A 144,179-nucleotide genomic window follows, 5' to 3' on the forward strand; every position below is an offset into this window, starting at 1 on the left:
AGAAGAACCCTAATAACTTTAATAGGGAGGATGGTTACACGCTCAACCAATCTTAGAAACTTGTCATCCCCCATCTCACCCATTGACTCTTGAACCGTCCATGATCTCTGTTACCCCCCCTGCCCCGAATCCCCCTTTCGGGTTCCCCTTTTCGAGCACCTCTTAACCCTTTCCCCCCTTTTTTTGACCCCATCCTTTCTTTTATCTAATTTTGGTCATCCTAAAGAAGTTTCATTCCTTAACTTTATTTAACTAATAAATATAATTATTCTTTATCATCAAAGAATTATTTAAATTCTTTACTCAGTCTAATCCTCTAACACAAAAATTCATTACTTATTAATAATTTTCACTTCATTTCCCTTCATTTATTAAAGGTTGGATCAAATTTATCTAATTAGTTAATAACAAATATATATAAATATAATTGTTATTATTTTATCTATATTTGTTCTTAATAAGTTAAAATAAGGTTAAATTTCAAGTACATTCAAATTCTGTAATCAATGTTTAAATATTTATTAATTATTAATAAATTTTCAGCGAATTCTTAATTTCTTCACTAATTAAAATACAATTTCCTTTTTTTACGAATTCTCGTTTAATCTGATTAATAATAAAATTTTTGTGAATTTACCAATCCCCTTCATCTTATTAATCCCTAATTCTGGGATCTAATTCATTTAATTTTGTCATATTTAATTTCATAATACAAATATAAATATAGATGAATATATTTACTATTCATTTTTTTTCTTTCAAATTCTCTAATTAATGTTTGAATATTTAATCTCCAAATTTCAACTAATTCTTAAATTTTCAACTAATTCAGGTTTCATATATATAACCAACATGAAAGACTCCACATCACACTTCTGCCAAAATAAACAACCCGAAAGAGTGACCGCTCAGAATTGCTATCCCTTACGAATACGATGTTTGTTGTATATTCTATGCATGTATCCTTCAAAGGAACGTGCACATCTATATTTCATGTGTAACCAGCCCATTGAAGCTCGGAAAGCTTCTGGAACGAACCCTGAGTTTTCAAAGGAGTTCTTTAACCACTCTCGTAAATAGTGAGCTGGGTTACCTCAGCCCAGTTCTTCGCATATCCTCTGTATCTGCTCTTGTTTAAGTAGCGGACTCTGGTTATATCCTCACTGAAGCAATTTTTGCAGGTGAGTTCCGTCAATGTCCGTGTAGTTTCAGATTTCCAATGTGATAAATTTAATTTTATAATTGATGTATATATTTCTAAAGTATTGATTCAGGTTATGAATAGGTTTCAGAGTAAAAAAATGGAGTATAGAAGCCCGAGTTTCGTCCCTCCTTCAGGAGGGTATTACTGTAGAAGAAGCCGTAGCCCTAATCCGAGGGGTCGATATGGTCGTCGGTCGAGGGACGGTCCTACAAGTCTGTTTGTTCGTAATATACGTCGGGATTGCAGGTGTTTTTTTTCTTGACAATTCCACTTGTTTAAAGATTGCAAAATTTGAAAGAGGTTTTAAGGTAAAACCGGCCAATAGGCTGTGAAATTTAACCAGTTTTAAAGGTAATATATGCCAATTTGTTCTTAACAGAGTATAATGGTTGGCTTTTGAACCTTCTTGAAAAATATTCCATGTTGAATATATTTACCAAAATAACCTAACCCCTTCTTTGCAAGATTTACATAGAAATATGCATAACCAGTTTTAAAGGTAATATATGCCAATTTCTTCTTAACATACAGTGCTTTTGAACCTTCTTTGTGAAGATCGACTCTAATTTTCGCAGGATTTAAGTGCCTATGAAAAAATTACCCCTTTTATTTTTTCTCCTTTCTGTCAGAGATATACAAACTTCAGAAATTTAGAAAGGTCCTGTACTTTTTAATGGGACGAGTTAAAAATATTTTATTTTATTTTTGTCCTTCAAATTGTTGTAGTTTGGTTTAAGTGGAAACATTGATAAGCCGTTCTACTTCCTTGAAGTTTAAAATTCATTTTTTTTTTAATTGCTTGCTTCAATCTTTTGCTTATAAAGTTTGTCAAAATTCTGAATATTCAAGTCATATATTGTTTTCCTTCAATATTTTTGTTGATAATGCTTCAAATAAACTAAAATTATGGGCCAGCCATATTCCCTAAGTTATTAAGAAGGAAACTACATTAAAAAACTTAAATCCTCTTCTTATAAACTACTCTTGGAAATTCATATCCACTGTATCTTTACACCATAAATCTTGAGAACCCAATCAAGTCTCCAAATCCTTCCAGACGTGCATAGATGAGTGTAAGTCTACCATAAATCCTGAGAACCCAATCAAGTCTCCAAATCCTTTCAAACATGCATAGAGAATGGACGAGACAAGAAAAGATGAGTGTAAGTCTCCTCATTTGCTTTACACAATGAACACCTTCCAAGGCCAATCTTGTTCCTCCATTGAAGTATTTCCCAAATCAATACTCTCTTATTGAGGATCAACCACATGAACAATGTACTCTTAGGTGGAGCCTTAGCCTTCCACAATATGAACAATGTACTCTTAGGTGGAGCCTTAGCCTTCCACAATTTTGACTGCCACCATCTGATCTTAGTAGGGCTGAGGGGTTGTAGAAATAGATAGTCGAACTTTGTAGTGTAATCACCCTCGATCTTATTCATTGCCCATACTAAATTGTTGGTATCCCCACTCAACCTTATATGGCCTCTTCTCATTTCAGTTAGAAAGGATTTCCATCCTAACTCATCTCATCATTTAACCTTATTTCCTGTGCCGACAACCAACCTTGGGATTGTGGGGTAGTTTCAATTGGTTTGCCAACCATACCTAGTGTGCACCTCCCTAACTCCTACAAGGGTAAGATCAAATTTAAGTAAGAAAGACCCCTTAAGCCAGATTCCATGATTGCATCAATTCCTATATGCATTTGTGTTGATGTTTGTAGCTCTCAGGCAGGTACTTTTGCATAGGTCTTGTTTTTAGGCATGCAGAAGTTGCCCACAATCTCGTTAGTCACCTGCTCTAGTGTGAGCAAGATTGCTAATGTAACTTAGCCTAAGTCTAACTTAGAAAAAAACACATATTATTATGTTGACTTATTGAGCTAAAAGAAACTTAGGAAAAGTAAATAAATTACTTTAGTGAATAAGTTTTAATCTTAACCATTGATCTTAAGTGAGGCGAGATCTAATCTCGACAATTAATCACTTTGGAGATTAGGGTTAGGGTTAGGGATTTAGGTCAATATAAAGTTATAAAAGCAAGGCTAAGGAGAGGAGAAAGACACACTACAACAATAAAAGATTGAGAGAGGCATCTAAAGAGTAATGTGTTGGGTCCGAGGGAGTTCAAAGAGGCTAGAGATCGAAATATGCAGAGAAGTTCGAGCATTGATCTAGGGAAAATCTCCTGGATTAGATTTAGGTTTATTTGTGTTATGCATTTTCTCAGTTGAGCCTGTTGCCTCAAAATCTAGCAGGTCTTGTGAGGGGAGCTCACAAGGCAAGAGCTAGACTAAGTGACAACGCTATGAGGTGTGGTCGACTATCACCACAACCATTACCTCCTACTCTTTAGTGGACTTTCACCACAAGGGAGGCTTCTTTATTTTAGGTCATCTAAAGGGTATATCAAGTCTAAGGGTTAAAGTTGACAAGGATAGGCTTAGGACTCAGGAGAGATACCCTACTTAAGAACAAGGCTCAACTAGCTCAAATAAAGCAATGCGTACCCTCCCAAAGACTTATCTAGGGCACAAAGTGAACTAGGGTTAGTGTATAGGCAAGGTCAGTAGGCTTACCTAGGTGCACAAAGTCCAAGAAAAGGCATGAATGAATAGATACGATCACCTTTTGGAACTACAAGCCTTTTATAAGCCCCAAGTTGAAGCCTAAGTTAAGACTAGGGCTTTAGCTAGGGCAAAAATTACCTAGGGCATAAGACGTTAGCCCTAAAATAGAAGAATTAGCCACGTGAAGAGGTTGATTCTAAGGAAATGACCTCACAACCAAGTGTTGAATCCCTCCACAAGGCAACACATTAACGCTAGTTGAATTCTAATTCTAACCCTTGTAATGTCTCAAGGGTATTTTTGCCCTTAGGGTTCTATTTTGACTAGGGTTTCCAATAAATCAAAAACGGATTGTACAATGTAATGTCCCCAAATTTTGGATTACCTTGTGATGTGGTTAGGAGGGATTTCAAGAGTTTGTGTTAGCCTAGTCATAGGAGCGGGATTACTAATTTACTCCATTGGCAGGCCAGAGGGTTTTAGAGGAGTTTTATGGGTCCGATTGGGATTGCTTAACATATTTCATCATTAGGATCAGTTCCACACGACTCGCTTGTGGTTCCAATGCATTCCGACAATTTTCATAAGATAGAGTTATTAACGGGCATATTTTAATTAATAATGCTTAAAGTGTTGTTTCAGGTTGATTGAGCGGAGAAACATCTTAGTGTAATAGCTCGTTGAAATTGGGGCGAAAATATCTATAGGGCAAAATGATAAAATGAGGCTTTGGGTGGTCGGTGTGTCCATGGAAGTGAATTAAGCATTTTCCGGGGTTAAAAGTGGTTTTAATTAGTTAATAAAAATCACTTTATTAAATAAAGAAAAGAAAAGTGCTTTTAATATTTTAATTGGAGGGAAAAGGTAAGTGAGTTATAAAAAGGGAAATGAGAGGGTCTCTCCTCATTCTTACACTAAAAGTTTTCAGGAAAGGAGCTCTTGGAGAGTTTTGGAGAAGAAACTTAGGGTTTGAGAAACCCTGTCCGCCATAGCTAGCTTTGGTGTTGAAACTTGACACCTTAGTTGGTTTGAAAGAGTGGAATCACACAGATTTCATCATTGCGCTTCAATGGAGAACAAAAAACCTTAGTGTAATAGCTCGTTGAAATCACGGTGAAAATATTTATAGGGTAGAATGATACAAAAAGGCTTTGGGTGGTTGGTGTGGCCATGGAGGCTAATTAAGCATTTTTCGAGGTTAAAAGTGGCTTTAATTAGTTAATAAAAATCAATTTATTAAATAAAGATAGAAAATGTGCTAATATTTTAATTGGAGGGAAAAGATAAGTGAGTTATAAAAAAGGAAATGAGGGAGTCTCTCATCATTCTTACACTTGCATTTTGAGGAAAGAAGCTCTTGGAAAGTTTTGGAGAAGAAGTTTAGGGTTTGAGAAACCCTAGCGGCCATAGCTAGCTTCGATGTTGAAACTAGACACCCTAGTTGGTTTGAGAGAGTAGAAACACTCAGATTTCACTGTTGGGTTTCAAAGGAAAATAAGATCTAGATAATATATTGAAGTAAAGGTGCCATCAATCCATTCTATTTTTTAATATTGTGTTTTCCATCCTCTTTACAGGCTGAGAATGCATTATGGAAAGAGCCAAAGTCTGCCATAAAGTGGGGTCGATTTCCAGTGGTAGAGAGGCTAAATTTTGAGATTTACCTTGCTAGACAAGTTTCCCATCTAGAAGGTTGAGTCACCTAGCTTATTTGCTGGTTCGTTTGAGTGGCTAAATTTTGAGATTTACCTTGCTAGACAAGTTTCCCATCTAGAAGGTTGAGTCACCTAGCTTATTTGCTGGTTGGTCTGAGTGGCAACTGGGTCAAGCTCCTCAACCTTGAGGCAGGCTGAGTTCACTGTTTATTTGGGTTGAGTCTCTCTTATTTGTTCGCTGAGAGAGGCTTCCAATGTTGGTTGTGGGTTTCCTTCCCAAGTTGGACGAGTTCTACATAAAGGGACAGCGTATTTACTTGCAGAGATGGAGTCCCTGAAGTATATGCATAGGGGATATTATTTATCAGATCAAAGACTGCGTTTTCTGTGAGCCATATCAGACCTAAGAAGGGACCAAATCATCAATCTTTGGGGGGTTATTTAGCTGTTGTTGATTAAGGGACAATCTCACTCTTATTTGCTGTGCGTGCCTTCATATTCCATAGTCATTCCAGGTCGAATCTCTTGCTGGAATATCGCTGTTGTATACTGATTTTTAAGCTGAAGATTGATGGGGCGGCCATCCATATTTTATATAATATACCAGAGGACAAACTACTATATAATTTCAGAGATTGGCCACTCCTTGCTGGACAGCGTATGGTCTTTTGTCATTATTCAATGAGGACAAGTCCCTGTTGTGGAGCTGTTCATTGACAGTGTTTCTGGGCTGAACGTTAAAGGGTATAACTTTCATCTTGGGATATGTCCTGTGGTATCAAAGTGCTGAAGCAAACACCAGATTCCCATCTATTCATGCATTGTACATTTATATTTATCAGTTCAGAAATTTAAAGTGCATATTGCTAGTATTTCTGGGTTATTTCCAGCGATAAAAAATATTGTTATTGGCTGTTATAATGTGCACAAGGGTGGTGTGATTGGTTCTGAGATTGAAGAACATAATATATTTCTGATTAAGAAGTAATTGAATGCATTTTCTTATCACTGTGTATCATTAATTCTCTGAAAACTATTGAAAGTGCACTTACAACAACTTGCCATCAAACTGTTTGACAAAAGTCCTCACTGGAAAAGTCCCTATTAAGTCAGACAACTCAGTGGTCTTTTTGGTCAATTCTAAGTGGGAATCTTACATACAACAACAATGCACATTCATATGACAACAGGTATTCTTCTATGTAATGCACAAATATAAAGACTTTCAACAGCGATATAATTCTTCAACAAACCACACTAAATTAGGGTTGATTGCCCAATGAACGTTAAACTTATTCTACCAATGGTTCACTAGTATAATTATGATTGTATTGTTAATAATAGATCAACATTCTAACTATAACTAACACTGTTCAAGTCTATGGTTACTAAACTAATTAATTGCTCTCTGTCTAACTCCTGCTACGAACTTGCTCCGAGTTTTCATCTGCTACTCTTGCTTTGGTTCTATTATTTGCTGTTCAGACCAGACTGCCTCACTATTTCAAGTTAGTGCCAGTATCAATCTGCCTCCCAAGCCCTGTGGTCTTGCAGCTGTGGCCCTATTCTGTCACAGGCGGGTGCCAAAAAAAGGCCGTTACTTCACTCTGCTGCTCCTACAATACTCCAAGCTGCTCGCTGTCTTAGACAATAGCCATAAACAGAAAATACCATCAGCCAACAACCCACGAAATCACTTTCTTGAATGTCAAACCAGATGACAATTCCTTAAAGTAATGTACGAGAAGAATGATGAGAAAAGATGGTTGACTAGGGTGGAATCTTTCACCAAGTAGAGACTAGCTAGGGTGGAATCACTTCCACTGAAACTAGAGAAAGGAAAAGGGGTCTTAATACCCTAAGAGCCTTAACTCAAAGAAACAAAGATATTCAATCTAAATTGATGATGATAAATGATTTCATCTCTCCTTTATTTATTGATTTCTCATGGGGTTTTTCTTCCCTAATCAAATGTGAGGGGTTGCAAGTATAGCCCCTAATTTGGGCTTTTTGCCCCAACTACCCCAAATTTACCCATTGTTGCCTCAAAACATTGAAAAATGGGTCCCCCCCTTTATCAAAGACTATAGCCTACGGGGTTGGATATGCTATTTTTCCCTCCCTTGGGCAACTAGTCCATAGGGGACATTACAATCCTCTGTTGATTTTGGGTAGCATCGGATGTGATCTAGTTCCGAAATTTTGTGGAGGGGCTAATATCCACGAGATCTCCAAAACCCATAAATCATTTAGAGAAATTCCACCCGGATGATGAGTTATTAAAATAATTAATATTTTTAATGGGGTCCTAAGTCTAAAGTTAGGAAAATAAAAATATTAATGGGTATTAATAAATATATGGGTGAGAAACTTCTAAGAGACGAGGATCAAGTCTGTTTTAATCTTAGCCATTGATTAAGGACTTAATCTCGGCCATTGATTCATCAACAAGAAAAGTATAAGAGAAGACTTGAGAGTCATTTGGAGACACACTGGGCAAATACTCAGTAACTTGAGGGAAATCGATTCTCAAGGAGAAGAAGTTCGATTTCAGAGGGAGAGTAGCAGGGTGAAGGAAGAGGAGGGTATCAACATCAGTCAGAGGCCGAGGAAGAGGTGGTGCAGAGCATCTGAGAGACAATGCAGAGGGAAGAGCAATGAGACAACGCAGCTGGAGACGCAGAGGAGTATAGAGGGTCTCTAGGGTGTCAGAACTTCTCCAGGAGGAGGAGAAAAATTGTCTTAGTTGTTTTCTCTCAGAAGTGTCTAAGTATTCTATAGAATCTTCCTTTGTAAAGAGATTGTTGTTGAAGATTAATAAATAAACCCTCATCTGCTGCACCGGTTTTCTTGCATTGGGTTTTTCTGGGGACAGTTGTCCAAAAATCACTATGTTGATGTGATTGATTCTTGTGCTTGTATATCACTGTTATTTTCTCTATGCTATTATGTGATAATTGCAGTAGAATCTATTTTAATGTTTACTGAAGGGTTTTGTAAATAACTTATTGTGGAAAATAAGTAGGAGAAATAAATCAGTTACTGCAGTAGAATTTCAGGTTAGAAATTTTCACATCCTCCCTTCCTAACATTGCTTGTCTCTAAGCAATGCTAAACATAGATGTTGCAAAATTTGCCCTTCAATCTCCAAGAATGAAAACTCCTCTTCAATCTTTACAACATCCTTCTTTAGTTCTTGCAGTCCACTAACTAAAATGCTGGTGAGGGATGTCGCCCTGCAATAGTCATTGCCTTCATTTATTGATTCATAGATCAACCCTAGGTTAAGAGTACAAATATATGCTATTGCTGAGGCAAATTCTGTTCTCGACCCTGCATCTTCCATCACTATTTTTCTTGTTCCAACAGTTTCTTCATTTGCACACCCTTCACCAATAAATTGGGGTTCATATTCCTCTTCTTTAGGTACTGAGTGATAGTTGATGTTAGCAGTGTTGATAATATCGACGATATTTCACAAAATATCTTGAATATAGTGACTTTTTTTTGGGGAAACAAAATATTGGCTGGAAAATATCGTGATATTTTCAAAATATCGCAATATTTTCAAAATATCTTATTGTGGAAAATAAGTAGGAGAAATAAATCAGTTACTGCAGTAGAATTTCAGGTTAGAAATTTTCACATCCTCCCTTCCCAACATTGCTTGTCTCTAAGCAATGCTAAACTTAGATGTTGCAAAATTTGCCCTTCAATCTCCAAGAATGAAAACTCCTCTTCAATCTTTACAACATCCTTCTTTAGTTCTTGCAGTCTACTAACTAAAATGCTGGTGAGGGTTGTCGCCCTGCAATAGCCACTGCCTTCATTTATTGATTCATAGATCAACCCTAGGTTAAGAGTACAAATATATGCTATTGCTGAGGCAAATTCTGTTCTCGACCCTGCATCTTCTATCACTATTTTTCTTGTTCCAACAGTTTCTTCATTCGCACACCCTTCACCAATAAATTGGGGTTCATATTCCTCTTCTTTAGGTACTGAGTGATAGTTGATGTTAGCAGTGTTGATAATATCGACGATATTTCGCGAAATATCTTGAATATAGTGCCTTTTTTTTGGGGAAACAAAATATTGGCTGGAAAATATCGCGATATTTTCAAAATATCGCAATATTTTCAAAATATCATCGAAATATTGCGCAACGACCTAATGTATCGCCAGGTGAGCACCCTCTTGCCTATATTTTTAATTTGAAAAAAAAATCTGAAAAAATGAATATATTATGCATTTTTTAATGTTTGTTGATATTTTCCGATATTTTGCAAATATTTTTGCCAATATTGCCGAGAAGATGTTTTTAGGACCCTCGCCGATATTTTGCCAATGTCAATATTATCAACACTGGTTGTTAGGGCAAATTGCGCTTATTACCTGTTGATTATAATCATCCTTAGGCTGTATTTGTTGCACTGACTCCTCTTTCCTTCCATCTTCTTGAAACCTTTGTGCATTTTGCTTATATTGTAAAGGATTCCTAGATACCAATACTGGTTGTTTTCCCTTGTAGGAGTAGAAGAAACATTTGCTGTATCAAATTGCATTTCAGTTGATTTCATTACTTGAGTAGAAGGAAGGAAGGTATCGTTCAAGATCTTTGAATGGCTTAAGGGTAAAGACATTTTACTATTATTTTCCACATTAGTTGCAATAGCATCCAATCATTTCCATTTCATTGTCCTCTGCCTTTTTTCTAGCTTGCCACTTCTTGCAATAGTCTGGACGTTCTGTTCTTTCTCAGCTAAACTGCATGCAGCAGCACTAGATAGTCTCTTTAATCTGAGTGAACTCCTATCCTTGGATGCATCATTCACATCGCTTGTTGATGGATATGGTAATGTGGGAGATGGATCCAACGATCTGTAGGCTTTTATCCCTATTATTAGATGCAAGCTTTTTTCTTGTCCACACACCAATATCTATTGCATCAGAAGAACAACACTTACCTATGCCTGATCCTTTATCAACAATATTTGTACGCATCAGTTTCTTGCCTCCAGAATCTACATTACAGATCTCATCATTGATCATAGGACCAGCATCTGAGAATTCACTGAAAACACTCTCAGAACCTTTTGAACAAACATTAGAGAGATGCTGTTTCTTCTTAGAAGATCCAATCGAAATAACACTTCTTATAGAACCTTTTGCAGCTGCATCTGCAAGATGATCTTCAACTATTTCCTTGCTACCCATGTTATTTAAAGGAATTTCATCATGCATAACACCAACTTCTACTACAACATTGCCATTGCCTTTTTTCCACTAAAACGATGGCAAACAGTATTCATAATATCATGTCTCTCAACATTTTGATCTTGTTGAGTAACTCTTGTTTCTGTCCCACTGTCATTTTCTCCAATAGATACAACCAGGGCATAGTCAGTCCCTAATGTAGTACTTGTGGCAATTTCCTTTAACTTAGCAATAAGAGTATCAACTCTGGAAGCCTTCTTAGATTCAAACTCCTCTACAAGACTATTTTCGTTGGACTAGAAAAAGAGCACTTCTTGCCTTCGACTTTCATTGATTTGGACTGACGTATTTTGAAAGCAGTTAGCATTGATTCCAACTGGCATTTCACCTAGCTCCAAATCCACGGTTAATGCATGAGAATAGGGAGTGGCACTTGCTATCACAATAGGACTGAGAAAGCTTCTCTGCCCATCCATCTTCTTTCCTGTATGAGAAATATGTTCATCATCTTATTCATCACAATCATCATTGGCAACTTTCGAGACTGTCCCTATAGAACATTCCTCCAATGCATCCTCCTGACCTTTAGACTTTCCGATGTTGGTGCATGCATCAACAACTGCAATAGCGTCCAACTTGCGGACACTTTGATCAACAACCACATGACAATCAACCATACTTTGACTAATTGCTACAGTGTTTTTCACATTGCAAGCGCTCTCAACAACTACTACAAGAAACTCAACATGGACCTCCCTTACAAACTTTGCAAGCATCGCTTTGAAAGTCCTCATCATTTTGATTTCTTTATTGTGTAAATTTGGATGCTCAAAATTCTACTGCAACCACTGATTAAGTTTCTCCTACTTGTTAATTTCTGAATCAAGTTACTTACTGTTTCCTACAGTAAATATCTAAACTAATACACTGCAGTCTACACCGTTTAAATTATAATCGGAAACAAGAAACTGAACAGGAAAAATCCAATGTGGGAGAACTGGTGCAACAACTGAGGGTTTATTATTAAGTAATAGTAATTTCTAAACACAATCTCTGGATGCCTTCTCGGCAATCCAGTTACAGAGAATATCACTGACAGAAAGATAAGTGAGGTTACCTCACACTGTCACTGGAAATCTTGGCTGATCTAGCCACTAGATGAGCTTCCCCTGGTTGCCTCTGCATAGTCATTGTGTCATCCCAACGTCACACCCTTTGGGGACAGTGTCACCCCTTTAGCTGATCAATCTGATGCTCAAGAAATTCGATTTTCACCTTCCGAACTCACACATCGGCTTCTGGTTTCTGTAATCGATTCCTTCAGCTGATTTTCGGATTCCCACTTGGCTTCTGCGCTGCCTCTGTGTGGCCTTGTGTCAGCCTTTCTAGCTCTGCGCTGCCACTGCTGGATCTCTCTATACCTTATCTATTGAGCATTCTTCGACCAGGAAAGATCTCCCTTCAGATACTATCCCTGCCCCTCTTTGCAAAAGATCACTATCGAAAATCTCTTTGACAGCTGCTCTGCTTCAGAAAATTGAACTTCTGATCTTCTCTGTGTGTGTTCTCCAAGTGCCCCTCAAGCCTCTTCTTATATCTTTCTGTTGGACGACCAACAACTCATATTATCTTCTAATCAATGGCTTAGATCATTTTGGCTTGATCCTCATCTTCTTCTAGAAGTTACCCCCACAATTTAGATTAATACTCATTAATTATTTTAATTTCCTAAGTTTAGACTTGGGGTCCCATTAAAAATAATTAATTTAAATAAAACTGTCTTCGGGTGGAATTTCCCAAAACGATTTTTGGGTATTGGAGAATACATGTGCCTAAGCCTCCCTGCAAATTTTGAGACTTGGAGCATGTTTGATGCTACCAGAAATCAACACTCCCTCTTAGCGAGGAATGTGCTCTAGCAATGCAACCTGCTGAAGCATCACTCTGTTCTGTAACATCTCCTTCTGCGCTGCTGATGTCTGACATCCTGTCCACCAACTACTGCGCAAATGCTGCATTTGTACTGCTGTTGACCTTGCCATTGTCAACACTGCATCCGTACTGCAACTCCCTCTCAATTCTGCATCCGTGCTACTGCTGGCACTGCCACTGCCAATACTACATCTACACTGCAACCTTCTCCAACTGCTACTGCTACTGCATCAGCAATGGAAAAGCATCCTAAATTACTGAATTGGGTTTCAGTGTGATGCATCTCGTGTTGGAGTTTGATTGTTGCTAGTCTCTACGCTGACCCTTTGAAGCTTCTGCGCTGCTGCTAACCTCTGCTCTGTGCCAATTGCACTGTTGCCAACTTTGCTCTGCGCTGCTCCTAGCCACTGCAACTATCACTCCGACACTCCTATGCACCAACTGATACCGGTCCATCCTGCTACTACTGATTTGGGCTCCCGTAGCAAGGAATTGATCCAAGAGGTGGGCTCCTCAAGGATCCTGCCCATCTGCAGTCCTTTCGAACTACAACTCTAAATCACCCCACCTCCCTCTTGGAGATGCTTGGGCTGTCATGGCGAACTCCTCCTCCTTGATCTTCGTGGCTGCAACCTTCGGATCATGCTTCTCATCTTTGTCCTTCTTCCTGAGAGGACACTGTGTTGCGTAGTGACCGAATTCACCACACCTGAAGCATTTGATCTTCAAAACATCTTTCTTCTTCTTCTGTTGCTCTTGTTGTCCCTTGGATACGAGGGCTACATTCTCTTCCTCCTCCTTGGGCTTTGACCCACTGCTGCTGCTTCCGTCAAGTTTACACTTGACCAAGTCTCTCCTCAGCTCCTCTTGCTTAAGAGTTGCCCACATGTCATTTCAGTGTGGCAAAGTCGCCCTGCCCAGGATACTCTAGACAAAAACTTGCCACTCCTCAGATATTGAATTTAGGACCAATCTTACCATCTCGGAACCTTGAGGTGTTGACCCCACAACAGCTAGCTCATCTCGGGTCTCCTGAAGCTTAGTGAGGAACTGATCAATGCACTCCCCCTTCTGCATCTGCAGAGATCTCATCTTCTACTCTAAATACATCTTTCGTTGCTTGGAAGATCCTTGATACAACATTGACAATGCATCCCACATCTCCTTGGCAGTCCCTCTGCCAGCGATGTGACAGACCACATGATCCTTCACTCCGTCGAGGATCATTCTCTTTGTCTTTGCCATCTCTCCCTTGTATTTCTTGAGCGGATCTGGATCCTTGCCTTCTAGATCACATAGTTGGATGCACCATCCAACTGATCCTGTTCTCTCAACCCACTGGCTGCCATCCCTGCCAAACAAAAAAGTCGAATAACCTCCTCTCTCCCCTACGTAGCACTAGACTGGCCTACACACTCCCTGCTGGAACTTGTAGAACCGCCTCTCTTCACTGCTGTTCAGCAAGTGAGAATTCAGACTCCTTGGCTGGAAGTCCTCTGAGGAAGAATTCCCCCAACCGTGTCTCTCTCTTCCCTTTGATGTCTTTCTGTCCATCAACTGCTTGCAGAAAACTATGTCCCACTAGATCTCTTTGCTGAAGCTTCTGCGCTGCTCCCTCTAACACTGGCAAACTTCGATCTGGAAGTCTTACCTCTATGTTGACTCACTCAGAGAGAGCCCTTCCTCGAAAATTTTGCCCTCTTGGCCTGGGCTGCGCAATCCCTTTGGGGATTCGATTTACTGCCTACGCAACGCTTCAACCCTCCTCCTTTTTAGCGCTAGGTTCTTCTGGCTCTGCTCTCTTACTTCACCTGCACCTCTGATACCATGTGAAAATTTGGATGCCCAAATTTCTATTGCAACAACTGATTAAGTTTCTCCTACTTGTTAATTTCTGAATCAAGTTACTTATTGTTTCCTACAGTAAATATCGAAACTAATACATTGCAGTCTACACCATTTAAATTATAAGCGGAAACAAGAAACTGAACAAGAAAGAGATACAACACATCTACACAGTTATTTTTGGACAAATGTCCCTGGAAAAACCCAATGTGGGAAAACTAGTGCAACAGCTGAGGGTTTATTATTAAGCAGTAGTAATTTCTGAATACAATCTCTGGATGCCTTCCCGACAATCCAGTTACAGAGAATATCACTGACAGAAAGATAAGTGAGGTTACCTCACACTATCATTGGAAATCCTGGCTGATCCAGCCACTAAATGAGCTTCCCCTGGCTGCCTCTGTGCAGTCACTGCATCATCCCAGCGTCACACCCTTTGGGGACAACTTCACCCCTTCAGCTGATCAATTTGCTGCTCAGGAAATTCGATTTTCACCTCTCGAACTCACACCCCAGCTTCCGGCGTCTGCAATCGGTTCCTTCAGCTGATTGTCAGATTTCCACTTGGCTTCTGCGCTGCCTCTGCGCCAGCTTCTCTAGCTCTGCGCTGCCACTGTTGGATCTCTCTTTACCTTCTCTACTGAGTATTCTCCGACCGGGAAAGATCTCGCTTCAGATACTATCCCTGCCCCTCTTTGCAAAAGATTACTATCGAAAATCTCTCCCGCAGCTGCTTTGTTTCAGAAAATCGAACTTCTGATCTTCTCTCTGTGTGTTTTCCAAGCACCCCTCAAACCTCTTCCTATATCTTTTTTTTGGACAACCAACAACCCAGATTAACTTCTAATCAATGGCTTAGATCATTTTGGCTTGATCCTCGTCTTCTTCTAGAAGTTACACTCATAGTTTAGATTAATACTCATTAATTATTTTAATTTCCTAAGTTTAGACTTAGGGTCTCATTAAAAATAATTAATTATGTTAATAAAACTGTCTCCAGGTGGAATTTCCCAAAACGATTTTTGGGTATTGGAGAATGCACAATGCACGTGTCTAAGCCTCCCTGCAAATGTTGAGACTTAGAGCACATTTGATGCTACCATAAATCAACATTCACTCTTAGCGAGGAATGTGCTCTAGCAATGCACCCTGCTGAAGCATCACTCTGTTTTGTAACATCTCTTTCTGCATTGCTGATGTCTGACACCCTGTCCACCAACTACTGCAGTATTTCTTGAGCGGATCTGGATCCGTGGGCACAACTACACTGCAGTCAAAGCTAAGAAGATCATCAGGGATTCTATTAACAAGCATTTGGTTGCATACATCTCCGATTCAAACACATCTAAGGAGATGTATGATAGGTTGGTTGGCATGTTCAAAGTTAGCAATGCAAACCAAGTGCTCTTTCTCAAAAACAATTTGAAGGACATAAAGAAGGGAAGAGGTGAAGATATCCAATCCTACTTCATGAGGATTACCGAGATAAAAAATGATCTTCTTTCAATTGGAGAAGTTATTGTTGATAGGGAGCTCACTCTCATTGCCCTTGGAGGTCTCCCTCATGAATGGCATGTGTTCAACACTACTATCCTCAACAATGACAGGATTCCATGTTTTGATGAATTATTGACTAGATGTATTCAAGATGAGACAAGGATGATGGAGAGAGATATGCCTTCAAATAGGAATGATCCTACTGCTTTTTCCGCTCATGCTAAAAGAAGAACAATGCAGGTTCAAAGAAATAATGTAAAGGAAGACCGAGATTCAAAGATGGAAGGAAGGGAAGATGCTTCATTTGTAACAGGTTTGGCCATTATGTTAGGGAGTATCCTAATAGAAGGGATACACCGCGGGATGATGACAACAACAACCACAACAATTTCAGGGGCAACAACAATCAAAGGAATGGCAGATTCAACAACAAAGGAAAAAGGAATGCTCCTGCTACTCAAATGGTCGACCTCCCAAAAGATCGAGAAACTCTAGGTATGATGAATCTAATGTTGTAGATAACAAGCAAAAATAATTTTATCTTATATTTGCCCTCTCTACTGCCTCTCCTCCGGATACCTTGGGAAATTGGTTGATTGATAGTGGTGCCTCAAGGCACTTCACTGGGTATAAGGAAGCTCTTTCAAATCTGATAGAAAATGATACAAATTTGGAAATCATTCTTGGGGACAATGCCACCTATCTTGTGAAGGGAGTTGGGAATGTTACTCTTCAATTGAATCAAGGTAACACCATTCATCTACAAGAAGTACTATATGTACTTGATCTAAAGAAGAACCTGGTATCTATCTCGGCAATGGAAGACAAAGGATTCAAGGTGGCATTCATTGATGGAAAGGTACGTGTTTGGAAAAGAAATTTCAAAGAAGCATTTACTCTTGGATTCGTGGTTGATAACTTATATCAAGTTGGAGGAAGTCCACTAGGAGCTATGTCTTGCGACACTTCTCTTCAATCTGAATTATGGCACCAAAGGTTTGCTCATCTTCATTATAAGGCTCTACCCGATGTAAGGAAGATGGTGAAAGGTAGGCTCAAATTTAAAGTAGAACATGAAGGTGTTTGTCAAGGATGTGCTTAAGGAAAACATACAAGGGGACCATTCCCCTCAAGTGATAGCAAGGCTACTGACATTTTGCAATTGGTTCATTCTGATCTATCTGGTATGTTGCTCGTGACATCTTTGGGAGGATATCTATATTATGCTATCTTTTTGGATGACTTCTTTGCCAAAACTTGCATTTATTTCTTGAAGAAGAAGGATGAAGTGTTCACATGGTTCCGTTCTTTCAAAGCCTTGGTCGAAAATCAAACAGGGAAGAAGAGCAAAATATTGAGGACCGATAATGGGACCGAGTATGAATCAAATGAATTCAATGACTATTGTAGAGAAGTTGGCATTAAGAGGGAGACTACTACCGTATACACCCCCAAGCAAAATAGAGTTGCTGAAATAAAGAATCGTTCCATTATAGAAGCCACTCATGCCATGCTTCGTGATCAAAGCCTTTTGAAGTTCCTATGGGCAAAAGCCGCCAACACTGCTGTGTATGTACAAAATCGATGACCTCATCAAGCACTTGACTCCAAAGCTCTCGAAGAAGTTTTCACTGGTAAGAAACTTAATGTTTCTCACTTTAGAATTTTTGGTAGCCCTGTGTATTTTTATTTGCCGAAAGAAAAGAGAAGCAAATTGGATGCATCTTGGAAGAAATGAACATTTGTGGGCTATAGTGAAACTTCAAAGGCATATAGAATCTATGTGCCTGGTCAAAGAGAAGTGGAGATAAGTCATGATGTCACCTTTGATGAAGATGCTGCCCTTGGGAAGATTAGTAACCTTCCTATTCCAAGGAAGGACAAAGAAGCAGATACAAGAAAGCAGGGAGAACCGCAGGATGAGCTGATGCCCGATGTTGAAGAACCAATGGATCCCATTGATCCACCTCCTCATGAGCCCTCCTCCTCAAAAAGGAGACCCTCATGGCTTAGGGAAACTCTCGAAGATGCCAAGAATCATATTGCTCCAAGGGGAACTTTTCGTGAAAGTAAGAAGCCGAATAGGTACCAAGGGTACTTAGCTGCCATGAGCACCATTGTTCAATTTGAGCCTTGCACATTTGAAGAAGCTGTGAAGCACCAAGTTTGGAAGGATGCTATGAACGAAGAGTATGAGTCGATTATGAAGAATGATGTTTGGGATGTGATACTTAGACCCAAGGACAAATCCGTTGTCACCTCAAAATGGCTTTACAAGATCAAGCATGGCGCTGATGGAAGTGTTGCAAAGTTCAAGGCCAGGGTTGTTGCTCGAGGCTTCTCTCAAAAGGAAGGTTTGGACTATGATGAAATATTTGCACCTGTTACTCGATATACCACCATCTATTCGATCATAGCCCTTGTTGCCTCACAAGGATGGAACCTACACTAGATGAATGTCAAAACTGCCTTCTTGCATGGTTCAATTAAGGAGGAACTCCATGTAGAACAACCCGAGGGGTTCGAAGTTCAAGATCGTCAAACACATGTATGTAAGTTGAAGAAAGCCCTCTATGGGTTGAAGCAAGCTCTCTGGGCTTGGTATGAGAGGATCGACAACTATTTGATGAAGTTGGGATTTACAAGAAGTGAAGCTGATCCAAACCTTTACTTTAAGGTTGAGAATGATGGACCTCTCATCTTGGTACTTTATGTGGACAATCTCTTTCTGACAGGTGCAGACCCTCTTATTCATCAATGTAAGAGGGAGTTGGCTCCCGAGTTCGAGATGAAGGATCTAGGATTGATGCATTATTTCTTAGGATTGGAGGTCTGGCAAAAGCCAGGTGAGATTTTCCTTTCTGAAGGAAAATACATTATGAAGTTACTTGAAAGATTTGGAATGGTGGATTGTAAGTCCGTGACTACTCCAATGGAACTTAACTTAAAGAAGTTATGCAGAAGTGCCGTTGGGCCCGATTTGGGAAATCCTTTTGAGTATCGTCAACTCGTGTGGGTCCTAATGTTCTTGGTGAACTCCCATCCGGGCATATGCTTTGCAGTGAATACATTAAGTCAGTTTATGGTCGAGCCTCATCACATACATTGGATTGCTGCCAAGAATCTTCTGAGATATCTTTGGGGCACAATCACCTATGCACTGAGATAAACTGCTGGGAATGTGAGGCTCCATGGTTATTCTGATGCTCACTGGGCTGGAAGTGTGGTGGATCGTAAGGGCACATTTGGATGCTGCTTCTCTCTAGGTTTTGCTTCGATACGCTGGATGAGCAGGAAGCAGAAATCAATTTCCTTGAGCATCGTCGAGAGAGAATATATGGTTGCTAGTATGGCCTCTTGTGTGAAGTTGTTTGGTTGAGGAAGCTCTTTAGTGTGCCGTTTGATACCACTATGATCTTTTGCGACAACCAAAGTGGGATTCGTCTTTCTGAGAATCCCGTGTTTCATGACCGCTCCAAGCATATTGATTCAGGTACCACTTTATCTGGGATATGGTACAACGAGGAGCAATAAGGCTCCATCACATTGGCACTGATAATTATGTCGCAAGTATTCTTATGAAGCCCTTGGGATAGGTCAAATTCTTAACCTTTCGTGAACAACTTGGAGTCGTGGAGAGACCCTCTTATGAGGGTCTCGTTTGAGTTGGATATTGAGCTCTGGGAGATCCGGGGGGTTTGGGGTACTTCTTGGAGTGATGAGCAACCATAGGGTGAGTGGTTCACCTTCCCCTAGTGGTGCGTTGTGTACAGAGTGAGTGGTTCACCTTCCCCTAGTGGTGCGCTATGTACAGGGTGAGTGGTTCACCTTCCTCTGTGATATCCCATGATGGTTGAGATATGCATAGGATGAGTGGTTCACCTTCTCCTATGGCATATGAGCAGGATGAGTAGTTCACCTTCTCCTATGGCATATGAGCAGGATGAGTGGATCACCTTCTGCTGTCGATACATCCTACCCATGTAGTTTGGGACTCATGGGAAGTACCTCTCATCTGGCCAATGAGTAGGGAAATGAGGATAAGGACCATAGTACTACTGCTGGACACATTGTGTACTACTGTACTCCCTATGCTAGGATGTTTGATATTGATCTGGGATCAATGGAGACTGACTTTGGGTCAGTGGAGAGTGGTATGACACACTCGATCATTTCTTCTTAATTATTTCTTCAAAGTAGAGTATAGCAGGGATGTTAGAGATGGTATAGATTGATAGATGGTTTGGCAGGTGGAGTTCTCCCTAGTTGAGAGGGAGTGTTAAATTTGGGAACTAGGGCCAAACTCCACCTTCGACAACTCATATGACAAAGCTGATATTTTTATTGGATTCCTCTTTCCAAGAGGTGTAGGATTGATCTAAAGATCATCTCATTCTGACATGTACAAATGGAATTATGAATTTATTTCTTTTATGGACAAATTGTCAAGGTCGGCCAACAAACTAATGTAGGCTCAGAAGCCCAAAATTCATGTCTTTTCATTATCAACGTTGCATATGAATAGAAGGAGCATCTACCTCATTTGGACACTCATCATCACTCATATATGTCTCTCTCTCCTCATCTGGTTGGGTCGTACAGATTTCTGGGTAGCGTCTCTCCTTCACACGTGCGAAGGTTTGACTGTACTTTTATGTTTTCTGGGTTGACCAAGGTACAACAAGTTTGACCAGTGTTGACCGAGCAACAATTGACCTTGTTTGATTGTGTTTCTTGGGAGAAATTCTGTTTGGGCAGGTCACATTTCTTGGCACAAATTTCGAGGTTTTCTAGGCTATATGACCAGCGTTGACCGCAAGTTTGACTGGGCGTTGACCAAGTTTGACTGATTTCTTCAGGATTGTTTTGGGCTGATTCAGATTGTTCTTGGAGGCCGAATTGACTGGGTTTGCCCGAGCTGATTTGGAGAAGTATTTTGCTGATTTGATCAGCATTGACTTTTTGATTAGGGCATCTTGTTGAGTGGAGTTTGACTAGACAGATTTGACTGTGTTTGGGCAAGTGAACTTTGTATATTGTACTCTCTCTCTCTTTGCTAGACTTTTGAAGAATAATAAGAAGACTTGATCAAAGGGTTTCCCCACATTGGGGTTTTTCCCTGGCATCCGCCAAATAATGTGTCCTCTTGTCTTGGCTTGTCTTCTGCTTTTTATTTATGTTCTATCTGCATTTACTATCATGTTAATGTGATTGCTAATATGGAAATTGATATTGGGCTAATAAGAAAAATTGAAGTAAATTTCTCTTAAGCATAGAACATACCCTTGTTATCTAAAATTAACAGAATTCCTTAGAGTAATGTACCAGATGAATGATGAGAAAAGATGGTTGACTTGGGTGGAATCTTGCACCGCCAAAATCAGTGGAGACTGGCTAGGGTGGGATCACCTCCATCGAAACTGGACAAAGGAAAAGGGGTCTTAAAACCCTTGGAGCCTCAGCTCAAAGAAACAAAGATATTCAAACCATATTGATGATGATAAAATTATTTCATCTCTCCTTTATTTATAGATTCCTAATGGGGCTTCTTCCTTAATCAAATATGAGGGGTTGCAAGTGTAGCCCCCAATTTGGGATTTCTGCCCCAACTACCCGAAATGTACCCAGTGTTGCCCCAAAACATTAGATAATGGGTTTCCCCCTTTATCAAACACTATAGCCTACGGGGTTGGATAGGCTATTTCATTCTCCCTTGGGCAACTAATCCATATGGGATATTACAACCCTAGCTAAATGAGCTTCCTTAAGAGGCCGAAAATAAAGAAATGGAGGGAAGAATGTGATTTAAAGGTAATTTAAGGTGTGATTTACCATGTGAATAAGGCTAGTGCCTTGACCTTGGGTGATGGAGTCTAAGGGAGAATCTACTTAGGAGAAAAGACTAAACCCTAGGATGGAGTAAGGGACTGAGAAACCCTAGTTTAAAATCCTAGCTATCATTTTATGAAGGAGCAAAGTCAATGAGGAGAGCTGAACATGAAGAATCACTCATGGGATTGTCACACAAATTCTAATAGGGAATTGCACACAATATCATTGCCAAGATTTCATAGATTTTTTTTTAATAATAACTAGTGCATAAAAACACTAACAATATCCATTCCATGCAATAGCCATAAAAGATATTCCACTACAAAGAATACTTACAAGAAAAATGCATGAACCAATCCTGTATTGCTCCAAAATGACATTTCCAAAACAATAGAATAGCTCCATAAGGAAAACCTCCACAATAGATCACATCTCCACAAGATAAAAGACAAATTTTAGCTAGGCCGAAATCTCTAAGAAGGCCGAATTGATCCACAAGTGATGATGGAAATGGAATGAAGGTGACCTCTATTTATATGAGGTCTACCTCAAGTTATTTTTACCTAATAAAGCCCCTAATATGAAATTTGATGCAAATGAACTTGGGTTACAAGCCAACCCACTAGCTAATGACAAAATATACCATAATTTCCCACAAGTGTGCGTTGTAGCCTCTGAAAAGGTTGACATCATGCCCTTTTAGGGCTCCAAATACCATGCCAGGGTGCATTTAGGTGTCCAAATGTGTGAGAATGTCTGGATCATCGAAAAATTTGAGGAGCGTCCTCAAATCCTCCTTTGAGGTCCCAAGTGCAGCTAGGGTGCCATCATGTGGTCTCCATGGGTCTACAATAGTGAAATAAGACCTCCAGTCTAACGTTAGGGTTTCTCTAGGTGCAACAAGCCCTCTCTAGGCTCTCAATGGAAGACCATCCTCATTTTGGCTCTGAATCAACTCCTACACATTAGGTTGTGTCAAGGCTAGCTTAGGGGCATACTGGGTCCAGTAGTGTCTTCATGAAGAATCCTCAATGGTAGGGAAAAGTAGACCAACGTCTTGGGTCCTGAAGGTACTGTGGGGCATGTAACAATTGCTCATGCTATTAGGATGCTCTAGTATCTCAATTCTACATTTGCTAAGACTATAAACTCTGTGATAGGCTTGGGTACTTGTGGAGTGGGTGCCTTCAAGGCATAGGCAAGTGAAAGCAACCATCCATCAGAGACTAAGATCTATAATGCAACTAAGTGGACCAAACTTGAATGTTAATGGCATGTTAATACTTCAAACAAGGATCACCTTCTGCTATCTAACTAGACCATGTCCCGTAAAGGTGTTCCTTACCTTGATAGAGGTGGCTAATAGTCAACCTTATTAGGTGCTTCCAACCCTCAAGGTGAAGTAGTAGTTCCAAGGTCAACCCCTCAATCAAAAGGTGTTAGTGCAAATAATGCGGTAATGGAGGGGATAGGCTTTATGGCCAAGTGCCATGGTCAAAGTGACCAATTGATGGGATGTCCACATCTTGAGTGTATATAAAGGTGGGAGCAAGTGTGGAGGCATGAGTTACTTGCTCGGCCTGTTTTTTCCGTCCCCCTTGTGTGCCTTTTACTTCTTGATTATTCCTTGTATTACCGCATATAGCTCAAGGGTTAGAGCTTTCTCTTTACGATGTAGCAGTTTTATTACCCCTCATGATGAGTCAGTTCATCGCTCATAAGGGTTGGGACATGTAGGGGTTCCCTTTGATGTGAAGGAGCATCATGTGCTCAAGAATTGGGTGATGGCCATATGAGGAGGGTAGAGTTCATGCTAGGCTTTTGCTCATGTACTAATCTTATGCCTTGACCATCTTTTGCATTTTGATTTTCTTTTTTTGTTTTATTGTGGCCATGATATGCTTTTTCTTTTCTTTTAGTTGCACCACCCTCCAAGGCAATAGTTTTCCAGTGCTACTCAAGGAATGTGAACATATAGGTGCCACACAGAGAACCAATGACAAGTTAGACTCGAAGAATGGAGGTGAGATATGGGGCTTGTAATGTACGATGGAAAGTGTTAATAGTATAAGGGACAATGAACACACTATCTGAATCATGGTTTTCCAGGTAGTGCCCCCCCCCATAACCCTAAGGGGTCTGAAGGGAGGTCCTGTTATCACTTCAGGAAACTCTCCTATGGTTGTGGCTCGGAGATGCCTGGTAACATATAATCTTCAATATTGTTCTTCTGAACTATTGGAATAAATAATGGTTTGGATCAAGCCAGATAACCACTTTGACTCTGTTATTACTCAAGGCATGTATGAACACCCTCAGCCTCCAAGGCTTTAGACCACCAATGCTCAATAGTTTGTAGATTAGGTGAATGAATGGAGAATACTAACCATACCAGCAGATACATACATAAACATATGATGGCCAGCTACAGAAAGTAAAGAAACTTGCAAATCTAATACATCAACGCAGAGATAAGATGACAATTATCTGGCATTGGACACAAAAGAAACCTGAACAACCTGTTCAAGTGCAAGCTTGGAACAGAAGAGAAATTGGAATATTGAACATATGATAGTAAAAGAAGCTTGTATTACTGATGAATGAAGATGAGAAGCTTGAGTAGCAGACTCTTAACAGTCTCTAGAAACTGAACCCTGATTACATCTTATTTTCAGCTATTTATATCTCTTTACAATGCTCTGGAGCTTTTTAGGGCTCGAGGTGTCTTAATCTATTTCTACTGTCTTTAACTGCTTGATTGCGTACAAGGACACAATTCCCCTTCCATCATGAAAGCGGTAATTAATTCTGGTACAACGCTGCCCTGTTAGGTGGCTGGCTTGATTGTGCTAGTGAGGTCCCATGACTGTTTAATTCTGTTTGCCTGCATCGTGCTGCGTCCTCCCTCCTTCGGCCATACTTTCAGTTAATTCAGTTCAGCAGCCTGACTGTCACGATACTGACAGAGTCAAACACCTTCCTCCTCGGGCAACTGATAGGAAGTAGAGTATGAGGTGCATGGGCGGCTAGACGTGCTAATTAGGAAGAATAAGGTAATGGTAGGATGGTGGAGGATAGGTTGGTAGCTGTTGGATGAATTACATCGGACGGATAGAGTAATGGCAGGGTGGCGGAGGACAAGCGGGAGCAGTCATGAACGAGGGCTGCTGGATCGGAAGGAATGGATGGAGGAGATCGATTGCGTGAGGCTTGCAGTCATGGCGGGAGCGGGTTAAGTCCAAGCCGTTGGATCTTGGTTGGACAGATCGGACGGCTATCGGGCGGAGGAAGTGCTCGGCGAATAACGGTCGGGGGCGGTTTTCTAAGGCGGGAGCGGTTTCCATCGGATGGGCATCGGGCGGTTAGTGGTAAGTGTCAGAGCCCGCCCGATTCCACTTAGCGGATGACACGTAGCAGCAGAGGAGAGAGGAAAATTGCCTTTATTGGGCGGGCATTCCTCTCGCTAGTTGCCTGCGCGATATGAGCAACAGTCGTTAGATCTAGCGGGAGTGATCTAACGACAGAGATCAATCGAGCATGTTCGTCGATCGGGTGAAACGCGGGCCGTCGGATCGGCGGGGGGAAGATTGATGATGAAGGGAAATGGAGGTACGGGATGTCCTTGAAACAAGTGTGGAGGGCGCGTATGGTCAGAAAGGTAAGGTTTTTGGATTAATTTATTAAAGGCTAAGGCGGAAGAGGGTTTTGTTATGAAGTGAGGGTCGGGTTGAGATGTGAGCGGGATAGAATGTAAGTGGAGGGGAGGAGGGAAGTGGAGTGACGGCCCGTGTGGGGCCCTCTCTCGGACAGTAAAGCAAACCATCTTCTTCCTTTAGTCTTTAAACTAGTAGCGCTGGAACTCAGAGCTAACATTGGCTCCTTCTGGGGATGAAAGCCTCCCTGTGAGGTTTCAAGAACTATAGACCACTGCCTTTCCAGTAAAACCGAAATCAAATCTTCTTCTTAGTGTTCCATTGGGCATGGAGTCAATTTTGCGTAAAAACAAAAACTGAAACAAAAACATATTTACAATGCTAAGGCCTTTACAGCCTTTAAACGAAATAAAGCTTGAGAAAACACCCATTGACTGGGCCATCGAAAACGCTTTCCCCGTCCAGATTGTGAAGGACAAAGGTGTTGTTTGTGTGAGCCTGAGTGATGACAAAAGGTCCTGTCCATAAGGCGTCGAATTTGCCATGATTGCCCTTCTTCTCCTTGAACGCATCGCACTTGAGGACCCAGTAATTGTCCAACTTTGCGTTTTTATCAAAGACTTCCTTGATCTTCTTTTGATGCATTGTTGACTTCTCAATCAGTTGTTCCCTGATCTGCTGGACTTCAACCAAGTCATTTATCCTCCTTGCCATGTCATCTCCTTCATCCAACTCCTCTTGCAAGAACTTGGCCACTGGAAGGGTCAATTGGATGGGAAAAATAGCCTCAGTACCATACACCAGCTTGAATGGAGAGTTCCCTATGGATTTCTTGGTGGTAACTCTATCAGCCCATAATGCAAACTTTAGCTTGGAATCCCAGCCCCTTTTGTTGTCTTCCAACAGTTTTTTGATTATTCTTACCAGGCTCTTATTGGATGATTCTGCCAAGCCATTGCCTTGAGGATAGTATGAGGTAGAATGCACTAATTGAATGCCCATTGATTCACACATGTCCACCAATTCCTTTGCTTTGAAAGCTGCTGCATTATTAGTGACCGGCTTGGTTGGGCAGCCAAACCTAGTGAAGATATTCTCGGTTAGGAACTTCATGACAACCCGGTGATCAGCTTTCTTAGTGGGTATAGCTTCAATCCATTTGGTAAAATAGTTAGTGGCTACTAAAATCCACCTGTGCTGGCCACTGGAATGTGGATTAATCTCCCCTATGAAATCTAAACCCCACTGCTGGAAGGGACCATTAGTGTGTATGGGCTTCAAGGGCAGAGATTTCAGTTGTTGTCTTCCTGTAAACCTCTGGCATTTGTCACAAGATTTCACAAATGAAAACACATCAGAAAACAGAGCAGGCCAATAATACCCAGCCCTCAAGATCTTGTGGGCTGTGGTTTTCCAATAATGATGCCCTCCACAGATGCTAGAATGAAACTGGTGCATAACTTCCACAGATTGTTCTTTGTCTAGACATCTCAAGAGGATTCTAGATGGGTCCCTCCAATAAAGCAGGTTCTTATTAATACAAAACTTAGCTGATCTGAGCTTGATGGTCCTGACCTATCCTGAGCTAAGCCTTGGAGGGGCTTCTAGCTTCAATAAGAAATGAACTATACTGGAATACCACTCACAAGTGGCCAAATTCTCAGCCAAAGACTGGTTCTGTTCATGATTTCCTGCTGCTTCCTCTGTTTGTTCTCCATTTGAATTTAAGCTCATGCAATTTATGTCCAACAGACTACAATTTTCCTCGGCCATAAGCTTAGCCAAGCCTTGGCCTTTGACAAGCTTGGTGGGCTTCACCTCTATATCGAATTCTATGAGTTTTGCAATCCATTTGGCTCTCCTTCCATCAACATCTAGCTGGGTTAGGACATCCTTTACTGAAGCTGAAGGCACATAGGCAACCACCTTGGAGTGGAGAATGTAAATTCAGAATGCCTTTAAGGACTTTATAAGAGCATATGCCTGTTTTTCAATAAGGTCATACCTTAATTCAACATCCCTCAATGTTTTGCTGAAGAAGGCCACTAGGTGCTCTACATCTTCACCATTTTTTTGCAACAAGATTGCTGCAAGTGTATCGTAAGAGGCAAAAGAGAAGATATAAAACTCCTTGGTGTAGTCTGGGCTGATTAAAATGGGAGCTTCCATGATAGCTCTTTTGATGGTTTCAAAAGATCTTCTTGTAGCCTCTGTCCATTTTATCTGTGACCCCTTTTTTAGCATGGAAGTGATGTGCTTTACTAGCTCTGCAAAGTTTGGAATAAATCTCCTTACAAAGTTAATTCTACCCAGAAAGGATTGAATGTCCCTTTTTGACCTTGGGATGGACAATGTCTGTATTGCCTGAACTCTTTCTGGATCAGTTTTAACACCTGCAGTAGAAACAATATGCCCTAAAAGTTTGCCTTCTTCAAGGGCAAACTGTGACTTCCTTGGATTTACTGAAATTCCAAACCTTCTACACTTTAGGAACACCTTCCTCAAATGCTGTAAATGATCCTCATGACTGCTGGAGAAAATTGTTATGTCATCAAGATAAATAAGGACAAACTTGTCCTTTTCTCCCACGAAGGCTATGTCCATGGCCCTCTGAAAGGTAGCCCCAGCATTCATCAGTCCAAAGGGCATCTTAGAGTACATGAAAGTGCCCCAAGGAGTAGTGAATGCAGTCTTTTCTTGGTCTTCTGAGTGTACAACAATCTGATTGTAGCCTGAAAATCCATCCAAGAAAGACATAACTTTAGCCCCAGAAACTTTTTGTAGCAAATGTTCTATCTTGGGCAGGGGGTAGTTTTCTTTCTTAGAGCTCTTGTTCAGATTCCTGAAATCAACACAAAGCCTGATTTCTCCATTCTTTTTCTCACTATTACAAGGTTAGCTATCCACTTCGAGTACCTTTGGGGAACTAGGATTTTGGCATTTAGCAAATTCTTGATCTCCTTTTCAATCAAAGGTAACAAGAGAGGGTTGATTGGCCTCAATTTCTGCTTGAAGGGGATGGTGTTCTTCTCCAGTGGAATCTTATGCTGAATAATGCTGGTGTCATAGGTTTTTAGGTCGCTGTATTCCCAAGCGAAGACATCAACAAATTGTTTCATCAGGGTGCAATACTCAGAGCTTTGGGCAGAGGACAAGTGAGCGGACAGATTGATATACTTTGGATGGGCTGGACTCCCGATATTATGTTCCTGAACTGTAGGCTCACCTTCTTTTTTGGCAGGTTTATAAGGTACATCGTTATGGTCAAATAACCTCTCTAAGGGCACCAACCCTTTGGGTATATGATTACTAGGCAGCTGCACAATACTATCCTGGCCAATTTTGTCTCTCAGCTTGGACTGGTTACATTCCTCAATGGCTTCATTCTCTTGGTCAATTTGCGTTTCAGAGAATTCATCAATGACTTGTAGAAACCTATTGACTTCATCATCATCTTCAAAAACTTTCCAGTACTTGACATTGTCAGGCAAAGACGGTCTATATTTCACTTGGACTTCATAAGTCAACTTAGGAGGCAAAGGAGGGATAAAAGTGCTAGCAGACACAGCAAGGGAATCAGCAAGCTGATTCTTAGCTCTAGGGATGTATGAAATACTAAAGCTATTGAAAGAATCCTTGAGCTTCCATACCTCATCTCTGTATGCCTTCAGCCTGGGGTGCTTTGCTTGGAATGTCTTGTTCACCTGTTGAATAATAAGGTCTACATCTCCAAACACTTTCAGATCTTTGATGCCCATTTCTTTAGTAGCGTTTAAGCCTAACATCAAGGCTTTGTATTCTGCTATGTTATTGGTGACCTGAAAAGTTAGCTTGAAAGATAAATGTATGCATTCTTGTGTGGGAGATACAAGAACTACACCTGCTCTTGCAGCTTCCTTAGAGTAAGCTCCATCAAAGAACATATCCTAGATTTGTGGGCTTCCTTCCTCTGTGATATGGCAAACCGGCTTTCTAAGCTGCATGGAGGCCAACTGGGATTCTTCTACTTGGAGGATCCAGGCCCGCCCCAAAATCAGTATCAACCGCATAGATGGGATGATTAGCAGGTTTCCTTTCATCGCTGATGATATAAACTAACTAAGACTCTTGGTACAATCTCCTGCTTTCACCTCCAAAGACTGGGACAATGGCATAGGATAGGTCATTCTACAATGTCCCACCTAATCTCTTAATCCATCCTCTGGAAAGTAACATGCCAAACTTAGGGGGAACATCTGCTACCACAATATCCATCATCATGCTCTTCATGGGCAGCTGAGACAAGGTGATGGCTAGGTCTTTGATTAACCCCAAACATTTCACCTTTCTAGAGTCAAAAGAAAACAAGTCATGATACGACCTAGTGATGTCCAGGCCCAACTCGTCCATGACAGCCTTGGGCATTAGATTATGGCTGGCACCTGTGTCAGGCCAGGGTAACTCCAGAATAGGCAGAAGAAAACTGATTTTATAATTCATTAGCTAACTATCATTTATATACAGAAATAGGATGGATCAGTTCATCTTCTTGATGACTAATCACGTTCCAGTTCACCCATCCGTTGAGGATTAGGTGTCAACATTCCCCCCCTTAATCTGAAGGGATGTTGGTGAGTCCAAGCATCGTTCTGAATCTTTCAAGCTTTTCTCTTCCAAGCGCTTTGGTGAAGATGTCTGCAATTTGCTCGTTTGTGGAACAATGACGGAGATGGACTGTTTTGGCCTCAACATGATGTCGTATCAGATGATATTTAGTATTGATGTGCTTAGTACGATCATGGAACTTTGGGTTATTGGCCAACTTTATTGCAGAGGTGTTATCAATCATGAGTGGAGTTGATTGTATTTGTTTTACCTGCAAATCTTCAAGAATTTTCCTGAGCCACACAATTTCTTTCGTTGCTTCAGCTGCTGCCACATATTCTGCTTCTGTTGTGGAATCTGCTGGTACTGATTGTTTGCGTGATCTCCAGGAGACAGCTCCTGATCCAAGACTCATAGCATATCCTGAAGTAGATACCCCAGTTTCTTTGTCTCCATCGAAGTCTGAATCAGAGTATCCAATCAAGTTGAAGTCGTCCACCTGTGTATACTTGATTCCAAGGTCTTGAGTTCCCTTCAAGTACCTTAGAACTCTTTTTGCAGCAGACCAATGTCCCTCACAAGGCTTTTGCATAAACCTGGAGAGGATTCCAACAACAAATGAAATGTCTGGTTTGGTAGTAGTGAGGTAGATGAGACTTCCTACAAGCTGTCTATACTTTGTTGCATCCTCAAATTCCTTTCCTTCAATAGATGTGAGCTTCAAGTTTTGTTCCATTGGAGTAGAAAGAGGATTGCACTCTGTCATGCCAAATCTGTTTAACAAATCTCCAATGTATTTCTTTTGAGAAAGAAATATGGATTTTGGATGTTGGGTTACTTCAATGCCAAGATAGTAATGAACATAGCCCAAATCAGTCATTTCAAAATTTTTTCCTAATTCTTTCTTTATGGATGCAATATAGCTTTCATTGTTCCCTGTCATTAAAAGATCATCTACATATACCACAAGATATACAATTGTTTTGCCAACTTTCTTGACAAATAAAGTTGCATCATCAAGATCAAAATGATTGAAGTTGAGTTTCAGAAGATGCTCAGTTAGTTTTTCATACCAGGCTCGTGGTGGTTGTTTGAGGCCATACAAGGACTTCACAAGTTTGCATACTTTATGTTCATGTCCTTTCACAGCAAATCCTTCAGGCTGGGACATAAAAACATTCTCTTTTAGATCTCCATTCAAGAATGCAGTTTTTACATCCATTTGATGGACTTTCCAACTGTTCTGAGCAGCTAGTGCAAAGAGTGTCCGGATGGTGGCCCATTTTGCTGTGGGGGCAAAAGTTTTCTCATAATCGACCCCTTCCTTCTGTGCAAAACCTTTTGCCACAAGCCTAGCTTTGTGCTTGTCAAGTGAGCCATCAGCTTTGTATTTGTTCTTGTAGACCCACTTGCAGCCAATTGGTTTGGTTCCAAATGGAGGATCAACCAGCTTCCAAGTGCCATTCTTTATGAGGGCATCATACTCCTTCTGCATCGCTTCTTTCCATTCATCATGAGAAGCAACTTCTTTGAAGGAAGTTGGTTCAAAATCTGTAGACAAGTTCAATTCACAATCATAAGTAACATCCATATCAACAGGTGAATTAGAGTTATCTACATCACCTCCATCTTGTCGGTTTGTATTTCTGGTTCCTGTTTTTCCAATTTCATCAGGATGAACACTTTCAAGTGTCTTTGTCAACCATTTTGGGGGACCTTTCTGAGATGGTCCAGGCTGCTCTGTTGATTGAGTTGGGTCTGAATCAAGATTGAGTCTCCCAATTCTATCAATTACATCACTTAAAGCATCATCCGTTGTTGGAGTGTCATGCAGGGGAGATTGTTCTTTAGAAGAAGATTCCACATGTTGATCTAGTATAGGAATCCCCCCTTCAAGATGTGGAATCTGATTATCAAACTCTTGAAATGATTTTGGTTTTGTGAATCTATCCAAGCGATCAAGTTGCCGCTCAACAACACTGTCAGATTTGGATGATTCAAGAAAAATGACATCTCTAGATACAACAAACTTTTTATTTACTTCATCATAGAGACGGTATGCTTTAGATGTGTTTGAATACCCCAGGAAGATACACTTACGACTTCTAGCACCAAGTTTGTTTCTATGTACCTTTGGTATTAAAGCATAACAGGTGGAACCAAAGATCCTGAGATGTTTTACCGAAGGAACATGTCCATACCATAATTCATAAGGAGTCTTGTTTCTTATAGCACTAGATGGACATCTATTCTTTATAAATGCAGCACATAGAACAGCATCAGCCCAAAACATTATCTTTACATTTTTGAAGAAAAGCATGGATCGTACCATATTCAAAATTGTTCTATTCATTCTTTCAGCTACACCATTCTGTTGAGGATTATAAGGCACAGTTGTTTGGTGTTTAATCCCATGTGGCGAAGATAGTGTTCAAATTCATTTGATGTATATTCTTTTCCATTATCAGTGCGAATAGACCCAATATGAGATTGTGCATCATTTTCAATCCACTTATGAAAATTCTTGAATGTTTGAAAAGCATCAGATTTGTTCTTCAATAAATAAACCCAACACATTCTGGTGTAATCATCAATAAATGTCATGATATATTTATTTCCATTTGCAGAAGGAACAGGCATTGGACCACATAAATCTGAATGAATGAGTTCAAGCTTCCTATGTGCTCTTGAATGTGAATCATGAAAAGATTGTTTGCTATGCTTTCCTAGAATGCAAGCATCACATTGCTTATGTTTTCTAGGAATTGTAGGCAAACCAGCAACACCATTTTTCTTCAACAAGCGGAGACTATCATAGTTTAAATGTCCAAATCTAGCATGCCATAATAAACTTGACGGAAGTGTACCTTCTTCATGATGAGAAATATATGAGAAATGTTGTGCATGAGCAGAGGTTCCTTGCAGTTTAAGAAGTCTTTCTTCTTCTATACCCCTCATGACAAGTGAGTGGTCAGATGCCTTTCTTACCTCAAGCTTTCCATCAAACATGTGAATGGAGTGACCTTGCTGGCGGATGTGGACCAGGGACAGCAAGTTTCTCTTGAGCTGTGGGAGATATAGAACATGATCCAGAAGAAAGTCTGGAAGACCAGGCAGTTTAAGCCTGATTGTGCCAAGCCCTGATGGCTTGATTTTTGACTGATCTGCAAAGTATACCACTCCATCAACATTATCAGTGAAATCTTCAAAAAAATCTTTCCTATGAGTCATATGACAGGTTGCTCCTGAATCAAGCAACCAGTCATTTTTCGAAGAAGCAAGTGAAGCATTAAACAAATCTTCATTTACTCCAATGTTACATTGTGCCTCAATATAGTGAGCGGATTCAAGTGCTTTACCTTTGTCTGTGTCATCAGTTTTACCTTTCTGCTGATTTCTTCTCTGCTCAATTTTGTCCCATGGTAGCTTGCATGTAGAAGCATCATGTGATCCATTTCGTTTGCAGCGAATGCAATGCAGATCTGCCTTTTCTGCTTGAGAATGTCTGCCCCCCTGCCTCTGAAGTATCTTCCTCTTCCTCTTCGTCCACCTCTTCCTCTTGTAGAATCTTGAGCAGGATGCTTTTCTTTATGAGCAAGGCAAACAGTCTCTTCAAAAGATTCAGGGACTGTTTTCTTTCCAAAGGCTTTCTCTCTTTCAGCAAACTTTTTCACAAGAGACTCAAAGGTTATGTCTTTAAGATTTCCATTTGCTTGTAAAGACTCAAGATAATTGGAGTAGGTAGGATAGAGTGCTTTGAGAAAGGCAATAAGAGAGATATCCAGCTCAACCTTAGTGGATTTAATATCATGCATTATAGACTTTATTTCAGATGCAAGAGCAAGGGGATCATTATTTTTCAGTTCAAGAGTGAAGAGTTTAATCATGAGCTGAACAACTTCAAGTGCAGAATGTGAATCATAGAGTTCTTTTAGCTTTTGTAAAGCTTCAAAGGCAGTGGAATAGGATGAAATATGACGACTTACTTCTTCATTTACAGATGCTGCGATCAATGCATAGGCTTTGCTGTTCTTGTTTTCCCAAATGACAAGTTCTTTATCTGATGTAGGCTGCACAGGGTCTTTGTCTTCTTCTCCTACACACACTCCCTTCCACAACTCATTGTAGATGAGGGTGTGTTTTACCATCCGAGACCATTCAGAATAGTTCTCCTTGCCAGTGAGAACTATTCCGACCATAGCGATGATTGAATGCATTCTGTAAAAAAAAATACTTCTGCTGATAAGAAATTTCTGCTGATAAAAAAAACTTTTACTGATGTACAGTGAAATTGTACTCAAAAGATTTCTGTGGGAAATAACTTTGGTTTTAAAAATAATCAGTCATTCACCGCGAGCTCTACAAAGTTGGAGCAGCAACGGTATTAACCGCGAGCTCTACAAAGTTGGAGCAGCAACGGTATTACAATTTCAAAGTTCACTGAAAAGACTAAAAAATCACCATAAATCCCTTTGATTCTCTAGACCTGAGCCCATAACCAGATTGACTCTCAGCCCTTACAAAAACCCCCGCATTATGGAATAATGTCAAATTATACTCATAAATGATGTACTCACTAAAAAACGTTCAATGCAAACCATCCTTGTGGGTGTTAACAGCAAGCTCCCAAGAAGCACATAACAACCGGCACACTACCAGCACCGAACAACGATTAACTTTTGACTCCTCCCACCATTTCCCAAGGCCGGAAAATGGAGATGGGGATGCGGCGTCGCAGTGATTAGAGACTGCTCACGGGAACGCTACATCAACATCCACAGACGCAGCACAATAATAACAACATCAAGGGAGGACAGGAAATCATTACCGGCAACCATTACAATCTCAATTCAAACCTAGTGCAGAAAACGGTGAGGCTATCCTCTTCCCTGAATTGGATTGTGATAACCTTATGGCATCGCCCTCAATTCAATTCCAGAACCCCAATGAGAACCGCCCGCCCATGGCCCTCAAGAGATTAGAGACGCCTAAGTCCTCAAGAGCTCACAAGGAGGCTCTCTGGCCCAACACCTCCATCGATGTCTTGCTCCTAAAGTTCGAAGACACGTGCTTCAGTGTTAGCTGGGGCCGATTCGTCGATGCTGTCAACGCTGTTTGCAGCGCTAATTACAGTGGAGTCCAGTGCAAATACAAGTGGAATCGCCTGAAGAAATCCTATAACAAGGCTAAATTACATGGGGAGACCTCCAGGTTCGTGCACTATAAGCGTTTTGAGCGAATTGTGCAGAAGGCTTCAGGGGAGAAGCTGCATGAAGATGACGAAGAGGAGGAGGAGGATTCAAGGCGGTATTGGGACCATCCCTGGTTTTTCTTGGTGTATACGTTGTGGAGAGGCAGCAAAAAACGGATGCGCAGGACAGAGCGGATGGCCGGAGCGAAGGAAACCTTTCAAGAACCGGTGAAATGTGAGCCAAGCTGGGCAAATGAGAGATCAAACGGAAGCAGAGAGGAGCATGTCAGACCAACGTTTAATTATGGAATATGGACAGACTAGCGTTATAGGCAGACCATGTCAAGACAGAGGCAGCGCTGGTGCGCCAGAGAACATTATGGACAGATGCGTTGGCAGTGCTTAGGGCAGAGGACAACAGTAGAAATGAAGGAGTTACGGCTATTTTAAGAACCTGGGACCCGTGCTTTGATACCATGTCAGGCCAGGGTAACTCCAAAATAGGCAGAAGAAAACTGATTTTATAATTCATTAGCTAACTATCATTTATATACAAAAATAGGACGGATCAGTTCATCTTCTTGATGACTGATCGCGTTCCAGTTCACCCATCCGTTGAGGATTAGGTGTCAACAACCTGTGTCTAGAAGACAATTGTGAAGGATTTTGTCATGAATAGTCAAGGAGACATAGAATGACGGGGAATTGTCATCAGGATGTTCAATCATTGGGCTGAGGACAACGGCTGGCTTGTCATCTTGCAAATTCACATAGTCATTGGGTGCCCGTGTGTTTTTTAGCGCAAGGGCCTCAAGGATGGGTCTCTTAAAGGATTCATTCTTCACTAGTTCCATCAGAGGTATAGATATTTTCAGCTTTTGGATTTCTGATTCAAAACTGAAAGGAGAAGGGAACTTATCAGGGCCTCTTACCTCTTGAGCTGGAGCTTTGAGAATGATGGGATCAGCTGCTGGTCGTTTTTGCTTGTTAGTTTGCTGCATTGTAGGGACGGTAGCCCTCTGAACAGGGGTTTGTTGGGCAGTATTCACCTTGGACCTTAGATTGTATTTGTGTTGGTCATCAATTTGCAGAACAACCCCACCATCCCACTCTTGGTTGTTTTGGTCCTCGAATAGTGACTCTTCATATGCAGCTAGGGTCAAGAAAGAGGCACTGCCCTTGTCTTCCAGACAATGGATCTCATCGTCTTCCTCATACTGATCTTCATCCATGACTACATTCTGCAAGGGGGTCTTCATCTTTTGATCTTCATTTTCATCTTTGTTTCTTTGAGGAACCTGCAATTGCTCATTAACTCTCCTGTATGGGTTCAGATTTCTAAAAGCAAAGGCATTAGGAGCTCTTCCTTTCCTAGAGTGCCGTTCCATCTTTAGCTTAGATATTTCGGAGGCTAATGATTATATTATCTTGGTCATGTTATCTAGCTTGGGATCTGAAGATGATGAAGATTCATCCCTCTGTCTCCTTCGATCAACATGTACCTTGAGTTTCTCTGCAGCCATGATGTTGGATTCTACCTCCAAGGCTGCATCCTGCATCTTAGCCAAAGTGGCACATCTTCTCTCTCTCAATAGTAGACAGAAGTCATAATAAAAAGCATTGGCATAGGTGAGCTTAGAAGAGGTAGGGGTGGGTTTCACTTTAGCTGGTATCTTGCTGTACATGTGGTTAAACCTTTTATTGAAATCAGACAGTGACTCACCATTTTCCCTTTTCAGGTTCCCAAACTCAGTATGGTAGTAGAGAAGATCTTTTTTATCCCCCTAATGCTTTAAGAATACATCATCTAATGCTTCAATATCTGTTATAGACCTCGGGGTCAATTCTCTGAACCATTTCCTAGCCTCTCCATCTAGGCTTTGGACGAATACTCTCATCCATACATCATCTTCACTAATATCTAGATTATCAGCATAGCTATAGAATGATTCAAGATGTTCTTCAGCTGTAACCCCTTCTGTCCCAGTAAACTTAGGCATGTATTTCTGATATTCTCCAGTAGGCATAACATTCAAAGGAACGGGCAGTACTAGAGGTCCATACCTAGCAGCTATAATTCTCTCCATTTTGGTGGGTGCTTGTGGGCCTGCCATAGCTGTGGTGGCTAGAAGGGTACTGGAAGTTTGAATGACAGAGGGTTGAGGAGTGACTGATAAGACTAAAGGGATATGATGGATAGGAGGTGAGGCTCCCTTTGGGTTCACCACAAAAGGAGAACCTAGAGAATCAAGAGCTTTATATATCTCTAAGGTTTTTTCTTCATTGCTAGTATTGGATACTATACTCTCAACATGTATTTGTTCTATTATAGGATTTTCTTGAAGATCTATAGAACATTGTTTAGGTTTACCTGAACCTGGTGCTCCTCTATGGGAAGCCTTCCTTTCTTTGATGATCTTTTTAGGGTCAGGTACTGGGTCAGCTTGTGACTTCTGAGGATTTCTCCGAGTATGCCTTCCAAACTGAGCTAGAATTATGGAGTGGAGTCGCCAAGAGGTTCGTCCTCCAGTAGAGTCGCCAGATAGATGATTACAACCAGAATAGTGTCCAAACTTTGTCTATCATCAAAGCTGGATCTGTGTCGTCTCCCAGGGAAGCTGAGCTTCAATCTCCTCTCCCCGGCAACAACGCCAATTATGTTATCACTCCAGGAAACTCTCCTATGGTTGTGGCTCGGAGATGCTTGGTAACATATAATCTTTAATATTGTTCTCTGAACTATTGGAATAAATAATGGTTTGGATCAAGCTAGATAACCACTTTGACTCTGTTATTACTCAAGGCATGCATGAACACCCTTAGCCTCCAAGGCTTTAGACCACCAATGCTCAATAGTTTGTAGATTAGGTGAATGAATGGAGAATACTAACCATACCAGCAGATACATACATAAACATATGATGGCCAGCTACAGAAAGTAAAGAAACTTGCAAATCTAATACATCAACGTAGAGATAAGATGACAGTTATTTGGCATTGGACACAAAAGAAACCTGAACGACCTGTTCAAGTGCAAGCTTGGAACAGAAGAGAAATTGGAATATTGAACATATGACAACAAAAGAAGCTTGTATTACTGATGAATGAAGATGAGAAGCTTGAGTAGCAGAGTCTTAACAGTCTCCAGAAGTTGAACCCTGATTACATCTTACTTTCAACTATTTATAGCTCTTTACAATGCTCTCAAGCTTTTTAGGGCTTGAGGTGTCTTAATCTATTTCTACTGTCTTTAACTGCCTGATTGCGTACAAGGACACAATTCTCCTTCCATCACGAAAGCGGTAATTAATTCTGGTACAACGCTGCCCTATTAGGTGGCTGGCTTGATTGTGCCAGTGAGGCCCCATGACTGTTTAATTCTGTTTGCCTGCATTGTGCTGTGTCCTCCCTCCTTCGGCCATACTTTCAGTTAATTCAGTTCAGCGGCCTGACTGTCACGATACTGACAGAGTCAACCACCTTCCTCCTCGGGCAACTGATAGGAAGTAGAGTATGAGGTGCATGGGCGGCTGGACGTGCTAATTAGGAAGAACAGGGTAATGGCAGGATGGCAGAGGACAGGTGGGTAGCTGTTGGATGAATTACATCGGACGGATAGAGTAATGGCAGGGTGGCGGAGGACAAGCGGGAGCAGTCATGAACGAGGGCCGCTGGATCGGAAGGAATGGACAGAGGAGATCGATTGCATGAGGTTTGCAGTCATGGCGGGAGCGGGTTAAGTTTGAGCCATTGGATCTTGGTTGGACAGATCAGATGACTATCGAGCGGAGGAAGTGCTCGGTGAATAACGATCGGGGGCGGCTTTCTAAGGTGGGAGCGGTTTCCATTGGACAGGCATCGGGCGGTTAGTGGTAAGTGTCAGAGCCCGCCCGATTCCACTTAGCGGATGACACGTAGCAGCGGAGGAGAGAGGAAAACTGCTAGTTGCTCGTGCGATATGAACGACAACCGTTAGATCTAGCGGGAGTGATCTAACGCCGGAGATCGGTCAAGGGCGGGCATTCCTCTCGCTAGTTGCTTGTGAGATATGAGCGACAACCGTTAGATCTAGCGGGAGTGATCTAATGCCAGAGATCGATCGAGCATGTTCGTCGATCAGGTGAAATGCGGGCCGTCGGATCAGCGGGGGCAAGATTGACGATGGAGGGAAACAGAGGTATGGGATGTCCTCAAAACAAGTGTGGAGGGCACGTATGGTCAGAAAGGTAAGTTTTTTGGATTAATTTATTAAAGGCTAAGGCGGAAGGGGGTTTTGTTATGAAGTGAGGGTCGGGTTGAGATGTCAGCAGGATAGAATGTAAGTGGAGGGGAGGAGGGAAGTGGAGTGACGGCCCGTGTACGACCCTCTCTTGGATAGCAAAGCAAACCATCTTCTTCCTTTTGTCTTTAAACTAGTAGCGATGGAACTCAGAGCTAACAGGTCCCATTGGACTAGGGCTAAAGATTAATGCCCTAGTAAGGTGAGAAAGCGAAATTACAGTCAAGATCATTCAATCTTCGAGATCACCCCTTTATCCATACTAAATGCCCAAAACAAGCAAGTATAAGCACTCGATTGCAAAATGTCAAAGTACCTTTTGAATAGCAGCCCCTCCTTCATCCAAGTGTTGATGCCAAATGGTGAGAGGCACATGTCTGGTGCAAATGGCAGAGGCACATGGCATATCATCATGAAGAAGTGGTTGTTAGGGGCTACTAACTAGCTGGATGGCTATCAAATGGAGGAGGAAGAATTTTCTCCTATGGGTTTACCCATTTTAGTGGGTAATAGTGCCATTATCCTAGGATTGGAGCCCACGTAAGTATGGATTATTCATGAAAAGCTTTGTTGGGAAAAATTTGTGTGTTGTTTTTTTATGGGATTGATTATTTTTGCTTTTGCTAACTAAGTTAAGAACCTAGTTGTGTAAATTCTAAGTAGATTTGCTTATTGCTAGGTTAATGATTTATGAGGTGCTAGGTTTAGTAAAAATTAACATGGTATCAAAGGGTAAACCTTGTACTGATCTCAAAATCATAGGTGCTAGGTTCAATTGGATCGTTGAGGGCTAGGTTTGGCCGTGATCATACAAAGGCGAGACAATTTTTAAGTGGTCGATGGCATTGGTTGTACAACCTAATGAGAGAAATTCAATAAAAAATGGTGGAGCATGGCTGATTTTTTGAGAAATTAAAAAGAAAGGAAAAGAAGGGCGCTAATTGGGTGGTCGACAAGCTCGACACGACCACCATCCTTGCCACTGGAATAGCCGACAACCAACAGACAAACCGTGAGCTAGAAGTTAGGATATGTCAAGCTACAAAAGCGAGATCTAACGACTGAGGCGAGTTGGAGACATTGGCAATAGATTGAGCCTGTCTAAAGGAGACCAATAGTGTAGGTGGGCAAGCGAACCAGACCGACAACCCGTAGAGGTGATGAATAGTGTGGGTGAGTGGGGGGGTTGAGATACAACGACCATTTAATAGGCCATGACGAACTAGAGGAATTGCAAAGGGGTCGGCATAACTACCGTTGTCGAGACAACGACAAGAAATTTGAGTGGATAGGTGATTGCAGAGATGGATCAATTACTAAGGAGGAAAGGCAGATCACGTTAGAGACAAAGGAGATAGTTGGGTGAAGGTTGCAGAGTAGAGTGCATGTAAAAAAAAGGACCGATTGGTGAGTGGGCCTTCGATTGGAGCTGTTGGGATGAGTTTGCATAGGGTATTGAGACACCAACAATAGTGGACCAAAGCTGACATTTCTTTTAGCAGAGGAGCACAATGTAGATAGGGGCTTGGGCCGTGGTTGAGGAGTGAAGGCGGGTGAGGTAGATGATGGCAGTAGAGGCTCAATAGAATGCAGATAGAGAATCAATAACTGTGTAGTGTGAGATTGGTGAGGTGGAAGTGAGCCGGTTGTAGGCCTCAACAAGAAAGTTGTTCAAGCCAGGTGCAAACAACAACCAAATGGCATAAATAATGAAAAAAATTCCTTAAGAAAGCTTTCGACAAGAATTTGGTTAAAAATGACCATAGTGGGTCTTTGGTACTAACACAAATCGGAAAAAGAGTCAAACTTTCTAACTTGGAAGGCTAGGGTCATCTTGGTACTCAAGGAAAATTATCTCTAGGAGATTTTTGAGACCAGGATCTCAGGGCCATTAGATCCTCAAGAGAAGGCCCTTTTGATAAAGGAGATAAAGGCATAGAGGGTACTTATGGATGTCGTGAAGGATCATTTGATCCCTCACTTAACCGAGAAGAAGACATCAAAGGAGATGTTCGAAGCACTGGTAGGGTTATACTAGAGCAAGACAATAAACATGAAGATGATATTGAAAGATATGCTTTGGAGTATGCAATGACTAGATTTAACTCAGTGATGAGTTATGTGATGAAGATCATGTAGATTCATGAATATCTTACAACAATAGGAGAAAAGGTAGAAGACTTAGAACTAGTAAATGTGGTGTTGAACGAGTTCTTAGAGGCATGGGATCTATTCATTAGAGGAGTCTGTGCTAGAGATAAACTACCCACATTTGATGGGCTTAGGGATGATTGCGCATAAGAGGAAATCAGGGTACAGTTGACAAGAACATGGCTCTGATTGTAAAAGGCAAAGGAAAGAGCTTAAGCAGGAGTGACGAGTCAACTTCACATCCAAAGAAGGAGGAGGGCTTGATTAAAGTCAAGTGTTTCTCCTGTCATCAGATAGGGCATTATGCTTCACAGTGTTCGGAGAGGAAGAAAGGGGGAAGGGCACGTGGCCAGTTGTAGTTGTGTTGGGACTCGGGAGTAGCTCAGGAGGAGTTTGCCAGGAAGTTTGAGACAAAATTCAAACTTGTTTCCTACCCATAGTCTATGTCACAAAGTCCGTTGAAATTTAACCTTGAGGTTCGAATTTTAGTGAACCTTAAAAAAATTAGAGGAGATGTTCGAAGCACTAGTAGGGTTATACTAGACCAAGACAATAAACATGAAGATGATATTGAAAGATATGCTCTGGAGTATGCAGATGACTAGATTTAACTCAGTGATGAGTTATGTGATGAAGATCATGTAGATTCCTGAATATCTTACAACAATGGGAGAAAAGGTAGAAGACTCAGAACTAGTAAATGTGGCGCTGAACGAGTACTTGGAGGCATGGGATTTGTTCATCAGAGGAGTCTGTGCTAGAGATAAACTACCCACATTTGATGGGATTAGGGATGATTGCATATAGGAGGAAATCAGGTTACAGTGACAGGGCAAGATCAACAAGCAGGTAGATGATGAGAACGTGACTCTGATTGCAAAAGGCAAAGGAAAGAGCTTAAGCAAGAGTGCGGAGTCAACTTCACAGCCAAAGAAGTAGGAGGGCTTGATTAAGGTTAAGTGTTTCTCCTGTCATCAGATAGGACACTATGCTTCACAATGTTCAGAGAGGAAGAAAGGGGGAAGGGCATGTGGCCAGTGGTAGCTGTGTTGGCAAAAGCTCAGGAGGAGTTTGCTAGGAAGTTTGAGACAAAATTCAAACTTGTTTCCTACCCATAGTCTATGTCACAAGGTTTGTTGAACTTTAACCTTGAGGTGCGAATTTTGGCGAAACTTAAAATTTTTTTGAGGTTCAACGAACCTCATAGCCATTGACTGAGTCCATAGATCAAAACTCATAACTTCATGTCACAACTCAAGCTTCTAATTTATCGTTGCAGTTTCCATGTCCGTGATAACATTTTTGATGCTTACAGATGTTGATATTTTACTATTTTATCCTATAATTCATTTTAAATTGATATATATATATATATATATATATATATATATATATATAGATATATATATATATATATATAACCGAACCTAATGGCTAACCTCATCCGAACCTCATCAAAAAATTCAAACTCGAACCTAATCATTGCCAAACCCGAACTCGAACCCGGACCATGTGACATTGCCCATAGTTATTAGAACCAGATTGGTCATTGAACCGATAGACCCCCGGATCTAGAATTGTTGAAAACTAGACGAAAACCGGTAAAAAATTGGGACCAAGAAACTGGTAAACCAAAACCACATAAAATATTCAAATTTTAAAGAAAAACACATATATTCATGTGCATCCATATGAATCCAAGCCATTTATACACAAATTGAAAAGTTCTCATTTATATAGCATGTAAGGGCGCACATAAATAGCACCGAGTACAATCCATCTCTAAACCGAAAATACATCAGCAAACAAGTTCCACATGCCCTCCAACATCCAAAAAAACCATGCTACAACAAATACCTACATATCATTAAAATCATCACTTATAGTGGGATTTTCGTTATCAATATCACCCTCTAAGCATTAAAATAAGATAGAAAATGCATACCATGTCAAGTCAAGATTTTGTTTGAGTGATGGTTACTTCTTTTAATAGGCTCATGATAGAGGAGTTCGACAACCAACAACACGAACATCAAGGTACATAGAGGGCTTGGTGCTCTTGATTAAATACCAGTTCCATACCCTTGTACATGACAAAATCTAATGGAGTGTTGCAATCCCCCCAATCCTGAAATCTTGGAAAACTGTTAAATCTGCTAAATTTTGAGTGAGATCTAAAATTCTACTTTCTCCATATGAAATCCAATGAAGTCAAAATCACTCTCAAACATCCTGAGTCATTTCATGGTAATGTTAAAAATTTAATTAAAAGGATGAACATGAAAGATAAAGGAGAATGTCACTTTTACTTTAAGAATTTAACATTACCATGAATTGCATAGCATTAGTAGGGCAATATGGTCAAATACTAGGCTTTCCCTATCATAAATCATTGATTTCTTGAAAAAAGCATTGCGTTCAAAGGGTTTGTGGCAATGATGTACAAAACCAAGTGGTTCAATGAAAAAATGTTGGTTCAGTATCGAATCGGGCCGATTTTGTAAATGAACTGCCGAACCAACGAAAAATGGTTTAGGTTGCAAGTTCGAACCAGTTTTGGCCTCAAACCGGTTGGATCGGCCGGTTCAGACTGGTTCTGTTCGGTCCTGATAACATTGTTCCTACTTTACGTTGAGCATATCACTAGTGAATGCGAGACTACTAGATAGTAGAGCCACAAGACATATGACATGAGCAGGAAAGTAGTTCACCACCCTGACTGAGTGGGACTCAAAATTGGATGTGAAGTTAGGTGTTGATATGAAGCATCCAATTAGTGGTTGGAACAATGTTATTCCAACTTGAGTTAGGAGGCAGGATGGAAGTGAAGGATGTGCTATGGGTGTCAGAATTTAGGTGAAGTTTTCTCTCAGTCTTGGTGATTGAGAAGAAGGGGTTTGGTGTAGCGTTCCAAGATGGACAAGCATTGATCAAACCTAGGGTATCTAGCTCAGACAGTGGCCACGTCATTGGATGTAGAGAGAGAAACCTATATAGGGAAAAGGGCCAGCCTATTCGAGCAATGATAGGAAGCAGAGTCATGACAAAGAATAGGGAGCAGGTTGCTTCGAAGGTTGAGTAGCTCAGAGGGAGTTAGCCTTCAAGTTCAGGAGGGGATTAGTAGTAGATAAATTCCTTACAATTTGTCAAGAAGGTCTCTTGGCACGAGATGAACTTATAGGATGTTTAGGAGCAAAAGGCTTCTTCGCAGGTAGTGGGTCTTCGAGGAAGATGGCGAGGAAGTCTTCCATTTTAGAGGAAGCAACCATGGTAGTAGATGTAGGTCCAAGATCAGAGCTAGTCCTAGATGGCAAAAGTACCTCCCTCGCTAAGAGGGAGTGTTGATGTTTGTATCTTGGGTAGGTACTTCTACACAAGCCTTGTGTCTATGCGTGCAAAAGGTGCCCACAATCTCCCTAGGGACTTGATATAGTGTGAGCAAGATTGCTAATGTAACTTAGCCTAAGTCTAACTTAGGAAAAACACATATTATTATGTTGGCTTATTGAGCTAAAGAAACTTAGGAAAAGTAAATAATTTACTTTAGTGAATAAGTTTTAATCTCAATCATTGATGTCAAGTGAGGCAAGATCTATTCTCGACCATTAATCACTTTGGAGAATAGGGTTAGGGTTAGGGATTTAGCTTAATATAAAATTATAAAGACAAGACTAAGGAGAGGAGAAATACACACTACAACAACAAAAGATTGAGAGAGGTATCTTAGTGAGTATTGTGTTGGGTTTGAGGGAGTGTAGAGAGGCTAGAGATCTAGATTTGCAAGGAAGATCAAGCATTGATCTAGGGCAGATTTGCTGGATCAGATCTAGGTGTATTTGTATTTTGTATTTTCTTAGTTGGGCCATTATCCAAGGACGAGAGCCCATGTAAGTTTGAATTATTGATGAAAAACTTTCCCTGGAAAAATGTGCATCATGTTTTTTATTAGATTGGTTATTTTTGCTTGTGCTAAGTTAAGAACCTAGCTGTGCAAATTATTTAGTAGATCTGCTTCTACTAGGTCAATGATTTACTTGGTGTTGGATTTAACAGGAATTAACAATCTATGCCCCAATGCCAACCCTTTAGACTAAGTACTTATCAATCATAAGGCTAATGCCATTGATTTTATTAATTTGACACGTTTTGGATACTTTTCTCTCCATTCTTACTGAGTCCAAGAGTGACTTTGATGTAATGTATTTTATATGATGATCTCTTTGAAAGATAGTCTTTTGTAAGTAAATTCCATAGGGACTTTGCAACTATGAACCATCCAAACAAGTAAATATCTTTGATCCCCTTGGCCCCTTGAGATTTAGGTTTAGCTATCAGCGTTTAACTAGTGAGGTGAAATTCTTTATACTCACTCTTTTATTCCCATAAAAAGTTAAAACTACCTTCCTTGATCCTTTCTAGAACCCCCTTCAGGATATGGGGCTAAAGTGTGTTAGATGACTGGAATTGCTTCTAATACAAATTTAACAAGAACTAAGCTAGTCCCTCTAGAGAGCCACCTATTACTGTAGAAAGCATTGCAATTTTTGATCCTTGTTAAAAGCCATCCCCAATTAGCTTTACCATAATTATTAGGCTTGAGTGTGAACTCAAGGTATTTTACCCTTTCATCAATATTGAGATTTTGAAAAGGAAAGATTCCTTCCATCCTAGTATTTCAAATTTCTAGCATCATCCAAGTCATATGTGAACAATGAAGATTTATTCTCATACATCTCCATATGAGTAGTAGCAAAATAAAGTTGTAAAATATCCTTGAAAACTTGGCCTTCCCCATCATTACCCAAATAAAAAAAAGTACATCATCAACAAAAAGATGTGTTAAAGATTCATCCTCCCACCCTTAATGCTTGAGAGTTGCCTTTGTCTCTTAGCCTCCTTAATCAACCTACCATGTCCTTCAACCACCAATAGGAAGAGGTATGGGGACAATGTGTAGCCTTGTCCGAGCCCTCTAGAAGGCTTAAAGAAAGAAAAGACAAATCCATCTCAACATAGTAAAGAGAGTAGAAGACACACACACCATAATCCATTTTACCAAAGGAAGAGCAAACCTTAAATGAATTAGCAGAAGACGAAAATACAACCAGGAGACCATGTCATTAGCTTTGGATATGTTGACATTGTAACTGCAATAAGAGACTAAGAGAGCTTGATAGTATGGAGGCCCTCTTGAGAAAAGCCTATCGCTCCATGGATTTTCCTCCACTAAAGAAACTCAAACTGCTTAGGGGAGACAAACCTAAAGAGAATACACTCAAGTCCTAGAAATAATTTTGTACACATAATAACATAATGTTATTGGCCTAAACCCATCAAAGTTCTTTGGTTGATGAGACTTGGGGTATGGGCTATAAAGGAAAAGTTGATGCTCTCTGAAAGCTTCTCCTAGTCTAACCTTTTTTAGTTTTCGTTGATAAATTTTCCCCAATCAACTCGAAGAAGTCCAAATAAAATTCAGTAGTCCACTCATTTGGGCAAAGACTTTTTTCCTTTTGAAAAGTATTTAAAACTCTGAGCAATTTCTCCATGGAGACAACCTTCTATAGATTTTCATCATCCTCTTCATCCACCATCCTAGGAAAATAAGAAACCACTCTTATAATGTATCCTATGTTCGCCCTCTTTTGTTCGTGTTGCTGCACAAACTAGCAGGCCTTGTGAAGAGGCAAACGCTAGAGGGCACAACAACACCTGGGACAATGGTCCACTGTCACCACAACCTAAGCCCCCTACTCTTCTCGTATTTTCATTGATGGGAGGAATCCTAGTATTACTCACTTTTCATAGTTGTCCCTATGATAGGATTGAAGTGAGGAAAGGTGGCTCATTCAATGGAAAGGTTCAACAAAGGTATGCACTTCAAGAGAAACTAAAGGGATCTCTAAGAAAAACCTATGAGGGAGAACTAGACCTAGAGTTAGGAATGTTTAATAGTGATGAGTACCTAAGGTCAAGACTCCAAATATGATTAGGACCACTCAAGAAGTTTTATATGATGCTCATATGCCTTTAGATAAGCTTTTGCTATCCTTGAGAAGCCTAAGGTGGGACAACACAAGACCTAGGGTTTATGATCAATTGTGGGAGGAGACCTCCAAAGAGCACACTAGGTCAAGTTAGTGAAGAGGAAGGCCAAGAGAGATGGGCTTCGTTGAGTTTCAATGGACAAATGACCTTCAAAGATTACTAACCAAAGATGTTCAAGATCAACTCCAAAGTTTGAGCTAGGGTTTGAGTTTTCTCTCAAAGTAGCCATAGGAATTGCCTCAAAATTTGAAGGTCACTAGAGAGGACAACAACGCAATAGTCTATCCAATTAGTTTTTCAATGATACTTCTCTAATGTAATTAGGGCAGAAATTTAGGAGGAAATAAAAGGCAAATGAAGAAGGGTGGAAAAACAGAGGTCGGGGTAACTCATGTACCACGATTGCTCCCTACTACATTCATTTACCCAAGGTATGGGCTTTCCTAATTAGAGCTACCGGTGTACCATGGCGCGTGACTTGGTGCCTTCCCTTTGTCCCCACTCTGTTCCATAATTATTTCACATGACACATGCCATTTGAAGGATGTACCTTGGACTTGTCATTCCCTTAAAGGTTGAAACCACCTAATAGGGTCCTTCATTAACCACTCCTACCTAGGAAGGTAACACTAATACATGTTCAAAGCCCCAAATTTGGAAGGGAAACCCACTATGAAGTGTCCATTTCTGCCCTTGATTAACAAGCTTATTTACTCAATTACACTAATGAATCATTGTATTGGAAGGTGAGGAGACACATTGGATCTTATATAGGATTGCAAGTGGGTTTTCATCTTGGACTTGGCCTCCCTATACGGGATCTAAGCCCTCTAGAGGATCACAATGGCATTTGTAGGGTGAGCATTGAGAGCCATGGGCCTCCATCCATGCAGAACATTGATTGCCACACCATGGGCTTCTTCAGCACCACCATTTGCTTGTTCGTGCCCCAGTTATTCGAGATGATGATGCACTTGGACCATGTTGCCCCATTCAGCTACACATTGCACTCGGCACTTGGCTGCTAATCCAAGGCCCAAAGGAAGTTTTGTCTTTTGTAGGGAGACATGGGAGGGCGTGTGTCATCTTCTAGCCCTCATTGATGGAGCATCGACTTGATTTTGAGCCACTAGGAGACCCATGAGACCATTGCTTGTGCCCCAGAGCCACTTGGGATCACCACATGATGATTTGCTTGGGGATCAAGGGACCACCCCCTTTGATCATCATTCATGGAGCCCTTTTCTTCATCATGGAACTTGAGGACTCAACTAGGCTCTCCAACAACCCTTTTGCACCATTAATTTATGACATCGGCTTCATTTAGATGGTTTATCTTACACATTTTAGCTATTTGGTGTGCTTGTCACCAAAGTTATTGTTATTTTGCACATTAGAGTAAATTTAGGGGCATCTTAGGCTAATTTGAACTTGTAGAGGCTCATATAAATAAAGTGAGACCTCATTTGTATTGATGATCATCATCACACTTGGTGATCTCTTCTTGACAATTTTGCATTTGTTCTTGGATGCCTATTGGAGCTCTTTTGATGCTTTTCGATATTTTTGGGAGCTGAATTTTTTTCTCTCCTGGAGTTGCTATCTTGACTTTGGATTAGATATATCTCGTGCTATTTTGTTGAAAATTTTCATGTAATAATGTCTAATGTGTGGAAATTTTGCAACTAGCTAGTTCTTTTTATGCCCTAATTATTGCATATTTTTGAAAAGATTGTTAGATTGAAAATTTGTGCATATTACTCATCGAATGACACGTAGATGAATGTTCCTAGAGTATACTTGTTTTTCTTCCATGAAAGTCCATTGATCTTGGGTGGGTAAATGCTAAAGAGTGATAGTTAGGGCATCATAATTTAGCCTCCTTGAAGACAAATTTCAACTGAATATCAAATCACATAGATTCCATAGCCCAAGAGTAAGGCACTAATCCAAGCGAAATTGGTGATCACCCTTTTTACCCTTCTCTTTTCCTCCTAAATCTCTGCCCTAACCCTAGATGACTAACTAGGGCCTTGTGCGAATTACATTAGAGAGGTGACATTTAAAAACTAATTGGATAGACTACTACGTTGTTGTCCTCTCTAGTGACTTTCAAATTTTGAGGCAATTCCCAAGGCTAGTTTGAGAGAAAACTCAAAACTGTAGCTCAAACTTTGGAGTTGATCTTGAACATCTTTGGTTAGTGGTCTTTGAAGGTCGTTTGTCCATTGAAACTCAAAGAAGTTCATCTCTCTTAGCCTTCATCTGCACTACCTTGACCTAATGTGCTCTTTGGAGGGTCTCCTCCCACGATTGATCATAAACCCTAGGTCTCGTGTGGTCCCACTTTAGGCTTCTCAAGAATAGTGAAAGCTTATCTAAAGGCATATGAGCATCATATAAAACTTCTTGAGTGGTCCTAATAATATTTGTAGTCTCGACCTTAGGTACTCATCACTATCGAACATTCCTAAGCTCTAGGTCTAGTTCTCCCTCGTAGGTTTTTCTTGGAGAGCCCTTTATCTTCTCTTGAAGCATTTGAGCCTCTCCTTGAATGGGCCTTGGAAATCACTTCATATCTCATCATCAATTCTATAATCCCAAGTGATTTCTTCCTTACTGGGACTTCTCCCATTGGCGAAAGTCCGTAAAGAGCAGGGGACATTGATTGAGGTGATAGTGGGTCTTTGTCCCATTGTTTTCATTTTGTCTAGTAGTTTCCCATTAGGTTACCCTCGTAGGACCCCTGCTTGATTGTGTAGCAACAATTCCTTAAAAATATTGTTGAAGTATTGTATCACTAGGTTTGCCAACTCGTGGAAACCTAGAACCTTATATCCTTCTCGACTAGACAATTATCAAATAGCATTTTGAATCCTCCTAAACTTGGCATAACTATGGGAAAAATTGGTATTCTAGTTCCCTTGGTTGAGTTAAATGGCTGTACTTTTTAGTTGCTAGTCATTCTCCTTGTCCAACAAAAGTTTACATTTTTTTGGATTGGAGAAGTTTGATGCTATCCAACACTTTTGCACTAAATAATCCTTAAACATTTTCTATAAAAATTCTATCCAAATTATATTCAACATCCTTCAATTGACAATTCGTAGCCGTGTATCTCTTTCACTAATTTTAATGAGCTAGTAAATCGAAAACAAGCAAAATCGTTCAATTTCCATCATAGTGTTTCATAGAGGCTTTCAATAAATCTTGAAACTCTTGTTCTCCAAACCAACCATGATTATATTAGAAAGGGGCCCTAGGCTTTGAGGTGTCATGACACAATTAATTAGGAAGCTAGGTCACTTGACACAATGACATGGGGCATAGAGGACACATAAATATGAATGTTTGACATGAGACATGGCGACCATGGAAACTAGACATGGAAGATGTGAAATTTCTGGCTACCCAGAAGGTGTTATGAACCAAGTTAATTATTCCTAGTTACTTATTCACGCAAATTAATTCTTTTGCGAGAAGTAACGAATAATAACATAAACAACACCAATCACAAAATAAATTACAGGAAATATACGAGAAACCAATCGCACAATTTACACCACTATTTTTTGTACAAATGTCCCTAGAAAAACCCCAATGTGGAGAAAACCAGTTTTCAGATTTGAGGGCTTTTTATTAATATCTTCAACAAATATTGCTATTGAGAAATTACAACTGCTTGCTTGACAATGGCAAAGCTCCGACAATATTTTTATCTCCACCTTTGAACAAATTGAACTGGAAAACTTCACTGTCTCCCTCTGCAGATCAACTTGGCCCTTTCCTGCAATTCACACTCCCTATGATCGCATTGGCTAACTAGGAACTCACACTACCCTTCTTAGCAATTTGCACTGCCTCTACCAAATTGATCTAGCAAGTAACGCTGCCTCTAGCAACTCGCACTGGCCACTTGCATTACCTCCAACAATTTGCATTGACAACTCGATTTGACAAACTGACAAGCTTACACTGGTAAACTGGTAAACTGGCAAGCTTGCATTTACAAACTCGACCTCCTTATGCAAAAATAATTCGGCTCTGATAAACTCCCTCTAGAACTCAGAAACTGGAAATCCATTTGAAGAATAATGCCAGAAATATCTCTCCTCAATCACTGCTATTGAAACCCTATGGTGTCTTTTGTAAATCACCCACTCCAATGATCTCTATGATCTAGTCTATGTTCAATGCTGCCCATTGATCTCCCTTTATAATCTCTCATTTAGAAATGGATGGCCATGATTAGAAGTTTACTGGATCCAATCAATGGCTAAGATCATCTTAGAAACTTTCTACAAGCTTTTAGAGGTAAATTGATGTAGAAACTTTCTACAAGATTTTAGAGGTAAATTGATCTTATCCCAACTAATGTTAATTAATTATTCACTTTCCCTAAGTTTAGACTTAGGAAATAATAAAAAAATCGCCAATGGACATAATTAAGATATTTTCCCTAGGCGAAACTTAGGAAAAACTACATGGGCTTGGAGATAATTAATTCCTCTATGTTCCTAGCCTCAATGACACCTCTCAAGACTATAACACCTGTCTGAGCTACAATATTTAACACTCTTTCTTAGCGAAGGTGTTCTCCACACAATACCCAACTTATCCTTGAAGAAAACAAACTTTCCTTTATTCAAGGCCTTTGTTAGAATGTGTGCCACTTGCTGATCTATAGGCACATATTGTAGTCAAACCGATACATGCTTTACACAGTCCTTGATGAAATGGTATCTGATGTCGATGTGGTTTGACCTATAATGAAACATTGGATTCTCATATAGCTTGACGCAACTTTAATTATCATAATAGATACTAATCGGCTCCATCCTCTGACCAAACAATGCCACTAGCAGTTTTCAAAGCCATATGGCCTCACATGTAGCCATTCTTGCTGCCATGTATTCTGTCTATATAGAACTTAATGTATCTAACTTCTGCTTCCTACTGTACCAAGAGACAACCCCTGATCCAATGCTGAAGCAACACCCTAAAGTGCTTTTCTTGTCCATTGGATTGTTTGCTTAGTTTGCATCAGTAAATCCCATCAACCTGACACCATCACCCTGAGCATATTTCAACCCATACTCAACTGTACCTCATAGGTGTCGCAACACATACTTCACTGCTGTCCAATGCACCCTCTTTGGTTCCACCATGAACATACTAAAAGTGTTGACCGCAAAGTAAATGTCCAGCCTTTGTTGGAAATACTGAGAGGGGGGTGAATCATTATTTCTTTTCAATTGTTAACCAGTTAGATTCTACACAATTTAAAATCATAGAAATGAATACTTCTGTTATTGAAATGAGAAGGACAAATGATCCTTTTACAAATGAAGGTGTACAATGATCGCCAAGCACCAACTTGGACTTAATGAGGCTCCGACCTCTAGGGCTTCGACCCTATCTTCACCAAGGCTCCAACCTTGAGTTTAAGGGCACCTACCCCAAGGACACCAATCCTTCTTTGCTGTTTACTGAAGTTGTTATTTCAATGATGCTTCATTTCACCAACCATACTGCATCATCTTTACCTTTTTTTTATCAATACCGCACCAACTGCACTAGAGACAATCTTATATAACTCTTAATCCAGAAAACTGTACATCTGTGTTATGTATATAACCATCAGTCCGTATATAAAGAGCTGCTCAAAACGGAAATGTAGACACAATCCTTGTGTACATGCACCACAATTTGAGAATATAGAGAACGATCTGTGGTAGTGGCTGAGACACAGATCTAGTCCTTTTATTTGTAGGCAGTCGAGAGACAGTCACAGTGGGCCCGAGAATCAATCCTGCAATGAGGTCGAGAAATAGTCCGTAGAAAATCTTGCAGTGAATCCTAGGTGCAATCCTGTAGCGGTGCAGTCTTGCTATCACAGGTCAGAAGGTTATTTACGAATTTTTACTCAGACAGACGCAGTATTTTAGAAGCTTCCTTGATGGTTTAGTTCACGAGATGTGAACTGTTATGTTCTATACTTCTGTATCTTCCCTGAAATCGTGTCACATCCGAATGAGCTTATGCCATAATATATATACGTAAATGCTAGCCACGTCCGAAATGTGGAGCCGACCAGTCACATCTTTGAATTTAGAGAGCCGACATAATAGTTTGAGTTAATTTAAAACATCACAACGGGGCTTTCACATATTTTAGTTTCAATACGATTTGCCATCACATTGTGTGTATTAACCAATTCGAAAAAACTTCCTGTGCCACTTTCGCTGATTATTTTGGAGTGAATCAACACAAATTTTATAATGTGGTGACCATCGAGGAGTGAATCCAAATGAGCGTGTATTGTGTGTGGGGACCGTCGTATGGGTTTGATGGGACCACATGTATGAAATGAATGTCATATAAATATAGTATATAATGGTCATGCCCCCTTTTTTATTTATTCATGTCTTTATAACCCATCAACACTACTTTTATTAGTGTATCCTTTTATTAATATGCTTTAGGGTTAGGGTTTTAGGTTTGTAGCATATTAGGGTTTTCATTAGCCATTAGGGTTTTATTAATAAAGGCTAGGCTTTGCTCATTTTTAATCATGCTAGGGTTTCTTATTTTAGGGCTTCAGATGTAGGGATCCCTTGTAGGGTATGCACATAAGATTAGGGTTTCACACCTTTAGGGTTTAGTAAAGCTAGGGTTAGGGTTTGATAGTTCTAGGATTAGGGTAACATAGACTAGGGTTAGGGTTATGAATCATAAGAATATTTTCCATCTCGATAATGCCATATTGTCATCAATGACGACCTTGATTAACAATCTCCCCCTTTGTCATTGATTCGAATTGGATCCATGAAAATTATTAGAGTTCTATGACTGTATCAAATCAGGACAGACTTCAAACTTGTGAACAATGAGCTATCAGGAAGACCTCTGGACAGTGGCAGTTTGTAGCCAGCAAAGGACGACGAGAACCTTGGTCAACGCGTGCTGACTGAGGCCCATGGAGTTGGGCAAAACCCCTCGAAATGGAAAGGCCTCGAGTGCTCGGTCACTAGGAAAAGCTGAAAATCGTGGGAAAAGCGCTAAAGCGAAAGGTGGGTCCCATGCCCCAAAACCGACGGAATATCGGATGCATGTTGGGCGGTAAGCGGAATTGTTAGGAGACCCAGCGATGCCATACAACGAATGACGCGTGTCCAGCGGATGAGAGAGAAATCCACCTCTCATCGCGGGCTAACGTCCGAGTAAGTTAACGATGCGATAAGAGCGAACACCGTAGGATCTGGGGGCTCCAGATCTAACGGCGGAGGATGCGCCCGATGGGAAACCGGATTTGGAGGGAGAATTAAGTGACGACATATAAAAGTCTGAAGTCCGATTTGACTGCTGAGCTGGCGGATGAATTATTACACAGAGTAACCGAAATACCGAACCATTTGAGGAAGAGCTGGTGTAGTTCGTGGGAGGACAAGTGGCCACTTCCCTATGAGACGTTACACAGTGGCGATGACGCAGAGGCAGGGAACTCCAAGCAAACAGCAGCAGGCGATCCCAAGGGGCAGAAGAGGAAACGAACAGTCATGAGATGTATTGGCTTTAAGCCATGAACAGAGTGTCAGAAAGAGGAGAGGAAGAATAAAAACACTATCAGAAAGAAGAGAACAGTGAAGAAAGAGATAGAAGCAGACACAGAGAGCCGAGCTGACCTGCAGAGCTAAGGCAGCATCGAGCAGACAGAAGGCTTGAGAGGTTCAAGCAATCCCTATGAGGATATCTGTCGGGAATTGAGTACCAAATTGGACTCATCCCATCAAGACCAGTTGAAGTCGAGACTTAGTAAGAAAGAGTCTGTGCACTCTAGTGGCTTGGGGAATCCAAGAACCACCCTACTGAGCATCCTCTGTTTCGGGAGACTCAATTTGAGCTCCTTGTTGTAAAAACTCTACTTTAAGACACAATAAAAGAAGGCCACCACTGAAAGCTGGACCGGAGACGTAGCCCAGGAGGATTGGGTGAACTCCTTATTAATTTGTTGTGTTCTTGTATTTTCTTATTGTGTTTCTCTTACTGTTTTCCATTTTCCCGTGTCTATGTATTTTGCAATCTTATCGATCTGTTGCCTAAGATAACATAGACACACACCAGCACATGAGTCTGTAATACCTTCATTCATTCATTAATTAACTGAGGTCACTCACGAGTGATTTTCAGATCAGTCATTGATGGAAATATTCTTGTCCTTCCAACATTCTCTCCCCCTTTGACATCAATGGCAAACAAGGTGCCAAGTACTCCCCTTGTCACGCTGCTTCTTATCAATAGTAGTTCTTCATAGGTATGTTACTACCCCTGTCATGGTGCCCTACTCTTGTGAAGATGATTATTTAATGTGATGCAAGAGCAATAACCCCCATCTTTTGGTGAAGATGTTCAAATGCTTCTCAAGGAAGAGGTTTTGTGAAAATATCAACAATCTGCTCCTTGGTATTGATATATTCCAACTTTATGTTTTGTTCAGCTATTTGTTCACAAAGAAAATGTTACTTGATTGGTATATGTTTGGTCTTTGAGTGCATCACTAGATTTTTGCTGAGACTGATAGCACTTGTGTTATCACAATAGATGGTGATTGGTTGGTTGGTATCTATGTTAACATCCTTCAGAGCTTCCTTCATCCATAATATTTGAGTACAACAATCTGCAGCAACTATATACTTGGCTTCAGTTGTAGATAGTGATATGGATGCTTGCACTGAGCCAAGATACTAGACAGTCTCCCAGGAAGAATGCATTTCCACTAGTATTTTTTCGATCATCGACACTTCCGGCCCAATCAACGTCGGTGTATGTAGTCATAGTAAGAGTTGAGCTCTTAGGGTACCAAAGACCAAAATCAAGAGTTCCTTTCAAGTATCTGAGAATTCTTTTTACAGCCAACAAATGGGATTTTTTAGGAGCTGATTGAAATCTTCCCACCATTCCTACTGCTTGCATAATGTCAGGTCTTGTAGCAGTGAAGTATAGGAGGGCTCCAATTATTGACCTGTAATGAGTTGCATCTATTGGAGGAGAGTCATCATCTTTGCTTAATTTGCAATCTGTGGTCATAGGTGTGCTCATGGGTGCACAATCTTCCATTCGATATCTTTAATCATGTCTTTAAGATATTTTGCTTGAGATATGAACATCCTTCCTGTGGTTTGAGATACTCGTAGTCCAAGGAAGTAAGATAACTGTCCTATCATCGACATTTCGAACTCTTTTGACATATTTTGAGCAAACTTATGGCTCATCTCATCATTATTGTTTGCAAAAATCAGATCATCAACATAAACAAGAGTGACTAGTAATTTATCCTCATCCATCTTCACGTAGAGATTACTGCCTGCCACCCCTTTCTTGAAGCCTTGTTGTTGTAGATAGTGATCCAATCCTGCATACCAAGCTCTAGGAGCTTGTTTCAACCCATATACTGCCTTTTTCAACTTACAAACAAAGTCTTTTCCCTTTGCTAGATTAAACCCTTCTGGTTGCTCCATGTAGACTTCTTCCCTAAGTTCCCCATTTAGAAATGCTGATTTTACATCCATTTGATAGACTTTGAATCCTTTTGAGCAAGAAAATGCCAAGAACATCCATATAGCTTCCATACGAGCTGCCGATGCAAAGGTTTCTTCAAAGTCGATTCCTTCAATTTGTGAATGACCTTTACAAACAAGCCTTGCCTTATTTATGATGATTTGTCCATATTCATTCATTTTGATTTTGAACACCCACTTGGTTCCAATTATATTTTTATCCTTTAGACGAGGTACCGTTGCTTGAGTAAAAGTTTCTGGTTCTATCATAGATAGGAGAGCAACATCATTTTTCCTTGGTGTACTTGTCATCCTTCTTCAAGTTTGTATCCCCTCATCTACATTGCCAATAATCTGCTCTTCCGGGTGATGTTTTTGGAGGAATTTTATTTTTGAAGGAGTTTGAGATGGTTCTTTTTCCTTTTGTTTTTCTTGATCTTTTTCCTCTTTTTCAGGTTCTTCTTCGTTTTCTTCAATGAGAGGGTCAACTTCATGATCTTCAATTTCCTTTTCTGGAAGGGCTTCATCAATCTTCACATCAATGCTTTCCATTATTTTCTGTAGTCGATTATTGTAGCACTTGTAGGCTTTGCTCCTAGTAGAATATCCAAGGAATATTCCTTCGTCAACCCGAGAATCAAATTTTCCTAGTGAGTCATTATTGATTTTTATGAAGCATTTGCTTTCAAAAATATTGAAGTATTTTACTGAAGCAGGTCTTCCTTTGAGTGAAAATCCCTTCTTTGATCCCCTTCTCTACCTTGTTTAGGCCAAATCTATCATTGGTTGCTAGAATCCTTCCTCTTGACCTAACCTGGGTCCACTTGGTCCTGTGTGGTCCCATACCTTTGGAAAGTCAACTCTTCAAAAACCACTTGGGAAACCAAGTTCAATAAGGATTTTAGGGTTTTGGAATCTCCTTCACAATTCACACTCCTTAAACCTAGCCCTTAAATCCTCATTCCCTTCTCCTAGAAAGCCTTGTACCTTGCTTGAGAAGCAAGTCAGTCCCATTCTTGAGCTTCCCCTAGGAAAGGTTCCCTGAGATCACTTCACACCCATCTTAGCTTATCTATCCTAAATAAGTGATTCTCTATATATTGGGTCTCCTCCCATCGGTGAAATACCATAAAGAGTAGGAAGCTTTAGCTGTGGTGACAGTGGGCTTTAGCTTCATTGTTTCTCTTGACCTAACAAGTGCCCCTCTAGGGTCCCTTGCTAGTTTGAGCGGTAAATTTTGGCGCAGTTGCTGGGGACACGAAACGTGTGTTTTGTTCCCCATACGACATATTGACATAACATTATTGGCGAATCCATTGGAAGAACGAAGCCCTAGTTCTTCATTGAACTTTAAGGTTGATGCTTGTAGGGTGAAGCAAGCATTTTTCTAGGCATCTTTAAATTCACCCCGACGACTCCTACATATTTTTCATGTATATTTCAAATAAGTTGTCTTTCTTTGATAAATTTCCCGTTTTGGACATTGCTAGCATCCCTAGGTACCCTAATGATGTCTCGGTAAAGATGGTACGTGGGGTGCCCATGTTTGATGGTGATCCACTCTCCGCAATTGACTACATAGAAAGATTTAATGCGCAGGCTTCAAGAGAGGAGGTTGTTCACCAAGATGTCCTTATGTTATTGTTCATGGGGTCTCTCGGTGGTCATAACTCACGACTGCATGATCATGAACTTAGGAGCATCTCATCCATTGAAGAGTTTGTTGATGGCTTTCTTAGACATTTTCAAGTACACCCTGCATTAAGCATCCAAGAGGAAGCCTTCATCGAGCATCATCAGAACATTGAGAATCTAAGTAATGAGCAGGGAGGCGAGTCCTCCTTAGGTCCACATGATGAAAAAGATGATTTTGAGGACATGTGTTGGGAGGAATGAGTCTATGGAAAGTGAAGTTGAAACTAACCTTACCTTTCTCAAGGATAGTACTCCCGTTGATTCTCCTTTTGAGAACCTTGAGGAAGGTGATCCCATTAGCCCGTTAGAAGATGACATTAGAGATTATTTCCATATTGAAAAAGAGAAATGGGTAATTGTTGGCCCTCAATTTGACTGTGCTCCCATTTACGACATCGATAAGGAGGATGAGGTTGAGAGTGGTCCTCCCTTTCTCTCGAGCATTATATATGAGGACATATCCATCGATACCCTTGGGAAGGAGAATTATCATTTTCCCTTGCATAAAAAGGAGCAATTGTAGATGATTGATTCTCCTTTTTCGGAAGACCCTATCTTTTATACCATCAATGATAATAAGGCCCTTGATCATGCCTACCTTCCTTATGATTCCGGGAATATATTCAAATCACATTAGCCTCTAGAGTTGGATTATAAGGAAAAGGGCCCCATTGAGACTTCACCTTCCCCTTTGCCCTTTTCTATTGTTCATCATCTTGAGTCTTCATCAAGTGATTCCCTCGCCCCTTGTCATATGATCTCAAGTGATCGTGAGCCCTTTCCCCTTTCTGATTATAGTATTGAGGAAGAGCCCATCATTGATTATACTTTACCTCCTTGGATGCACCTCAGAGTTTTGATCACTCCATGACCTCCCCTCTCTGATGTAGCCATCACCTTGAGCAACCTATTTATCGCACCCTTTCCGTCCCTCGCCCTTCGTTCCCCTCTCATCACGACCTTGTGGCATCTACAAAGCATGATATTATAAACAATGATTGTGATAGGGAGTTGTTGAGAAGATCTTTCATTCGACCATTGCGTACTTTGAGGGAAAGCCTTGCACTTCTAGATTGGCTTATACTCCTTCTCCTAGGGCTTCCTTTTACCTCGATTGGAGATCATATTTTCCCACCTCCCACCTGCTTCATCCTCCATACAAATGTATCCTCATCCGCTTTGGGTTTGCTACATGAGTAGTCATACTGGCAGGCATATGTATATTGATATGATGATATGTTGGTTGCACTGGCTTTATGATTACACTTAGCATTAACATTATTATATGCATGTTAGGGTAGGATGCATTGCATGCCGATTTTTGCATTAGAACTAATGACGTGATATTTTTCATGATAGATTAGCTGCATTTAGAGTTAAAAACTGTGTTTTACTTCTATTAGTCGATTTTATGGGCCTAATCTAAGCATGTGTGATCATGAGACGCCGCGAAAGCATGCTGCCCCGTGTTTTTCATCTATTATATGTGCAGGTAACAAGTCTACGGTAACAAAGAGATTGATAAAATTCTCATGGCCTCTCATTCGAGTAGCTTCGTCCACTTCTTCGAGAGATCACGTCCCAGTTGGAGCCAGATGTTACCCACCATTTTGTGTGTTATATCCCTAGGAGAAATTTTTTCTTCGAGATGGTCCTCAGCTGGCAGCCAACAACCCCTTGCAGCCACCAACTAGCTTGTTGTGCCATTTCTTTGCCACCTGAGCCAGCCTTATGGTCCCTCACCCATCTGCCATGATTGTGTGTTTGAAGGTGTATCCCCTGAGCCTAAAGGTATGCCTTGTCATTTGGTAATTGCGTATTGTAGAACGAGCTAGGTCTGTGCTTTTGTCCCCTAGACCTCTTTTGGATATTAACCTTGGACCCTAGTCTTGTGGGATCTCTTTTACTGACCCTTGGGCTTTAGGGATGATATTACACGAGAAACTTTGATTTTGGTTGCGTGGTCCCGCTCCCTCATCCATATATATTACTCCCCTTCTGCTCATTGTAACCCCATTCATCATTTCTCCCACCTGGGTCAACATTCCTCCACTAGGTCCACATAGGGTTAGCTTTCCCCTTCCCCTTGCCCACAACTTGGGTCAGGGCTGAAATGATGCCTGAAGGTTGATGCAGTTGACAAGAAAATCAAAAGCATAATTGATCACATTCAATAGGAAGATGTACCAGAAAATGCAAAAGATGACCAGGACAAACACATTTAGCATGTGGGCAAAAGCCAATACATGAGCTCTACCCCATCATCATGGCCATCACCCTGGTTCCTACAAGCCTTAGATGAGCCTCCTTTATCATTTAGGAGCCCATGATTGTCCCAACCCTTGGTTGGCAATGAACCGCCTTACCTTAAAGGGGGTATCCACTGCTATATCTCACACATCACGCTCTTACCCCTTGAGCCTCGAGCAGTGAATTAATGAAAAATCATAAAAGGCAAAAGGCATATAAAGAAGGGTGGAAAAAGGTCGGGGCACCTCATGTAGCACGATTGCTCCCTCCTATACATTATATACACAAGTGTGGGCTTCCCCTGTACTAGCTACCCTTGTACCCCAGCGTGTGGCCGAGGGCTGCCCCTTTTCATTAGCTTCTCCATTAATCTTTGTATCACATACCACCACCGTTTAATGGATGTACCTTGGACATACTATCTCCTTTAGAAGTAGAAGTCACCTAATAGGATACTTGGTTAACCCCACTTGGAGCTTGAAGACATTAGCACATGCCAAAGCCCATTATGGAAGGGCATGCCATTATGAAGTCCCCACTTGTTGTCCATGGTTTGTAAGCTCTTTTTCTCGATTTCCTTGATGTCTTGTTGTACGGGAAGGCTAGGGGACGCATTGGATCTTATGCAGGATTGCATGTGTCTCCATCGTGGGTTTGGTCTCCCTATTTGGGGTCCTAACCCTACAAAGGGCTACGTTGGCACATATAGGGTGTGTGTTGAGAGCCATGGGCCTCCACAGCAGTAGACAACACTCCATGGATACCCAAAGATGTTCAAAGATTGCTCGAGATTCACCTATTGGACGAGTGTTAAATTGGCAACTAGGGCCAAACTCCATGTGGGTTGGCTTATTTATGGCAGTTGATATTTTTAGTGGATCCCTCTCGTCGAGAGGTGTAGGATTGATCCAAAGATCATCCGATTCCGATAAGTGTTTATTGGAGATATGAATTTATTTTGTTTATGTAATTATTATCAAGCCGACTAGCTCTTATGTAGGCTCTAGAAGCCCAATGGTCATGTCTATTCAAACTATACATTTTTGGTATAAATAGATGAGGATTTGATGTCATTTGAGAACACACATTCTTGATGTGATCTCCTCTCCACGTCTTGGGTTTTTGGAGAAGGAGAGTCACAAAAAGGAATACGTTGACCTAGTTTGATGATGCCCTAAATCCAACGCAGTCATAACCTTATTCGCTGTTCATGGTGAAGCCGCAGATGGAAGGAGCCCTACCACAGCTATACGCAAGGCATAAAGACTTATTATATGCTGTTCATACGCTGTTCAATGATGACCCTATCCATGTAGTCTCTACACGTTAAGCGGAAAGTCATACGTTGTTCAATGAAGACCCTATCCACGCAGTCTCTACACGTTAAGCAGAAAATCTATACGCTGGAATGAGGACCTTATCCACATAATCTATACGCTGCAATAAAGGCACTCTATACACACAGTCATGGAAACTCATATGCTGTTAAGTATATGCAGAAAACTCATACGCTGTTAAGTATATGTGGAAAACTCAACGCTGTTATATATACGCATGTCATGTATACAACACAGTCATGGCAATACCTTGTTTCGTATATGCGGGGACTGATATATAACGCTGTCATGGCAGCAATATCCACTCTGATTTATCCGCCGCAAATGGACATATATACGTTGGGCATAGAAACGCTGGTCATAGGAATATATACGCTGGGCATAAATAATGGAAAGACAATATATATTGGAACGTAGTGCCACGCAGTCAACACAATATATATTAGAACGCAGTCACATATATGCATGTAAATGCAGTCATTGGAACGCAGTCTTCTACATGGAACGCAGTCATGGATAAGCTGTGCAGTGATATATACGCTGCAGTCATGGATACGCTGAGCAGTCAAGGCTCACAGGTAGGAAGGAATACGCTGTTCATCATGGAGTCATATAGACATCATATATATATATGGAGTGCAGTCAAGACAGCAAGTGTAAGGAACACGCTGTCCAGTTCAACGTATGGGATACAGTGATATCCCTGAGCAAACTCTATATGGAAATAATATAGCCTAGCTGCTTTGCTAGGCTACAAGCCATAGCAAGCAGCTAAGGCTGATATGTATATGACCTCCATATTGAAGCAACAGAAGGGTATTATGAGCAGCATGATGAGCTGCATAATGGGCAGTAGTATGAGCAGCATGATACATGAGCAAGCAGCTAAGGCTGATATCAACAGAGGCAAATTGTTGCAGCATGATGAAGCAACGAGAAGGCAGAGGCAGCAGCATGGTGGGCAGCACTATGAGATCATGTGCATGGGCAGTACAATGATACAGTAGCAGGGGCAGCAGCATGATAATGATGCTCATTAGTTTGAGCAGCATTATGATGGATAAGATCATGGACATGGGCAGCAGCATGGTGCAGTATGCAGTGGTGCAACTAGAGGACCAGATGTAGCACGATGATAGGTATCAGTTGAAGCAAAATGTCTTCAATTGATCTCATTGTTATAGGAGATGATCTATGCTTAGATCTAGACAAGTCAATGTGTTGACTTCTATTGTAAATGTACTATCTCTCTCTCTCTTTCTCTGCTGAACTTTGAAGATAAAAGAAGATTTGATCAAAGGGTTTCCCAGCACATTGTGGGGTTTGTCCCTGGCTCGTGCCACATCTTGTGTCCTCTTGTCTTGGCATGTCTTCTATGATTTATATTTATGTTCTATCTGCAGTTTACTTTATGCTGATGTGATTGCTAATATGGAAAAGAAATTAAATAAATTGCTCTAGCATAGAACATACCAAAAATTAACATGGAATTAGCGCTGAGGTGAAGACAATGCCCAAGAAAGAGTGAAAGAGCAATCACCAAAGATAGTTGGGACAAGACAAAAGGATCAATGGGTTCTTCACAATTCACTTAAGGTGAAGTCGAAGCAGAGCATATTATCAGAATGGTGCAACAGAACTTCTGATGGCATACCTGAAGATCACTTCATTAGGAATATCGGATCTAAGGGTGAAAAGAGGAAAGGTAGATGTCTTGGTTATGAGTTCGGCCCTTATGCGAAGGAGTGTCCAAATGACAGAGATGCAGGTCATCAAAGACACGGCCGACTCTTCAAGGAAGCAAGGAACCCCAGGTAAGAAGAATCAAATATTGTTTTTGATAAAGATGTGTTATCTTGTATTGGTCCTCTCCTTTAGATTCTTTGGGAATCTGGCATATTGATTGTAGTGCTTCAAGGCACTTCATCGGAAAGAAGGGTGCACTCTCTAATTTGGTAGGGATGGAAACAATCGTGGGATTACACTTGGAGCCGATGCCACCTATCCCGAAAAAGGAATGGAAGTCAAAGGTTTTATGGTAGGCATTTGTCAATGGAAATGTACGTATTTAAAAATTGAATTTTCGAAGATGTTTTTGAGTTCAAGGTTGTATCAAGTTGCAGGAAGTCCACTGGGGACCATGTCCATTGACACAACACCGGAGGTCTGTGAATCAAATGGTGACAGAGATGCCTGAATTAAAAAAGAGCATGAAGGTACATGTCTGATATGTACCAAAGGAAAATCTTACAAGGGGACCATTCCCCCTCATGTAGCAGGTCCACAGGTTTGGAACAACCCATGGAGTTTGAAATTCATGAACAAGAATCTCATGTATACAGGTGGAAGAAAGCCCTCTATGGCTTGAAGCAAGACACCCTAAGCATAGTATGAGAGGATCAACAGCTGTCTGATGAAGCTAAGATTCACTAGGAGTGAAATCTATCCAAACCATCCAATGGTTGTGGATGACAAACCTCTCATACTGACACCTATGTCTGATAGGTGCAGACCTTCTCATTTGTAGAAGACAGAGGGAGTTGGATTCCAAATGTGGAAAGATAAACTGCTAGCCTATGACTACCTCAAGGATCTTAACTTTCAGAGGTTATATGGTAGTGATGTCGGACTTGATTTGGGAAATGCCTCTGAGTTTCTAAAACTCATTCGCGTTGATGTTCTTAGTGAACTTCCGTTCGGATATATGTTTTGTAGTTAGCACGGGGAGCTCATACTTGGTTGAGTCTCACTAGATTGGTGCCAAGAATCTTCTGAGATGTCTTCAGGATACCATCTCTCATGAATTGAGATACACTGCCGGAAATATGAAACTGCATGATTATTCAAATGCTGATTGGGCAGGGAGTGTGGAGGATCACTAGAGCACTTCTCAGTGCTAGTTCTCTTTGGATTCTGCTTCGATATCATGGATGAGCAGAAAGCAGAAATCGGTTATTATAAGTACAGTCGAGATCGGATACATAACTATGAGTATGACCTCGTATGAAGTTGCCTGACTGTGGAGAGTCTTCAGTGAGTGCACATGGTGAATACCACTGTGATTCTCTGTGACAACCAGAGGTGGGATTCGATTATTGAGGAATCCCATATTCGACAATTGTCCAGCTGATAGACATCAGATACTACCTTATCTAGGATATGGTAAGTCGATGAGCAAGGAGGCTCCATTGCACTGAGATTATGTACAGGTTGCTAAAGCCCTGAGGGAAAGATCAAATTTATGATTTTCCTGAACGACTTGTAGTCATCAAGAAACCCTTGTACAAGGGTCTTGCATGTTGCATACATTGAGCTCTGGGAGCTCTGAGGGCTTGCGGTTCTTACTGGAGCAACATACAACCACAGGGTGACTCACCCTCCCCTGGTGGTGCGCACTGAAACAAGATGATTCACTCTCTTGTGGGACAAGATGATTCGCTCTCTTGTGGAACAGGATGATTCGCTCTCCTGTGTAGCAGGATGATTAGTTTTCCTGTGAGGCCTGGATTGATGTGTTCTCCATGGCGATTGTAGCAGGATTGATGTGTTCTCCTGTGAGGCTTGGATTGATGTGTTCTCCATGGCGGCCTAGATTGATGTGTTCTCCATGGCGATTGTAGTAGGATTGATGTGTTCTCCTGTGAGGCCTGGATTGATGTGTTCTCCATGGCAATTGTAGCAGGATTGATGTGTTCCCCTGTGAGGCCTGGATTGATGTGTTCTCCATGGCGATTGTAGCAGGATTGATGTGTTCTCCTGTGAGGCCTGGATTGATGTGTTCTCCATGGCGATTGTAGCAGGATTGATGTGTTCTCCTGTGAGGACAAGGTTGATTAGTTCTCCTATCGAGGCATCCTACCCATGCAGTCTGGGACTCATGGGAAGTACCTCTCATCTGATCAATGAGCAGGGAAATGAAGTTAGGGACCATAGTAGTACCGATGGACGCATCGTTGTATCTATCATACTCCCTACGCTAGGATGACCTCCATTGATCTAGGATTAATGATACTGGTCTGGGACCAGTGGTAGGAGTTGTACCATACTATGACGCTGACTTCGGGTCGGTTGATACTGGTTTGGGACCAGTGGTACATACTCGGAGACTGACTTTGTGTCAGTGCAGTACTGGTCTGGGACTAGTGAGAGTGGTACATACTATGACGCTGACTTCGGGTCGGTTGAGACTGGTCTGGGACCAGTGGTACATACTCCGAGACTGACTTTGTGTCAGTGCAGTATTGGTCTGGGACCAGTGAGAGTGGTACATACTATGACGCTGACTTTGGGTTGGTCGAGACTGGTCTGGGACCAGTGGTATACTCTCTGAGACTGCGATACTGGTCTGGGACCAGTGGTAGGAGTGGTACCTACTATGAAGCTGACTTCGGGTCGGTTGAGACTGGTCTGGGACCAGTGGTACGCACTCTGAGACTGACTTCGGGTCAGTGGAGAATGGTATGAGACATTCTTGATCAATTCTTCTTCTTCATAGTTCAGCAAAGCAAAGTTGAGCAGAGCAGAGCTAGTAAAGCCAGCAGAGCTGAGCAGAGCAAAGTTGAGCAGAGTAGAGCTAGCAGAGCCAACAGAGCTGAGTAGAGCTGAGCAAAGCAAAGTTGAGCAGAGTAGAGCCAGCAGAGCTAAGCAGAGTAGATCAGAGCAGAGCCAGTAGAGTTGAGCAGAGCTAGGCAGAGCAGTGCAGGGAACTGATGGCAGAGATAGTACAATCGGACATATGGATCAGCGGATGGAGTTCTCCCTAGTTGAGAGGGAGTGTTAAATTGGCAACTAGGGCCAAACTTCATGTGGGTTGGCTTATTTATGGCAGCTGATATTTTTAGTGGATCCCTCTCGTCGAGAGGTGTAGGATTGATCCAAAGATCATCCGATTCCAATAAGTATTGATGGAGATATGAATTTATTTTGTTTATGTAATTATTATGAAGCCGACCAGCTCTTCTGTAGGCTCTAGAAGCTTAATCGTCATGTCTATTCAAACTATACGTTTTTGGTATTAATAGATGAGGATTTGATGTCATTTGAGAACACACATTCTTGATGTGATCTCCTCTCCACGTCTTGGGTTTTTGGAGAAGGAGAGTCACAAAAAGGAATATGTTGACCTAGTTTGATGATGCCCTAAATCCAATGCAGTCATAACCTTATTCGCTGTTCATGGTGAAGCTGCAGATGGAAGGAGCCCTACCACAGCTATATGCAAGGCATAAAGACTTATTATATGCTGTTCATATGCTGTTCAATGAAGACCCTATCCACGCAGTCTCTACACGTTAAGCAGAAATTCATACGCTGTTCAATGAAGACCCTATCCACGCAGTATCTACACGTTAAGCAGAAAATCTATACGCTGTAATGAGGACCTTATCCACATAATCTATACGCTGCAATAAAGGAACTCTATACACACAGTCATGGAAACTCATACGTTGTTAAGTATATGCGGAAAACTCATACGCTGTTAAGTATAAGCGGAAAACTGAACGCTGTTATATATATGCATGTCATGTATACAACACAGTCATGGCAATACCCTGTTTCGTATATGCGGGGACTGATATATAACGCTGTCATGACAACAATATTCACTCTAGTTTATCCGCAGCAAATGGACATATATACGTTGGCCATAGAAACGCTGGTCATAGGAATATATACACTGGGCATAAATAATGGAAAGACAATATATATTGGAATGTAGTGCCACGCAGTCAACACAATATATATTAGAACGCAGTCACATATATGCATGTAAACGCAGTCATTGGAACACAGTCTTCTACATGGAACACAGTCATGGATAAGCTGTGCAGTCATATATACGCTGCAGTCATGGATACACTGGGCAGTCAAGGCTCACAGGTAAGAAGGAATACGCTGTTCATCATGGAGTCATATAGACGTCACATATATATATATATATATATATATATATATATATGGAGTGCAGTCAAGACAGCAAGTGTAAGGAACACGCTGTCCAGTTCAACGTATGGGATACAGTCATATCCCTGAGCAAACCCTATATGGAAATAATATAGCCTAGCTACTTTGCTAGGCTGCAAGCCATAGCAAGCAGCTAAGGCTGATATGTATATGACCTCCATAATGAAGCAACAAAAGGGTATTATGAGCAACATGATGAGCTGCATAATGGGCAGTAGTATGAGCAGCATGATACATTAGCAAGCAGCTAAGGCTAGTATCAACAGAGGCAAATTGTTGCAGCATGATGAAGCAACGAGAAGGCAGAGGCAGCGGTATGGTGGGCAACACTATGAGATCATGTGCATGGGCAGTACAATGATACAATAGCAGGGGCAGCAACATGGTAATGATGCTCATTAGTTTGAGCAGCATTATGATGGATAAGATCATGGACATGGGCAGCAGCATGGTGCAGTATGCAGTGGTGCAACTAGAGGACCAGATGCAGCACGATGATAGGTATTAGTTGAAGCAGAATGTCTTCAACTGAACTCATCGTTATAGGAGATGATCTATGCTTAGATCTAGACAAGTCAAAGTGTTGACTTCTATTGTAAATGTACTATCTCTCTCTCTCTCTCTTTCTCTGCTAAACTTTGAAGATAAAAGAAGATTTGATCAAAGGGTTTCCCCACACATTGTGGGGTTTGTCCCTGGCTTGCGCCACATCTTGTGTCCTCTTGTCTTGGCTTGTCTTCTGTGATTTATATTTATGTTCCATTTGTAGTTTTCTTTATGCTGATGTGATTGCTAATATGGAAAAGAAATTAAATAAATTGCTCTAAGCATAGAACATACCAAAAATTAACAACGAGGAAGATGCACCTAGTTCACCTTTGTTAAATTATGGTATGTTCTATGCTTAGAGCAGTTTACTTCTTTTACTTTTTATTAGCCACTGATTAGCAATCACAACATAAAGTAAAGTGCAGATAGAACATTAAATGATCGACAGAAAACAAGCCAAGACAAGAGACACAAGATGTGGCGGCTAGCCAGGGACAAACCCCAATGTGGGGAAACCCTTTGATCAAATCTTCTTTTATCTTCAATAGTTCAGCACAGAGAGAGAGATAGTACAATATCACTAATCAATGATTTACAATAGCAGTAATGAAACCCTTGGACAACAATAGTAAAAGTGATCAATCAACTCCCAAACTGTCTTCAATACAGCCTAGGAGAACTCGGTCTCCAACGGAGGTAGTGGCAGCCCAAAACAATCAAGGTAAAGATGGTCAAAACAACAATGCATGCTACTACATACTGCAGCCAGCCCTAACCAGATAACGCAATCATAAATGTGCCCTTAAACAATCAACACAGACCTGTTAAGCACTTCGGCTAGCCTAGGAGAGGCTGCCCACACAAGGCCGCAGTCAATGGAGGCAATGTGCTGGTCAACACAGGCCTAAACCATTTGCTGTGCCTTCCTCTTTCACACACTGCCCTAGCTGCGTCCTTCTCTTTCCACGCTGCCCTAGTTGCGTCCTCTCTCCTTCATATATCCAAGAGACAATGGAAGAGATGAGTTGAGATAATGACTCAACCTCTCCTCTATTTATATGCAATGCTGGGCAAGAGTGCCACACACTTAACTGCGAGCCGACCTTGACAATTTGTCAAGTAATTACTAATAAATTCATATCTCCATAAATACTTGTCGGAATTGGATGATCTTTAGATCAATCCTACACCTCTCGACAAGAGGAATCTAGGAAACATATCAGCTGCCATAAATGAGCTGATCCACATGGAGTTTGACCCTAGCTGCCAATTTTAACACTCCCTCTCAACTAGGGAGAACTCCATCTACAATTCGTCTGATCGTTGCTACTATCCCAACCATCAAATGCACTGCCTTGCACAACTTGGCCCTCCTGTGCTCTGCTCGAACTATGAAGAAGAAGAAAGATCGAGGATGTATCATACCATCCTCCATTGACCCAAAGTCAGTCTCAGAGTGTGTCATACCACTCTCACTAATCCAAGATCAGTATCATTGATCCCAGATCAATGGAGGTCATCCTAGCATAGGGAGTACGGTAGATACAATGATGCGTCCATCGATAGTACTACTAATGGTCCCTAACCCCATTTCCCTACTCATTGATAAGATGAGAGGTACTTACCATCAGTCCTAGACTGCATGGGTGGGATGCCTCGACAGGAGAACTAATCATCATGTCCACAGGAGAACGAATCATCCTGTCCAATAGTCGCCACAGGAGAACTAATCATCCTGGCCCATAGGAGAACTAATCATCTTGTTCCACAGTCGCCATGGAGAACTAATCATCCTGGCCCACAGGAGAACTAATCATCTTGTTCCACAGTCGCCATGGGGTGTCACAGGGGAAGGTTGAACCTTTGACTTTGTACATAGTGCACCACCGGGGGACGGTGAGTCGCCATGTGGTCGCATGTTGCTCCAAGAAGTACCCCGCGCCCCCTTGGAGCTCCCAAAGCTCAATACATCATACTCCACCCTCATAAGATGGTCTCTGAATGACACCAAGTTGTTCTCGCAAAGTCAAGAATTTGACCTTTCCCAGGGGCTTCGTCAAAATATCGGTGACTTGTTCATCTGTATTGATATGTTGGAGCCTTATTGCTCCCCGCTGCACCATATCCCGAAGATAGTGGTACATGATATCGATATGCTTGGAATGATCATGAAATATAGGGTTCTCTGATAAACGAATCCCGCTCTGGTTGTCACACAGGATCACGGTGGTATCCAATGTAAATCCAAATAGCTCACTGAAGAGCTTTCGCAACCAGACCACTTCACAAGAGGCCATACTAACAACAATGTAGTCTACCTTGGTGGTGCTCAAAGCCACCGACTTCTGTTTCCTGCTCATCCAGGATATCGAGTCAGATCCCAAAGAGAAACAACACCCGAAAGTGCTCTTTCGGCCCACCACACTGCCTGCCCAATCAACATCGATATATCCAAGGAGTCTCACATCTCTAGCAGTGTATCTCAACCCATGAGTGATTGTGCCACGAAGATATCTCAGCGGATTCTTGGCACCAATCCAATGTGTGTGGTGAGGCTCAACCATATGTTGACTCAACGTGTTCACTGCAAAGCATATATCCGGAAGGGAGTTCACTAAGAACATCAATGCTCCGACGAGTTGACGACACTCGGTAGCATTTCGTAAAACAGGTCCGGCAACACTACCGCTTAACTTCTTAAAGTCAAGCTCCATTGCGGTAGTTACGGGCTTGCAGGCCACCATACCGAATCTCTTTAATATCTTCACCACATATTTTCCTTGAGATAGGAAAATCTCCCTTGGCTTCTGCCAGACTTCTAGTCCTAGGAAATAGTGCATCAATCCTAGGTTCTTCATCTCAAACTCAGAAGCCAACTCCCTCTTACATTTGTGAATGAGAGGGTCTGCCCCTGTTAGAAAGAGGTCGTCAACGTACAACACCAGTATGATAGGATTGCCATCTTCAACCTTAAAGTAAAGGTTAGGGTCGACTTCACTCCTAGTGAATCCCAACTTCATCAAGTAGCTATCAATCCTTTCATACCATGCTTGAGGTGCTTGCTTGAGCCCATAGGGGGCCTTCTTCAACCTGCACCTATGTTGCACGGGTACCCACACCCGGGGGTGGGGTTCTCGAACCCGTCCCGGGTTCCCGCACCCAAGTACCGGATTCGGGTACGGGTTCTTCCCAGACGAACCCAGAAGAACCGGGTTCTTCAAAAAAAAAATTGGGTTCTTTTCCTTTAACGGGTTCTTGGGTTCTTCGGGTGCTTGGGTTCTTGGGTTCTTCGGGTTCTTCGTGTGCTTGGGTTCTTGGGTTCTTCGGGTTGGGTTCTTTGGGTTCTTCATAAAAAAACTATATGAAAAATTTAATTTTCAAATAATTTTTTTATTATTGAAATTTAAAAAATGATATGCCATAAACGAATGATATGCCATATAATATACAATATATGCCATAAACGAATGATATCATTTTTGGAGTCATTGATTGTCATTGGTCTGGATTGTCCTTCAGAGATGTTTGTAAGGTCTTCTGAATGTTTCTCAAGGAAATTTTCTGCCATCATTTCCAAAGATTACAGTTTCCAAAGATTGTCTTTGTTCACATGCCTTAGCATTGCTCTGTGGGCATGACATGCTGCTCAAGGGTAATGAATCATTGTAAAAATTTATCAACAGTGATAATTTTTTCAAAACTTATGAGCGACACAGTATTCTGAAATCATATATGATTATGATATCTCAATATTATAAAAGGAACATTATGGGTGTACAATCCCACAAGCAGAATATCATATCATATTGGCTGTAGCTTTGTGGAAATATTTAATAAGGTGATGACCATAGTTGGAAAAAAAAGGGTAGTTGTTTGCACATTCATGAGTCCCTTCCTATTGCAGGAGACTCTTATGATCAGTGTCTCCATTAGTCTTATGCTATAAATTTATAAAAACAATTTCAAAACTTATGCCCAAGGTTTGTTAGAGTCTCAATCTAAATTCTGAATCTCCTGTATTTGTGGATCTTCAATGCCTTTAATATTATATGGCATCGAAACCAGAACTGGAAAAGAGACCTCTTACTCTGTAATTTGAGCCTGCAGATTCTTGTAAATCAATTTGGAATGAATTTATGAAACATTCATTCCCGAGACAAATAAGTTAATAACCATCAAATTATAAACTGTAAATGCACACATACAGGTTCAGACATTTTCGGTCAAATAGAAAGTAGGATTGACACTAGCCATAAGCTGTAATCAGCTGATGTTGTTAAATGGCGAAGGGCTATTTTGGAATATGGCTAAATTAAGTATCAAAATCTGCCAATTTCTCACAGCATTCTGATAACATCATGTTAAGATTAAAACTAGGAAAATATGCCTAAATGAATAAGCGTGTTTTGTGGAAGGGTAAGGCTGCCACTGTTTTAACTTTTTGGGATTGCTTTACCACAGAGCACACCATGCATGGGGCAGGTGGATGATTAGACATCAAGAAAAGTCTAGACCACTATCAGGTTGAGAAGAATCTCCTATGAAAAAATTGTGTTTTTATATGGGAGAGACTAAACATGTTTAAATTATTATCATTAAAGTTTTCTTGTTTAAAGTTGAAAAAATATACAAATTCAAATTTCATATATATTATTAATTATAAATTTATAATTTATAAAATATAATTATTAAAATTTAATATTATTATATTACTCGACGAACCCACGCACCTTGTTTCCAAAAATGCCGTCCCCGTCCCCATCCCCGTCCCCGCACCCACGTTTCCTGGCAACATAGACCTGCACACATGAGATTCTCGATCATGAATCTCAAATCCTTCGAGTTGCTCCACATAGACTTCCTCTTTGATCGAACCATGCAAGAACGTAGTCTTGACATCCATTTGATGTAGGTTCCATCCTTGCGAAGCAGTAAGGGCTATGATCGAGCGAATGGTGGTATATCGGGCAACAAGTGCAAATATCTCGTCATAGTCTATACCTTCCTTCTGAGAGAAGCCACGAGCGACAAAACGAACCTTATACTTTTCCGCACTTCCATCAACTGCATGCTTTATCTTGTCAAGCCATTTCCAAGTGACAACAGCTTTGTCCTGGGATCTGGGGACCACATCCCAGACATTATTTTTCATGATGGACTCATATTCCTCAGTCATAGCATCTTTTCATACTTGATGCTTAACAGCTTCGGTGAATGACGAAGGCTCATTTTGATGATCGTGCTCATGATGGTCAAGTATCCCTGATACCTGGTCGGCTTCTTGCTTTCTCGGAAGGTTCCCCTGGGTGCAACGTGCCCTTCAGCATCATCAAGTGTCTCCCTAAGCCATGAAGGCCTCTTCCTAGAAGAGGAGGGCTCTTGCGGAGGGGGATCAATAGGATCCATAGGTTCTTCCACATCGGGCATTGCCTCATCTTCCTTTTCCTTTGGTTCCCTGGTGTCAGCTTCTTTAGATCCCCTTAGAGTAGGAAGATTGTCAACTTTGCTAAGAGCCATATATTTGTCAAAGGTGACATTATGGCTAATCTCGACTTCCCTTTGACCAACCACATAGATTTTATAGCCCTTAGTATTTTCACTATAGCCCACGAAGATTCATTTCTTTCTAGATGCACCCAATTTATTCTTTTTCTCCTTCGGCACATGAAAATATCAGGACTTCCAAAAATTCTAAAATGAGATACGTCAGGTTTTTTACCAGTGAACATCTCTTTGTGAGTCTTGGAACCCAATGCTTGATGAGGGCATCGATTTTGTACATATTCGGCGGTATTTGCAGCTTAGGCCCATAGAAACTTTGGAAGTCTTTGATCATGGAGCATAGCATGGACAGCTTCCACAATCGTACAATTCTTCCTTTTCGCCACACCATTTTGCTTAGGAGTATATGGTGTAGCAGTCTCCCTCTTAATGCCAACCTCATTGCAAAAGTCATGAGACTCATTGGATTCATATTCAGTCCCACTATCAGTCCTTAAGATCTTGATCTTCTTTTCGGTTTGATTCTCGATCAAGGCTTTGAAGTGACAAAACCAGGAGAATACTTCATCCTTCTTTTTCAAGAAGTATATCCAAGTCTTGCGAGAATAATCATCTGTAAAAGTGAAGTAATATAAATAGCCTCCCAAGGAGTTCATAGGCATCACACGGGATATGTCTGAGTGAACCAATTGTAATATATCAGAGGTCTTGCTTTGGCTTGAGGGAAATGGTCCCCTTTTGAGCTTTCCTTCAGCACATCTCGGACATACATCTTCTTGTTCTACTCGGAACTCAGGCATCCCTGTCACCATTTGTCTTGCATCAGGTAGAGCTTTATAATGAAGGTGAGCAAACCTTTGATGCCATAGTTCGGACTGAAGAGATGTGTCACAAGACATGACACCCAACGGACTTCCTCCGATCTGATATAATGAATCAACTCGAAATCCAAGAATGAAAGCATCTTTAAAGTTATTTTTCCATACACGTACCTTGCCATCGAAGAAGGCCACCTTGTAGCCTTTGTCTTCCATTGTCGAAATGGACACCAGGTTCTTTTTGAGATTAGGTACATATAATACTTCTTGTAAATGAATTGTATTTCCCTGATTCAATTGAAGGGTGACATTCCCTACGCCTTTCATAGGATATTTTGAGTTGTCCCCAAGAACAATTTCCATGTTGGTCTCCTTCTCTATCAGATTAGAGAGAGCTTTTTTGTAACCAGTGAAGTGCCTTGAGGCACTACTATCAATAAGCCAATTTCCTAGTGAGTTCGGGGGAGCAGTAGTGGAGAGGGTCGCTGGTAGATAATATTCATCTTGCTTATTGTTAACAACATTAGATTCATACCTGGAGTTTCTTGCCTTCTTGACTTGCCATTTGACTTGCCATTCCTTTGATTTCCTTGAGAGCGATTTTGATCATCGTCTCGATGTGAGTCCCTTTTATCAGGGCACTCCCTCGCATAGTGGCCCATTTTATTGCAATTGTAACATCGTCCTTTTTTTCCACCCTTCAGTCTAGCCTTTCCTTTGGATTTAGCCTCAAAATTGTTGCTTCTTTTAGCATGAGAAGAAAAGGCAGAGGGATGGCCTTTAAGTATGGGAATTTCTTGCTCTTCCATCCTTGTTTCTTCTTGAATGCATCTAGCCATCAATTCCTCAAATCCACGAATTACATTATTGTTGAGAAGAGTAGTCCTGAATATATACCATTCAGGTGGCAGTCCTCCAAGAGTTGTGTGTGTCATTTCCCTGTCAGGAACTACTTCCCCAATAGATAGGAGATCATTCTTGATCTCAGTGATCCTTAAGAAATATGCTTGCATATTCTCATCTTTGCCCTTCTTAATTTCCTTCAGCTTATTTCTAAGGAACAAAACTTGATTTGCATCATTAACTTTAAATAAACTCACCAGTCTATTGTAGATTTCCTTGGAGGTGTTTAGCTCGGAAACATAGGCCACTAGGCGCTTGTCGATAGAGTCCCGGATGATCTTCCTTGCTTTGACTTCTCCCTTAGTCCACTTGTTTCTAGCAGCAACATATGCATTTGATGGAGGCTCAACAATTCTGCCTCTCACATGGTCCAAGACTTCCTGCTCTTCTAATGTTAGATCGAGAGACATCTTCCATCCGTGAAAGCAGACTTCTCGCGGAGTTTGTCTTCAGCAGGGAAGTGTGTTGAGGACCCCATGATTTCTTTAAGATAACCTTGCCAACCTTCTCGTCGGTGATTGCTCTTGCTCTTGCTGTTGCTTGGGCTTTGTCTTCACCTCAGTTCTGATACCATGTTAAATTATGGTATGTTCTATGCTTAGTGCAGTTTACTTCTTTTACTTTTTATTAGCCATTGATTAGCAATCACAACATAAAGTAAAGTGCATATAGAACATTAAACAATCGACAGAAAACAAGCCAAGACAAGAGACACAAGATGTGGCGGCTAGCCAGGGACAAACCCCAATGTGGGGAAACCCTTTGATCAAGTCTTCTTTTATCTTCAATAATTCAACACAGAGAGAGAGATAATACAATATCACTAATTAGTGATTTACAACAGCAGTAATGAAACCCTTGGACAACAATAGTAAAAGTGATCAATCAGCTCCCAAAATGTCTTCAAGACAGCCTAGGAGAACTCGGTCTCCAACAGAGGTAGTGGTAGCCTAAAACAGTCAAGGTAAGATGGTCAAAACAACAGTGCATGCTACAACATATTGCAGCCAGCCCTAACCAGATAATGCAATCATAAATGTGCCCTTAAACAGTCAATGCAGACCTGTTCAACACTTCGGCTAGCCTAGGAGAGGCTGCCCACACAAGGCTGTAGTAAATGGAGGCAATGTGTTGGTCAACGCAGGCCTAAACCATTTGCTGTACCTTCCTCTTTCACACGCCACCCTAGCTGTGTCCTCTTTCCCACACTGCCCTCACTGCATTCTTCTCTTTCCATGCTGCCCTAGCTGCGTCCTCTCTCCTTTGTATACCCAAGAGACAATGGAAGAGATGAGAGGTAAGTTGAGTTGAGATAATGACTCAACCTCTCCTCTATTTATATGCAACGCTGGGCAAGAGTGCCACACACTTAACTACTGGCCGACCTTGACAGTTTGTCAAGTAATTACTAGTAAATTCATATCTCCATAAATACTTGTCTGAATTGGATGATCTTTAGATCAATCCTACACCTCTCGACAAGAGGAATCTAGGAAAAATATTAGCTGCCACAAATGAGATGACCCACATGGAGTTTGGCCCTAGTTGCCAATTTTAACAACCTTTGCCTAGACAACCCCACAGTTGTACCATGCACTTGGTAGATGACCTAGGACTTGTATACTGATGTGTCATCACTTACACCATCATCTGAGCCCTTGCAGATGGTCTATAGGCATCTTCAACTTACTTGGAGACCCATGAGGTTGCTTGTGTGCCCTCACACCCATGGGGAGCACCATAGGTTTATTATTTGGAGAACAAGCAGCCAACCCCTTGTCAATCACTTTTGGAAGTCCTATTCATAATTATGGCACCTATGGACTTCATCAGGTTTCTTAGAGAGCCCAACGATATGTATTATTGATCATTCGACCTCTTGAAGAGGCTTGTTATTTTGTTTATGAGCTAGTTTGGTGGGCTTGCCAGCAAAAGTTAGTTATTTGCACATTATTTTTATTTTAGGGGCTAATGTAGGCTCAAATAAATAAATCGAACTCATTAGGAGTATTTAAATACAAATGATGAGAGTTCATTTCTCATCACTCATCATCACTTGGTTTGAACTTGTATCTTTCTTGAGGTTTTCGCTATTCCTTTTGGGTGGACAAAATTTTGGAGCATGGATGAATTTTGATGTATGGATTGTCTTTTCTTGTCTTGGAGCTTCTTGATTGGCAATTTTATTGGTGGTTGGATATATTTACATGTAAGTACAAATTTAATGCTATTTATTCTTTTACTTTGTCACATACATTGATGATGAGATTTTCACTATACTAGGGCTAGTTGCTGCATGCATTTGCTGCGAAATTGTGGAATTATGTTTCTATATAGCAAATCTCTATGTACGGGCCATGTATGTTGAACAAATTCTCCTAGGGATAATTCTATAGTGGAATTTATCTTGACAAGCCACTTCACCTTGCAAAGCGAAGTATAAAAGCTTTTAAGGTCACTCTCCTTTGACCTAATGACAAGCAAAGTTGATCTTAGAGCCTCCTTGACCTAGCAACGGAGTCTATCTTCATATTCTTTTTGACTCCAATCTCCCCAAAGGATTAGGCACTGGTATATCATAAGGTGATCACTTAAAGAAACTTTTTTCTTCACCTCTCCTTCTTAATTCGAGGTCTAGCCACATTAGGGCTCCTAGGCATCATTTTCTTGACAAACCACCCATAGAAAAACTTCGATCTCTTGACCTCTACTGCGCTAGTGTCTTTCCTAGGTCTTCTCCAAATTTGAGGGAATTCCGACAGTGGGGTTATGAGATATCTTAAGCCCTAGCCTCGAGATTGGGTTTTGCACGAAGGTTCCATCGGTTAGTTCTTCATAGGGATCCTTTTGCACCTTTGAGTGAAAATCCCTTCTTTGATTTCCTTCTCCTCCTTGTTTAGGTCAAATCTATCATTGGTTGCTAGACTTCTTCCTCTTGACCTAACCTGGGTCCACTTGGTCTCGTGTGGTCCTTTGAAAATTTAACTCTTCAAAAACCATTTGGGAAACCAAGTTCAACAAGGATTTTAGGGTTTTGGAATTTCCTTCACAATTCACACCTTAAACCTAACCCTTAAATCCTCATCCCCTTCTCCTAAAAAGCCTTGTGCCTTGCTTGAGAAGCAAGTAAGTCCCATTCTTGAGCCTCCCTTCCCTAGGAAAGGGTCCCCAAGATCACTTCACACCCATCTTAGTTGTTCTATCCTTCATATGTGATTCTCTATATATCGGGTCTCCTCCCATCAATGAAAGTTCATAAAGAGTAGGAAGTTTAGCTGTGGTCATAGTGAGCTTTGGCTTCATTGTTAATCTTGACCTAGCAAGTGCCCCTCTAGGACCCCCTGCTAGTTTGAGCGGTAATAGTGACCCAATGAAAATATATTATCCACTTACAAAACAAGAATGACTGGTTCACCTCCAACCATAAGATAATAGAGGTTTGAATTTGCCTCACTCTTCACGAAAGCTATTTCCTACAAGTAGCTGTTAATCCGGCCATACCATGCCTTGGGAGCTTTCTTGAGTCCGTATAGCGCTCTCTTCAACTTGCATACATTGGTGCCCCTCCCATGCATCTCAAAACCCTCTGACTATTTGATGTCGATCTCCTCCTCTATAACTTCGTTTAGGAACGTCGTTTTGACATCCATATGATGGATTTGCCATCCCATTTGTGCTGCAAGTGAGATCACGACCCCAATGGATGTACCCATGGCCACAGGAGCAAATGTCTCATAATCTATTTCCTCCTTTTGAGAGAACCCCTTGGACATGAACCTAGCCTTGAAATTTTTTACATTTCCATTTGCAGTGTGCTTGATCTTATAGATCGAGCGAGAACCAACCACTGCTTTGTCCAATGGTCTAAGCACCACCTCCCAAACATCGTTCTTCATGATGGATTTGAAATCCTCCACCATTACATCCTGCTGCCCCTGGTGGTGTGCAACTTGGTAGCTAGAAGGGTCATTGGCAATGAGCTCACTCATCAAAGCCTTGTGCCCTGAATATCTCTCTAGTGGTCTCTTGTCTCTGGTGTGCGATCTAGGAGCTCCCACAAACCCTTACGCATCTCTCAATGCCTAAGCACCTCATGATTCCTTCTCCCACTAGTGGCGTGTGGAGCTTCAAGTTCCTCATCCTGTTGCTGCTCCACATGCTGTGAACTCTCCTCTACACTTATATTGTGCCTGTACTAGTCACTGTACTTGTACTAGTGCCCTAAGCCTGATATTCTTGTTCAAACCTTAGAGCTTCTACTGGATGAATCTGATCAACTGCTGGCAACTCGCGAGATCTTCTGAAGGCTTTCTCATTTTGGAACTTCACGTCTCGTCTCACGATGATTTTCCTACTCCTTGGAATACAGATCCTATATTCCTGGGAGGTTTCGTTGTAACTAATGAAATATTCCTTCGTTGTAGTTGAATCTAGCTTGGTGTGCTTCTCATCCAGAACGTGACAATATGCGATACTGCTAAAAATTCTGAAGTGTTCAACTTATGGCTTCTTTCTTGTAAATGCCTCCTCGGGTGTCATTTTTCCCAACACCTTGTGTGTGACCCTATTTTGAATGTAAACTGTTGTGCTACATGCCTCTGCCCAAGGATATCTAAGCATGTTCTAATCATATAGCATGGCCCTCGTTGCAACTATTATCCTGTTCTGTCTTTCTGCAACCCCATTCTGTTGCATGTTCTACGGGGCTGTCCATTCCCTCTTGATTCCTTCCTTTATGCAGAAATCCTTGAAGCCTTTCTCGATTTACTTGCCTCCATTATCTGTCTGAAGAGCCTTTATCTTCTTGCTAGTTGAGTTCTCCACAAGAGACTTAAATTCTTGGAATTGATCGAAGGCTTGATCTCTTGTCTTGAAGAAGTAAATCCAAGTCTCCCTGGAGAAGTCATCAATAAAGGTCACAAAATACTCACCATTGAGAGACTTTGTGGACAATGGACCACAAATATCAAAATGTATCAGATCTAGAACACCCTTGGCTCTATTGTCACTCCTTGGAAATGCTTCCTTTGCAAACTTCCGAAGTACATAACCTCTGCACACGTCATCATGTTCCATGCTTACTTTTGTAACACTTGTCACAACCTCTCTGGGCAATTTAAGTGCTCCATGATGGATATGACCCATCCTCCTGTGCCATAACTCTCCCATATCTCTATTATTGTTGCTACTAACTAGTGCCTTTGGAGCATCTAACTGCAACTTGTACAACTTGTTGCTTCTTATCCTAATCTCCTTTACTAACTTCCAATCTGGGTGCTTCAAATACACCCTTTGTTCTTGAAAGTATACATCATACCCCTTATCCTGAAGAGTAGAAACTGAAATTAGGTTCATTCCTAAACCTGGCATGTTCAATACATTTGTAACATGAGTACCCTTGCTCGACTCCTTCTGAAATGTAACTATCCCTCTCCTAACTAGAGTACACTTGGACTTATTTCCCATTTGAATTCGAAGGCCTATCTCCTTTGTTTTGTAGCTTGAGAAATACCCTCTAACTCCTTTGATATGACATGATGCCCCATTGTCAATATACCAGACTCTTGCTAGTCGAGCTAGATAAACAAGGTATGAGTGTGAACTCATCTTCAAGCCTTGAAGTCGGTTTGTCAATATCTGTTGAAGTTGCTACCTACCGCTTCTTCTTCTTGTCATTGTTCTTCTTGTTCGGACATTGACTGACATAGTGTCCATGCTAACTGCATCCCAAACACGTGATTTTACTCAAGTCCTTTTTTTTTCTCTTCTTGTAGTGAGTCCTTTGCTTGAGCCCTTTTTGGCTTTGCCCTTTCCTGCAAGAGCAACATTCTTGTCATCCTCACTCTTCTGGGTTTGATTGTTGCTGCCATTGACAAGGTTCAACCTTAAGCTTTTCCTGAGTGAAATCGCTCCACAAATGATCCTAGTTAGGTAGATTCTCTCGTCCATTGATGTTAAATTATGGTATGTTCTATTCTTAAGAAAAATTTACTTCACATCTTCTTATTAGCCCAATATCAATTTCTAGTATAGAAATCACATCAACATAATAGTAAATTGCAGATAGAACATAAATGTAAACAACAGAAGACAAGCCAAGACATGAGACACAAGATGTGGCACCAACGAGAGACAAACTCCAATGCGGGGAAACCCTTTGATCAATTCTTCTATATTCTTCAATAATTCAACATAGAGAGAGAGATAGTACAATATCACAAATCTGTGATTTACAACAGCAACAATGTGATTCTGATCAGCAAGGTCAAAGCTGGTCAAACAACTCCAAATGACCTCAAGGCAACCTAGGAGAACTCGACGTCCAACATCAGTAGATAGCAGCCCAAAACAGTGAATGCAAGGAGGTCAAAACAACAGTCAATGGTACAACAATACTGTAGTCAGCCCTAACTAGTCAACGTTGTCCCAAACATGTCCTCCAAAAGGTCAATGCAGGCTATCTAGCAATGTGGCTAGCCTAGGAGAGGTTGCCCAACCCAAGAACGCAATCACCTTCCTCTTCATTAGTCAAACACATGCACAATATACCCCTGCTGCTCCATAGTCAGACCTAGGTCAACACTGTCCCAAAACTGCCCTGCATCCTTCTCTCCCACGTGAGTGTCTTCCTCCTCTATGCATACCCAAGGAGACTAGGAGAGAGAGGAATGAGATGGCGAGATGAGTGTGCTAATGCCTCAAGGTCTCCTTTACTTATATGCCACGTTGAGGTTTAGCTGGGGGTGTGCAACACTATTTTACTTGTTGGCCAACCTTGACAAATTGTCAAGAAATACAAATAAATTCATATCTCCATGAATACATGTCAGAATCGGATGATCGTTAGATCAATCCTACACCTCTCGACGAGAGGAATCCAAGAAAAATATCAGCTGCCATAAATAAGATGACCCACATGGAGTTTGGCCCTAGTTGCCAATTTTAACACTCCCTCTCAACTATGGAGAACTCCATCTGCTAATCCATCTGCCTGTCAAAACTATCTCTGCCATCAAATGCACTACCCTGCACGGCTCGGCTCTGCTTTGCTCTGCTGAACTATGAAGAAGAAGAAATGATCGAGAATGTATCATACCATCCTCTACTGACCCAAAGTCAGTCCCAGATAAAAGAGAGTGTCTAATAGCACTCTTACTGACCCGAAGTCAGTCCCAATGAAGAGAGTGTGTCATACCACTCTTACTGACCCAAAGTCAGTTCCAAAAGAGATTGAGTTATATCACTCTTACTGACCTGAAGTCAATTCCAAAAGAGGAGTGAATTATATCACTCTTACTGACCCGAAGTTAGTTCCAATTGATCCCAGATCAATGTCATCCTAGCATAGGGAGTACGGTAGATACACGATGCGTCCATCGGTACTACTATGGTCCCTATCCTCATTTCCCTACTCATTGGCCAGATGAGAGGTACTTCCCATGAGTCCCAGACTGCATGGGTAGGATGTCTCGGCAAGAGAAGGATGAACCACTCATCTTGCCTACATGTCGCCACGGGGTATCACAAGGGAAGGCCGAATCATTCACCCTGTACATAGCACGCCACTAGGGGAGGGTGAGTTACCCTATGGTCGCTCGTCACACCAAGAAGTACCCCAAGCCCTCTGGAGCTCCCAGAGCTCAATGTATGCATCATACAAGGCCCTCATAAGAGGGTCTCTCCATGACTCCTAGTTGTCTCGAAAAGTCAAGAATTTGACCTTTCCCATGGGCTTTGTCAGAATGTCGACAACCTGCTCATTTGTCCCAATTTGATGGAGCCTTACTGCTCCTTGTTGTACCATATCCCGGATAAAGTGGTACCTGATATCAATGTGCTTGGAGTGATCATGAAATACGAGATTCTCTGATAAACGAATCCCACTCTGGTTGTCGCAGAGGATCACGGTAGTATCCAGTGTATGTCCAAACTAGTGTTGTGAAAATCGCGATAATATCGTGATAAAATGGAAAAATCGCGATAATTAAACGAAAAAATTGCCGTATTTTTTTTGCCGATTTTTATTGAAAAAATCGCGATTTTATGAAAAAATCGTGATAAAAACGAAAAAATTGCTATAAAAACTTAAAAAATCGCTATAAAAACTTAAAAAATCGCCGGGGGTCGCGATATCATAGTTTTATAACGTTTTTTTGGGTTTTTTCATGAGCTCATTTGGACAGTCGCGCGCGGAGGGAGGAGGAGCTCTTGGAGACCAAGCTGAAGAGGGTTTTTTGCCAAATCTAAGTGCTTAGAGGAGAAAATCAAGAGGAGACCACCGATTTCTCCATAGAAACGGTATGTGGATTATTTTTTTTTTGTTTTCATTGTTTAAAAACATTGTTTTTGTATGTTTTTCATTGTTTTTGGTTGGGAAACTTGGTATGGGCACCATTTTTCTTTTGTTTTCATTGTTTTTAAAGATTTTTTTGTATTTCTTCATTGTTTTGGGTTGGGTAACTTGGTATGACTATGGGAACCAATTTTTTTTTTTGTTTTCATTTTTTTTAAACATTGTTTATGTTTTTTTCATTGTTTTTGCCATTTGGTTGGGTAACTTGGGTTTGGAATGGTTGGGTAATTTGTGTTTGAAACTTTGAACTTTGGAATGGTTGTTTTAGGTTGGGTTACGGGTAACTTGGATTTTCATTGTACAATCATCAATGTAAAAATTAAAAATTAAAATACTAAATTGTAATTTGTAAATTTGTAACTTGTAATTTTGTAAATGCTAAATTGTAATCCTAATCCTTATTTTCCCATAGGTTCACAACTACACCAAAACATCATTCAAGACTTCAAGTTTGCAACTTCAAAGTTCAAAAACAAACATGTTAAGGAAATTGGATCCTTTCTGGGAATATGGTGTACCTGATTCTCCGAAGGATAGATTAAACTTGAGTTGCAAGTTGTGTGGCCACCCTATGTCCGGGGGGTGTACAGGTTGAAGTTTCACCTTGCAAAAATCCCTAGACATGATGTGGAGCCTTGTACAAATACAACTCCTGAACTTATCCAAAGAGCCATGAGAGCATTGGAAACTTTAGAGCAGACTAGAGAGGCCAAAGAAGAACTCAAAAGGCAACTAAAAAGGTCAGCTGAAGGAAGTGGGCCAAGTGGCACTGGTTCTACTGCAGCATCAGCCAATCCAGTAGCTGCATCATCATTTTTTGTTCCTCGAACCACACCTGGTTCACAGCCATCTATCGGTTCAATGCTAAAAAGAACTGAGAAAGAACAAGCTGACAAGTTGCTGGCAAAATTTCTCCTCTGGAGTGATATTCCTTTCAGCATTGTAAGGAATAATCCATTTTTCCAACCTACTGTTGATGCTATTGCCAGTGTTGGCCCGGGGTACAAAATCCCTTCTTATCATGATTTCAAAGGCCGGATTCTTCAAAATGAAAAGCGTCACTGCACCCAAAGATTGGAGGATTTTAAGGCATCATGGGCACAAACAGGATGCACTATTATGTCAGATGGTTGGACTGACCAAAAGGGGAGAACCCTTATAAACTTCTTGGTTAGTTGTCCCAAGGGGACTATGTTTATCAAATCTGTTGATGCATTTGCACAAACCAAAGATGCAAGAACTTTATGTGATTTGCTGGATGTGTTTATTTTGGAGGTGGGTGAACAACATGTTGTCCAAGTCATAATGGACAATGCTGCAAATTATGTTGCTGCTGGTAGGATGCTTATGGACAGGCATCCTACTTTATTTTGGACACCTTGTGCTGCCCATTGTATTGATTTGATGTTAGAGGACATAGGGAAAATTCCCTTTGTCAAAGATATTGTTGACTCATCAAAAAGCATTACAAAATTTATATATAACCATACATCTGTGCTTAGCTTGATGAGAAGATTCACCAACAACAAAGAGTTGGTGCGCCCCGCCATTACACGGTTTGCCACCAGTTTCATATCTCTTCAATCCCTCTTGATTTCTATGTGGGATGTGAAGAGAATGTTTCTTTCAGAGGAGTGGCGTGCTTTGCCAATGAGCCGCAAACCAAAAGGAGAGGCCGTATGCAGACTAGTTTCATACCAGGAAGACTTCTGGGCGGGAGTGCAGGAGGTGTGCACCGTTACTGAACCTTTGGTAAAGGTTCTTCGGTTGGTTGATGGTGAGAAGCCCGCAATGGGCTATTTGTATGAAGCCATGGACAGGGCCAAAGAAGCCATTCGGGTCTACTATGATGATAAGGGAGATGATGGGTTTCAGAAACAACTCCTTCTATGGGGAGTGATTGATGAGCGATGGAACAACACACTCCATTGCCCCATTCATGCTGCTGGGATTTTCCTGAACCCTGCATTTTCTTATGCATGTGGGTTTGATTTTGATGCTGAGATCATGGATGGATTCTTATCCTATGTCCAGAAGATGGTGCGATCTCCAGAACAACGTATAGAGATCTCTAAACAAATTGAGACATATAGGATGGCAGGTGGCACATTTGGCTTTGAGATGGCTATCAATGATAGGATGATTAAAATGCCAGGTATTTTTTAGTTTGTAACTTTGTTTCAAATTTCATTGTCTCTTCAAATTCCATTTTTTTCTTATGTTTATTTAAAATTTTATTTGTAATTTTGTTGTAGATGCATGGTGGAAAATGTATGGTGGCAGGGTACCCCTTCTGCAAAAGCTTGCCATTCGCATCCTCAGCCAAACATGTAGCTCCTTAGGATGTGAGCGCAACTGGAGTGTATTTGAAAAAATACACAACAAGAAGCGCAACAGGTTAACACTTAAACATTTAAAATATTGCAAATTTCCAAATAAATTTTTGAATTCATTAAACAATATTTTTTTATAATTATTAATTATTATTTCATGATCTTTGTACAGGTTGGAGTCCCAGCGACTTAATGACATGGTCTACGTCTACTACAATCTTCGATTGTGGGTGAGGCAACTTGAGAGGACACCTGATGTGGATGCCATCTCATTGGATGGGATTGACACCATTGCTGCATGGAGGGTTGAGGCCGAGAGGCCTCTCATGGAGTCTACTGATGATTGGTTAGTGCAGGATGTAGTGGAGGAGGAGCAGGAGGAGGAGCAGGTGGAGGAGGAGGAGGAGGAGGAACAGGAGGAGGAGGTGACACCGCCTGCCCGGGCTACCACTGCCACCAGTAGAGGACATGGTCTACCTCCTATAGCTCCTATTTCTAGTTCTTCAGCTTCTAGTGCACATTAGACTCCACTGCCATCTCCACCAACACGGGCACCAACATCTACATCTAGAGGGAAAGGGAAAGTTGTGGCATTTTCTTGCAAGATGGGTAGAGGAAATCAATAGGATTAGACTTTCATTTTATTGTATATGACATTATGACATGATGAGATACATTATCATATTTTTGTTGATATTTTGAGGCTGAGTTGGGACTCAGGAGTCAGGACTTACTATTCAGGACATGATTCAGTGTTATGTGTGATTTTAGCGCTAGAAATGATGTTAAACATCTTATATATTAGTTTTTTAATCATATTTATGTGTCAATGTATTTATTTTATGTTGTAGATGGTTTAGATATTAAAAAAAATGAAAAAAAATGAAAAAAATGAATATTTTTGTATCAAACGATTATTTCCTGATTTTTTCCGATAATTTCCCGATAATTCTGATTTTTTCCGTTTTTTTCCCCGCGCCGATTTAATCCCGATAACGATTAATGCAACATTGGTCCAAACAACTCACTGAAGAGCTTCCACAACTAGACAGCCTCACAAGAGGCCATACTCGCAACAATGTACTCTGCCTCAGCGGTGCTCAAAGCCATCGACTTCTGCTTCCTGCTAATCCAGGATATTGAGGCAGAACCCAAAGAGAAACAACACCCAGAAGTGCTCTTTCGGCCCACCACACTGCATGCCCAATTAGCATCGAAATATCCATGTAGCCTCACATCTCTGGCAGTGTATCTCAATCCATGAGTGATTGTGCCTTGAAGATATTTCTCAAAAGATTCCTGGCACCAATCCAATGTGAGTGATGAGGCTCAACCATATATTAGCTCAACGTGTTAACTGCAAAACATATATCCGGACGAGAGTTCACCAAGAACATCAATGCTCCCATGAGTTGACGATACTCAGAAGCATTTCCCAAAACAGGTCCGACAACATTACCACAAAACTTCTTGAAGTTAAGCTCCATCGGGGTAGTCACGAGCTTGCAGTCCACCATACCAAATCCCTCCAATATCTTCACAACGTATTTTTCTTGAGATAGGAAAATTTCTCTTGGCTTTTGCCAAACTTCCAGCCCTATGAAATAGTGCATCAGTCCTAGGTCGTCCATCTCAAATTCGGAAGCCAACTCCCTCTTACATTTGTGAATGAGAGGGTCTGCACTTGTTAGAAAGAGGTCGTCAACATACAACGCAGTATGAGAGGCTTATCATCCTCAACCTTAAAGTAAAGGTTTGGATTAGCTTCACTCCTAGTAAATCCCAACTTCATCAAGTAGCTATCGATCCTCTCATACCAAGCTCGGGGTGCTTGCTTTAGCCCATAGAGAGATTTCTTCAACCTGCATACGTGAGATTCCCGATTAGGAATCTCAAACCCCTCGGGTTGTTCCACATAGACATGCATGGTTCTTGACATCCATCTGTTGTAGGTTCCATCCTTGCGAAGCAGCAAGGGCTATGATCAAGCGAATAGTGGTGTATCGGTCAACAGGTGCAAATATCTCATCATAATCTACCCCTTCCTTTTGAGAGAAGCCTCGAGCAACAAAGTGAGCCTTGTATTTTTCAACACTCCCATCAGCTCCATGATTGATTTTGTAAAGCCACTTTGAGGTGACAACTGTTTTGTCCTGGGGTCTCGGGACCACATCTCAAACATCATTCTACATGATGGACTCGTATTCCTCATTCATAGGATCCTTCCATACTTGATGCTTCATGACTTCTTCGAACGATGAAGGCTCATTTTGAATAATGGTGTTCATAATGGTCAAGTATCCTTGATACTTGGTTGGCTTCTTACTTTCACGGAAAGTCCCTCTGGGTGCAATATGTCTCTCGACATCTTCAAGAGTCCCCCTAAGCCATGAGGGCCTCTTCCCAGAAGAGGAAGGCTCTTGCGGAGGGGGATCAATAGGATACATAGATTCTTCCACATTGGGCATCATCTCATCTTCCTTCTTATTCGGTTTTCTGGCGTCAACTTCTTTATCTTTCCTTAGAATAGGAAGATTGTCAACCTTGCTAAGAGCCATATCTTCGTCAAAGGTGACATCATGACCTATCTCGACTTCCCTTTGACCCACCACATAGATTCTATAGCTCTTAGAATTTTCGCTATAGCCCACGAAGATTCCTTTCTTTCTAGATGCACCCAATTTGCTTCTTTTCTCTTTCGGCACATGAAAGTATATAGGACTTCCAAAAATTCTAAAATGAGAGACATTAGGATTCTTACCAGTGAACATTTTTTCGGGAGTCTTGGAATCCAATGCTTGATGAGGGCATCGGTTTTGAACATATACGGCAGTGTTCGCAGCTTCGGCCCATAGAAACTTCGGAAGCCTTTGATCATGGAGCATGGAACAAACAACTTCCATAATCGTATGTTCTTCCTCTCAGCCACACCATTCTGCTCAGGAGTGTATGGTGTTGTGGTCTCCCTTTTAATGCCAGCTTCTTTGCAAAAGTCATGGAACTCATTGGATTCATACTCTGTCCCATTATCAGTCCTTAAAATATTGATTCTCTTCTCGGTTTGGTTCTCGATCAAGGCTTTGAAGTGACAGAACCAGGAGAACACTTCATCCTTCTTTTTCAAGAAGTATATCCAAGTCTTGCGAAGAATAATCATCAGTAAAAGTGAGATAATATAGATATCCTCCCAAAGAGTTCACAGACATCATACCAAATATGTCAGAGTGAACCAACTGCAAAATGTCTGAGGTCTTGCTACAGCTTGAGGGGAATAGTACTCTTTTAAGCTTCCCTTCGACACACACCGGACATACACCTTCATGCTCTACTTTGAACTCGAGCATCCCTATCACCATTTGTCTCACATTGGGTAGAGCCTTATAATGAAGGTGTGCAAACCTCTAGTGCCATAGTTCAGACTGTAGAGATGTGTCACAAGACATGACTCCTGATGGACTTCCTCCAACTTGATATAAAGAGTCAACCCGAAACCCAAGAGTAAAAGCATCTTTAAAATTCTTTTTCCATACACGTACCTTGCCATCAACGAAGGCCACCTTGTAGCCTTTGTCTTCCATTGTCGAAATGGACACTAGGTTCTTCTTGAGATTAGGTACATATAAGACTTCTTGCAAATGGATCATTTTACCCTGATTTAATTGAAGAGTAACATTCCCTACACTCTTTATGGGATAGGTGGAATTGTCTCCAAGAATAATCCCCAAGTTTGTCTTCTTCTCTATTAGATTAGAGAGAGTTTCCTTGTAACTAGTGAAGTGCCTTGAGGCACCACTATCAATAAGCCAATTGCCCAACGAGTCCGGAGGAGAGGTAGTGGAGAGGGCCAATATCAGATAATATTCATCTTGCTTATTGTTAACAACATTTGATTCATACCTGGAGTTCCTTGCTTTCTTGGAGGGTTGACCACTTCCTTGATTTCTCGCATTCCTCTTTCCTTTGCCATTGAACCTGCCATTTCTTTGATTGTGGTTGGAGTTGCCGCTGGAGTGATTTTGATCATCATCATGTGATGTGTCCTTTCTATTTGGACACTCCCTCGCATAGTGGCCAAATTTATTGCAAGCGAAGCATCTTCCCTTTCTTCCACCCTTTGATCTGGGCTTTCCTTTGAAGTGACCCTTAGATCCAGAATTATTTCTCCTTTTGGCATGAGAGGAGAAAGCAGTGGGTTGCCTTTGCTTGAAGGCATTTCTTGCTCCACCATCCTTGTCTCTTCTTGTTAAGTTATGGTATGTTCTATGCTTATAACAGTTTACTTCTTTTTCTTATTATATTCCACCGATTAGCGATCACATGTACATAAAGTAAAGTGCAGATAGAACATTAAACGATCGACAGAAAACAAGCCAAGACAAGAGACACAAGATGTGGCGGCTAGCCAGGGACAAACCCCACAATGTGTGGGGAAACCCTTTGATCAAATCTTCTTTTATCTTCAATAATTCAGCAGAGAGAAATAGTACAATAAATCTGATTCATATCAGCAGTAGCAAACCCTAGATCAGTAGCATCAACATTAGCGGCTTCATTATCAAACTAGAGCAGACCATATCTCACAAACCGACAGTCAGATTGAATTCATTCCACCACCAAAAGTTTCGGCTTCTAGAGGAGGTTCAGATGAACCTACAACGCAGTTCAGATGAGGAGATCTTCTAGGCCACGCAAGTCAATCTTTACTTCTGCAGTTGCAGCTTCAGTGTCAGCAGTTTCCGGCTTCAAACTAGGGCAGTCGATATCTTGCAAACCGTTCGTCGGATGATTTCATCCACCACCAAAAGTTGCGGCTTTCAAAGGAGGTTCAGATGAACCTACAACGCAGTTCCAAAGAGGAGATCTTCTAGGCCACACAAGTCAATCTTTACTTCTGCAGTTGCAGCTTCAGTTTCAGTAGTTTCCGGCTTCAAACTAGGGCAGTCGATATCTTGCAAACCGTTCGTCGGATTGACTTCATTCCACCACCAAAAGTTGCGGCTTTCAAAGGAAGTTTAGATGAACCGACAGCGCAGTTCCAAAGAGGAGATCTTCTAGGCCACGCAAGTCAATCTTTACTTCTACAGTTGCAGCTTCAAATTCAACAGCTTCCGGCTTCACATGTGTGAGAGAGAGAGACCCATTTCAGCGCAGTGGAGAAGAGACTCATATCTGCGCAGTAGAGAGAGAGAGATGTGATGAGATGAGTGAGACTAAATGAGGAAAAGTCCTCTTATATTTATACACAACGTTGGTGGGTGAATAGATGCGACTGTTGGGCTTCTGAGCCTACATGAGTTGTAGGTCGGCTTGATAATAATTCCATAATCAAAATAAATTCATATCTCCATGAATACTTATCGGAATTGGATGATCTTTATATCAATCCTACACCTCTCGATGAGAGGAATCTAATAAAAATATTATTAGCCATGAATAAGATGACCCACATGAAGTTTTGCCCTGGTTGCCAATTTTAACACTCCCTCTCAACCATGGAGAACTTCATCTGCAATCTGTCTATCGGTCGTTACTATTCATCCATCAAATGCACTGCCTTGTACAGCCTGACCCTTGCCCTGCTCTGCTCTATTTTGCCTGTTTTGCTTTGTGTTGTTCTGCCCTGCACTGATCTGTACTATTTTGTTCTGTTCTGCTCTGCTCTTGCATTGTTCTGTTCTACTCTGGTTTTGTCCGAATTATGAAGAAGAAGAAATGATCGAGGATGTATCATACTGACTCAAAGTCAGTCTCAGAGTATGTACCACTGGTCCCAGACCAGTCTCAACCAACCCAAAGTCAGCGTCATAGTGAGTACAACTCCAATGGTCCCAGACCAATATCATCCTCCACTGACTCAAAGTCAGTCTCAGAGTATGTACCACTGATCCCATACCAGTCTCAACCAACCCGAAGTCAGCATCATAGTATGGTACAACTCCTACCACTGGTCCCAGACCAGTATCATTGATCCCAGATCAATGGAGGTCATCCTAGCGTAGGGAGTACGGTAGTTACAACGATGCGTCCATCGGTACTACTATGGTCCCTAACTTCATTTCCTTGCTCATTGATCAGATGAGAGGTACTTCCCATGAGTCCCAGACTGCATGGGTAGGATGCCTCGACAGGAGAACTAATCAATCCTGTCCTCACAGGAGAACACATCAATCCTGCTACAATTGCCATGGAGAACACATCAATCCAGGCCTCACAGGAGAACACATCAATCCTGCCACAATTGCCATCGAGAACACATCAATCCAGGCTGCCATGGAGAACACTTCAATCCAGGCCTCACAGGAGAACACATCAATCCTGCTACAATCGCCATGGAGAACACATCAATCCAGGCCTCACAGGAGAACACATCAATCCTGCTACAATCGCCATGGAGAACACATCAATCCAGGCCTCACAGGAGAACTAATCATCCTGCTACACAGGAGAGCGAATCATCCTGTTCCACAAGAGAGCGAATCATCTTGTCCCACAAGAGAGCGAATCATCTTGTTCCACAAGAGAGCTAATCATCTTGTTCCAGTGCGCACCACCAGGGGAGGGTGAGTCACCCTGTGGTCGTATGTTGCTCCAGTAAGAACCACAAGCCCTCAGAGCTCCTAGAGCTCAATGTATGCAACATGCAGGACCCTTGCACAAGGGTTTCTTGCTGACTCCAAGTCATTTGGGAAAATCACAGATTAGATCTTTCCTCGGGGCTTTGACAAGGTGTATCAACCTGTACATCATCTTAATGTGATGGAGCTTCCTTGCTCATCGACTTACCATATCCCAGATGATGTCTATCTGCTAGAGCAATTGACAAATACGGGATTCCTCAATAATCGAATCCCACCTCTGGTTGTTATAGAGAATCACAGTGGTATCCAATGTAAATCCAAACATCTCACTGAAGAGCTTTCGCAAGCAGACTACCTCACACGAGGTTATGCTAGCAACAATATATCCTGCTTCGGTGGTGCTCAAAGCCACCGACTTCTGCTTCCTGCTCATCCAGGATATTGAAGCAGATCCCAAGGTGAAACAGTACCCGAAAGTGCTCTTACGGTCCACCACACTGCCTGCCCAATCAACATCAGTATATCCAAGTAGTCTCACATCTCCGGCAGTGTATCTTAATCCATGAGAGATTGTGTCTTGAAGACATCTCAGAAGATTCCTGGCATCAATTCAGTGAGGCTCAACCAAATATGAGCTCACAATGCTAACTGCAAAACATATGTTCGGATGGAGGTTCACCAAGAACATCAATGCGAATGAGTTTTTGAAACTCAAAGGCATTTCCAAAGTCTGGTCCGAAATCACTACCATATAACTTCTAAAAGTTAAGATCCTCGAGGTAGTCACAGGCTTGCAGTCCATCATACCGAATCTTTCCAATATATTTACCACATATTTTCCTTGAGATAGGAAAATTTCCCTTGGCTTCTGCCACACTTCAAGTCCTTGGTCCTTCATTTCAAATTCAGAAGCCATCTCCCTCTTACATTTGTGAATGAGAGGGTTTGCACCTGTTAGAAAGAGGTCATCCACATACAACACCAGTATGAGAGGCTTGTCATCTTCAACCTTAAAGTAAAGGTTAGGATCAGCTTCACTCCTAGTGAATCCCAGCTTCATCAAGTAACTATCGATCCTCTCATACCATGATTGGGGTGCTTGCTTCAGCCCATAGAGAGCCTTCTTCAACCTGCATACATGAGATTTTCAATCATAAATCTCAAATCCTTCAGGTTGCTCCACATAGACCTCTTCTTTGATAGAACCATGCAAGAACGCGGTCTTAACATCCATCTGATGTAGGTTCCATGTGAATCCACAAGGGCTATGATCAAGCGGATGGTCGTATATATGGCAACAGGTGCAAATATCATAGTCTATACCTCCCTTCCGGGATAAACCACGAGCAACAAAATGAACCTTATACTTTTCCATACTTCCATTTGCTGCATGCTTTATCTTGTAAAGCCATTTTGAAGTAACAATTGTCTTGTCCAGGGTCTGGGAACTACTTCCCAGACATCATTCTCCATAATAGACTCATATTCTATGGTCATAACATCCTTCCATAGTTAATGCTTGATGACATCTGAGAATGATGAAGGTTCATTTTGTATGATCGTGCTCATGATGGTCTGGTATCCCTGATACCTGTTAAGTTTCTTACTTTGATGGAAGGTTCCTCGGGGTGCAGCATATCCTTCAGCATCATCAAGTATCCCCCTAAGCCATGAAGGCCTCTTCCTAGAAGAGGAAGGCTCATGTGGATGAGGATCAATTGGATCCATGGGTTCTTCTACATCAGGCATTGATTCATCATCCTTTTCTTTCGGTTCCCTGGTGTCGGCTTCTTGAGAGCTACTCAAAGTCAGCAGATTGTCCACCTTGCTGAGAGCCATATCTTTGTCAAAGGTGACATCATGACTAATCACGACTTCCCTTTGACCGGTGGTGAACATTTCTTTAGGAGTTTAGGAACCCAATGCTTGATGAGGGCATCGATTTTGTACATATACGGCGGTGATTGTAGTTTCAGCCCATAGAAACTTTGGAAGTCTTTGATCATGCAGCATGGCCCGGACAGCTTCCATCATCGTGTGGTTCTTCCTTCCCACCACACCATTCTGCTCAGGAGTATGTGGTGTAGTAGTCTCCCTCTTAATGCCAACCTCAGGTATACCTGAGTAAACCAATTGTAATATATCAGAGGTCTTGCTTTGGCTTGAGGGGAATGGTCCCCTTTTGAGCTTTCCTTTGGCACGTCCCGGACATACACCTTCTTTCTCTACTTGGAATTCGGGCATCCCTGTTACCATCTGTCTTACATCGGGTAGAGCTTTGTAATGAAGGTGGGCAAATCTCCGATGCCAAAGTTCGGATTAAAGAGTTGTGTCACAAGACATGACACCTAGCGGACTTCCATCGACCTGATATAATGAATCAACACTAAACCCAAGAGTAAAGGCATATTTAACATTATTTTTCCATATACATACCTTGCCATTGCTGAAGGTTACCTTGTAGCCTCTGTCTTCCATTGCCAAGATGGACACTAGGTTCCTTTTGAGGTCAGGTGCATTTAATACATCTTAGAATTTCTAGCCTTCTTGGTTGCTTGTCCTCTTCCTTGATTCCCAGCTCTCCTCTTACCTTTGCTGTTGAATTTGTCATTCCTTTGATTGCCATCAGAGGGATTTCGAGTTGCACCACTGCATACTGTACCATGCTTCTCTATCATGATTATCATCATGCTGCCCATGTCCATGATTTTATCCATCATAATGCTGCTCAAACTAGTGTGCATCATCATCATGCTATCCTATATGTCCATGATCTCATGTTGCCCTTTATGTCCATGATCTCATTCATCATGATGCTCATGATCTCATACATAGTGACTTGCTTTATCGCAAATGTAACATCGTCCTTTTCTTCCACCCTTAAATCCAGCCTTTCTTTTCGATTTAGACCCAGAATTATTTCTTTTCTTAGCATGAGAAGAAAAAGCAGTAGGACCTTTAGGCAAGGGCATTTCCTGCTCTTTTACCCTTGTTTGTTCTTGAATGCATCTAGCCATTAATTCCTCGAAACTAGGAATTACATTATTGTTCAGAAGAGTAGTCCTGAACACATACCATTCAGATGGTAATCCTCCGAGAGTTGTGAGTGCCATTTCTCTGTCAGTAATGGTTTCCCCAATAGATAGGAGATCGTTCTTGATCTCGGTGATTCTTAAGAAGTATGCTTGCATACTTTCATCTTTACCCTTCTTGATTTCCCTCAACTTATTTCTAAGAAACAAAACTTGATTTGCATCATTAACTTTAAAGAAACTCACCAGTCTGTCGTAGATTTCCTTGGAGGTGTCTAGATCAGAGATGTAGGCCACCAAGCGCTTGTCGATAGAGTCCCGGATGATCTTCTTTGTTTTGACTTCTCCATTTTTCCATTTGTTCCAGGCAACAGCAGATGCATTTGATGAATGCTCAACAATAATGCCTCTTACATGGTCCAGCACTCCTTGATCTTCAAGGGTTAGATCGATAGACATCTTCCATCCGTGATAGTCAGTTTTCTCACGGAGCTTGTCTTCGGCAGGAAAGAGTGTTGAGGACCCCATAGTTCTTTTAGGATAGCCTTGTCAATCTTCTCTTCAATGATTGCTCTTGCTCTTGCTTGGGCTTTGTCTTCACCTCAGCTCTGATACCATGTTAAGTTATGGTATGTTCTATGCTTATAACAGTGTACTTCTTTTTCTTATTATATTCCACCGATTAGCAATCACATGTACATAAAGTAAAGTGCAGATAGAGCATTAAACGATCGACAAAAAACAAGCCAAGACAAGAGACACAAGATGTGGCGGCTAGCCAGGGACAAACCCCACAATGTGTGGGGAAACCTTTTGATCAAATCTTCTTTTATCTTCAATAATTCAGTAGAGAGAAATAGTACAATAAATCTGATTCATATCAGCAGTAGCAAACCCTAGATCAGTAGCATCAGCATTAGCGACTTCATTATCAAACTAGAGCAGACCATATCTCACAAATCGACAGTCGGATTGACTTCATTCCACCACCAAAAGTTTCGGCTTCCAGAGGAGGTTCAGATGAACCTACAACGCAGTTCAAATGAGGAGATCTTCTAGGCCACGCAAGTCAATCTTTACTTCTGCAGTTGCAGCTTCAGTTTCAGCAGTTTCCGGCATCAAACTAGGGCAGTCGATATCTTGCAAACCGTTCGTCGGATTGACTTCATTCCACCACCAAAAGTTGCGGCTTTCAAAGGAGGTTCAGATGAACCTACATCGCAGTTCCAAATAGGAGATCTTCTAGGCCACGCAAGTCAATCTTTACTTATATAGTTGCAGCTTCTGTTTCAGCAGTTTCCGGCTTCAAACTAGGGCAATTGATATCTTGCAAACCGTTCGTCGGATTGACTTCATTCCACCACCAAAAGTTGCGGCTTTCAAAGGAGGTTCAGATGAACCTACATCGCAGTTCCAAAGAGGAGATCTTCTAGGCCACGCAAGTCAATCTTTACTTCTGCAGTTGCAGCTTCAAATTCAACAGCTTCCGGCTTCACATGTGTGAGAGAGAGAGACCCATTTCAGCGCAGTAGAGAAGAGACTCATATCTGCGTAGTAGAGAGAGAGAGATGTGATGAGATGAGTGTGACTAAATGAGGAAAAGTCCTCTTATATTCATACACAACGTTGGTGGGTGAATAGATGCGACTGTTGGGCTTCTGAGCCTACATGAGTTGTAGGTCGGCTTGATAATAATTCCATAATCAAAATAAATTCATATCTCTATGAATACTTATCGGAATTGGATGATCTTTATATCAATTCTACACCTCTCGACGAGAGGAATCTAATAAAAATATTATTAGCCATGAATAAGATGACCCACATGAAGTTTTGCCCTGGTTGCCAATTTTAACACTTCTTGAATGCATCTCGTCATCAATTCTTCAATTCCTGGAATTCGATCATTGTTGAGAAGAGTGGTTCTAAATACATACCATTTGGATGGGAGCCCTCCAAGGATAGTGATAGTTAGTTCCCTGTCAGAAATGAATTCTCCAATTGATAGGAGATCATTCTTGATCTCAGTGATCCTTAAGAAGTAGGATTGAATATCCTCGTCCTTGCCTTCTTAATATCCTTCAACTTATTTTTGAGGAACAAAACTTGATTTGCATCACTAACTTTAAACAAGCTTACCAGTCTATCGTAGATCTCCTTAGAAGTGTTGAACTTGGAAATGTAGGCCACCAAAAGCTTGTCAATTGAGTCCCAAATGATCTTCTTTACTTTGACTTCACCCTTGGTGTACTTGTTCCTTGTAGATGCCGACTCATTTGATGGAGGCTCCGTAATTCTGCTCCTCACATAGTCCAACACTTCTTTCTCTTCCAATGTTAGATCAAGGGACATCTTCCATCCGTGATAGTCAGACTTCTCACGGAGCTTGTCTTCGACTGGGAAGTGTGATGAGGAACCCATGAAGCCTTTTTGACTTTGCCAACTGTCTTTGGTGATTGCTCTTCCACTCTTGCTTGGGCTTTGTCTTCACCTCAGCTCTGATACCATGTTAAATTATGGTATGTTCTATGCTTAAGAGCAATTTACTTCAAATATTCTTATTAGCCCAATATCAATTTCCAGTATAACAATCACATCAACATGATAGTAAAATGCAGATAGAACATAAATGTAAACAATAGAAGACAAGCCAAGACAAGAGATACAAGATGTGGCACCAACCAAGGACAAACCCCAATGCGGGGAAACCCTTTGATCAATTCTTCTATATTCTTCAATAATTCAGCATAGAGAGAGAGAGAGAGTACAATATCACAAATTTGTGATATACAACAGCAACAATGTAATTTTGATCAGCAAGGTCTTTTTAGCTGAAATCTGAGTCAGTGGATATTCTGCCCTATCTATTTAAAGTGCATAGCCAGATCTGCTCATTCAACTTGTCCTGACGATGAACCACACTGGTTGGTTCGAAACGCGTCGACAAAAATTTCTCCATGTGATTTTCGCCGAAGAATTCTTCAAAAGGTCAAAGCTAGTCAAACAGCTCCAAAAGACCTCAAGACAACCTAGGAGAACTCGACCTCCAACAACAATAGATAGCAACCCAAAACAATCAATGCAAGGAGGTCAAAACAACAGTCAATGCTACAACAATACTGCAGTCAGCCCTAACCAGTCAACGTTGTCCCAAACATGTCCTCCAACAGGTCAACGTAGGTTGTCCAGCAATGCGGCTAGCCTAGGAGATGCTGCTCGACCCAAGAACGCAATCACCTTCCTCTTCGCTGGTTAAACGCATGCACAATATACTCCTGCTGCTCCACAGTCAGACCTAGGTCAACGCTGTCCCAAAACTGGCCTGCGTCCTTCCTTCTCTCCCACGTGAGTGTCTTCCTCCTATGCATACGACTAGGAGAGAGAGGAATGAGATGGTGAGATGAGTGTGCTAATGCCTTAAGGTCTCCTCTACTTACATGCCATGTTGAGGTTTAGCTAGGGGTGTGCAACACTATTTTACTTGCTGGCCAACCTTGACAAATTGTCAAGAAATACAAATAAATTCATATCTCCATGAATACATGTCAGAATAGGAAGATCATTAGATTAATCCTACACCTCTCGACGAGAGGAATCCAAGAAAAATATCAGCTGCAGCCTGCCATAAATAAGATGACCCGCATGGAGTTTGGCCCTAGTTGCCAATTTTAACAATTGATCACTTGGAAAAAACGCCCCATTGCTTTGAGACCCATTTAGAGTAGTTCTCATGAGGTCATCATCATCTGTCTTCTCTTCGACGTTTGCTAACTAGTCCTTGACAAGTCTGATTCTGGTGAGGTAGCTGGCTACGCGTTCTCCCTTGTTCATTCTGGTGTTTCTTTGCTTCTCTCTGAGGATCAACTCTCTGTTTACACTAGCATTGTTGATAATAATGGCGATATTTGAAAATATCGCAATATTTTCGGCAAAACGATATATTCGAGAAAATATCGTGATATTTTCAAAATATCGGCAAAATATTGCCATATTTGAAAATATCGACTATGTTTAAAAATTTGAACAAAAAAGAAGAAGAAGAAGAAGAAAGATTTGTTTTGCTTGCCGATATTTGCCCGATATTTTCGCCGATATTGCCGATAAGATGTTTGCTGGACCCTCGCCGATATTTTGCCGATACCGATATTATCAACACTGGTATTTATTAATATTATTTAGTATTTTTTGAGAAATTTACTAGTATTTCATTTCTCAGTTCTTTCTATGTTCACTTTTAGTTTAGTATTCTATGGCTATTTTATACTTCAACATAATGTCAATGTCAGTGTCATATGATGAATTGACTTTTTATCGTTTTTGAAAATTTGATGTGCATTGCATAATTACAATTGTCAAATGATGAATTTATTAATTTAATTTAGATGTGCCTTGCATCATGCCAAATGATGAATTTAGAAGGAACATTGCATAATGTCAAATGATGGATTCAATTTAGTAATTTACTTTTAGATTTACATTGCAGAAATTTCAAATGATAATAGTCTAATATGTAGTGATGATCATATTTAGTTTTTAGATGTACATTTCATAATTATTAAGATTTTCTATTTAGTTATTGACATATTTTTGGGATTTTGTTTTTTGTTTTGTTTAGTTCTTTCGTTTTTTTTTGTTTTTTTTGTTTTGGTTATATTAAATGTTTAATAATTTATAATTTTATAATTTTTATGGCTATGACGTTCCCCCATTTCCTTGGAAAATCCGTAAAATTTGGGGTTGTTTGTATACGCCCATCTTGTGCGTATCCCCGCTCACGCGTTTCCCCGTCCCAGAAACTCGATGGAACATTGCCGAAGTATGAGATGAGCTTGTTGCAATAGGGGAGAAATTGTGAGACTCAGAATTGCAAGGACGACTTTGAACGGGTTCATAGAGCGGTGGGGTACCCTCATTAAGGGAGTCGTGGCATGGGAAAATCTCCCAACCTAGAATAGGTTGTGGGATGACTTCACCTAGGGGGAGACTCACGAGGGAGGCTCTATGTGGAAACCAAGTAAAAGCTGAAGGTGATGAGGAGATTGTTGCTCTTTCAGGTCATGCAAGAAAGGGGAAACTGCCAAATTGAATATTATGCGAGCCAGTGTCCAAACAAAAGAAAGGCAAAGGGAAAGCACAAGTTGCAACATCAGTAGTGATTGAACAATTTGCAACAAAATTTGAGGAGTTCTCATTAGTGGTTGCTTGTCTTTTTGGCACTAGTGTTAGAAGTGCCCAATTTGTGGACAATGATGCATGGTTCGTGGATAGTGGAGCATCTTGCCATATGACGAGAATGAGGGAAGTATTCCTTAGTGTTTCAGAGACAGATTTAGACATGCATGTGAAAGTTGGTATGAGTACCATACATGCAGTGAAAGGGGTTGGAACAATGTTATTCTAGCTAGAATCAGGAGGATCTCTGGAGGTGGCAGAGGTGTTATATGTCCCAGAGCTGAAGATGAACTTGCTCTCAGTCTCAGCTCTGGAGGACGAAGGGTATGATGTTGTGTTTTAGAAAGGACAAGTATTCATATGTTTAGAGGGAGCTACCCAGGACACAACAGTAAGGCTTGGTATCAGGAAGGGTAAGTTGTTTTTCTTGCAAGGCTAACCTGTAGGTAGATCCAAAGGGATATTGGATCAAGGATCAATGTTAGTGATAAAGATTGGGAAAAAGGCTCTGAAGATTGAGTTGAGTTCCGAGACTTAGTTTTCTAATCTGGAAGATGGGCAGGGGGCCTCTTCTAGATTTGTCAGAACCAGTTGGTACGAGCTAACATTGATGGATGTTAAGGAGCAGCCTCATAGGAGCATGGTTGGGAGAAACAGGTCTTCAATGCAGATTCCAAAGCAGGTAGTAGGGAAGTCTTCTAGTTCAGAGGGAGTAGCTACAACAACAGATGATGTGGTGGGGATTGGAGATAGTTCCAAGTGGAGATTCTTATAGAAGTACCTCCCTTGCAAAGAGGGAGTGTTGATTTTTGTAGCTCAAGTAGGTATTTCTGCATAGCTCTTGTGTCTAGGCGTGCAAGAAGTCATTCTCCTTAGAACACTTGCTCTAGTGTGAGCAAGTTGCTAATGTAAATTAGCCTAAGTCTTACTTAGGAAAGAACACATATTAGTATGTTGGCCTATTGAGCTAAAAGAAACTTGGGAAAAGTAAAGTAATTTGCTTTAGTAAGTTTTAATCTTAGCCATTAATCTCAACCAAGGAGAGATCTAATCTTGGTCATTAATTAGTTTGATATTAGGGTTAGGGTTAGGGATTTAGCACAATGTAAATTTATAAAAGCAAAGTCAAGGAGAGGAGAAGGACACACTACAACAATGCAAGATTGAGAGTGACATCTTAGTGAGTGGTGTGCTGGGTCTGAGGGAGTGCAGAGAGGCTCGCAATCTAGATATGCAAGATCGAGCACCAATCTAGGGTAGATCTACTAGATCAGATCCAAGTTAGTTGTATCCTGTATTTTCTCAGGTGGGCCATTATCCAAGCCTCAAGGACGGGAGCCAGTGTAAGTTTGTATTTTTTTTAATGAAAAATCTTGTTGGGCAGAAATATATTTGTGTCATTGTGAATGAGATCGGTTATTTAAATTTGCTTCTGCTGAATTTGTTAATAACCTAGCGATGTGTTTATTCAGTAGATCGGTTGATCCAAATTGGATCCTTAAACATTTCCATGATTGTTTCAAATTATGTCAGGCTTCAATATCTTATGAATACGAGCTTATCAGAATTGACCTCTGGACAATGGCAATTGTGGCCAGCACGGAACAACGAGGACCCTCGGTCAAAGCGCGCTGACCGTTGGCCCATGGAGACCGCGCATGGACGCAAATTGGCAATCGGAAGCCCAGATCCAGAAACAAAGGCAGTTTCTTTGTGCGCAGGGCAAAACCCTCAGGGAAGGAAAGCCCAGAGCGCTCGGTCACGAGGAAAACAGGAAAACCATGCGGAAACTGTCAAAAGGCGGGTCTTGTGCCCAAAACTGGCAGGATATCGCATGCACTTCGAGCGGTAAGCGGGTTTGGCCGTGTTCAGCGCGATGCCATCACTGGGCGACACATGTCCAGCGGATGAGAGAGAAAAACCGCTTACATCGTGTGAGTAACGGTTGAGCAACTTACCCGCACGATATAGACGGAGATCGTAGGATCTAGAGGCTCCAGATCAACGACGGAGAATCAACCTGATGGATGACCGGATTTGACGGGGAAATAGACTGAGGCACATAAAGAGTTGAGGTTCGACATGACCGATGAGCTGGCAGAAGAATCAGTTTCGCGGGCAAATCCTGGAGTAACGGAAATAACGACCGTTCAAAGAAAACTGGCACTCAGTTCATAAGGCGAAAAATGGCCATCTCTCTGTGCAGCATTACACAACGATGATGACATAGAGTAGGGGAATTTCAGTGGACAGAAGCAGGCAATCCAGAGAGCTGGGAAGAGGAAACGAACAGTCAGGGAGCAGATGGGCTTTAAGCCACGAACAGACAAAGAGCAGAGAAGAACAGAAGTAGAGAAAGAAAGCGAATTGCAGAACAGAGAAGCCGAGCTGACTTGTAGAGCAAAGGCAACATCGAGCAGACAGAGACAGAGAGAGTCTGAGAGTCTGTGAACTCCAGAGAAGGCTTGAGAGGTTCAAGCAACTCCTCTGTGTGTACCTGTCCAGTATTGAGTACCAAATTGGGCTCATACCATTGAGACCAGTTGAGGTCGGGATTCAGTAAGGGGGAGTCTGTGTACTCTAGAGGCTTGGGGGATCCAAGTACCACCCTACTGATCATCATCTGTTAAGTGAGACTCAAATTGAGCTCCTTATTGTAAAATCTCTGCTTTAAGACACAATAGAAAAGGCCACCACTGAAGCTGGACCAGGAGACGTAGCCCAGGAGGATTGGGTGAACTCCTTATTAAATTTGTTGTGTTCTGTATTTGCTTACTGTGTTTCTCTTACTGTTTCAAGTGTCTGTGTATTTCGCAATCTTATTGATCCGTTGCTTAAAATAACATAGACACACCCCAGCACATGAGTTTGTAATACCTTCATTAATTAACTGAGATCATTCACGAGTGATTTTCAGATCATCGGTTTTCTGCTAGGAATTAAATATCGGGTGCTAGGTTTGCAGAAATCTAACAAAACAAGGATGCTAGAGTTTGATGGATAAGTAAACCTTGTTTGGAAACCAATTACCTTTTAGAATTTTTTGGGCATCCTCTTCACATTCAAAAATAAACCCGAGCTAGTCTTTAGTGAGAAAATGAAATATTGGGCCATACCCTAGAATAGGAGCCCACTCCAGTTGAGGACATTTATTCAAATGCGTCATGGAAACTCACTCTATGTCCAACAAATTTTCCTCCTCGAGTCTTCCTTGCTAGCAATCAAATTTGCTCCTCTTGAATGTCTTCAACAACAACTAGAGAAATACCACCTTTGATATAATCACCTTCTGCTGCTTCTTCCTTTTCTGATCCACTGCGTGAATAATCCCACCACCCTGCAGGTATTGCAACTGCAAATTTGCATTTTTGAACCTTAACCATGGATCGTTTTGGTCTGGCACAACTTCACATCCAACTTGCTCCTCCCAATGACTGGATAGTTCTGTGGACCATTCCACTGACAGCCCCATTACTCCTTACCTATGGTTGCATTGACTATAGGTACAAGAACACAACCACCCTTTTCTATCATGGTCGTTGGGGAACAGCCTGAAGGGCCATCTGCTTGCCAACTAGACCTTGCCTACAGTACAGGGCTTCTGTGAAGCACAGATATGTTAGGTGAAGGTCTATTGATTGCATCCCTGTTATCCAAATTTTTGGTAGGTATAAAGAGTTCGGGCTCCTAACCCAACCCAACCCCCCCTCCCCCAAACAAAACCCCAGACCTAGAGACCTGTTGACCCATAGGAGACAGAAATTTCCTCTTCCAAGACCATATCATTGGAGTAATCAACCAACTGAAGCATAGAATCTGTAGAAACAGATCTGCATAGAAACCCTTATGCCCTAACTGGTTTCCAACATGCTAAGACTACTCAGAATTTTTGGTATATTACAACCAAATACCCATAGATTTTGTTCATTTCCGCTTCAGTGCCAAGTCTCTTCACCAAACTTCCCTCTTCCTACATCAACTATAAACCAGGCGTACTCATGACTTTTTGTTTGTAACTAGGGCATGCATGAATTTCTGAATTTTAGTTGTTCAGAACTCAAATTTTTCATAAGATCACTTCTCTTATGATGTTTTTCTTCAACTATTTGGTCTCCGATGAGAACAAAAAAATGCTAATCAGATTCAAGTCTCAACAGACATTTCTGAGCAAATTTTACATGTTTGTGCCTTTCAGTAGCTTCCTTTACTAGTTTTATATTTCTACTTGGAATTGTGTGTACTCACGACACATGCAGTTCCTCACACTCCCTCAGCAAAAGAACCAGTGATCCCTGCTGCAAATCCCTTGATTTACAGATTTGTTCTGGTGTTTTTCCACTATGGTTGCACTGGTGGCATTTCAGATATAATATATTTGGGGAAGTCTTGCATGAGATTGAACCACAGTTCTCTTCCCAGAAATTATGCGAATCATATTGGAAATGACACATGAAACTACAAACCCTGGCACTTCTTTTGACATTGGTGGCAGAGAGAATGGTGTGCAGAAGACGCTTTCTGCAAAACCTAGAGCAGAAAACCCAAGCCATGTCCATTGTGAGGTGAGAAATCCATTGGTCAATGTTTTACCATAACTTGCAAGGCTACTTTTCTCTCTAGAGATGGCAGACAACGTGCTTGCTTTCACTCACTTCTTTTGAACACTTTGCCCATATTCTTTCTTGTGTTCAGTGAGTACCATAACCTATGACTTGTCGTTCAGCCTCGCCCATGTGTTTTTCTTTTTATCTGTGAAGATTCTTCAATTTCTTTTAATAGTTTGAAGCTTTGAAACAAACCATTGATTTATGTTTTACTATGTGGATACAAGTGTCAATAAGTTTATGTCTAGGTATTTTTATTGTTTTTTTAATCTAATTATCAAGTGCTTTGAAAATATTTTAAGATATGTCTATTTGCTGTCATCTATCTATTTATCAGTTGGGCATTGCTTCTTCTGATACAGTTTCATTTTCTTGTAGGCCGGATGATCTTAGAGGCCCATTTGGCGAGTTTGGGCCTATTAAAGACATTTATCTCCTCAGAGACTTTTATACAGGGTAAGTTTAAATCACGGGTTTTTGTTCTCTATCGCACGATTCCCAGTTTATAATTTTTTGTTCTCTATCGCATGATTCCCAGTTTATAATAGAGGATGACACTCACTAAGATGGTATATATTTATTAAATTTATAGTGGACTCAACATCGAGTTTCTTAATATTCTGCTAGAAATTCAAGTCTATGCTATATGACTTGAAGCCATATTAGTTCACGTGATTAAAGTCTGTTAACCAGTCAATGTATATTGCTCTGTTGCATATACTATGGAGCATTTGGGATTATACAACTGGTTATGTGTTGGTATAAATTCTTAATTCATTTTGGCAGTTTGATGGTTTTTAATTTAAATGAAGCATTAGCAAGCAATGATGTGCAGTCTTTTGGGATAAAATTATAAACTTCCTCTACATGTGTGTTTAACAAGTTGGGTATCTGGAAAGTTGTAGAACAAGGCTTATCTTCTAGTTTCATTCAAGAGAAGACTGTTGAATGAAGATAATTTTTGGTGCGAAAAGAAGAATATAGAATAGAAGAGAAGCTAAGAGGAGATTTGGACCAAAGTTGAAGTCTGGATCATGTAACTGATTTGGTGTTCAATAATAACCTTTTTGAAGGTTAGCATCCAAGAGTTTGTGCACCCAGTCTCACCAGACTCTTTTAGTGCGTGTGTGCTATACTTTTGGTGGAGAATTTGAAGGGATCTCAGGGCTCTACAAGTCACTCTATGAAATCTGTTAAAATATGGTCATTTTATTTTAGCTCGTCTCTGTAAATTGATTTTTTGCTTTTTCCTCTGCAGAGAGCATCGTTGTGTAGGTTTTGTGCAGTATTTTAGTCCTGAAGATGCAGCAGAAGCAAAATATCACATGGACAGACAAATTCTTCTTGGACGAGAGATTGCTGTCATATTTGCTGGAAGGAGTAGGAAAAAGCTAGAGGAAATGCAGGGTAGGCAGAGGTAAGAGTCAATAATTGTCCTAATAATTACAGATTCCTCCTTTGTTCAGGCTGGTTGTATAAACATCTGCTATAAAATGATATATTGCGCTCTCTGATAAGGTTTTGATTTCTTGGATTAACAGAGGTGGGCTTGGATATGGCCGCTATCATTCCCCATATTATGGTAAACCTCTGGAAATGCACCATATTGATTACATTGTTAATGCATATATCCTCTTGAACTGTATTCTATTATGAATAAATTATACTCATGATCTATCAAGTTGTTGGGTTGAAACAATACTTCTGGTTTGCAGAACGATCTGAGTCTCGATACTATTCTCGTTCTCACTCATCTTTTTGTTCTTGGTCTTCACTAAGGAGGCACTATTCCAGGTAGAATTTAAGTAGTAGAAGTTACCGTGACTGTGTTGCATATGGGACAATGTTTACAAAGTCAGAGAGACTAATTATGGGGTCTTTTTTCGAAAGCCTTGAGCCGTTCCTTTTTGTGCTAAAGAAATTATTTGCAATGGTTATTTATTGTTTTGCTGGTCTCGCAGATCATGTTCTCCATATGCAAGGAGGTATCATGATTACTCCGATATTAACTCCTCTGTATCTAGGTTCCACAGTCCAAGAGGATCACATTCTCCATATGAGAGGAAGTATGGTGAGTACTCTTATCTTTTCTCCTCTGAATCTAGGTCCCCCAGTCCAAGAGGATCACGTTCTCCATATGAGAGGAGGTATCATGAGCGCTCCTATATTTACTCCTCTGTATCTAGGTCCCCCAGTCTAAGAGGATTGCATTCTCCATATGGGAGGAGGTATTGTCAGTGCACCTATATTTGCTCCTCTGTATCTAGGTCCCCCAGTCCAAGAGGATCTTCCTGGTGCTGTTCATTGCCAAGGAGTAGGTTGCCATCTTTCAACAGGTCATACTTTCAATCGTCAGAGAGTTATGGAAGATATGCCTCTAGGTCCCCCAGTCCAAGAGGATATTCAAGGTCCTGTTTATTACCAACGAATTGGGTGCCATCTTTCAGCAGGTCTTACTCTCAGTTATCAGATAGGTATGGAAGATATGTCTCTAGGTCTACCAATCAAAGAGGATCTTCAAGGTCCTGTTCATTGCCAAGGAACAGGGTGCCATCTTTCAGCAGGTTGCATTCTCAGTCATCAGATAGGCATGGAAGATATGCCTCTAGGTCTGTCAATCCAAGAGGATCATCCGGGTCCTGTTCATTACCGAGCAACAGGGTGCCATTTTTCAGCAGGTTGTACTCTCAGTCATCAGATAGGTATGGAAGATATGCCTCTAGGTCCACCAGTCTGAGAGGATCTTCAAGGTACTGTTCATTGCGAAGGAACAGGGTGCCATCTTTCAGCAGGTTGTTCTCTCAGTCATCAGATAGGTATGGAAGATATGCCTCTCGGTCCCCCAGTCCAAGAGGATCTTCAGGGTCCTACTCATTGCCAAGGAGCAGATCTTTCAGCAGGTTGTACTCTCAGTCATCAGATAGGCATGGAAGATATGCCTATAGGTCCCCCAGTCCACGAGTATCTTCAAGGCCTTGCTCATTGCCATGGAGCAGGTCGCCATCTTTCAGCAGGCCATACTTTCAGTCATCATCCCCCAGTCCAAGAGGATCTTCAAGGCCCTGCTCATTGCCAAGGAGCAGGTCTCCATCTTTCAGCAGATTGTACTCTCAGTCATCAGACAGGTATGGAAGCTATGCATCTAGGCCCCCCAGCCCAAGAGGATTTTCAAGGCCCTGCTCATTACCAAGGAGCAGGTCGCCATCTTTCAGCAGGTCATACTCTCAGTCATCAGACAGGTATGGAAGATATGCCTCTAGGTTCCCCAGTCCAAGAGGATCTTCAAGGCCCTGCTCATTGCCAAGGAGCAGGTTTCTATCTTTCAGCAGGTTGTACTCTCAGTCATCAGACAGGTATGGAAGATATGCCTCTAGGTCCCCCAGTCCAAGAGGATCTTCAAGGCCCTGCTCATTGCCAAGGAACAGGTCGACATCTTTCAGCAGGTCGTACTCTCAGTCATCAGACAGGTATGGAAGATATGCCTCTAGGTTGCCCAGTTCAAGAGGATCTTCAAGGCCCTGCTCATTGCCAAGGAGGACGCTACCATCTTTCAGCAGGTCATACTCTCAGTCATCAGACAGGTATGGAAGATATGTCTCTAGGTCACCCAGTCCAAGAGGATCTTCAAGGCCCTGCTCATTGTCAAGGCGCAGGTCGCCATCTTTCAGCAGGTCGTACTCTCAGTCATCAGACAGGTATGGAAGATATGCCTCTAGGTTCCCCAGTCCAAGAGGATCTTCAAGGCCTTCCTCATTGCCAAGGAGCAGGTCACCATCTTTCAGCAGGTCGCACTTGCAGTCATCAGATATGTATGGAAGATATGCCTCTAGGTCTGCCAGTCCAAGAGGATCTTGAAGGTCCTCCTCATTGCCAAGGAGCCGGTCACTATCTTTCAGTAGTTCGTACTCTCTGTCATCAGATAGGTATGGAAGATATGCCTCTAGGTCCCCCAGACCAAGAGGAGTTTGAAGGTCCTTCTCATTGCTAAGGAGCAGGTCACCATCTTTCAGCAGGTAGTACTCTTAGTCATCAGAAAGGTGTGAAAGATATGCCTCTTCTTCCTGGAGATACTGGGAATGATGAAGGCATATGCTTTTGGTGTTGTGTCATCTTATATTTCAGATGGTGCACTTGTGATTCTTTAGTTGCTGCTGATGTATCTTATTGAATTTTCATATTGCTTGATTCTCGTGGGCACTGAATATCCTCTCAATTGGCGAGTGTTCAAACTGTGTTCCTGTCAAGATCTGGCAAGTTCACTTGTGCAACTATGCTTTCCTCACCTTTCTGGATTCTTGATTTTGCTGGTCACTCTCCTACTCATTGTAGGAGAAGGGAAAATATGGATATGGGAAGAAAATATGCGATTTATTCACAGCTCCTGGATTTTTGGTTCAATCCGTGACATTTATATTTCCTGTTCATAAATCTGTAATGATTAGTGTTGGTTCAACTAATACTTAAGTGCAACATTTGCACTTTCTGCACATTTTCTCATTTCTAATTTTTAATATTGAGTTGCACATTTTGTTAATAGTCAAATCGACACTCTACAAATAGTTTCTGAAGCAGTTGTGATTTCAAGTTAGCCTCTGTTGTTGAAATTGCTGCAAACGGGTCGCATCCTATTTTATTAATAACAATTAGCAAAAGAGAATGTCTCTTCATTGTAACCGGAGATATTGAAAATGTCCAATGGTTTTAGAGGGCTGACCATTCTAGTTATTTGTAATTTGGTAGTTTTTCATTTATACATTTTTTTTCATGTGATAATCCCTCAATATGATAAATACGTTCAGGTTGTGTTTTAGTGGATCCCAGTTTTAGACTTGCAAGCATTATGTAGATTAATATAATATGTAGGGATAAAGCCATGTTCATAATGTAAGTGTTTTGTTTAAAGATAAAAAATTAAAATTAATAATTATACATTGTTGTTTGGATAATTACATTATTTAGATTTTCGTGGCACTTTGTGAAAAAAAAAGCTCGTTTGTAATCATTGTTTTTAAAAATTTCAAATTGTATAAAATTAGAAATAAAACCTTTCCAATTTTTTCCAGACTCAACATAGTAAAACAGTGAAATTCTCTATTACCAAGTCACAGAAAAATAAGCAAGACATTACCAACTTTCAAACAACAGTTTCATGTAATTACTTGAGTAGCTTGCTGTATTGCTTGTCCTGGATTTAAGCTCTTTCTTTTTTTGAATTTGATGAAATAAATATTAAAAAAATTCTCCTTATTGTCATGGAAATGGATTTTGTGCTCTATTGGAAAAAATTTATGGTAAGGATTTTTTTGCCAATTATATTGTTTGTTTGCTGATCCAAGCCATTTTTAAATTTGATGACATAATATTAAAAAAATTCCTACTCATGTTATAGAAATGTACTTTTTTTTTGGTTCCATAAAAAAGCTCAATGGGTATGATTTTTCTTTCTAAAGGAGTTGTGTGAAGCTAGAGTTTACAGGTTGCAAACCGATGTTAGTAAGAATTTGTGACTTGGCAAGGGTTAAGGTGTATTGGAGGCATCCTATCAATGATCATTTTGAGGTCTCATTCAAGGGGAACACCTACCCCTCAAGCATACATTACAATGAGTCAAATATAGATTCAACCTCCTATTGGTTTTAAACCTATAACCTTTATAGAAAAAACATGTTTTTAACCATTATTCTCACTGAAAATGTACTCTATGAATACAATTTTTCAATCGATAACTTGTCAATTTGTCTTGGGACTATACCTTCTCCATCTTATAGTCCCTAATTCGCCCTGGGGCTTCTACTTTAATCTAAAAGTTATAATCCTTAAAAAGTGAAATTGAAGCTTATAGATTTACTTTAGAAATCCTAAAAGTAGCAAATCTTAGAGCCACATTTTTCACATTGCAATGTATAAGCATTCCGAGACATCTTAAATTTTGATCCTGTACTTGAATTGTATTACAACTGTAGTTTCTTTTTATCAATTTCTTTATTGGAATTTTTTAAAATTGGCAACTAAGGCCAAACTCCATGAGGGTCATCTTATTAATGGAAGCTAATACTTTTCTTGGATCCCTCTCATCGAGAGGTGTAGGATTGATTTAAAGATCATCCGATTTCGATAAGTATTTAGGAAGATATGAATTTATTTGTGTTATGGGACAATTTGTCAAGGTCGGCCAGCGAACAAATATACCCCACTCGTGCTCAACGTTTTACTATAAAAGGAGGAGGTTCAAGTCATTTACACACACACTTTTCTTGTGATCGCTTCCTCTCCACATGTCTTTGGGTTTTGGTGGGAGGAGAGATACTAAGAGTATACGCTGGCCTAAGTCTTATGATGCCATAGCCGCAGTAAAGAGGATGCCCTAGCAGTAGTCTAGCCGCAGTTAAACAAGGAACATCTAGACGCAGTCAAAAGAGAAAGCTCTATGTGGATCTAAGGAGCAACTAGAGGAGGCTTCTGGCCACACCATTTAAGGGTACCCTAGGCCACAGTCAATGAGGATTTTTATGCAACAAGAAGAGGCACTTAACGCAGTCATGAACACAACTAAAGGGAGATCCACAAAAGCCCTAACCGCAGTCCTCTATACACAGCTTATCACAAGGCATAACGTAGACCCCATAAGTTGTCATATACACAATAAGAAGAGGGACTTCGCTGTCCCTAACACAGTCATGGAAGGAGGTTAAACACAGGTCTTATTTGCCGGCCTTATTCCACTCATAGGCTGGAAAGAACACGGCTCTAACGCTGCCCTAAATACGGTCATGGAATCAAAGTGAGGTTTGGACAAAAACATAGGTGTATGACTGACATCTAGACGTTGATTTAGGAGGGTCATATTATACCCTAGCCGCAGAGAATAGGAGGGCTTATGACTATATAATGGAGGCCTAAAAGACAGGCCCTAATGCTATGTAAGAAGGCTCAATACAGGCTTGAATAAGGGCACCTATGTGCAGTCCTAAGAAAAGTCATTCACACTGTTACAGTCTCGGTATATACTACAAACTTGGGAATAGAATCTCGGTGACTAGGTGCAGTCATAGGAGCTTAGACAACATGGATTTGACAGTGGTGCAACCTCAAAGATTAGTTGTTCAAGGGTCAAGATATTTGGGCGCTGGGTGTAAACCTATCTTGCTGCTGAGCTAGGCCGCAGGCCATAGCCAACAACATAGAACTTTAAGGGTTGCACTAATCAGTGGCAGTGCTGGAACCTCTCTTGGATCACTGCAGTCTTTGAGTTGTTGACTGTATCAAGGACTAACATGATGTAGGTGACATCAATGATGTTGAGAACAACTCAGTGATATTTGGGTGCAGCACCGAGATGATGAAGTACAACATGATGGAGACAACATGATGATGAATGATGCAGCATGATGGGCATGGTAGTGAGGTGCAGCATGATGATGAGGTGCAGCATGGTGATGGGAGCAACATAGTGATGGGAGCAGCTCAGTGATTAGGTGCAACACAGTGACGGGTGCAACATGATGATGAGGTGCAACACAGTGATGGGTGCAGCATGGTGATGGAGTCACCTTGTAGGATTGAAGCTGTATGTCTTCACTGAAGTTCAGATCAACTATCTCATGTGTTATCTTCATAGAGAAGATCTCTGCTCTTATTTTGATAAGTCGAAATGTTGACTTTTGATGTATATGTGCTATCTCTCTGCTGAACTATTGAAGAACATAAGAAGAATTGATCAATGGTTTCCCCACATTGGGGTTTTTCCCTGGCTAGCGTCACATCTTGTGTCCTCTTGTATTGGCTTGTCTTCTGCGATTTATGTTTATGTTCTATCTGCAGTTTACTTTAAATGCTGATGTGATTGCTAATGTGGAAAAGATATTGAGCTAACTATGAAAATTGAAATAAATTGCTCTAAGCATAGAACATACCTAAAATTAACATGGTATCAGAGCTGAGGTGAAGACAAAGCCCAAGCAAGAGTGAAAGAGCAATCATTGAAGACAGTTGGGAAAAGACAAAAGGATCAATGTATTCCTCATCCCTCTTCTAATTCACCAAGGGTGAAGTTGAAGCATAGAATATTATCAGAATGGTGTAGCGGAAGTTTCTGATGGCCTACCTTAAGATCGGATCTCAGGATGGAAGGAAAGGCAGATAACTAGTTCGGCCACTATGCGAAGAAGTGTCTAAATGGCAGGGACACATCACTTGATGATGATAACAATCATTCTAGGGACATCTTCAATGGTCAAAGGAATGACAAGTAATGCAGGTCATCAGGGAAACGACCAACTCTTCAGAGAAAGCAAGGAACCCCAGGTATGAAGAATCAAATGTTGTTTTTGATAAGATAAAGAAGCGCTATCTTGTATTGGCTCTCTCCTTTAGATTATTTGGGAATCTGGCTTATTGATTGTAGTGCTTGAAAGCACTCCATCAAATAGAAGGGTGATCTCTATCTAATTTGGTAGAGATGGAAACATTTGTGGGATTATACTTGGAGCCGTTGCCACCTCTCCTGGAAAGGGTGTTACCCCTCAATTGAATGAGGGTAACTCGATTCATTTACAAGAATCTCTTTTATGTACCTGATTGCAAAAAGAACCTGGTGTCCATTTCGGAAATGGAAGTCAAAAGGTTTTAGGGTGACATTCATCGTTGGAAAGGTATGTGTTTGAAAATAGAATTTTCTAAGATGCTTTTACTCGTGGGTTCAGGGTTGGCAATTTGTATCAAGTTGCAGGATGGTCCATTGGGGATCATGTCAATTGACATATCGCATCTATAGCACCGAAGGTCTGTGAGTCAGATGGTGACAGGGATGCTTGAATTCAAAAGGAGCATGAAAGTACATGTCTGAGATGTACCGAAGGAAAATATTACAAGGGGACCATTCCCCTCATATAGCAGGTCCACAGGTTTGGAACAACTTGAGGAGGTTTGAGATTCACGATCGGAAATATCATGTGTGCATGTGCAAGAAAGCCATTTATGGCTTAAAGAAAAACACCCCGGGCGTAGTATGAGAGGATTGATAGCTGTTTGATGAAGTTGAGATTCACTAGAAGTGAAATCGATCCAAACCATTACCCGAAGGTTGTGGATGATAGACCTCTCACACCAGGGACCATATGAGGACGACCTATTTCTGACAGGTGCAAACCCTCTCATTTGCAGAAGTAAGAGGGAGTTGGATTCCGGATATGGAATGATAAATTGCAAGCCTGTGACTACCTCGAGGATCTTAACTTTCAGAAGTTATATGGTAGTGATGTCGGACCAAATTTGGGAAATGTCTCTAAGTTTCATAAACTCCTTCGCGTTGATGTTCTTGGTGAACTTTCGTACGGACATATGTTTTGCAGTTAGCATGGTGAGCTCATATTTGGTTGAGCCTCACTGGATTGGTGCCAAGAATCCTCTGAGATATCTTCGGGGTACAATCTCTCATGGATTGAGATACACTGTCAGAAATATGAAACTGCAGGATCATTTGAATGCTGACTAGGTAGGCAGTGTGGAGGATCACTAGAGCACTTCTCAGTGCTGGTTCTCTCGGGATTCTGCTTTGATATCATGGATGAGCAGGAAGCAGAAGTCGATTGCCATAAGCACCACCGAGACCGAATACATAGCTATGAGTATGATCTCGTGTGAAGTTCCCTAGTTGTGGAAGCTCATCAGTGAGCTGTTTGTACACATGATGAATACCACTATGATTCTTTTTGACAACCAAGGGGGATTTGATTATTGAAGAATCTCGTATTCGATGATTGCTCCAGCAGATAGGCATCAGACATTGCCTTATCTGGGATACGGTAAGTCGATGAGCGAGGAGGCTCCATCGCGTTAAGACTGATGTACAGGTCGCAAACATTTTGTCAAAGCCTCGGGGAAAGGTCAAATCTGTGACTTTCCCGAACGACTTGGAGTCGTTGAGAGACCCTCTTATGAGGGTCGAGTATGATGTATTGAGCTTTGGGAGCTCCAGGGGGGCGCGGGGTACTTCTTGGAGCGACATGTGACCACAGGGCGACTCACCATCCCCTGGTGGTGCACTATGTACAGGGTAAAAGGTTCAACCTTCCCCTGTGACACCCCGTGGTGACTATGGAACAGGATGATTAGTTCTCCTGTGGGCCAGGATGATTCGTTCTCCGTGGCGACTATGGAACAGGATGATTAGTTCTCCTGTAGGCCAGGATGATTAGTTCTCCGTGGCATCCACTAGACAGGATGATTCATTCTCCTGTGGACAGGATGATTAGTTCTCCTGTCGAGGCATCCTACCTATGCAGTCTGGGACTCATGGGAAGTACCTCTCATCTGATCAATGAGCAGGGAAATGAGGATAGGGACCATAGTAGTACTATCGATGGACGCATCGTTGTATCTACCGTACTCCCTATGCTAGGATGACTTCGATTAATCTGGGATCAGTATGAGTGGTTTGAGACACTCTCTTGTGATATTGATCTGGGATCAATAAAATTGGATTTGGGTCAGTAAGAGTGATGTGACACAATCTCTTTAGATAAAACTAACTTCATGTCAGTAGAGAATGGTATGAGACATTCTCGATCAATTCTTCTTCTTCATAGTTCAACAGAGCAAAGAAGAGCAAAGTAAAGCAGCGCAGTGCAGGGCACTGATGGCAGAGATAGTACAGTCGGACATATGGATCAGCGGATGGAGTTCTCCCTAGTTGAGAGGGAGTGTTAAAATTGGCAACTAGGGCCAAACTCCATGTGGGTCATCTTATTAATGGAAGCTGATATTTTTCTCGGATCCCTCTCATCGAGAGGTGTAGGATTGATCTAAAGATCATCCGATTCCGATAAGTATTCATGAAGATATGAATTTATTTGTGTTATGGGACAATTCGTCAAGGTTGGCTAGCAACCAAATATACCCCACTTGTGCTCAACGTTTTACTATAAAAGGAGGTCTTCAAGTCATTTACACACACACTCTTCTTGTGATCTCTTCCTCTCCACATGTCTTTGGGTTTTGGTGGGAGGAGAGATACTAAGAGTATACGCTGGCCTAAGTCTTATGATGCCCTATTCGCAGTAAAGAGGATGCCCTAGCAGCAGTCTAGCCGCAGTTAAACGAGGAACATCTAGATGCAGTCAAAAGAGAAAGCTCTACACAGATCTAAGGAGCAACTAGAGGAGGATTCTAGCCACACCATTTAAGGGTACCCTAGGCCGCAGTCAATGAGGATTTTTATGTAGCAAGAAGAGGCACTTAACGCAGTCATGAACATAGGTAAAGGGAGATCCACAAAAGCTCTAACCATAGTCCTCTATACACAGCTTATCACAAGGCATAACGTAGACCCCATACGCTGTCCTATACGCAGCAAGAAGAGGGACTTCGCTGTCCCTAACACAGTCATGGAAGGAGGTTAAACGCAGGTCTTATCTGCTGGCCTTATTCCACTCATACGCTGGAAAGAACATAGCTCTAACGCTGCCCTAAATACGGTCATGGAATCACAACAAGGATTGGACAAAAACACAGGTGTATGACTGACATCTAGACGTTGATTTAGGAGGGTCATATTATGCCCTAGCCGCAGAGAATAGGAGGGCTTACGACTATATAATGGAGGCCTAAAAGGCAGCCCCTAACGCTGTGTAAGAAGGCTCAATACAGGCTTGAATAAGGGCACCTATGTGCAGTCTTAAGAAAAGTCATACACGCTGTTACAGTCTCGGTATATACTACAGACTTGGGTATAGAATCTCGGTGACTAGGTGCAACCATAGAAGGAGCTTAGACAACATGGATTTGACAGTGGTGCAGCCTCAAGGATAAGCTGTTCAAGGGTCAAGATATTTGGGTGTTGAGTGTAAACCTATCTCACTGCTGAGCTAGGCCGCAGGCCATAGCCAACAGCATAGAACTTTAAGGGTTGCACTAATCAGTGGCAGTGCTGGAACCTCTCTTGGATCACTGCAGTCTTTGAGTTGTTGATTGTATCAAGGACTAACATGATGTAGGGAACATCAATGATGTTGAGAACAACCTAGTGATATTTGGGTGTAGCACCGAGACGATGAAGTACAACATGATGGAGACAGCATGATGATGAATGATGCAACATGATAGGCATGGTAGTGAGGTGTAGCATGATGATGAGGTGCAGCATGGTGATGGGAGCAGCTCAGTGATTAGGTGCAGCATAGTGACGGGTGCAGCATGATGATGAGGTGCAACATAGTGATGGGTGCAACATGGTGATGGGGTCACCTTTTAGGATCGAAGCTATATGTCTTCACTGAAGTTCAGATCAACTACCTCGTGTTATCTTCATAGAGAAAATCCCTGCTCTTATTTTGATAAGTCAAAATGTTGACTTCTGATGTATATGTACTATCTCTCTCTCTGCTGAACTATTGAAGAACATAAGAAGAATTGATCAAGGGTTTCCCCACATTAGGGTTTGTCCTTGGCTACCGTCACATCTTGTGTCCTCTTGTCTTGGCTTGTCTTCTGCGATTTATGTTTATGTTCTATCTGTAGTTTACTTTAAATGCTAATGTGATTGCTAATTTGGAAAAGATATTGAGCTAACTGTGAAAATTGAAATAAATTGCTCTAAGCATAGAACATACCTAAAATTAACAGAATTAGATTACAATGCAAGAATATGTTTGACGTGGAGATGGCCATGCAATGCAAAGACTCAAATCATATACCATGGGCTACCTAATACCTTTGGCTCATAAGTGACCTATGGTAAACTTGACAATGAGTGAATCAAGGTTATTTTAACTACTTTACAATCTAATCAAAATTAAGCCAATATTCCCGTCTTTAAATTTGACTTATGATAACGTATATCCCCCTCAAAATTTATTAATTAGGTTTATAGGAATATAACATGACTCAGTACCACTTAGGTTTTGCATTTTGGTAAACAACATAGAAGAAAAGATAAGGTGAGGCTTGTACGAAACAAATCTTACTTGGGAGATGGAAGAAGTTCATGAAAGCTATTTTGATATAATTTTGTCAAACCGATGCAACTTATATAATGGAAGAGCCAAATCTCACTTTCATATGTTTTTTTGAAAGAAATCGCTTATTTTCCTCGGAGACGAGGACCAAATACAATTATATATAAAGTAAGATGAGAATGAGTTAGTCTCTTTATTAGTTAGCATTCAAGATGTCTAGAGTTCATATTGATGAACCATCAAATCAAGGGTGTGCATGCCTAAATCAGTCTTAGAAAGATATGTCCATTTACATGTGATAGAATCCATCTACATAAAAATGAATTTACGATTGTGTATTCGAGCACATGATGCTAGAAAACATCAACCTATTCCACTATCAATGTGCATCTTATTCTAGATATAATCACACAGACCAAGTAATTATCTTACCATTGTATGTTTGAATAAATTAAATCTCTGCAATACTTGATTTTAGATTTGTTCACCATTCACTTTCAAGACAACAAAGCTCTCATTAAAATCAAATTTATCATAGGCTCAAAATAAACTTGCTCTATTAAAAATAAGCCAAACACAAGAACAAAAATGTTCCCCTAAAGTCAAGAATGCAACGTTGATACCAATTGTAAATTTTAAACTTGAAAAGTGAAACAACATATAGATTCTTGAACAAAAAGAACAATCAATGTCACACATAGTACACACAAATTTATTTTGGAAACTTGGTAATTCTTAGTCGAGAAAAAGAACAAACTTTATTGTGCTTCCTTCCTCTTGGCATTATATATTAATTGTGATATTTGCAATATAATATATACGCATTTTGCAGCGTTTTAAACTATAATCCATTTACTTAGATTAGATTACAATCCTAATCCCTATACTAAAATTAATTTGCAATGTAAGGATATGCATGGCATGGAGATAGCCATGTAAGGACTCACATCAAATAGTATGAGCAAATATTGTGGGTTTGCCAATGCCATGGGCTCATGAACCGCCAATAGTAAATTCAACAATGACCTAATCAAGGTTTTCTTATTTACTCTATGATCGGGTCAAGCTTACCCCAACATCATCTCACTGTGAATATTTGATTCCTATATGAGGGAATATTTGTATTCACTTATCATTTAATTTGTCAACCCAGGGTCTAATGACTTATGAGGATCTCAGTGATGTATAAGCAAACATCATAATTCCTACTACCTCTACATGTGGCAAAGTGAAGTTCAAGGAAAACCTATTTTGATATGAAACTTAAGTCTTGCCATAGCCTAACTCTGTGCTTTGGTTCAACTATGTGGCGCCTCATGTATTGAGATAGTAACTCAATACTTAGCTCAATTTCACTATTCGCACTAAGGTTAACCAATTTTGCAGGGCTTGTGGTTTCGTAGCAACTGTTGCTAATTTCATAGATTAGCTACAAAATCATCATCTTGCACACTCAAAATCATAACATGGCCCAAATAATTGTGTAAAAAGAAATTCAACAAACTTATGTAGAACGAAATTCAACACACCATACAAAAGGAGATTAAGCACACACACAATTGCATAAATGAAATACAACTATTACTAGATACTTTGCAAGTAAATGAAATAAAAACTGCACTATACTAAAAGAACATGAAATAAACACAATGCAAGGATTTACCTTGATTGGGCCCTGTTCCCAACCACTTCGCGGGTGATATCCCAAGGAGAAATTTTTCTCCATGATGAGCCTCAATCGACAACCAACAACCCATTGTAGCCTCCTATTAGTTCACTGTGCCATTTCTTTGTCACTCGAGTCAGCCATGTGGTCCCTCACCCACCTGCATAGATCGTATGTTTGAAGGTGGGCCTCTCTAATCTAAAGGTATGTCTTGTCATTTGGTAATTGAGTGTTGGGTTTACTTATCATGGATACTTGTGGGTATGGATTGATGGGGGGATTTGGCAGAAAGGGTGGGCTTAGTTTGTGCTCTTGTCCCCTTGATATCTTTTGGTTGTTACCCTTGGATCTTAGTTCCGTGGGATCTCCTTTATTGACCATTTGGTTCTAGGGTGGTACTAATTGGGAAACCCCAACTTTGGGTGCGTGGTCCCACTCCTTTATCTGCATATATTACTCCCTGTCCACTCACTATACCCCATTCATCATTTCTCCCACCTGGATCCACATTTCCATGTTGGGTCCACATAGGGCCAACCTCCCTATCCCCTTGCCCCCACCTTGGTTTAGGCCTAGAATGATGCCCCATAGGTTGAAGCAATTCAAAGAAAAAAAAAACATAATCGACCACATTTAATAGGAAATTTACCGCAAAATGCAAAAGATGGTTGGGACAAAATAATCAGCATGTGGGCAAAAGCCAATACATGAGCTCTCCCCCAATCCATGGTCATCACCCTAGTTCCATAGACCCTGGATGAGCCTCCTTTATCAATTAGGAACCCATGATTGTCCCAACCCCTGGAGGGAAATGAACTGCCCTACCTCAAAGGGGGTAATCACTGCTATATCTTACACATCATGCTCTTGTCCTTTGAGCCTCGAGTAGTTAATTAAAGAAAATTCGTAAAACACAAAAGACATATAAATAATGGTGGAAAAATTAAGACCGGGGCACCTCATGTACCATGATTGCTCCCTCCTGCACATTACATACCCAGGTGTGGGCTTCCCCTTATCTAGCTAACCCTATACCTCAATATCTGGCCCAATATTGCCCTTCTCATTCCCTACTCCATTCCGCTTATTTATCACTTGCCACCCCCATTAGAGGGATGTACCTTGGACATACTATCCCCTTTAAGCGCTGAAACCACCTAATAAGGTACGTGGTTAACCCCCTTTGAAGCTTGGAGACATTAGCACATGCCAAAGCCCACCATAGAAGGGCATTCCATTATGAAGTGCCCACTTTGTTATCCATGATTTGTAAGCTCTTTTACCCGATTATTTTAATGATTGGTTGTACTAGAAGCCTAGGGGACGCATTGGATCTTATGCAAGATTACAGGTGGTTTCCATTTGGGTTTGGTCTCGCTATACGGAATCCTAACCCCCAGAGGTCTACATTGACACATATAGGGTGTGCGTAGAGATCGATTGGCCTCCACATCAACAAAAAACACTCCATGGTTCTTCATCGATGCTCATAAACTACTAGTGACCCACTTTTGGGATGATGGTGATATGCTTGGTACATTATGCCCAACAGGCCCCCACAGAAGCCCCACACTCTTAGCAGGTGTCCCAAAACTTGTACGATGTCATGCAACATTCATTTCACCACTTGGACCCTTGCAGAGGATCTACATGCATCTTCGATTCATATGGAGACCCATGGGGTCATTTATGTGCCCTCAGACCCACTAGGAGCACCCCAGGTCTACTACTTGGAAAACAAGGGCCACCCCCTTGTCCATCATATTTCGAGGAATTTATTCTCAGTATGGCACTTCAAGACATTATTAGGCCTTTGGAGGACCCCACGACATGTACATATTATTATTTGTCCCCTTGTGAGTCTTATTTTTACACTTGTGAGCTAGTTTAGTGGGCTTGTCACCAATAGGGGTTTTACTTGCACATTATTTTATCATTAGGGGCTAATGTAGGCCCATAGGCTAATTCAAACTCCTTAGGAGGCTATATATTGATGTTAGATACATTCATTTGGATCATCACTTGACTTGGCATCTCTCTAATCATAAAGAACTTCGCATTTTTTCCGTGGAGGATAATTTTTGGAGATGGATGAATGTTGACGTATGGATTTGGGCTATTTTTCTTGTCTTGGAGCTTTGTCTTGCAAAAGAAATGTTGGTTGGATATATTCTATAACATTGTAAGTAAACTTTGACGTTGTTATTCTTGTTGCTGCACTCTGCTAAAATTAGGGCTAGTCGCCGCATAATTGAAATGTGGAATTAAGCATGTTCTAGCTAATTTAATGTATGGACTAATGTTATATGAATGAAATGTCCTAGAGATTATTTGTCTCGATAAGATTACATCATTTGCTTTAAAGTATAAATGCTTGAATATCACTTTTCTTTTCTTTCTCTCAACATTGGATGAAGCTAACTTTCCGGGCCTCCTTGATCAAGAAACCAAGTTTTTACTCATCATCATCCTTGAATCCATATCCCCAATGGAATTAGGCATTGATCCCTCAAAAAGGGTGATCATTTTAGCCCTCTTTTTACCCTTTTCCCCTAGGTCTAGCCCCATTAAGTCACTTAGGGCATCAATTTCTCGGGAATCGACCCAAGGAAAAACTTCGATCTTCTACAAGCTACCGTGCTGGTGGGTCCTCTCCCCCTCCTCTAAATTTGAGGCAATTCTAACGGTGGAATCTCCAGGAATCCTAAGCCCTAGCTCTAAGATAAAATTTTGCTTAGGCATCCCCAAGGCTAGACCGCAATAGTATCAATTCAACCTTTTGAAGTAAATATTCTTGTTTGGTCCTTTCCTTTCACCTTGTCTAGGATAGGAACATCATTGTTTGCTACATTCCATCCCTGAACCTGGATTGGGCCCACTTGGCCTTATGTGGTCCCACTTCTCAATAAAGATGATTTGTCAAGGACCATTTGGGAATTCAAGCTTTCCAAGGATTATAGGGATTGCGAACCTCGTCTATAAGCCTATTCCTTCTCCCTCAACCCTCCAATCCTCACCCTTTACCCCTGGAGGACCAAGTCTGTTGCTTAAAGAACAAGCAATTTCCATTCTTCACTCCATCCATGGGAAAGGGTTTCCAGGGTCAGTTTCCACCTATCCATTGACATATACTTTACAAGTGATCCCTACACTACTGGGACTCCTCCCATCAGTGAAAGTTCGTAAAGAGCAGGGAGACTTAGTTGTGGTGACAATGGGCTAAGCCTCCACCGTTGCCCTTAACCTAGTAGTGGCCTTCTTAGGAACCCCTTTTAGGTCCCCTGTTGGTTTGAGTGGTAACAGGCCCAATTCGGAGTTCAACTCGCGCCTAAAAATTTATATATTCATTAGCATAACTTTAACAATTAGTAGTCCAAAACATCCACGGGTAGGAGATTCTTATATTAAGGAAATTAATATTACAACGTAAGTCCACACAATTTGTTGTTTACTATCTCTTTATCATATTTCAGAGTGCATATATTTATACAAACAAAAGAGAATCTAAGTCTCGACAATGGTTCAAGAGACTGTTCACAATCTGGATATGCTAACTAAAATAGCTAGTATAGCTATAGTTTGTCATGTGAAACATTAGATATCTAAATAAAGAGATGGCTCAACCAATTGATCCCAATCGAGAATAGTTATTTGCCCTCGGCATCATAACAACTGTTATGCACTGAGGCTTCTTGGACATGCTTCGATTGGCGATATAACAATCAATCATACAATGTAGCATTTGTTTTGGAATAGATTGAATCTAGTCGAGAAAACAAAACTCTGCGCAACATCCCTCAATAGTATACAAGTAACCATAGTGTTATGTACCGGGCTTTTTGTAGATGTTGAATTTAATCTTGTTTTCTCCTTATGTGGCATGCCTGAATGCCACATTATTGATCACATGATACCTGGTGATAGATGGTTGTACTTCTACGAGTTAACACCCATTTTATTTCACACACATATAATATATTAAAATGACTCTTAAAATATTCTTAGTTTAATCTAAAAACGATGATAAGATAACTAGTAAATAAGCAATTCGTACCCTAAGTTGCTCAAAATGTATGTACAAGGTTTTATTGATAATTTAAGGTGGAAAAGAAGTGGTTTGATAGAAAATAAAGCATGGTAATTTTGTAGCAAAAGCCGCAGTTTTGCAGCTCATCATCTACCCTCTACTAAGCATGTTGCATGTCCTCATGCAACATCATCTTTTTGTTCATGAATCTCAACATGTACATCATGATGGATGGCCCAATTCTCTTCCATAATAATATCCGAGATAATTTAAAGTGGACAAGAAGTGGTTTGATAGAAAATAAAGCATGGTGATTTTGTAGCAAAAGCAGCAATTTTGCAGCTCATCATCTACCCCCTACTAAGCATGTTGCATGTCCTCATGCAACATCATCTTCTTGTTCATGAATCTCAACATGTACATCATGATGGATGGCCAAATTCTCCTCCATAATAATATCCCAGACATCGTTCCAATTCTTGCCAGTGCGTTATCTCCTCTTGGTCATCCCAATGAATGGGTGTATGATAAAATATGGTGGGACACCAAACGAGGGGGGAATGGAATCAAAAACTGATGCATCTTGTCCCATATCTCAATATAGAGTTTGTATAGAAGGATGCTCGATTAAGAGCTAGGGGAAAGCAAGGTTAGCCAAGCAGATGCCTCATCTAGAGCAATTTACGCAATCTGTCCCAAATATCTTATGCAATTATAAGAGCCTTGAATGAGTCATCCCTGACTAGTTCCCTGTACTCTGTGACTGCATACCTGTGGTTGTACTGGATAGTGACAACATCTTCTGGTTCTGTTCTAAGCCTCTATATATCTTCTCGGATAAGCCCAGTCAATAGACATTCCTCCCTCACTACCAATTTTGGTGTAGTTTCCATCTTCCCATAAAAGTTAGTACATTTATTCCAACGTATCAGATTGGTCATGTAGGCCATTAGGGCCTTGAGTTGTACATCTCCCACATAAGGGTTGGGGTTCCACTGTGAATTTTCTGTCAAGATGAAATTAAAAAGATAAAGTTTACGCAAAAGATTTTGGTTTGCATTCTCAACATTAAAGTAAAGACCCATGAATTCTTGTGGTTGATTTACCAAATAAGGTTGACCTGCCAAAGTTTTCTTAAGTTGAAAAGTTACCCAATGCTCATGTAAAAATATTGGGTATAACCCATAGGGTACTTGGTAGGCGATGACCTGAAAACCTAGTTCGCATGTCATTTTCTTAATATTTTCCTCCCATGTAGACTTTTCTTTCCATTTTCTATTCTCTGCTCCCCACTTTGCCTCCTGAGATAAGTACATGGTGAACCATTGCTTCCTCATTTTCTCAATGACCTGGCGATGTGTTTCTTTGTCAACAATTCCAAGATTAAACAACTCTTCTTTTGTTTGCCATTGGGTACGGTTGGGCTTGAGTTAAAGAAAGGCAGATGTATTTGATATAATGTCATCCAATGAGGTGCTGTGCCTCTTTAGTGCATTCTTGTGAATATTGTTCCACCCTGACTTTTGGACCCTTAGCCTGGTTAATAGCTTCAAGGAGGGTATTCAAATAATGAAACCCTGGTTTGGTTTTTTGCAGCTGTGCTCTCAACTTTTGGGTTTTGCAACAGAAGATGTTTGTTTTGCTTTAACAAAGTATGATATGTTAGGCTACAAAAACCAAAAGGTCGAGGCATAACAAACTTACCTCTAATCTCTCACTTTTTGGGCTTTCCATCTAACGTCTCAATATTGAAGTGTAGTTTTATTTTGAAATGAAAGGTCAACTTCTAGAGCATCAACAACATCTTCCATTGGTTCATACTCGTCATCACCGATAACATCTACATATTCTTTTGTGGTCTGCTTTCCTTTATCCTGTCATGCCTGTCATGAAGCTCTCATAGAATATTGATGCTGGGGCTTGTCTGTTGTGGCATACCCATCTCCTCCTTTTTGGCTAATTTCTTAGTGACTGGAAAGAGTGTGGTCCGAGGTTTAGTCCTTATCCTCTGTAAAAATGGACCCCAAGGAATACCAATTCACCTTAGCTCATCAATAACAATAATTTTGACAAGGCCATGATGAAATAGAGTGATCTCAAAAGTTCTCTTGTTTATGAACTTCCACGGCCATTCTTGTCAAACTCTTCAGGAGATAGTGGGGCATATTCCTAGCCTTTATCCCAGCCAAATGCATGAGGATGCATATGTGGTAGTGATATATTTTGCTGAAGCATCCCTTGTAGGGAATGAAATCCCTCCATAACGGCTGCAATGCCTCTCTTTGAATCCATTGCTTCAAGTCGGGAAGTGGTGAGGGATTTTCAAGAGAGGAGCACCATCTTTTATCGTTCTGTGGAAGCTTGGTGGTTGTTGCGAGGGTTTCTTCATTTACTACAATTTTGAGCTGGCATACCAAAGCCTTGGCTTCATTAAAGGTGTAGGCGAATTCTAGGGCCATTTATGTAACGTCCTGAGGTCTCCACCCAATGTGCGACGCGTTCGGGTGACGGGCAACTGTGGGCGCGCGTGCGGTTGAGGGCGAGCTGCGGTTGGGCGGCAGTCATGCGACGATATGCGACGATACTCATGCGACAATATGCGACGATATGAAAGAGCGTTGGTATATATAACACATGGAGCGTGGAGCGATTGGTATGAAGGCCGACCTACAACATTAGCAAGCCAACGAGTTAAAGTGAAGAATTGTGATAGCGTTGGGGCTTTGGGCAAGTCGGCTGGGCAGCCAGACTTGGCCCCACACCTTGGTATATATTGTTGAGGGTATGGAGTCATTCAAACATCAAACAATCACTTGACAACTTCACATAAGAAGGGAGTGCGCAGTTCTAGTGCGCAGAAGGCAAGAAGTGAAGGCGCACATCTCATGCGCCGGTCTTGGGTGAGCGCACGGTGAAGGAAGGTTGCACTTGGTGTTGGGCGAAGGTGCGGGTGAAGGTGTGCCCGGTGGTTGGGCAAGGCATGCACGGTGAACGTGTGGCGCCCGTTTTGTACAACGACTTGGCGTGGGTGTCTTGGCGACTCGGGTGAGCGCCCGCCCACCATGCAAGTGTGCACGAAGGTGAGACGAAGGTTGGAACCGAATGACGTAGAGTTGGGCAGGCGGTACTATGTGCTGTTCACACGATTTGGGCGTTTGTCAAGAGTTGGAAAGCGGGACTGCGTGTGGGCAGGTGTACACGGTTTGGGCGTTTGCGACCAAACGAAGAGCGAACCGGCAAAGACGTGCGGCAAGGTGAACGACGGGTTGGTGAGTCGTGTGGCGACCGTGCGGAGGTGTTGACGAGCTGGGCAACCGAGTTTGCCGAAGTTGTGAAAATTGACTAAGTGTAAATTTTGGGTTTCCCAAGATTTAGCTTGTACATTGTAAAAGTGATGATTATATAATATATTTCGGGCAGACTCATATTGCAGGGAGTTACCCCTCCCTTTATACTGTGCAATTGTTGTTCTCTTTTATAATTGCTGATGATAATGAATGAGTATGGGTGTTCATTGGTATAAAGGCTAAACATAATAATACTTGGTTGCGAAACAAAAACTAAGTAGGAGAAAGTGAATGTTAGGTGTAGTCCATGAACATAAGTATTGGTGAAAAGAAAGTGTTCGGTGGTGTCGCACCTCGCTATAAGCGGTTGAAAGACTACCGCAGGTGTAGGGGCGTGACAGGTGGTATCAGAGCTCGGTTGGAGCTGGTGAGCAAGGTTGCTTGTGACTAAGTGACAGTGGAAGCAGGTACTTGCAGGTGAAGGAAGCTGGTTTCACATACAAGTGGAACAAGGGCCGGTTCATGATTGCAGGAAACTTGGTGAAGCTGGTGAATGATGAAGCAGGTTTAGCAGGGGTGAAGCTTAGTGCTTGGGCCAAGCTGAACGACAAGGCATGGCAGGTTTGGAAGAATGCGAAGGGAAGCTCTTGCTTACCTTATACAGGTTGAAGAGGTTGAAAGAAGAGAATCCCCGGATTCGAAAGGAACTTGAAGTCTTGGAAAAGAATGTTGAAGACGAACTTCTTCAACTTGGTTGGACAATGGAGCAAGGTGAAGTTGCAGATTGTGCTATCAAGGAAGAGGAAGCTGTGATGATTGAGGATGTTGCAGATGTGACAACGATGGAGGATGAACTTGAGATTGATCAAGTTGGACCAGGATCATGCAATTTGCAGACATGGATGGATGAGGATACTCACATGGAGGAACCTCATGATGATGATGAAGAGCAAGGATTGTTGATTTTTGCAGTACTTGTTGGGGTTGTTTGTGGCCTTATGATGAAAGGTGCAAAGGCCCGTGACAAGGGAGGAACATGATGATCGTTGTGGAGGAGTGGGTCATGTTTTAGCCACTTTGGCTAAGTTCCCGACATGGCTCATGAACAGATTGAAGGGCACACTCTTGAGGTATGATGATGCTTGGGTGGACTTCTCATGGCCGAGACCAAGAGCAAGTCTTGGTGGAACCTTCAGTGGAGGAGCCATGATGGAAGGGACTCGTGATGTGATGATGATGATATGGTTGGGTGATCGAGTTCACTAAACCGAAGATTGAAGACTTGGATGAAGGTGACCGATTATTGTCATGAGTCTACTTGGTTGGACTACATGGGCAACTTAGTCATGGTCATCAGGTTGGAGACATGGGGCATGGCAGTCTTATGCAGGGACATTATGTGGGAGCACTTGTAGAGGTGTCACTTATGGACATCCAATGAGGAGTGCCAAGGCAGGGATGTTGTGCAGATGGATTTGCTGATGTGACATGGAGATGTTTTACTTATGAGCCGATGGAGAGGTTGTGCACTCTTGTACAACAAGGCCATGGACTTGGATGGCATTGTGAGCAGACTATGGAGCATTCCTACTACATGGAGAGCTAAGGCATCTTGCAGAGACCTTTGGGCCGAGACTTGTATGCTTGCTAAGATGTTGGTTGGAGATAACTCATGGAGCTCACGATGACATGAGGTTGTGACTTTAGGGACTTCATATATGGTGGACTTAGAGGATTTGATGCATTGAGGAGCTGAGGTCAGAGACTTTGATGCAGGATGGGGTGCATACTTTCAAGTACATGTATGGGAATGGCTTGAGAGAGTGACTTGATGTGGAAGATCGATATGAGACACTTTGGAGTGATGGAGTCACGATAATGATGATGCCTTGGTGGCAACACTTGGGCATGGGTTGAGCCGAGACTCAACTACCTTTTGACATGAGCGCTGATTGATCTATGGTCATGGACATCACATGGATAGATGAGACAGGTGTATACTTGTTTCTATGGCAGACTTGAGAGATGGCACATTGCAGATATGATGGAGGTTGCTTCATGGACCTAAATGTGGCATACCAAGAGTTGGAGACTGATGAAATGATCTCTTCATATGGAGGAGATACACATATGGATGATGTTGGGATAGATGTGGCTGATCACCAAACATCATGGACAACATGTTGTAGATGAGATGAGGGCTACTTCATGGACCTGAGCATGGCTTACACTTGTATGGAGATGGATTCTTGATTGAGTTGATGATGTGACAGGATGTTCAGAGAAACAACTGATGGTGGCATGAGGATGTTCACTCTCATGGTTTGAGCGTGACGGTTGGATTAGCTACCCAACTAGTTCAAACATGGGGACTAGTAGTGTACAGAGATGTGTTAGCATTGTGTTGGAGTACCATGGCAACAGTTCACATGATGAGACATGATGAGGTCGACACAAGATGTTGCAGTGAGCATGTAGCTTGGATGGAGGGGCCAGCCTTCCATGATGGAGAGCAGCATGTGGAGATTGTGACAGGGTGGTCGATGATCATGGATTGAGATGATCTCTGATGTATGACATACCGATGAGGTATATACCTTGGTACGGTGATTTTGGTGACAGATGGTTGCCGAGGCGAGACATGGTGGAGACGGTGGTTCTACATATGTTGCAGAGATGGTTGCAGCATATGGAGGAGTTGACATCATGGATATTGATCATCTTGGTGGATGGCTACCAGGATGGTATGTTGTCGAGGACGACAACGATTTCAGGTGGAGGAGGATGTAACGTCCTGAGGTCTCCACCCGATGTGCGACGCGTTCGGGTGACGGGCAACCGTGGGCGTGCGTGCGGTTGAGGGCGAGCTGCGGTTGGGTGGCAGTCATGCGACGATATGCGACGATACTCATGCGACGATATGAAAGAGCGTTGGTATATATAACGCATGGAGCGTGGAGCGATTGGTATGAAGGCCGACCTACAACGTTAGCAAGCCGACGAGTTAAAGTGAAGAATTGTGATAGCGTTGGGGCTTTGGGCAAGTCGGCTGGGCAGCCAGACTTGGCCCCACGCCTTGGTATATATTGCTGAGCGTATGGAGTCATTCAAACATCGAACAATCACTTGACAACTTCGCATAAGAAGGGAGTGCGCAGTTCTAGTGCGCAGAAGGCAAGAAGTGAAGGCGCACATCTCATGCGCCATTCTTGGGTGAGCGCACGGTGAAGGAAGGTTGCACTTGGTGTTGGGCGAAGGTGCGGGCGAAGGTGCGCCCGGTGGTTGGGCAAGGCGTGCACGGTGAACGTGTGGCGCCCGTTTTGTGCGACGACTTGGCGTGGGTGTCTTGGCGACTCGGGTGAGCGCCCGCCCACCGTGCAAGTGTGCACGAAGGTGAGACGAAGGTTGGAACTGGAGGTCGTAGAGTTGGGCAGGCGGTACTACGTGCTGTTCACACGATTTGGGCGTTTGTCAAGAGTTGGCAAGCGGGACTACGTGTGGGCAGGTGTACACGGTTTGGGCATTTGCGACCAAACGAAGAGCGAACCGGCAAAGACGTGCGACAAGGTGAACGACGGGTTGGTGAGTCGTGCGGCGACCGTGCGGAGGTGCCGACGAGCTGGGCAACTGAGTTTGCCGAAGTTGTGAAAATTGACTAAGTGTAAATTTGGGGTTTCCCAAGATTTAGCTTGTACATTGTTAAAGTGATGATTATATAATATATTTCGGGCAGACTCATATTGCAGGGAGTTGCCCCTCCTTTTATACTGTGCAATTGTTGTTCTCTTTTATCATTGCTGATGATAATGAATGAGTATGGGTGTTCATTGGTATAAAGGCTAAACATAATAATACTTGGTTGCGAAACACAAACTAAGTAGGAGAAAGTGAATGTTAGGCGTAGTCCACGAACATAAGTATTGGTGAAAAGAAAGTGTTTGGTGGTGCCGCACCTCGCTATAAGCGGTTGAAAGACTACCGCAGGTGTAGGGGCGTGACAATTTGGGTGTCATGCCCTTGGAACCTCTCAAGAAATGTAATCCACTCTGCCCTAATGAAGACATACTAGACCGCTGGGTTGACACAAATATCCTCTGCATCAGATGGTTCGATTCGAACCACCATTCCTCCAATGGCTCCCTGTGACACTGTCCTGGCTCTGTCAGAAATTACCTGGTGCTTCAGTCTCTGTAGTTTCCCTGATTCTCCTTCCTATACTTTATGCTACTCATTCCATTAGTGGTTCTTTGTTATCATACCTCCCTTTTTTTCAACCTCTGTGGAGGCTTTGTCAAGTCATTTCCGAAATTATGGCCTGGCTAGCCGACTGCGGATTGATTCCCATTCATGTTTGTGCCATTATTATTTCTTATCGAAAGTATCATCCAATCACATGGAGTGGTGTTGCGAAATATCACCCCGTGCTACAAAAATGTGGCACATGCTATGAAATGGCACATTTTTTACGAAACAAGGTAACGAGATGTGATTTCGTTGTGTGGCGCTTTGTCACTTGGTGATTATAACATGGAATAGGATAATGGTCATGAAATAATATACAACATATAATAGTCGTAACATGAGGCATAACATTATAAGCCATCCAATGGTTTTTAGGTTAATCATAACACATGAAGAGAAGGGGATTTTAAAAAGAGAATATGAAGGTTAACTGGGATATAGAGGGTAAGTAAAATATAGAGGTTAAAGGGAATATAGGGATTAAGTAGGGTATATAGGTTAAGTAGGTTAAGTGATTTTATGATAATCTTGACATACCACTAGTTTATGAGAGATTTTTCGGCATAAATCACATGATATTTCGTTTGTCGACGCGTTTCGAACCAACCAGTGTAGTTCATCGTCAGGACAAGTTGAAGAATCAAATCTAACATTGCATGTTAAATAGTCCCAACAGAACCTCCAATGACTATAATCCTAGACCAGGCAACGGATATAATGACTAACGACTATATATCACTGGGGGACAGTTAGACGAACCAGGGGTATAAAAACAAGTTAATATCATAGCTAGTTAGTTATATTACTATTAAACTAAAAGTCAAAGTGACAAATAATTGTCCTAGGGGTTTAAATATATATAAATAATAAATTAATTTTAAAAAATTATTAAGTGGATAGTTAGTTATAAAAAGTATTAACTAATTAATATATAATATAAATATTAGAATAAGTCAAGTGACAGAAAAATAAGATTTAAGTATTCATATTTAATTAATTGTCAAATTAACTTAGAGGTATTTAAGTAATTTAATTGTTTACATGAATTTACCTAAAGGTATTTACTATTTTATGAAAATTTTAATTTACAAATAAATAAATAAATATTTATTTATTATTATTATTATTATTTTTAATTTATTAAGATAATAGTTAGTATAAACAAAAATATAATGATAGACTAAGCCAAGGGCTGGAAAGAAAATAGTATAATTAATCGTTTATCTTAATTGTTAAAATTAACATATGATTAAATTGATAAAAAAAAGGACACGAACAAGCCAAAAAACGAGGGAGGGGAGGAAGGGAAGAAAACGACTAGGAAGAGAGTGCTGGGACCCAGCAACTACTAATCTTCCAGCCATCTTCTCTATTGAGATTGCTCGGCCTTTTTTCAATCTCAAGGGCTTCCCTAAATTTCCGATGATGGAATTGGGAAACTCTAGCAATCACACTAGCCTCCTCAATACACACATGATGCTTGGTTCTTTCCGCATGTTCAGCTAAAGCGGAAGACTTGGTTCTCCTGTGTTTAATGTCAGCTGCATGCTCACTAATCCTTTGATTAATGGAGCGACCAGTCTCACCAATATAGGGGGTCCCACAGGAACAAGGGATAATATATACCCCTTTCATATCCTTAGGGTCGATCGGATCCTTCACTGATCTGAGGGACCTACGAATGGTGTTAAGGGGCCTAAAGGTTGCGGGAACATTATGATTTTTAAGAATCCTTGCAATCTTATCAGTGGTCCCCTGAACATACAGAAGATGGACACTTGGAATCCGCTCTTTTGGTTCTCTTTTAGTTAGTGAATTTTTGGCAGCGTTGAGGAAAGATTTCTGACCCAAGAATATACTATAACTATTCTTGACAAAGACATCGAGGAGATGGGATTTCTCCCTCTTGAAGCTCTTTTCATCAGAGGTCCTTAGGGCACAAGTAGCAAGGGTATTGAGAACACCCATCTTCTGAGCTGGGAAATGGGGGGAACTAGCGTGAAGATACTGCTCCGTATGTGTTTTCTTCCGAAACACTTGGTGGGAGAGGGAACCATCACCATTCTTAGAAATAAGAATATCAAGGAAAGGGAGGCAACCATCGACTTCTTGTTCTTTAAAATTTTTTTAGAAAAGAAACTAAATAAATGTTTAAAGATTACCCGACCCAGGATGAAAAGCACGTGATGCATAATTGTGCCATTCATTTTCTTGTATCATGTGGTTGGATTGAAACATGGCCTTGAAGTTACTATCATTATTCTGTAAAATCATAACCCATGAGACTAATGTCGTATTTGAATCACATGGTGTTATAAGTATTGAGCTGAAAAATAATATATGTGTGTATTCGAACTCTACTATTTGGATCCCCAGTTTTCTAGCACAAGCCTGTCCAACTGCACCTGGAAATATTTTCATAGTTTGAAGTCTTTTTCATTTTAGTGATATCAACCAGTGTTGGGTATGTCTTATATTATTTCCATGATTAACCCCACATGTGGACCCAATAATAGTTGGGCAAACCCAAGGATGGGGGGTGGACCCAAAGATGGTGGGCGGACCTACCCATGGTTTTGTGCATGGTTTTTGCACATGGTTTTAGGCATGATGGTTTTTACTCATGATATTTTGTAGATCCGGTCAAGAGAACTATGATTATGTTTTAATCCAAGGTTAATGGATTGAGCTTTATGAATACTTCGACACACACACACACACATAACATTGAAAGGAATATAATGCAAAATCAATATGGTTTTCTCGGTTTGGGTTTCAAGAGAAAATATTGTGTATATTTTCTATTTGTTTTAAGAATCCATTTGTAGGTAATTATGTACAGAGTTAAAACCTACAGCTAGTACCTTCTTTTCTAACATCACTAAGTGCTGGTAGCGCCTAAAAGACCAGATTTTCACTGCTAGATTCTCTCTCTCTCTCTCTTTCTTTTCACATAACGTACTAGAAATTCAGAGGTCATAGAAGGGGGTGGATCATCCGCCCTTTCTATGACTTCTAAGTCTAATTGCTTGACTAACTCCTTGATAAACTCTTCTTTGGACTTAGGATTTTGATATAACCTTAACTGATGCTTATGAGCGATTAATGGTGCCTGTGCTTCATCAATGGTGCGAAACCTTATGGGCCCATTATCGAAAATGATGTCAATTTTGTACGGTACTAACCATCGAATATAAAAGTTCCCTTTCAAGTCCTTGTATCTCAAATCAGATAGGAGAGCCCAATCTCCCTCTTTAAACTTATTTTTCTTGATGGATTTGTCATACCACTTTTCTCGTTGTTGCTACACAACCATCATCTATTGTATGACATCCTGATGGATTTCACCAAGTTCATTGAGTTGATCCAATCGATGTTGTTGAGCCTTGGAGAGGTCCATTTCCAGTTGCAAAATTGTACTTAGTGTTTTGATTTCGAACTTGATAGGGAGTACTTTTCATACATGAACTCGTAAAGAGTGAAACCAATGGTAGTTTTCCAAGTGACTTGGCCCAATCCTTATGATGTTGTTGTACCATCTTGGTCAAGATCATATCTAGAACCTTGTTAATAACTTCTACTTGTCCATTTTCCCGAGGATGATATAGAGTGGACATGTGGTGCTTAATTCTGAACTTCTCAATATAGATTAGATGAGCCTAGAAGAAAATTGAGTCCCTTGATCTGTAACAATTTCCCATAGCATACCAAAACAAAGATTTTTCATATAGGAAATTGACCATTACTTGTCTTGTTGCCTTAGGTAGAGCCTTGCCCCCCACCCACTTAGTGACATAGTTTGTACATACCAAGATGTATGCATTTCATTTCAATGGAAGGTCAATCGGTCCTACAAAGTTGGGAGCCCACTTTTCAAAAGGCTAGAGCATAATTTTCCATTGCAAAGGCATTCCATCGGATTGTGTTGGTTTTCCCATTCTTTGACATTTGTCACAACTTCTGACATGTTTCGTGGCATCCTAGATAGTTGGCCAATAATATCCTTTTCATAAAACTTTGCTTGTAGTTCTATTGTCGGCAAAGTTCTCCCCACAAGGTTTGTCATGTCAACCTTTTATAATATCACAAATTTCATCTTCCCGAGTACATCACTTGATCACATGATTGGGTCTAGTTTAGAATAAGTACCCTTGAATCCAAGAGTACGTAGCACTATTTTTTACTAAATTTTGTCATTCTTTGGGCGAAAAATGTTGTGGGAGTTTCCCTGCAACCAAATAATTAACAATATTTGCAAACTGAGGTGCATTAGTGGACAAAGCAAACAAATGCTCATATGGAAAAAAATATCTTGTAGAATTAGACTCATCCTTGTTATGGAGTCGTGATAAGAAATCAATGACATCATTTTATCTCATGGTTTGTTAATTATAGTAGCATCAAATTTTTATAGAAGAAGAAGAATCCATCTAGTCACTCTACCATGAGTAATAGGTTTGTTCATAAGATATCGAATATCAGAGTGATATAGTGTGTACAAACACGAGATACCTAGTAATATACTGATAAAATTTATTTATAACATAAACAATGACAAGGAATTCTTTCTCAGTTATAGTATAATATAATTCGGTAAAAGTTAGGTTCTTATTGACATAATAAATTGCATAGGGTTTTTGCTCTTCTTTTTGTCATTATACAACCCTAATAGGCATATCTAAAGCATCAATATGAATGTGAAAAGGAATTGACCAGTTAGGCCTCACAAGATAGAAGAAATGGATAATTTTTATTTAAGGGTATTAAGTGCCTATTAACATTGGTCAATCCTACAAGTATACACGATTTTTGTTAAGAGATGGAATAATGGGGAGGTTATCTTAGTAATTTTTTCTAAGAATCTCCAATTGTAACCCGCATATCCCAAAAAGCTACAGACATATTTTTGTGTAGTCGGGGTTGATAATTTAAGAATTACTTCTATTTTAGTGCGACCCACCCTAATTCCTTTAGGATAAATATGGTGTCCTAACACAATTCCCTCATAAAGAAGTATTTGATATTTTACATTTTCTATGGCAAGGTTTGTCTCTTGATATTGAATTAATACCTTTTCAATATTCTCCAAGGCCTCTTTGAAGGTTTCCTCATATGCCATAAAATCATCCAAGTATATCTCAATGCAATCATTGGTCAAGTCAGAAAATATCTCGAGGATAGCTCACTGGAAGGTTGCCAAAACATTACACAATTCAAATTGAAGTACTCTGTACGTGTAAGTTCCTCATGGACAGGTAAAGGTTGTATTTTCTTGATCTTTGGGGGCTCCTTGGATATGATTGTAACCGCTAAATCCATAAAGAAAGGAAAATGATTTCTTTCGCACTAGGGTGTCTAAGAATTGACCAATGAAAGGTAAGGGAAAATAGTCTTTCAAGGTAGCCTTATTTAATTCCCAGTAGTCAACACACACTTTCCATTTTCCATTCTTTTTAGGGACAACACTAGGGGAGAGACTCACTTATTATTATAGATAGGGTAAATAAAGTTTGCATTCAACAAATTTTGTAAATCCTCCTTTATGATGTCTTTTAATGTTGGATTCATAATCCTTTAGGGTTTCCTAATAGGTTGGGAATCCTCCTCCATACAAATATGATTAGTACATAGATTGGGAGGGATTGTGCTAGTTCAATGGGTGAACATGTTTCCTGGGATTTTTTTTCCTGAAATTTGATTGAGTGGTGAATTGTAGATGACGCGGGGATGTGCTATAAAGGTAAAAATTAGATCATCCTTAGTATTTTCTTTAAATTTTGAGGCTTGGTTGAGGGTTAATAGAGGTCAAGTAGATTTTACATCACTATCCTCAAAATAGAGAGAATTTTCACAGTCTAATGAAGGTTTAGCGGGAGGATAAAGAATAAGCATATTTGTGGAATTTCCACAAGAAATAGTTATATCCCTAGACATACAACAAATATAGGCATATGCTGAGGCCAACCAGGGTGTACCTATAATTAACAGGTAGCTCCCAAGATTAGCTTTAGCATGAAGGATCATGAAGTCATCTAGGTATTCCCATGAATCTATGGAAACGATAATATCCTCCACAATTCCTTCTGGTGTTGTGGTAGACCTATCATTCAGCTAAAGGATAGTGGGAGTTGGTTGCAGACTGGGTAATTTGAGCTTCTCCATGGTCTCTTTTGTCATAACAGTTATGGCCGCCCCTAAATCTATTAACGTATTGACTATGGGAATACTATTATTAATAATGGTAACAATGGGCTTCTAGGATCCCCATAATTTTTCGTAAACACTTTCCCTGACATGAAATCTACTAATTTCCCAATCACATGAACAATCTTAGATCCTTCTTTTTCCTTTCTAGTTTTTTCAAACAAAGATCCCAGTCTACTTTTGCATAGATAGGGACTTCCTTAATGGCTTGAAATATTGGAATATTTACAAACAAATTTATTAATTCTCCCTAAAAGTCAAACTCGGGTTGTATAGGGGGTGTTTCAAGACAACCTTTTTGGATAAGGAGCATAATCTAGCTGATCTTTATGAGATTGTTTGTTTTGTTGGAGCATCTTAAGATTATGAGGAAAGCAATTATGGGTCTGGAGAGGTATCCTCATCATCTTTTTCTTGGATGATAGGAGAGGTCTAATTCTTGAAGCTTTTAACCCTATACAGATAATACCTACAAAAAAATTCTTAAAAGTAGAAAATATACAATAGCAAGAATAGAAGAATATACAAAGATGTTTTCTCTTGGAACCCAAAACCGGGAAAATTAGATTGATTTTTTGTTATATTCCTTTCAATGTTACAATACATTATATACATGTTAACTCATTCATAAACCCCCAATCCATTAACCCTATATTAAAACATAACTGTAGTTCCTTTGACCATGTCTACAAAACCATGGGCAAAACCATGAGTGGGTCAACCCATTTTTTTTGTAGGGTGCTGCTCCGAACCTCATGCATGGGGGGTATCGCCTCCCCTATGACCTCCCCCCAACATAATGTATCTGCACATGGGGAAATTCATGAAAAGAATACAACACATACCCAACATTCTACGACTTCTTGTTTTCCTTGCACACAGGGGGATACAACGCCCATTGTTTCTCTACACCAATACAACTTCTTAGTGCTCACAAAATTTTCAATGCATCTGCAACATTCTTCAAAGTGTCCACCTCTAATAGAAACATCTTTTTGTCTTCAACCATATCCCTCACAAAGTGATACTGAAAATCAATATGCTCTGTCGTTGAATGATAAACATGGTTCTTTGCTAAGAAAATTGCACTTTGTCTATCACAATATATTCCTATAGCTTGTTGTAACAACCCCACACCTGAACACAATATCTACAACCAAACTGCTTCCTTTCTTGCTTGAGTGGCTATCTTGTATTCAACTTCTATAGTTGAAAGTGCCACTACATACTGTCTCTTTCTCATCCAAGTGAATGCTCTTCCAAATAGGTTAAACACATACCCATTTGTATATCTTCTCTATTTTATATTTCCAACCTAATCTGCATTAACAAAGCCATGCATGTCCAACACTTTGTCCAATCTTGGTCTTCCTTGGTAGCACAAATCATAATCACTAGTTCCACCTAGGTTCTTGAAAACCCGCTTGATTGTTATCCAATGCTCCTTCCCTGGTTTTGACATAAACCCGGTCAATACTCCCAGACCATTGCATACATCATGCTTCCAATTGCACTCACATATGGAACAAGAGACATGTCCGCTTCCTCTTCTTGTGTCTTGGGACACTTTTTTGCAGATAATTTTACACGTACAAAAATAGGACCTTCACTGATTTACTTTCCTGCATGTTAAACCTTTGCAATATTGTCTCAACATACTTCCTTTGCTTTAACTAGAGTTTCCTCTTTGTTCGATCTCTTTTAATTTCCATGCCCAAAATAAAGTTTGCAACACCAACATCCTTCATGTCAAATTCAGAGGAAAATTGGGACTTCACATCTTTGATAATTTCTCTGTCACTTCCAATCAACAATATATCATCCACATACAAGACCAAGTAAATAACATGACCACCAATTTATTTAAAATACACACAGTGACCAACTTTATTCCTTGTGAAGCCAAAACCCTGTATATATGTATCAAATTTTTGATACCACATCCTTGGTGATTGCTTTAACCCATATAGAGACTTTTTTAACCTGCATACCATTTCTTTATTACCCTTCACTGCAAATCCTTCTAGCTGCGTCATGTAGATCTCTTATTTGAGATCCCCATTTAGGAGTGTTGTCTTCACATCCATTTTTTGTACTTCAAAATCAAAATCAATAACAATAGATAAAGTAATCTAATAGAGGCTAACTTAGTAACAAGAGAAAAAGTATCACCAAAATCAATTCTCGCCACATGGGAATAACCTTTTGCTACTAATAGAGCTTTGTGTTTCTCTGCTTTACCTTTTGCATTCATTTTATTCTTAAACACCAATTTGCTGCCAATGGGTTTCCTTACAATTGACAACTCCACTAAATCCCAAGCCTCATTCTTGTCCAAGGCTTCCATTTCTTCAACCATGGCCTTATTCAAAAGTTTGCAGTCCTTTGAATCCACTGTCTCCGTGATAGTTCTGGAGTCATCATCAATAATAAATAAAGAAAAATATGAATGGAAATCGGATGGATTATACCTCTTTGGTTTCCTTCTTTCTCGAACCAATCTCCTTAAAACCAGAGTGTGTGGTTCTTCTTCTTTTGGTTCCTATTCTTATGCGAAGTTTGAAACTTCATCCTTTAATTTAAACTTTATCCTCTCTGGTTCCCTTTCCCTTGGTAGGACATTTTTTTTCATGAAATCCTTCACTTCTCTGAGTACCACAATTTTTTTTTAGCAAGAAAAGAGTACTATATATGTATTAATCTACCCCGGTCGTGGCTAAAAACGAGAGATTTACAATTTTAGTACATTGCCATTGATAGGCTTCATAAATTGTAGACTGACTATCCAAGCCCAAGTTTCCTTCAAAATTACAAAAAACGACTGAGTGAATACTGATGTACTAGTGTAGACTTTATAGTATTACGATAATAAAAAAATACATTTAAAATTAGACATTTTAAACAGACATATTGAGGCAAACTAATCCTCTGGGTTGGCTGGACGGTTGAGATCGAAGCCAGTGGTTTCTTCTACTGGCTTGGAGCCCTCTATAACCAACTGAATTTGGAGATCTTCAATGTTGCTTCTAAGTGCATCAACTTTGTCCTCCAGCTGCCGAATTTTCTTGCTCTTCTCGACATTCATCTCCTGCATTTCACATGCCTCTGTTCTATGTCGTTGAAGAATTCTTTGCAATTCATCCATACCTGCTCGCAATTCAGAGTGTTCCCTTTCACGTGTTCCATGGGCGGGAGGGGAGTAAGAGGCTAGAGGAGGGCCTTTTTCCCACTTAAGCTCAGTGTGACCAGCCACCCTGCCCAAGTGTGGGCGACGAAATCCCCAAGGGCCAACATCCATGACGCAGAGAGACAATTGACATGGTGAGACCATGAGACCTTTCACAATGAGACAATTGATGCAGTGGGATAGTATACACAACGAAACTGTAGGACCTTTCATAGTGGGGATTAAAAATATCCCTGTTCAAATTTCGCTCTCCCGACCAGACCAAATTACAAGCGAATGACTCTCATTATACTGGGGGGATGGGCTTTCCCCAACCATCAAGACCATACAATGAAAACTTAGACCCTACCAAAGAAACCTATCTCCTACGATCCACTGGACAGAGTCAGATGCCTTCCCATTGTAGAGTTTTAAACAGTTATACAATAATTTATAGAGAGGTACGAATAGAAGCTTCGTGTGGCTTTGATAGGTGGCCTACTTACGTGCAGGATCCCACTGAGTTGCCATGATTACCTTGTTACTTGAAACGACCTTCACCTCACGCCTTCGAACCTTTAAGCTAGTGAACCATATGATTTGAATTGAGAGGAGTAAATGTGGCGCACTATCTAAGGGGTTTCGCATGGAGTTTGCTTGATTGTTCAAGAAATGGACCCAGATATGGGGGACAGACTGAGGTGTTCCCACACTTAACACATCCACCACGCCAAGTGGCCTTGCCTGCCAAAGATTAAAACCTCGTGTCGAGGGAGGTTATAAATTGATTGATGTTAGATGGGAGGGGAGAGGGGGGGCACACAAGAGGGGAAGGGTGGGAGGATGTGTTAGAGGTGTGGAGGTTGAGGGGGGGTGATAGGGGGGATGATGTGAAGGCGCGACAAGGGGAGAGGTAGGATGAATTGGGGGATAGGTGGAGGATGATGTGGAGGTGGGGGGCGGGGGTGAATAGCATATAGGGAGGGAGGGTGAGCTTGCCCAAGGGGAGGGGGGAGAGACTTTTGAAATTACAAGTTCCTTCATTACCATGCTTTGCGACTTTAGGAAAAGATCCTTGTAGGAGGATTGGAATTTTATCATCTAAATTGAGAATTTCATTCAAAGACTTAAGGGATGGGTAAATAACCTTCAATTTTATTGACCACATTATAACCTTCTTTCATTTGGCATGCCATATTGTCTTGAGTATCCGCTTCCTTATATATGCCACTTCGAATGTGAAAAAATTGTAGTTTCACCAAGGGAGGGAGCCTGCCAAGGGCTCTCTTGAGGATCTAATTGAGCTTGTTATTCTGGGATGAAGAGTTAGAGCTCATGTGTTTTTTGACCAAGAGTGAATCACCCAGAATTTTCATTTCCTTAATTCCTTTTTGATGTGCTAAAATGAGGCCAAGATATAATCCATAGGCTTCCACTTGGTTGTTGGTCTTCCTTCCCAAGCCCCAGGAATAAAAATCAACAATTATTCTTTCAGTATTAATGAGATTCCCTCCCCCTCCTATCACCCCACTCTAAATACCACATCTTGAATGTACATTACCTTCCTTTTTTTTTGGGTTCCAAAGCTTGTAACCTTTTAAATCATCTTTATACCTAATAAAGATGCACCTTTCGGATTTAATATCCAACTTGGTTTTTTTCTCCTTTGTAACATGTACATATGCATTGAAAAAAAATACCTTGAGATGTGAGAGGGATGGTTTCTTACCAGTCCATAACTCATGTGGAGTCTTGTCCTCCAACACTGATGAAGGTGACCTATTCAATAGATAACATGTGGTATCTATTGCCTCTGCCCCGAATTCCTTTCCTAACTCGATACCATTGAGCACACTCCTTGCCTTTTCCATCAATATCCTCTTCATCCTTTCTATAACTCCATTTTGTCGAGTGTGTATGGAGTAGTATTTTTCTATGCTATACAACACTTACATAACTCTTCAAATTCCTTGCTGCAGAACTATCCACCATTTTCTGTCCTCAACATCTTAATCTTCTTCTTAATATGATTTTCCACCAGAGCTTAAATTTTTTAAACTTTTCAAAAACTTCACATTTATTCTTGAGGAATATATCCATGTATTCCTCAAGAATTTATCTATAAACAAGACATGATACATAGATTTACCCAGTGATGGAACCAACATAGGTCCAAACACATCATTGTGCACAAGCTCTAATATTCCTTTTTACCTCTTAGCACTAGAGGAAAAAATCACTCGATTCTGCTTCCCATATACATAATGTTCACAAAAATTAAAATCCGTAGAGTAATTAGACATACCTTATACCATACCATTACC

The 144,179-nt window shown here is 41.0% G+C and overlaps 1 protein-coding gene across 6 annotated transcripts; it reads left to right on the forward strand.

Annotated features, from left to right (window-relative positions):
* Window positions 1-866: 866 nt before the first annotated feature.
* On the forward strand, window positions 867-110,592 carry LOC149195650 (serine/arginine-rich SC35-like splicing factor SCL33). 6 transcript variants are annotated; one of them, XM_089405382.1, is made up of 7 exons: window positions 867-1,181; window positions 1,275-1,450; window positions 106,689-107,383; window positions 107,569-107,727; window positions 107,852-107,892; window positions 108,026-108,104; window positions 108,272-110,592. In XM_089405382.1, the coding sequence occupies exons 4-7, from the start codon at window positions 107,636-107,638 to the stop codon at window positions 110,163-110,165; spliced, it is 2,106 nt and encodes a 701-aa protein (XP_089261508.1). In that variant the 5' UTR covers window positions 867-1,181; window positions 1,275-1,450; window positions 106,689-107,383; window positions 107,569-107,635; the 3' UTR covers window positions 110,166-110,592. The 6 variants fall into 6 exon arrangements, with proteins under 6 accessions (XP_089261508.1, XP_089261505.1, XP_089261506.1 ...); XM_089405379.1 differs by having other exon boundaries at window positions 106,689-106,766; XM_089405380.1 differs by having other exon boundaries at window positions 1,286-1,450; window positions 106,689-106,766.
* Window positions 110,593-144,179: the final 33,587 nt, after the last annotated feature.

The sequence above is a fragment of the Pinus tabuliformis genome, chromosome 2_2, assembly GCF_031772625.1.
Source record: "Pinus tabuliformis cultivar Carrire ecotype Pingquan chromosome 2_2, CPIR1, whole genome shotgun sequence".
Classification (NCBI taxonomy): domain Eukaryota; kingdom Viridiplantae; phylum Streptophyta; class Pinopsida; order Pinales; family Pinaceae; genus Pinus; species Pinus tabuliformis.

What these genes read in the sequence shown, in the direction of transcription:
- LOC149195650 (XM_089405379.1), top strand. Translation starts at nt 1,278, where the DNA reads ATGAATAGGTTTCAGAGTAAAAAAATGGAGTATAGAAGCCCGAGTTTC. An exon ending in GAAATGCAGGGTAGGCAGAG is followed by an intron (nt 107,728 to 107,851) that starts GTAAGAGTCAAT and finishes TTGGATTAACAG; the next exon opens with AGGTGGGCTTGGATATGGCC. An exon ending in CTAAGGAGGCACTATTCCAG is followed by an intron (nt 108,105 to 108,271) that starts GTAGAATTTAAG and finishes CTGGTCTCGCAG; the next exon opens with ATCATGTTCTCCATATGCAA.